This window comes from Emys orbicularis, chromosome 10 (assembly GCF_028017835.1).
Source record: "Emys orbicularis isolate rEmyOrb1 chromosome 10, rEmyOrb1.hap1, whole genome shotgun sequence".
Classification (NCBI taxonomy): domain Eukaryota; kingdom Metazoa; phylum Chordata; order Testudines; family Emydidae; genus Emys; species Emys orbicularis.
Genome location: NC_088692.1, coordinates 90,443,111 through 90,567,150, shown reverse-complemented (window position 1 = coordinate 90,567,150; position 124,040 = coordinate 90,443,111). Strand labels below are relative to the sequence as shown.

Genomic DNA, 124,040 nt, shown 5'->3' with positions numbered 1-124,040 from the left:
TCTCAGCAGGCCAGGCCCAGTCACCCTGACAACTGGGGGTCCCAGCCAGCAGCCGGTGGTACAGCAGGGGTCTGCAAGACAAAGAGATCCTCCACCTCCAGGCCCAGAGGACGGCTGTGCTGCATTCCAGCTGGTCTTCACCTGCCCACTGCCGGGCGCTGTGTGTCCTACATGGCAGGTTAGAGCCCACGCTGGGGCACCGCCCTGCCCAGATGCTTCTCCCTGGAACTGGTCATGGGGCAACACCTGTTTCCAGGCCAAGCCGGAGCAAGAGAGGTAGGCAGAAAACAGGAGGCAAGCTTCAGTCCAGCTGCGGTGGGCAGGCCTTGGGACTTCACAGCTCCCTCCTGGGCAGGTGACGTGAACAGCTGCTTGGACAAACAAGGAAGTAAATAAAAGCAGCTACATCCCCCTCTACCCCAGCCTGGTGACAGTGAGTGAGGGTAGCGGAGAGCGGGAGGGGGAGGGAGTGATCGAGGACGTGGCCTCAGGGAAGGGGCGGGGCAGGGCAAGGGTGTTTGGGTTTGTGCAATTAGACAGTTGACAACCCTATAGCTAGCTCATAATTAGCTTGCTTGATTTCATGTTTGAGGTTCATCTGACCATTTAGTTCCCTCTGCAATGGCAAATGGGCAAACAGGTCAAGGGGCAGGAATTTCTTACCTTGACAAATATCCCAGGGAAGGGCTGGGCCCCATGGCTAGGGTTAGGGGGCTGGGAGCCAGAAGCTGCTCCGGGAAGATTCTTGTCTGTGGAGTCTGAAGGGTTAAGGCGAGTCACAGTCACTCCAAGGAAATGGACTCAGATCCCACATACTGGATTCTGAGCAGATGAGGAGACTGGTTTTCCTGAAGTGTTTCACATTCACCTTTAAGAGACTCAGCCCCTTGAGAGTTTGGACTGACTGATCTCACCCAAGAGACCAGGGCATGGCCCCCTCCAGAACTTGGGGGTTCTGGCTCCTTTGCCCTGCTGGTCCTCTGCCAAGCAGCCCCCCAACAGGACTCCTCACTGCTCCCCTCCCCAGCTCACAGGATGCAGTGGTTTTTCCTTTCAGCTCTGCATGACTCTCCAAAGCCTGAACCCTGCAGCAAAATGTTCCTTAACATGAAAACTGCTCCCATTGCTCACCATAACCTCAAAAGTGTCAGAAGCAGAGAGCCCTGGCAGCTTCTCCCTCACACTCCTCCAGGGATGCAGCAGGCAGGAATACCTCAGCTGCTCCCCACCCCACAGGCAGATACACTGGTTCAGTTTCCCTGCTCCCCATAACTGTGCACACAAACAGCAGACACCCCTCCCCCCATCCCACTCAAGGATACAGCATGAGATCACCTATCTCTCACAAAAAGACAGAGTAAAGGAAACTCCAGATAAGGGCAACATTAACACGGGTGATTGGAGGCCTGGAGGGCAGGGGCCAGGGTTGCCAGTACAAGGGGAGACTAAGGCCTTGTCCACGCACAATTTTTGCACCACTGTAATTTTAAATTGGTGCAGCCCCCGTGTGTACACAAGCCCTAAAGCTGCTTAGCCGGGAAAGCAGAACAAGACAGAACAGGCTACATCGGGGATGTAAAATGAGCCAGCTAGGCCCCTCTTTACTCCTGTGATCGGAGAACAAAGAGCGGTGAGTGAAAGCCAAAAGCTACAGAGTCAAAGCTGACAGAAGGGAAACCCAGGTGCTTCGGCACCATCACGCTAGTCTGCGGACCTTGCTGCACCAAGGTATTACTGAGGCAGGGCAGCTACCACACAGCTGGGGCAGGATTACATGGCTGCTATGGTGCTATAATGGAGATATCCTATCTCCTAGAACTGGAAGGGACCTTGAAAGGTCATTGAGTCCAGCCCCCTGCCTTCACTAGCAGGACCAAGTACTGATTTTGCCCCAGATCCCTAAGTGACCCCCTCAAGGATTGAACTCACAACCCTGGGTTTAGCAGGCCAATGCTCAAACCACTGAGCTATCCCTCCCCCACCTGCTTCTGGGGTCACCAGCTGGGGACCAGGAATGGCATCTCCCTGGAACAGGATGGCACAGAGGTGTCCTGTGAGTAGGGTGACCAGACAGCAAGTGTGAAAAATCGGGATGGGGGTGGGGGGTAATAGGAGCGTATATAAGAAAAAGACCCAAAAATCGGTACTGTCCCTATAAAATCAGGACATCTGGTCATCCTACCTGTGAGGGCTCAGAACATCTCTGCAGCCCCCAGCATTGGCCAGTCTTTGGGAAATAGCAGGGAGGCAGTGACGGGGGAGGGGGGGCCTTGCAGTCATTGTCTTTGATGGGTGTGCTACATACACACCCTGGCTGCAAATCCTCTGTCTACACTGTCCCTGATAGGGGAGGGTGGGTCTCACAGGCAGATTGCAGCTAAGGGAGTGAGACTTATTGACAGACATTAAAACTTTTGCTGCTAGATTCTCCCATCCCTCCTCTTTGCCAGACAGCCCAATAACCCGCCCCACTGATCAGCCCTTGGAGAGCAGTGAAAGGAAGCCATGGCTAGGTTCTGAACCCGAGTCACTGTCCCAAAGGCCCATTACACTGCTCTACAGCCAAAATGCTTGTGAAATAAATGTAGTCAAACTTTACTAATTCTGGGTCACTGAGAACGAAAATGATGCTTAAAATTGTTGATTGGCTCTAGTTTTCAAGATATGCTATTGGGTCAGTATATACGACCCTTGACTTGGGAATGGCAGAGGATAAGTGAGTTATAAAGGGAAGGGATCTCAATTTAAACCACAAATGACTAAAATACATCTTTGACTGGATCTATGAATAAATCTATGACTGGGTTTGGACAGTACTTGCTTTTTAGGCAAAACAATGAATGATGCAATCTGAAGCTGGTATGGCGTCATACATGATATGAACTGCATCATGTTATTCCTAGAAGTCATGGATGATGCAATCATAACGAAGCTTACATCACTCTGCTGAACAAATTGCCCTATATCAGCTCTAGAAATCATACAGTGTCGTGCTCTCTTATTTGTCAGTGTTTGATTTTGCAAAGGGACACATTTCTGTTTAGCCAAAGTGAGCAGAGATGCCTCGTACTTGTGTGAACAGTGCAGATAACTTCTGCTATGTTTGTGGTGAAGTGACTTTTGCATCACAAAAGCGCAGTATAACCACTATGATTAAGAAAGCCTATCATCTTTATTTTGGCTGCAAAATTGGAGATGAGGACAAGAGGTGGGCCCCACACATATGCTGCAACACTTGTGCAACAAATCTTCGCCAGTGGTTGAACAGGAAAAGGAAATCTATGCCTTTTGCAGTGCCAATATTTGGAGAGAGCCAACAGATCATAACAGCAATTGTTACTTCTGCATGGTGCCTCCAGTTGGGAAAGGTGTGTCAAAGAAGAAAAAATGGACTGTGCATTATCCAAACATTCCATCAGCTATACGCCCAGTACCCCACGGAGAAGGACTGCCGGTTCCTGATGCACCAGAATCATTCTCACTTGAGTCAGACGAGGAAGAGGAAGAGGATGAAACTTCTGGTCCTGAACCATCAATGTCATAGGACCCACATTTTCTCCCATCCTCCTCCTCTGAACCACACCTCATAACACAAGGTGAACTGAATGACCTTGTCAGGGATTTGGAACTACCCAAGAGTAAGGCAGAGCTGTTGGGCTCCAGACTACAGCAGTGGAATCTCCTGGCAGGTGATGTTAGGGTTTCCATGTTCCGTGACCGTCAAAAGGAGCTTGTCCCATTCTTCTTCATGGAAGGTGATCTTGTAGCCTGCAACAACATCGATGGTGTGATGGCAGCCCTCAACATCGTTCACGATCCAGATGAATGGAGACTGTTCATTGATTCATCGAAGACGAGTCTTAAAGCTGTTTTACTGCATAATGGCAATGTTTTGCCATCAATTCCAGTTGGTCATGCAGTCCATATGAAGGAAACCTATGACAACATGAAAACTTTTGAGGTGCATAAACTATGACCAACATCAGTGGCAGCTTTATGGCGATTTGAAGGTTGTTGCTCTCTTGCTTGGTCTGCAGACTGGATACACAAAGTACTGCTGTTTTCTCTGCGAATGGGATAGTTGTGCAAGAGACTCCCACTACATCAAGAAAGATTGGCCACTCCGACAGTCATTGGAGCCTGGGAGGAAAAAAGTGTTCAGCATCCACCACTTGTTGAATCAAGGAAGATTTTGTTACCACCCTTACACATCAAGCTGGGTCTGATGAAGAACTTTGTCAAGGCCATTGACAAAACACAAGCAGCTTTCAAGTACCTCCGTGGAAAATTTCCAAGGTTAAGTGAAGCTAAGATAAAGGAAGGTGTCTTTGTTGGTCCTCAGATTCGTGAACTTCTTCGAGATGATGCATTTGACCATGCACTGCGTGGCAAGGAAAAGACGGCATGGAAAGCCTTCCAGTTAGTGGCAATAAATTTTCTCGGAAACAACAAGGCAGACAACTACAGGTTGTTGGTGGAAAACCTCCTCAAGGCATACAAAAGCCTTGGTTGCAACATGTCACTAAAGATACATTTTTTGCACTCTCATCTAGATTTTTTTCCACCGAACTGCGGAGCAGTGAGCGACGAGCACGGCGAGCAATTTCACCAGGACATTGCAACAATGGAGAAACGCTATCAGGGCAAATGGAGCCCATCAATGCTTGCAGACTATTGCTGGACAGTGACAAGAAATGCTCCATTTAATGAATACAAGAGACAAGCCAAGAAGCGCCAAGTAGACACTGAATAGGACTAAACTATGCACATAATAGTTTTTTGCCTTTTGTTTCATAATAAATTTTATTTATATAACCCTTTTGCTGATTTTTAAAGTGTTACATAAACAGGACAGGTGAAATATTATCATGTAAAGCAACCATAAACACATGAAAAGACCTAGGTTTACAATTTATGATTAAAACTCTACTATCTACACAATATACATAGACATAAAATGTAAAAACTTTAATATCTTAGAAACAGTAGCCAATCAGTTGTTTTAATTGTCATATTTGAATTCAGCACATCAAAATACATAATAAATAGCACATTTTATCTCTGAAGCAGACGACTTCTACAATTTTTGAGACCAGTGTTATCCCTCACTCCCCCGGCTGCTGGGGGCACCTCCCTTCCTGCCTCCATTTCAGGGGGGCTGGCGGGGACAGAACAGGAACCGCTGCTGACCAGGAGCTCTGCAGCCCACCCCAGCCCTGGAGCAGACAGAGGTGGCCCTCTCCCAGGGAGGTGCCAGATCCAGGTCCCCCCAGGAGAACAGACAAGGAGGCACTTTCAGCTTCTCCTCCCTTCCTGGGCTGGAGGGAGCTGAGTTTGGAGCAGCCGGCGGAGGAGGGCCGGGGGCCTGCAAAGAAGCAAAGAAGCGGGGGAGGTGGAAGCCCGGACCGGACCCGACCGGAACCAGTGCAGCCCCACCCTCCGCTTGACACCAACCTCGTTGAACCGGCCCAGCCGCTGCCACGTGCCTGGGCATTCCCACGTGTGCACAAGCCCCGCCAATTATCGTACAAGCCCCGCCCCGATCCGCCCCTTTCTGCGGCTTTGGCCAATCCGCGTGCGGGGGTGGGAGTCCTGTGGGCGGGGCCTGTCCCGCGGAGAGCGGGTTTAAAACTCACGCGGGCGGCCAGGGAGCCTCGAGGTGGCGTCATGCGGTCCCTGTTAGCGACCAAGCTAGGCTGCCTGCTCGGGCTGCTGCTCCTGCCACTGCTCTGCGGGCTGCTCCCCGTGCGGCTGCGGGGCGCGGGTGGGTGCGGGCCGGGGTCTCCCGGGGGGAGGGGCAGGATCCTGCCCACGTGGACCGGGGTCTCCCGGGGGGAGGGGCGGGATCCTGCCCACGCGGGCCGGGGGTCTCCTGGGGGCCGGGGTCTCCCGGGGCGGGATCCTGCCCACGTGGACCGGGGTCTCCCGGGGGGAGGGGCGGGATCCTGCCTCCCCCGCGGGCCGGGGTCTCCCAGCGGGGGGCTGCCGTGCTGACTGTTCCGTCTCCGGAGCAGGGACCCGCGGGCGGTGGCGCAGCTTCGTTGGCTGCGTGGCCGGAGGCATCTTCCTGGCCGCCTGCCTGCTGGACATCGTCCCCGACTCTCTGTCTGACATGCGGGAGGAGCTGCGGAGCCAGCGGATCACGGTAGGGTACCCCGCACCCTCTCCCCGAATAGCGCTGGGATGGGCACAGCTCCGGGGGCCAGCTGGGCTCGCTGTTCCTCCCGGTTCCCTGCTGCAGACCCCCCCCCATTGCAGCCCCCCACCCCACCCGGCCGTGGGGCCGTCTCCACCGAAGCAGGGCACTAGCGGCGGGTCGCTGCCCAGGGAGCTGCTCCTGGGTTGGGGGGCTGGACCCCTCTGCTCTGGCCAATGCTCTCTCTGTTTCCCCAGGTGGATTTTCCCTTTCCTGAGTTCGTCCTGACTCTTGGCTTCCTGCTGGTTCTCATAATCGAGCACGTAGTCCTGGACTGCAGTGAGCGGCAGGCAGGGGAGGCCACCCCCCTCCTCTCCTGTGGGGAGGCCACCCCTCAGCCAGCAGGCACTGGTGAGTGGGTGGTGGAGACGGGTGCACCCCACTTGCCTGCAGACTTCCGGGCCCACTCGTCCTTCCGCTCCTTTGTCCTCTTTCTGTCTCTGTCGGTGCACTCGCTGTTCGAGGGCCTGGCCGTGGGGCTGCAGGACACGGAGTCCAAGGTGCTGCAGATCTGCATTGCTATCCTGGCGCACAAGAGCGTGATTGCTGTCAGCCTCTCCCTCCTGCTGCTCCAGAGCCAGGTCCCCACCCGCTGGTTTGTGGCTTTGATTGGCACTTTCGCCCTCATGTCTCCCCTTGGCATCGCAGTGGGGATCGTGATGATGCAGAACCCGGGCCCCAGCAGCACCATGGCCCAGTGCCTGCTGGAAGGGATCGCTGCAGGGACCTTTGTCTATATCACCTTCCTCGAGATCCTGCCTCACGAACTCAACTCCCCAAAGTGCCGCCTGCCCAAAGTGCTCTCCATGCTGCTGGGCTTCTCAGTCATGGCTGCCTTGCGCTTCCTGGGCTGACGCCATTGGCCCTGCTTGGGCAGCTGCTGGCTGTGCTCACATGTACTGAGGCAGACCCTGGCCTGGGAAACCATCAGCTGCAGGTTCAGCCCCTGCTACCAGGGTGTCTCCTGGAGATGGACTGGGATGAGTTTTAGGGGTGGGAGGGTCTTGGGACTTGGGGGTGGGTTCAGGGCAGCCTGGTTTTTGCTCTGGAGCCCAAGTAGGGCCTGGATTAATAGTCTAGCAGTATGCTGTTCACGAGCGTAATGCCTGCACTTGGGCCGGCAGGTGAGGTGAACGTGTAAACTCCTGATCACCATCACTCAGATGTTGTGGTGATGGGGGGGGGGGGGTGTTCACAAAGCAGCCCCTCCATTTTATCCTTTTAAACGTCTATCAAACAGATTTTACAAATGGAAATTGTGTGGCGTGCATTAAAGACTCTGCTGCACCCAGGAAAGCCAGCTCCCTCTACTCCCTGCTGGGGGAGGTCTGGGTTCTGGCAGGAGATGGGCTCCATGGGGGGGGCGTCCTTTTGGGGTGTGTGCATCTCCATCACATGGGAAAGGCAGAGAGCTGATCCTGTGAGATGCCCTTGAGTGTGGTGGCTGGGCAGGGCCTGAAACCGCTGCCCCAGCCTGGAGCGGAGCAAAGGAACGCAGGGAGAAGGGGCCTGGTGCCGAGGGAGGGCAGGACAATGCTCTGCACGGCCTTGTGGGCAGCAGCCTGGGGCAGGGGAGGGGAACAGCCCTGTCTCAGGCCAGGCTTGCTTGGTGCTGCAGTGCCCTCTGGTGAGCACTGGAGAGTGTCGTGCTGGCTCCTTGTAGCCTTAGGAGGAGGCAGGCTGGGCTGTGGAGCTGAGTGGCAGGGGCTGTGCCCAGGACGGAGGACTGCTCTTCAGGCACAATGGCTCATCAGCCAGAGGAGGAGATGCTGCCCCCAGGCCATCACTAGTGGCACTGGGCAGTACCCAGGGTCCCAACCCAGGTGCTGTGGGGAATGCGGTGCACAGGTTGAGTTTGCTGAGACAAGCCTGGTCTCTGGCTGAAGAAGAATCAATCTGTGTGTTCCTGTGAGCTGTGCCTTGTCCCTGTTCTAGAGATGGAGGAACTGGGAACAGAGCCCCCTTCCCAGAGTAGCAGTGCTGACCTCTAGCCCATGCCTCTTTGCTCTCCTGATGCTAGCAGATGGGGGAGGCACCAGTAATAGCTGGCCCCAAAGGAGCTGCTGCCGTGGGCAAGAGCAGATGGGAATCCTGTAAACTGGATGGAGGAGCTCAGATCTATAAAGAATCCAGGCTCTGCTATCCGTTCCCTGTCTGCCACTGCTGACCACATCCTGCAGAGAGCTGAGGGGAAGCACTCCCCACAGCAGCACAGGCCAAGCAAGGCCTGCAGCTTGGGGGCTGGTTCTTGAGTTGCCCCAGACCCAGCCTGCTTGTTGGAGAAGGTCGGAGGCTCCCGCATGGTGCAGTTAGCCTGCATCAGCACCCCAAGGGAAAAGGGGAGGCAGGCTTGTGGGGCACTTTGCTGTGCAGTGGAGGGGGGGCAGCCACAGCTAGAGGGAAGGGGGTGGAGGGCTGAATCAGCTGTGTAATCAGCACATGCTGCCAAGAGTACAAGGGTCCGCTACTTCCTGTTTAATCTAGCCCAGGTCTTAAGACAGCCTCTAGGGCCAGCTGCCTTGAGCCTGCAGCAGGATTGGAGGGGGAATGCGGAAGTCCGGGGAGGGAGGGAGGGGTCGGGACAGCTGTTCCTGCAGGCAGTTCTGTAGTTCTCTCTGCAGCGTAGTGATGCTGACTTCTCCCCTTGTGGGAAGGGCTCTCCTGCTGCACTGAGCTCCTTGGACGTGGTTCCCTACTTGTCCTCCATGTTCAATAAGGCCATGACTGTAGGAAAGGAAGGTAGAAGAGGTCTGGCTGTTTGCTGCTGGTGAAGTAATGGCCCTGTCCCCCAACCACAGAGACTGAGGGGCTGATTAGCTTGTAGCGAATTACGTAAGTGGAGGAGACACAGTCCTGCAGAATGGCAAGGGCCAACCACTCCTGTGTTCAGATCTCTGCAGCTAGCGGCTTTCTGCTGGTAGGGAGCTGCCATGGTCCTGGAGGGGCACCAGCCCCTCGTGCAGCTGTACTGAGCAGCGGGGTGGAGAGGTGCTGATCTAACAGCATGACAGGAAGCTGAGGCTACATGGCACAGCGATTACATGCTCAGGTGATGCTAAGTTGGGAGGAGCTACACATCCCAGGGAGGTCAGAGAAATAAATGGAAGGGGTAGACAATCCAATGCAGTTCAGCCCGGGAGAATGCTGGGATGCTGGTGCCAGGCCATGGGCAAAGGCAGCACCAATGTGGGCTCTGTGTGCGGAGCAGACCCTGCCCTGAGGTGGCGGCCCCTGGACCAGTCTCTTCCATTCTGGGCACCTAGTTATGAATGCGGGACAACTAGCCTTCCTGGCCAATAGCAAGGGGCATGCCCTGCCCCAAGAGCAAACTGGGGAGGGAGCAGGCCTGGGGCATGGAAATTGCCTTGCAGGGATCCCTGTTCCCTAGCTGGGGGGTTGTTTCACTGGTGCTGGGGGGAGGGAGGGCTGAGCTGAGAAGAATGAAATGCTGCCGGCAGAAAGGAGGCCAGGCAGTGTCTCAAAGGAGGGGCAGGCGCACATCTTCCCTTGTTGGGCTTGCTCACCCATGTGTGCTCAGGAACCTGCCCCCCTCACCCTGCTGTTTGCCTCCTACTCACCTGCGTAATGCTGCAGCCTCTTGCGCTCTTCCAGGTTGTGCTGCAGCTGCTCCAGCAGTTCGAAGTAGCGGAAGAGGGAGTCGCTGGGCCACACCACCTGCCCATCCTCATTTACCGCCACCAGGCTCTGCAGGTTCTGGTGGATGTATGTCTCCCAGTCCACTGGCAAAGGCAAAGGCTGCAGCTTCAGGACTGGCAAAGGCCCCCCTCGATTCCCGTGCATCTCCTGCATGGTGGGATGAGATTCCTGCCCTGCTGTGAGGGGAGGTAAAGGGCCCTTCTGTCTCGAACGCCCCCTCCCCTTGCACATGGAACAGGGACTCCTGCTGCTGGGGGAAGGAGAGTGGCTCGCTGTGGTCTTCCCTTCTGCTGCTCTCTGCCCCTGCACCCAAGCCTTGGGTGTGGTGCTCCCAGCCTCCCCAGCACAATGAGATGCAGAACAGAAGCAGAGTTAGCTCAGCACAACTCTGCTCAGGCTCCTGCAGCTAGGCGAACGCTCCCCCTGCCCTAGGTGGGGCACTTACAGTCCTTCATGTTCTGCTTTGCTACCACCTTGTACTCCGACTGCTGTTCACTAGAGGTTGCCTCTGCTCCTGGGCCCACCTCTGAGCCTGAGGCCTGAGACCTGCTGAAGAGAGAGGAACCCAACGTATCGCTGGAGAGAAACGCTGCTGGTTCTAAACCCCACCACGGATGGCGACCCAGGTCAGCCGCAGCCCTGGGGCTGGCTCAGCTGTGGCCTGGAATAAAGGTCTTGGCAGGCAAGCTGTCCAGGTCCAGCTAGGGTGGGTGTGGGCGCAGGGGCTGTGCCCTGAGAGCCCTGTATTGTATGCAGGTGCCTGTGCCCAGGGCTGAGTTCTCTGAGTTAAGGCCAAACCCTGCAGTCCCTGCCCTTCTGAGGACAGGGGGCTGTGGTGAATGCAGGGGGGCTGTACCTACTACTCTGGGGGACAGGTGCCTCAGGACTCACCCATCATTGCCATACCTTAATGCTTATGGATGCCCACGCTCACCCCAAGGGCATCTCTGTAAACCTCAATTGGAAGCAGCAGAGGAGGAGAGAGAGCTGGGGATGTTAGTCATCCTGTGATCAAGCATGAGCTATCAGTGATGCACTGCAAAAAAAGGCAAATCCGCTCCTAGCAGGCAAGGTATTTCCAGCAGAGAGAAGTATTCATGCCAGTGCATGAGGCACTGTGTACAGTTCTGGTCACCCATGGGCAAGAAAAATGAATTCAGACTGGAACAGATGCAGAGAAGAGCTACTAGGGGAACGGAGGTCCTGCCTTATGAGAGGAGACTGGAAGAGCTGGTCTTGTTTAGCCTGACACAATGAAGGCAGAAAGGGGCTATGACTGCTGGCTATAAATACATCAGGGAGATAAGCACCAGGGAGGGTGAAGGGCTATTGAAGCTAAAGGACAATGTTGGCACAAGAACAAATGGGGATAAACTGGCTAAGAAGAAATTCAGGCTGGAAATTAGAAGGTGGTTTCTAGCCATCAGAAGGGAGAACAAAGGATGGGGAGGGGGAAGATGGGGGAATAAGGACTTGGCTTTTCACCCAGGAACTAAGGAAGGAAGTCAGAGAGAGAGAGAGCCTTAATTGGGCTTCACGGCAGTGGGGCTGGTGAAGTGCTCTGGGCTGACCAGCATGGACCTTCATTTCTCTGCTGCCCGAAGGCCTCCCTAGGCGTGTCCAGGTGACTATAAACCTGCCTGTTTTCACAGCGTGTGTCCCTGCAGCCGCTGGGCGAGGTGCTTAGTCCCTGCAGAGTGGGCGAGTCTCTGCCAGGCTGTCGCAGTTGGACTCGCTAGGCAGAGCTCCCGCTGTGAAGCTGGAGGGCTGGAGCCCCAGAGGTTGTCTCCGGAGGTGGTGAGAGCGTGTGGCCGACCCTGAAGGCAGAGTGAGACCCCCCCAGAGGGTCTGGCTCACTAAAGGGGCTCCTCCAAGAGACTGTTCCAAAGCTAGGGGCATAACCCCAACCCTGTGGATCTGTGCCAAGGGGCTTTTGCCTTCCCCTGCAGCGTGAGTGTGGGTCACTTGCCCAGATTATCTGGGTATATCTCCGACCGTAAACCCCCGGTATTCACACCCTACACACTATTGTAATAGTCTTTGTACAAAATGTGCCTTGTGAGGTATCATTTGAAAACTACTAACTTCCTGATCATTCGTATTCTTGTGATGCATGTACACGGTGTGGATTGAGTTATGGATAGGTGCTGCAGTTATGACTAAACTGGGCATGCTGGGGGAGTCTGCTCTAGACAAAGGAATGTGTAGTTGATTCTCTGGCCAGCCTGGCCTTCAAGCAAGGACAGTGAAGGTCCATTTTTACACATTAGGTAGACAAAGCTATTAAGCTAACCCCTGGAGGAAGAAAGAGCATAGAGCTTCCTTCACTACCAGACTCCGTCGCCTTCCGCAGCTTGAATGAACGTCACTTTGAGGGGTGACCTCAGAAAAGTTCATTGCAAAGATTTACTGGTCTGTAAAGAGCCTGAATGATCAGCAATGGAATCGGCTGATTGAATACAGTATCACTGTATTACAAAAGTCTCACGTGAGGTCTTTTCTGGAATGCCAAGCTGGTGAATAATATCATCGTGAGATGTCTGTATTAACCCGGTATAAGGAATCTGGATACTTAATTATATGGTGCTTTAAAGTCTGTGGCCAATCAGGGAGAAAAAGGATCCCTCCCAGACCAAGGGCAGACACCTGTCTACCCGTCTCAAAACAACGGCAGCCCCATTTACGTGCAGGGGGTGGGAAGCCCACAGGAAGCGGGGAAGTACCATGAGGCCACGTGCCTCTTGAAACAAAGACATTGAACTTTGCGAGCTATATGCACGGACAGATGCCGTCTTTGGCATGCATCACTGGACAGACAGAGGGGAACAGAACTCGTGCAAACAGAGAGAGGCCCTTCAGCCAAGCAGGAGTTGAAGTCTCTGGGAACTGAGGCTGCGTCTACACTACACAGCTTTTAGCGACATGGCTGTATCGCTACAGACGTGCTGCTAAAAGTTGGGCAGTGTAGCCACGGTTTGTCAGCTCTCCTGCCACCAAAAAACTTCCACCCCCAACGAGCAACATTTGCATTGTTGGCAGGAGCACTCCTGCCAACAACGTGCTGTTCTCACTGGGACTTGTCATGCCAAAACTTTTGTCTTTCGGGGGGAGGGGAGAGTTAACACCTCTGAAAGACAAAAGTTTTGTCGTTCAATTGCCAGTGTAGACATAGCCTAAGTGTAGGTGATAAACCTTCTTAGGCAAAGATCTTTCACCTAGAAAGACAAGGGTAACCAGCACCTGGTACTTCTGTGGAAGGTTCTGACAGGGAAAGTCAGCCATGACGGCAAAGATGAATGACTGGTCAGAGACAACAGCTTGAACAAAGCCTGCAGCTTGCTGGATTAAGCTTGAGACTTTTAGATGTGTGTTGTAACCCTTCTAACTTTATTCCTGTTAGTTGGCATCACTGACCCTAGGACCTATTGTTAATATTTACTTTTTATTATTATTTTTACTGTAAACCAACTCAATGGTGTGTGTGTAGAAGAGGGTGTATTTACCCCAGTAAATGTGCTGTGATGTTCTTTTGTGTCTTGAGGAACAAACAAGCCATATTATGTCTCTGACCTGTCCAGGAGAGGGCTGGACATTACAGAGCACATGGATGGGGGAAGATTTAGGACTGGGTGTACGTTGGCATCACTCTGCAAGTAGCACCCACGCCTGGTAGAGAGCAGGGACCGTGACTGGAGTGGAGCTGGCAGGCTGCTGGGGTCAGAGCTGCTGGACCAGGGCTATGAAGCACACAGACACTGCGGGGGCTGACTGTGAACATGCTGGGCAGGGAGTTACAGTAGCAAAGCATTTGAGATCCCCAGGGTTACAGGGCAGGTGGTGACTCAGCCTCTTGCTGCTCTGGATTGCACCCTTGACCCCGTAACCATCTCACATAATCATCTCCTGCCACTGAAGGGGCCGTGGGCACTGGTGCCCCTTGGTCCCTCCTGGGCTCTGCCGGGGCACAGGACAGCTGCATCTCCTGGGGGCTGTCATACTTTGGTCTGATGGTGGTGGCGGGGGGGATCAGTGGCCTGGGCTGCACAGGAGGGCAGACTAGAGGGTGTGGTGGTCCCTGGCTGCTAGGGGAACTCCCAGACCAGCCTGAAATGTGGTGGGTGCTGTGCTCACTCACCTGTCTCTAATCTGTATTTTAAATAAATCTGCTTTCTTCTGGGCCTCTATCTGCTTCACCTCTTCAGCCAGGTCATTCCGGATAGTCTGGAAATTAGTCACTGACAAACCCAGAGCCCCCATTAAGCCCGGGGGGTCCTGAGGGTCTTAGGAGGGACAGTGGGGGCATGGAGGCTCCCTACGGACTATTACCCTTCCTTGTACCATTGCTGCATGGAGCCCACTAGACTTTATGCCTGGTGAGCTGGGATCTAGGGCAGCATCCAGAAGGTTATTTTAAAAACAGGGTTTATTTCTGCATTGTCTGTTACCATAGGAACATCAAATTGTACCTTCTTTTTGCTGGCGGTCTCCCTGGAGTACCACAGAGCTGGGCTGGGATTCCTTCAGCCCCTAACCAAAGGGGTAGGGTGTTGAACCTTTGGCACCAGTCCTCCCAGTTTCATAGAATATCAGGGTTGGAAGAGACCTCAGGAGGTCATCTAGTCCAACCCCCTGCTCAAATCATCCCAGCCAGGGCTTTGTCAAGCCTGACATTAAAAACCTCTAAGGAAGGAGATTCCACCACCTCTGTAGGTAACCCATTCCAGTGCTTCACCAACCTCCTAGTGAAAAAGTTTTTCCTAATATCCAACCTAAACCTCCTCCACTGCAACTTGAGACCATTACTCCTTGTTCTGTCATCAGGTACCACTGAGAACAGTCTAGATCCATCCTCTTTGGAACCCCCCTTCAGGTAGTTGAAAGCAGCTATCAAATCCCCCCTCATTCTTCTCTTCTGCAGACTAAACAATCCCAGTTCCCTCAGCCTCTCCTCATAAGTCATGTGCTCCAGCCCCCTAATCATTTTTGTTGCCCTCCACTGGACTCTCCAATTTTTCCACATCCTTCTTGTAGTGTGGGGCCCAAAACTGGACACAATACTCTAGATGAGGCCTCACCAATACCGAATAGAGGGGAATGATCACATCCCTCGATCTGCTGGCAGTGCCCCTACTTATACAGCCCAAAATGCCATTAGCCTTCTTGGCAACAAGGGCACACAGTCGACTCATATCCAGCTTCTCGTCCACTGTCACCCCTAGGTCCTTTTCTGCAGAACTGCTGCCTAGCCATCGGTCCCTAGTCTGTAGGAGTGCATGGGATTCTTCCGTCCTAAGTGCAGGACTCTGCACTTGTCCTTGTTGAACCTCATCAGATTTCTTTTGGCCCAATCCTCTAATTTGTCTAGGTCCCTCTGTATCCTATCCCTACCCTCCAGCGTATCTACCACTCCTCCCAGTTTAGTGTCATCTGCAAACTTGCTGAGAGTGCACAGTCCACGCCATCCTCCAGATCATTAATGAAGATATTGAACAAAACCGGCCTCAGGACCGACCCTTGGGGCACTCCACTTGATACCGGCTGCCAACTAGACATGGAGATGTTTCAATTAAACAGGTGTGACCAAATCACAATCCCCACTCCACAATTACTCTGCTTTCCTGTGCCTGGTCCCTGTCCTGCTGGGATTCTAGGAGTTTTCTAGTTGTCCAGAGAGTCTGCAAGGACCAGGGCAAGACATGTCTTGAGTTTATAAGGCGAAAGCCCCCCACATGAGCCTGAACCAGGTGCCACCAGAAGCTGAGAAGGGCCCATACTTTGCTTTGCAGGGGAACTAGATGTAGCAATAGTGAGCCACCATGGGCAGAGGGCTTTGCATGGGGACCGCCAGACCCTACTGCATGCCAGCATGGGAGGCTGTAGTGTTCCCGCGGCCTTGGCAGTGTGCGGGGCCTAGGCACTTACCCATAATTGCCACAAAGAAGTTCCTGAACATGAAGGATCCAATCAGCAGCCAGAGGATGATGTAGAGGCTGCTGATGACCTTGTTCATCTCGGGTATCTTCCAGGTGTCCTGGAGCAGGGCGTACCAGTGATCCATGGTGAAGAGGATGAAGAGTGTCACCAGTGTGTTGGGGAGATCCCTGCAGGCAGAGAACAGCTTCAGGGCATGGTGCTTTGACCGTGAGGCCTAGTGATGCCTGCGGGATCCAAGTTGTCTCTGGGCCACCTGCTGCTTTGCTGGTGATCTCTCGGCTGAGTCCAAGTGCAGAGGCAGTGGTGATGAGTGCTGCATACTGCAGAGGAGGGGGCTGGCATCAGTTAGTTGTGGCCCTTATTCTGGGAAGGTGACAGCGTGACACTCAGGTGAGCAGTTTGCTTGGCCCCAGCATTCTGCCATACACAACAGGCAGGCGCCCCTCCAGTAGCGTAGCTGGGGGGAAGCGAGGCAGCGGCCGCTCCCCCACTGAGCACAAGTGACGCCTTGTCAATTTCTTGGCGCCTTTTTAATTTTTACTCACCCTGAGGGAACAGGGGGAGCGATCAAAAAAACAGGGCGCCACCCGCTGCGGCGCTTTTACTCACCCGGCAGCGGGACCTTCAGTGCCGCCGAAGACACCCGGAGCGAGTGACGGGCCCGTGGCCGAAGACACCCGGAGCGAGTGAAGGGCCCGCCGCCGAAGACACCCGGAGCGAGTGAAGGGCCCGCCGCCGAAGGCACCCGGAGCGAGTGAAGGGCCCGCGGCCGAAGACACCCGGAGCGAGTGAAGGGCCCGCGGCCGAAGACACCCGGAGCGAGTGAAGGGCCCGCGGCCGAAGACACCCGGAGCGAGTGAAGGGCCCGCGGCCGAAGACACCCGGAGCGAGTGAAGGGCCCGCCGCCGAAGACACCCGGAGCGAGTGAAGGGCCCGCCGCCGAAGACACCCGGAGCGAGTGAAGGGCCCGCCGCCGAAGACACCCGGAGCGAGTGAAGGGCCCGCCGCCGAAGACACCCGGAGCGAGTGAAGGGCCCGCCGCCAAAGACACCCGGAGCGAGTGAAGGGCCCGCCGCCGAAGACCCGGAGCGCCGCCGGGTGAGTAAAAGCGCCGCAGCGGGTGGTGCCTTTTTTTTGATCGCTCCCCCTGTTCCCCCCACCTGGCTACGCCACTGCCCCCCTCACATGGAGGTCTAGACTAACATGGTCCAAGTCAGACACTGGCCAGGGCTTGTGAACTGCAGCCTTGTATCAATGCTACACGGCACCATGACTGCCCTCGGCATCTCCAAGAGCATCCAGCAGTTCCAGAGTTAGACCACATACGTACACCAAAGGGAAGGCACTGAAGTCTGAGGGGGGAGGTGGGTGCCATCAAGCACAAAGCCCAGCTTTTGGCAGCTGCTAGGCCTTGCGGGTGTCCCACTGGAGCCCAGCACCCATCAGTGGCCAGCTGTAAAGTGTCAGTGTATCCCCCAGCCCGCATCCCCACTGCTCTGCTCCTTCCAGCTGGCTCTGCAGCCCCATGTCCTCCCGGAGGTTGTGAGATCACCCAGCTGAGGAGCAGGAATAGAAAGGTGAAAGAGTAGGACAGCAACCCCTATGGCCAGAGGGAAGAGGGTGTCTTGCTGCTGGGTGACAGGGCATTACACCACCATAAGCAAGGAGATGTACCTGAAATACATGCTGTACTCCAGGTCGGTGCGGTCTGACCGACTGTAGCTCTTGAAGAAGAAGATGCCAGATACGGCAAACACGTAGAAGAAAACCACCAAGAGCAGCAGGATGAAGGTCATGGCCTGGGCAAGGGAGAAGCAGAGAGGAGCCGGGGCTGAGGGGAGCTTGGGGTTGATGCTGCCCAGGGAGCTTACAGTCTAGATTAGACATAGTACAGCAAGGATGCTACTCAACAGAGGGGTGGGCTAGGCCAAGGCAAAATGGGACAGGTGCAGCCAAGGGCTCCTGGGGGTGGGGGGGTTGTTAAAAATTAACTTGTGTGTGAGCAATAGAGGCTGGGGTTCCATAAACAGGGCAGGTGGCAGTGCTGGGAGGCCAGTGCTATGTGCCCAGGGCAAGGCTGAGTGCTGGGAGACTAACCAACAGGAGGGAGTTTGGCACACATGCAGCTCCCCCCCAGCCCTGGCACCTGTCTCAGTGTGCCCCCACCTCACCGGTCTTGTACCTTCAAGGTCTTTGCTATTGCCAGGATGATCACCCGAACTTGCCGGAATTTGGAGAAGAGCTTTAAGGTGCGGAGGATGCGAAAGGCCCTGATGATTCTCATGGCAGCTATCTTGTTGGTTATGCCAATGAAGTCCAGGAACTCGGGGATCACAGACTATGAGCCAAGGGAACAGAGCAGCAAGATGACCATGCTCAGGTTATGCTGCCCTGCACAGTCAGGCCAAGCCACACCCCACCTGCCCCCTCCCCCCCCACACAGCCACTTAACAGGGCATCAACCCACCACCACCCCTCTGCATTGCAGCCTTCTCCCCCAAGATTTGAGCCAGGCTGGCAGGGAGTGTAAGAGAGACCGGCTCTGAGTCGGCACCCCCAGAATCATGGCTTTAAAAATAATAAATTCTGGGTTCTGTCTTTGCTTTCTAAGTTCTGAGCCTTTAGGGGTCACATTTTCCAGCTTTTTCTCCCTAACCAGAAACTTCCCTTTTACTTTTTTTCTTATAATGAAAGCTGAGTTTCACAATCACATGACTCCAGGAGCTGGGGCCAGAAGAGACACCACATAGCCCAAAGTGCTGATGCTGGAACTGGGTGATGGACTAGAACCCCTAGAGGGCAGATGTAAGCATCACAAAACCACTGGTAGTTTTGAGGCATTTGGGCAGCACAATACATGACCAATAACGAGCCTAAGTAGCCAAAGAGGAGCAGTCTCTGTCCTGCATTGGGACCCCTTGAGAAAGCCCCCTGAACTGAGAGTCCCACCAGACCTTTCTGGGCACAAGGCTACTCGAGGTGATGAAGCAACAGGGAGCTAGTCTTGTGGTCCATGCATTGCCCTTTGCTTCCCCTCCCCTGTTAACTCCCCCGTGTCTCTCACCACTACAGTAACACTGAAGTCGAAGACATTCCAGCTGCTTTTCCAGAAGCCTCTGAAACTGACAATCCAATTCAGCAAAATCTCCATGATAAAAATGAGGAGGATGACCCAGACGGTCACCTCTAAGGTGAGCTTCAGGCTCACCAGGCTGGCATCCATCTTGTCCATCACCTCTGGGAAGCACAAGATACAGTTGCTGAAGCCTGGCTCCAGCAAAGTGTTGACTGGGGAACAGAAATACCATGAAGGGGGGGGACGGGCAGAAACTCCTTGTGTATCACTGACTATTCGACATGTCCAGCCCCAGTTGAGGATCCTGCCATGCTCAGTCAGCTGGACCTGGAGTCAGAGGGCACCAGTTGAGAAGCACTAAGTAACTGCTCTCTGGGAACTCGCAGGCATTTGCTGGCTGTGCCCTGTGGGGCAGACTGTTCAGGGTGCACGTTGCTGCTCCATACACTCCTAAGGTGCTAGTGGCGGTGGTACCCTGCTTGGTAATGTTTAGCATAGTCAAGTCCTTCTCCTCTGGCCCTGGAAGTGGTTCCTCGCTAGTGGAGACTGGAGATGTGAGGACTCTTGGGGGAGGTGGGCACAGGAGAGGCCTCAGCAACTCCATCCCCCACATCCTGTCTCAGTCAGCCCAAGCTTGGATTGTGGCCTCCTTGCACCAGGGACTTCAATCTCTGCCAGGCACCAAAGCCTCTATAACAAGTGGCGCACTGTAGAAGGACGTCACCCTAGTGAAAAGGGCTGAGTGGGGGCTGAGTGCCTAAGCCCTGTGGGAGACAGGGACGTGGAGGGGAGACAGCACCAGCCAGGAGTGGAAAGACCTGGGTGAGGTGAGACTTTGGGCAGGGGAATGAGCCCGTGGAAGGAACTGGTGTCCAGTAATGAAGGGCTCTGAGCTCTCCACCTCTATGTCACTGGCTCTAGGCCAGGGCAGCAGTGATTGAGAACAGTCACCATCTGATGGCTAGTTGGTGGCTTAGCTGAAATTAGATGGTGCTCTGAATTCAATACGTCGTGGACAGGTGCCTACACCACAAAACCACCATAACTTGGTTCTCATTGGCAGCCTCCTTGCTCCAATTATGGACTGGCCCAGGAGCCCCCTCTTGCCTCTGGAGGCAGGCTGCAGGGGCCTGAGCCCACAAGCACTATATATGCTTGGGCACAGAGGGGCTCAGCTCCCAAGGCTGCCAGGCTGGCACTACTTGCACGCGCATCTCCCTCTCACCGCTCTTGATCATAAGAACCAGCATGTTCAGGAAGATGAGACAGATGATGAAGCTTTTGAAGATGGTACCTGGGGTTTCTTGCTGAGAAATATGCAGGAAACTGTGTGTTATTCCGTCAGACTCTACAGGGGCTGGGGCATCTACGCTTGAGAACTCAGAAGACAATGGGTAGTATCCAGAGCAGCTCTACTGCTGAAGTAACAGAGCTCCACACACAACCCCCAAAGGAGCACAGCATCCCATAAAGCCCAAATACCAGCACAAGCATCCTAACACACCCTCAACAATGTGCCTCAGCCACTGGACCGGCAGACAGGAGATCATGAGCTGTTTGCCCATGTCAGAGGAAAGGCATGTGGAGAAACAACCATCCACCTCTAGCTTGGAGCCTCAAAGTGCCCATTTCCTGGCCTTTATCTCTGTCCCTTCTCTACCCTGACCACCGTCCCCATGGCACTTACCCCACCCCTCATTAGGCAACAACAATTCAGATTTCATCCACTAAATTGGACTTTATATACAGGTGGGAAGCACTGACCACTAGAACAGAGGTGGGCAAACTATGGCCCGCGGGACTGTCCTGCCCGGCCCCCAAGCTCCTGGCCCGGGAGGCTACCCCCGGCCCCTCCCCTGCTGTTCCCCCTCCCCCGGAGCCTCAGCTCTCTCCGCCGCCAGCGCAATGCTCTGGGCAGTGGGGCTGTGAGCTCCTGGGGCAGCACAGCAGCAGAGCCCGGCCTGACCCGGTCTCTGTGCTGCGTGGTGGAGGCGGCAGTGGCAGGCGGTGCGGCTGTAGCACCACCAGCCACCGGTGCTCCAGGCAGCACGGTAAGGGGGCAGGGAGCGGGAGGGTTGGATAGAGGTCTGGGGAGTTTGGGGTGGTGGTCAGGGGGCAGGGGTGTGGATAGGGGTCGGGGCGTTCGGGGGGGAACAGGGGGTTGAATGGGGGCAGGGGGGCAGTCAGGAAGAAGGGGTGGTTGGATGGGGCAGGGGTCCCGGGGGGCAGCCAGGAAGGAGGGGGGGGTTGGATGGGGTGGCAGGGGTCCGGGGGCGGTTAGGGGACAGGGAGCGGGGGGGGTGGATGGGGCAGGGGTCCCGGGGGGGCCACTAGGGAACGGGGGGGTTGGATGGGGCAGGAGTCCTGGGGGGGAGGGGGAAGACAGGAGGTGGGGGCCAGGCCATGACTCCCTCCCCTAACCAGCCCTCCATACAATTTACAAAACCCGATGCGGCCCTCAGGCCAAAAAGTTTGTCCGCCGCTGCACTAGAACTACAGAATACAGAGATGGAAAAGATTTATCCAGCCCCCTGCTGGTCAACTCTCCGCTTTGTCCAGTCCCCAGCTACTGGGATTCCATCACTTCTCTTGCAGCTGATTCTGCCTAACACACTTAGGGTCTATTTTTTCTCTCTTCATACCAGCCCCCCAACTCGCCCGATGGCAGTGTCAGTCCTGATTTGTCAAAGGATACTGTTCAGGACCCAAGATGCCCACATGGTCAGGGGAGGCCAGCGGCTGCAGCGCACTTGGATGCGGTTGCGTAGGCGTTTCTCTGGGGTGATGATGGTGTTCCTGACTGGGGTTATGTTGAAACGAACCAGCTGGTGATGGTCTGTGAGCATCAGCTTCCTCTGCTTCTTGGGGTCTGCAGGGAACAGTGACACAAAACTCCTCCCAGGCCGTTCCTGGAGGACATGCAGGGAGGAAGAGGAGCCAGAGAGTCCAGCACAGCTAGGCCTGTCCCCAGCAGGAGAGAGTTTCAGTCAGTAAGGAGAGGGGGTGAAAATGCCTGTCCCCTGCCTGCACTGCTGCGTGATACCCCTGGGGGAGCTGCATGGGTGCAGAAAAGCACATTTTGGCTCAGATCCTCAAAGGTATTTAGGCTTCTAACGTCCATCCATTTCGAGGATCTGGCCTTTCCTGCCTCAGTTGTGGAGAATAAATACAGGTAAGAGAGCAGCTTAGACAACTCACCCAAACCCCAGTATAGAGCCACGGCCCAGCTGCAGCCCCAGCCATGTCACAGCCATTTGCAGCTAGGATGTGGAGGGAAGCCAATCAGGCTGGCACCTCCAGGAACCCACCACCTCGCCCACACCTCCTCCGGAGTCAATGCTAGGTTCATGTCAGCAACCCTGCTCCTGGGGAGAGAAACACCCGCATGTTCTGATCCCGCAGTGTGGGCACTTGTCAAACCCTAGGAGAGAGATGGGCTCACACAGAGCTCTCTCCAGTGACCTCAGCACGGAGAAACTCGGCAGGCCTGTCCAGCAGAGCGAGAAGCATAGGGCATGTTGCTGGGGGGTGGGGGTCCCTGCAAGTGGTTTGTGGGGAGAGAGAAGCACTCAAGGTGAGATGCTGAGAGGTGTCTGAGCTCCTCAGTCATTCCACCCCCTCACAGGACCCCAGCTGTTGGCATAGTGAGAGTGGTTTGTTACCAAGGAAATCCTTGATATTGTGCCGTGGGATGGCATGGCTCAGTCCCTGAAGGTGGTCAATCAAGTAGAAGATGTAGATCAGCTTGGAGCGAATGGCGTCAGCTCGGGGAAGCAGCGTAAATGGGGAGCTGACTTTGGTTTGGGAAGCATCCTCTGGGCTCTGAAAAGAGAAAGAGAAAGCAGCAGCGTGGAGCCAGTCTGAAACGGAGACCCCCCAAAGAGAGCTCTTACCTGGGGATTCATGAGTCCAGCTTGGCTTCTCCTTCTTGTTCCCTGTGCGGCTCAGAAGGTTCTTTGCTGTATCATCACAGAACTCTGCAGTGACCTCACAGTCTGGACTAAAGGAAGGGGACACGGCTGGCAGGTGCTCAGTGGAGCATGAGCGGCTTGGCAGAAGTTGATTTATTTTTTAACAGTTTTGATGGATAGGATCAATATTTATTAAATTTGTTTTTTGTTTTTTTACTTTCATCTATTTAAGGTTTCCCAGTTGTGGGAAGTCGAGGGGGTCAGACAATTGTTGTTTGATGACAGTAGTCCCCAATATTCAAAACGTTAAAACGTTATAGCGATCAAAGCACAAACTGTCAGCATCACATGTCAGAACATACAGAGTAAACATCCTTCAAGCTGACTCTGAAGTTCCCAAGCAGCATTTGTCTTACTTTGCCTATCTGTAAATTTCTGTTATCACGACTGGAAATATTTGTTCGCCGATTTGTCTGTGTGTGGTGACATCGACGTTTGCCAACATTTACTGATAACAAAAATTGAATCCTTCCAAGCCTGAGCATGTGCTCCTGAAATCAGAGGCAGTCTGGCCATCTAAAAGCTTCTGCTGTGCTCTGGCAGTCTTCAGAGAAAGCTTCACTCTGAGGGATGGGGGGAAATGTCCAGTGGGCAAAGGCTCCAAGCAGAGTTCTTTCTATTTCTCTGTCTGACTTGGGTCCTGGACTCTGTTAACGTCTTTTACGTGTGAATTCATCTGTGATCAAATGCACTGATGACACAAGGACAGAACTTCACAGTGGCCCAGGTGGATCAGAGCAGTCAGGGCTGTAACCACTAATAATTGTAAAATCCAGAATCTGGAAGAGAAAATAAAACATTCCAGACACACCCAGTGCATTAGAGTGTGTCAAGGTGCACAACCCCCCTACTGGAGCAAGGAAGGAAGGGGTTAATGATCGGACCTGGACACAGTGGCTGAAGCTGGCCTTGCCACACCTGTGGGAAACACCAAGCCTGGGGGAGTGGGAGGAAATCAAAAGGAGGAAGTAGGCCCAGAGCTGGGCGGTCCAGACAGAGATCCTAGGCCAGGGATGGCCAACCTGCTCCGGAGCCACGTGCGGCTCTTCAGAAGTTAGTATGTGGCTCCTTGTACAGGCACCAACTCCGGGCTGGAGCTACAGGCACCAACTTCCCAATGTGCTGGGGGGTGCTCACTGCTCAACCCCTGGCTCTGCCACAGGCCCTGCCCCCACTCCACCCCTTCCCGCCCCCTCCCCTGAGTCTGCCATGCCCTCACTCCTCCCCCTGGAGTCTCTTGCACAGCACGAAACAGCTGATCAGGAGGTGCAGGGAGGGAGGGGAAGGCGCTGATTGGCAGGGCTGCCAGTGGGTGGAAGGTGCTAGGACTCTACCCAGCTGGTGTGGACTAGGCCTTTCCTCATCCTGCACAAAGAGCTTTTCATGGACCCGGGTGCTCCTGTTGCAGTAGGGAAGGTGCAGGAGGGTGCAGTGGGGAGCATCCAAGAAGGATCTCAGATAAAGAAGATACAGGCAGATAAAGAAGCAATCTTCAGTTTGAAAGTGTTTGAAGAACCACTGCCCAGGTACACGCTCCAGCATCTCAGGTTACGCTTGAACCACCAATTGTGGCTCTCTGGGACTCAAGTCTGCACCAAGAAGTGCAGTAAGTGCTGCTTGTGAATCATGAGGGCTGCTTTTCCCTTCCAGTCACTCCTAAGCAGGAAGGGAGCTGTGAAGGAACTGCCATGCCGCTGCTTCACAAAACAAGTTGTCATGGTTACAGGGCCAGTTGTACCTCTGTCTCTTTTCTGATCTTGGCGCACCCCCTTAAGGCCTCCTGCCTTTACCTCTCCTCAGAGCGCCCTGTCACGGATCCTCAGGATCAGTGCTACGGCCCCAGCTTTGGAACAGTCTCTGGGAGGACCCCTTCAGTGAGCCAGACCCCCTGAGGGTCTCACTCTTCCTCCAGGGCAAGCCATGCAGCATCACCACCTCCTTAGGCTGCATCTCTGGCCCTTCATAGAATATGAGAGTTGGAAGGGACCTCAGGAGGTATCTAGTCCAACCCCCTGCTCAAAGCATGACCAATCCCCAGACAGATTTTTGCCCCAGATCCCTAAATGGCCCCCTCAAGGATTGAACTCACAACCCTGGGTTTAGCAGGCCAATGCTCAAACCATTGAGCTATCCCTTCCCCCCACTCTGCTTCCCACCATGAGCTCCAGTCAGCGAGTCCCACGAAGGCAGACCCCTGAGGGAGACTTGTACTATCTTAGGGAGCAATGCAGCCCCACCAGCATCTGCAGGGGCACTCACACCGTGCTAAGAAACAGTCGGGTTTATTATCAATTGGAACACAGCATAGGAAGGCCTTGGTTAGCACAGAGAAAAGACAGTTACAGCATGGTCCATTATGGTTAGCCCAGAGCCCCGGCCAAGCAGTGTGACCCCCTTGGCTCCAGCTCTGTCCCTCTCCACTTTTTTCAAGTTCCTCGTGCCAGTCCCACCTGGCCTCTCCTCAGTCCTTTGTTCCCCAGCTGGTCAAACACAGGTAGCAAATGTCCCAGAGATTGGATTTGCCATTGTGTTCACAGACTCTCCATTGACCTGGGTCCCAAACTCGAAAAAGCTAGGCATCAATCATGCCTGCATCTCTGGGCCTCTCTACAGAAAACAGCTCTTTTCCACCCCAAGGTGACAATACAGCATATAGAGGAAACTGAGGCACACACAGTATTTATACAAAATATTAAAGTTCCCACTTCATCACACCCTCACTCTTTCACGGGATACTGAAGGCCAGGGCCTAATCTATCAATTGTGCTTGCCTAAGAGGTCTGACTGGGTTCAGCAGCTGCCATTCTTCCCATCAAGAATCTGCAACCAGTGGTGAACGTAATGACTAGACAGCCTTCTTAAAACCCAAATGATTGTTTCCTTTGCAGTAAGAACAATGCATCAAAGGATTAAAAACAGTCTACACACATCTATCTTACCTAATGCACACCAGTTCCTGGCAGTAACCAGGCAGGCCTACCTTCCTCTGACACCCCCAGTGGGTGCTTGCATCTTAGTCTGGTTCCTCATAATCAGTGGTTCTCAACCAGAGATGTACCCCGTGGAACACCTTGACATATCAACTCATCTAGATATTTGCCTAGTTTTACAACACGCTATATAAAAAGCACTGGTAAAGTCAATACAAACTAAAATTTCATCCAGACAATGAGTTGTTTATACTGCTCTATACACTATACACTGAAATGCAAGTACAATATTTATATTCCAAATAATTTTTGTTATAATTATATGGTAAAAATGAGAAAGTCAGCAATTTTTCAGTAATAGTGTGCTGTGACACTTTTGTATTTTTATGTCTGATTTTGTACGCAAGTAGTTTTTAAGTGAAATGAAACTTGGGGTACACAAGACAAATCAGACTCCTAAAAGGGGTACAGTAGTCTGGAAAGGTTGAGAGCCACTGCTCAAAACAACTTCCCCTCTCAATATTCATCTTTAAACTACTGTTGGCCTTTTGATCTTGCTAGTTCCTGTACTTTGGCCCTCCTGGTCAAAACCAGTTTCATAACTTGGCTGGAGCAAGGAGGTGGAATCTTCTGAGCTTAATAGTTTGGACAGTCTTTCTTAACAACCCTGAAGTGTTTACCAAGGGGTGGGGCTTATCTTGACCATTTGTTTCCCTTCCTCTTTGTTTTTCCTGACAGCCCTCTATTAAACTAAACAAACATATTCATGCAGTACATATTCCACTAACCATATGATAATGCGACTATATAAATCCATGGTATGCCCACACTTTGAATACTGCGTGCAGATCTGGTCACCCCATCTCAAAAAAGATATATTGGAATTAGAAAAGGCACAGAAAAGGGCAACAACAATTATTAAGGGTATGGAACAGCTTTCATATGAGGAGAGATTAAAAAGACTGGGGCTTTTCAGCTTGAAAAAGAGACGAGTAAGTGGGGATATGATAGAGGTCTATAAAATCATGACTTGTATGGAGAAAGAGAATAAGGAAGTGTTATTTACCCCTGCACATAACACACAAATCAGGGGTCACTCAATGAAATTAATAGGCAGCAGGTTTAAAACAAACAAAAGTACTTCTTCACACAATGCACAGTCAACCTGTGGAACTCATTGCCAGGGGACCTTGTGAAGGCCAAAACTATAATGGGGTTCAAAAAATAACTAGATAAGTTCATGGAGGATAGGTTCATCAATGGCTATTAGTCAATATGGCCAGGAATGCAACCCCATGCTCCGACTCTTTCTAGCCTCTATCAGAAGTTGGAAGTGGACAACAGGGAATGGATCACTTGATCATTGCATGCTCTGTTCATTCCCTCTGAAGCATGTGGCATTGGCTACAGTTGGAAGATAGGATCCTGGGCTAGATGGACCATTGGTCTGACCCATATAGCTGTTATGTTCTTAACCAGATTGTATGCAGTGTTACTGTAGCCATCTCGGTCCCAGGATATTAGAGTGACAGGGTGGGTGAGGTAATATCTTTTATGGGACCAGCTTCTGTTGGGGAATGTCAAGGCTGTATCCCTACTTTGAACTTTAGGGTACAAATGTAGGGGCCTGCATGAAAACTGCTAAGCTTATCTACCAGCTTAGCTCTGGTCCGCTGCCACCATCTTAAGAATTCCCTCCCTGGGAAGCCTTGAGAAACCTTTCACCAATTCCCTGGTGAATACAGATCCAAACTGCTTGGATCTTAAACAAGGAGAAATTGACCCTTCCCCCCTCCTTCCTTTCACCAACTCCTGGTGAATACAGATCCAAACCCCCTTTGGATCTTAAAACAAGGAGAAATCAATCAGGTTCTTAAAAAGAAGGCTTTTAATTAAAGCAAAAGGTAAAAATCATCTCTGCAAAATCAGTATGGAAAATAACTTTACAGGGAAATCAAACTTAAAGAGCTCAGAGGAATTCCCTCTGTCTTAGGTTCAAAGTATAGCAAACAAGATAAGCACTCTGGTAAAAGGTACATTTACAAGTTGAGAAAACAAAGTAAATCTAAGACGCCTTGCCTGGCTTTTACTTACAATTTTGAAATAAGAGAGACTTGTTTAGAAAGATGGGGAGAACCTGGATTGATGTCTGGTCCCTCTCAGTCCCAAGAGCGAACAACCCCTTAAACAAAGGACACACACAAAAGCCTTTCCCCCCCCAAGATTTGAAAGTATCTTGTCCCCTCATTGGTCCTCTGGGTCAGGTGTCAGCCAGGTTACCCGAGCTTCTTAACCCTTTACAGGTAAAAGGATTTTGGAGTCTCTGACCAGGAGGGATTTTAGTACTGTACACAGAGAGCTGTTACCCTTCCTTTTATAGTTATGACAGGGAAAAAGACAGACTTTTGAGCCACACAGAGCTCTTCTTCAGGCCTAGCAATAGAAGACATTATCGCACCCACCTTGTCTCACTACCCAGAGTAACAAAGTTTTCATACAGAGCAGCTCCAGTGCCGTTATGCAGATCCTGACTGCTTGTGCTCATCTTTATTTCTAGTGTCCTAGCCAAATGCCACCTCTGTAATTACAGGCTGTCTCCAAAATTTCCTCTGAAGCTTCCATTTAGATATGGGAATCTGTCACTTCTTGCCCTAATTTGGGGTATGGTATTGCTATGTGCTCAGGGGGCTGGAACAATTTTTATCGTGGGGGTGCTGCTGACAAAAACCATGTATTTGGTGTTTGTTATCACTACTTCAAGCCGGGGGTGTGACAGCACCAGCCTATGTGCTGCTGCCGTTCACCCTAGACAGCGGCAGGTCCGTGGCAGAGATGGTTTGTGCTGATTGGGGAAAGTCTCCATTGACAAGAATTCAGAGGCTCCACTGGACACGTTTCCATGAGCAGGATTGTGCTGTGTAGACCAGGAGGACAAGTGAAAGCTGCCAGGCTTCTGGAACCCTCCTTCGGACTGAGGCAGAGTCAGACCTGCCCTGGTAGGTGAAACCAGCTCTGCTCACAGGTGGGGTGTGACCAGGTGCCGGGCTGGAGTCTGGCCTGCCGGGCTGAACGGAGCAGCCAGGCCTGGCTTGTTCCCCGCAATGAACTCCGGGGCGGGGCCGGACCGAGCCGAGCGCAGCGTTCCCCCCCGCGGGCCCCCGGCGGAGGGAGCGGCCTGCCCAGGCGCGGGGCGCTGCGGGGCCGCCCGGGGAGCCGGTGAATTGGCAGAGGCGGTTGGGGCTGTACAATCCTGGGACTGTCCCCCCCGGGCCCGCCCCCGGCCCAGCCCGCCTCCCAGCGGTTGCCATGGCTGCCAGCTCCCCGAGGGGCACGCGCCTGCTCCTGGCCCAGCCCGCCGAGTGCGGGGGGCGGGGTCGCCGCCGCAGAGCCCACCCCCTCCCTGAAGCAAACACCGCGGGGGCGCGAGGGAGGCAGCGATCCAGCCCATTTATAGGGCACGGGCCTGAGGGGTGGGGACTCTGAGGTCCCCAGGCCCCGCCCACCCTCTGTGACGCGCCACGCGGGTGCCAATGGGGAGCTGCCACACTACAGATCCGGTTCGGGGGCGGGACTTCCGGCCCTGTAGCCGCTCGAGTCGAGTCCGGCTGCCGCCGCGGAGGGAGCGAAGCAGGAACCGCCCGGCCCGACTCGCCGCTGCCCGCCATGGTTCTGCCCCGGTCGCTGCTGCTGCTCCTGGTCCTCGGCCCCTGGCCGGGCCGCGCCTCCGACGTGCTGGAGCTCGGGGACTCGGACTTCGAGAGCGGCTTGGCCGAGCGCCCGGGGCTGGTGCTGGTGGAGTTCTACGCGCCCTGGTGAGCGGGCCGGGCCCCCGGGCCTGACTCCCCTCCGCCGGGGCTCGGGGGCGAGCCGGGCCTGCCTCCCCTCGGCCGGGCCCCCGGGCCTGCCTCCCCTTCCCCCAGGGCTCGGGGGCGGGCCGGACCTGACTCCCCTCGGCCGGGCCCCCGGGCCTGACTCCCCTCGGCCGGGCCCCCGGGCCTGACTCCCCTCCCCCAGGGCTCGGGGGCGGGCCGGCCGGTGCGTTTGGCGCCCGGCCTGGTTCCGCACTGGCCGTCGCGGCCCGCCTGTGTCCCGGGAAGGGCGCCCGAGGTTTGGTGCAAGTCTCGCTCCTCCGGGCTCTAGGTTCCCTTTGGCGGGAGCCCCGCGGGGCTCGGTTCCCGGCTGGCCTCGCACGTGGGTGACTGTCAGGCTGTAACCCCGGAACGCGGGGTGGGCTCGGTGTGCTGGGAAGCGGTGACTCCGCTGCCCGGTGTGGTGCGGAGACTGTGAGACCAGCACCAAAGGCCTTACTCTGTGCTGTATCCTCAGGGCAGCAAAACTGCCTCGTGTAGACAAGCCCCTGAGGACGGAGAACTTGAGACAGCTCTGTGGGGAACCAGACCTTCCTGGCTGCGAGTTGGGTGTGGCCTAGCAGGCTCTCCTCCTTTAGCACCCCTTGCTGAACATCCTGTGGTGGCTGCCGCTTCTTGTGACTCACCTCCCACCAGGTTGTCTTTTAGCCCCACCCCTTGTGGGGTAACAAAATCCAGCAAAAATGAATGTCCAATGTGCTGCCCTTGATTCTGGGCCCAGTGGTGAGTCCATCCTTCTCTCTGGGCATCTTTATTTCTTAAGGGTTTCATGCTTTCAGGTGGCTGGTGGGAGACCCCAGGCCTTCCCTCTACCCTGGGCTCCAGCACAGGGACCCTAGGACAGGCAATCAAGGTTTACTCTGGCAGACTCTTTGCTGCTTGTTGCCTTGTTTTTTTCCAATATGCAAAATGAAAGTAACTGGTAAGTGCAGAGTTATTGTAACTTATTGCAAACGCCCTGTTTGAAGTATACTATGGTAGACTACTTCCAACTTAATATGATAAAACACTAGGTTCAGTGGTATCAAAACAATTCTGAGTTGGAAATTGGACACCTTAAGATAAGGGTCTGTGTTCTCTAGCTGACTGTTCTGCATTTCTAGGAAGTACTAACTGCTTGCTTTACTTATGAACTTGTCACAATTTTCTAATTGGACTGAACTGCCTGGTATAGAGTGAGAACTACAACTTCCATCATGCATTGGGTTGCAGGAAGATGAGGAGGATCCTGCTGTGGTGTCTGATTTTAATTGGTTAGAAAATGGGGTTTTGTTTGCAAGTCACTGGTGAACACTCCACAAGAGTGGTCCCATTTTGATCCAGCTCCAGAAATATGCAGGACTTCCTAAAGCATCCCCTCGACTCTATGGAATAGTGAATAAGTCAGCAACTCACTGAGTACATTTGTCTAGCCCAACAAATGTATTAACACCTTGTTTGTGACAAATGGAACAGCAAATCTTGGTCACTTACAAAGATTCTTTTGAATTAAGGAAAAAACCACTAGCTCATGGACAGGCTTTCATTAGTTAAATTGCTTGAGGGAGGCAGAGCAAAAGAAACCTAGGATTTCTAGGAACTTTGGAACTGGGTGTCATGGATATAGTCCCCTTCATTCTGTGCCACTAGATTTTGCAATATACATCTCAATAAATGTTGCCAGAGGATGGAAAGCTACAGTGTGTGGTGGATAATGCTCTTGGCACCAGAAGATGTTTGACTAATGTAGCCATTTTGTTAGTCTAGGTTACTGATTACCTGGAATGATTAAAATAGTGGTATATTTTTACTTTCAGTTCTGTAAGGAGTTACTCAACTTTCAGGATTATTAAAATGAATTTAACTTCCCTGCTGCTGAAAACTGCAGAACTCTGTAAACTAGACAGCAGTTCACTGGGTGACAAAGCTGCAAATACAACTTGCCATGTGTTTCAGGCCTGTATTAAGTGTCAGATTATATCATGGTTCTGTGGTTAGTGTGTTGAGAATTAAGTTATGGAATCTTCAAGTATTCGTACATTTACCTTAAGTCTTGTTCCTGTGTATCTTCTACTGCAATGGATAGAAAGTCAGGACATGGCAAGTCCATTCGCAGTAGGTAAATGTGTTGACTGGATGATTCATTAATATTAGGTTTCAGACTTAATTCCACTCATCTCAGTGGGCAGGAGTTAAATCGCAGTGCTTAGTGCTAATGGTTGTTGGGCATCTGTAGGAAGACAATAGTGTGCTGGCATGTAGTCTAGTGAATAGAGTAAAGTCTCTGGGAAGATCGACACATTTTTTTCTTCCCACTCTGGTCAAGTAGGGGAACTCCAAAATGTTGGGAAGGAATAATATCAACGTGACTTACTCCATCTCTTTCCCTCAGCCCTTGTCTGAGCTCCAAGTTGAAAATCCTTCCAGGAAGCCTCATTGTTTCTATGAAGGCTGTTTGGGTCAGTTGTGTGTGACAGTGTGGAGATCCTTTGTAAATGGAAACGTGGCATCTGTCCAATTGCAGGGAGGCTTTTCCTTGTAACCGAACTGTCACTTCCCCTTCAGGTGTGGGCACTGCAAACGACTAGCCCCAGAGTACGAGGCTGCTGCTACCAGACTGAAAGGAATTGTCCCTCTAGTAAAGGTATGGACCTCGCCTGAGTTCATGGTTCTGTGACATGTTACCTGCTCTGACTGGGCTGGAACCATCTTTGTGGTGGATCTTAAATGGTGTCTGGCACAGGCAGAAGATTTTCTAAAAGCTTGTGCTTGGGGCTGTACCCTGACTAGTGCATCCAGTGTTTCCATGGCGATTTGGGGTCTGACTTAATTTCCTCTGTTTCATAAATGTGAGGGTGTGGGTTTCTGTTCTGCTGCATTTTGAGGGAATGGTCTACAGGGCTCGGAGCCCTCCTGCCCCAGATCTTAAGCAGATTTCCTCCACTGGAGGCAGTATTGTGCAAGTAGTGTGCTGTCTGCCTCTGGAGCACTTGGCATTCATTGCTGTCAGAGAGGATTGGTCTGTTCCTGTACAAGGCACGCTAGAGAGCCCGTCCCTTTACTGCTGCAATGAAATACTTTTTTGTACACTAGTACTCAGGGCTTGGGAAAAACAAATGCCGTGTATCTTCAGGGGTTGTATGCAGTAAATGACACTCTCAAACCCTGGGTTTAGGGGATTTTGAGGCCTAATGCACTTGCATCTCCTGCCTCTCCCTCTGCAGTGTGCAGAGCACTAGAAAGAAGTCTGTAGCCCTGTATGCAGACAAACTCCTTCCTCATTCAGTGGTGATGGAGAAGCCCTACTCGGCTCACTGCAGGGGGCCAATGCAGGGAAGTGCCTTACAGCACTGCCTTGAGGCAGAGGGCTGCTATAAAGGGAAGCTCTCTCCTGAGGTGGTTAAGTAGTACAGGGAACCCTGTCACTGTTTGACTTGTGCAACTCCACTAAGCCAGTGCCTCATCGCAGTCTTTTCACACCATCCAGTCCCCGTTTACTTGTATCAGTCCCTCTGGGCATGGGGAGCATTCTTCTGTTTCAGCCGTCTCTAGGCACTGTTACACTGGCTGATTAAAGGAATTTTAGGGTTATCAGTTGCGCCTCTCACATTGCATCCGGTGCACTTTAGTCTCTCATGTAGTGTCCCATCATGTACTTCCCTAGCCTTGTTAGCCAGGTTAACTGTCTTCAGATCTCCCCAAGTCCATGTCCCGGCCATGCTGTGGGTGCACTAGATCTGGCCTATAAGTTTCCATGGGCATGGATACAGACTGCTCCATATTTTTTATAGCATTGATTGCATGTTCTGCAAATAAAGGCATACAGGGTGCCAGCTGAAGCTTGCTTTTGTTCCTATAACTTTCTGCCAGAAGCCCCCTCCCTGTGGATACTTTGCCTTTTAATGCCCTGTTGAGGCTGCATTTCTCTACTTCATAGAATTATGTGGTGGTCCCTCTATGGGGCAGCTGCCTTGTGCTGCTTCTGATTTCTGCAGCAGAGGAGTTTGTGCTGCGTGCCAACACTGCATGAATGTGACTGTGTGTTAAGGAGCAGTATTTCTCTTCTTCAGGTTGACTGTACAGCAAACTCAAACACCTGTAACAAATACGGAGTCAGTGGCTATCCCACCCTGAAGGTTTTCAGGGATGGTGAAGAGGCAGGTGCCTATGATGGGCCAAGGACAGCAGGTAAGGATCCTGGCATGGTGCTGCAGCACTTTCCCATCTGGATTGAATTTGACTTGTTGCCATGGAGATCGGAGCATCCTGGCTGCATGGCCCACAGTTACCAGGCTCTACTTACTTGTCTGCATGGTGGTGGGAGGGATGGGGGTAGAAGCCCTGGATACTTGAGTATCTAATTGGTTCCTGGTAAAGATGAGGCACTGCAAGTCTGTCTTGTCCACAACAGCTGATCAGCAGTGGGAGAGAGAATATCTGTTGCAGGTTGAATGTACCAGATTGATGAATGTATCTGCTGATCTCTGAAATTCCACTGCCGTGCAGCTGTTGCCCAGGGCTTGTTACTTAGTGCAGTGATCTCAGCCAGGGGTACGCAGAGGTCTTCCAGGAGGTACATCAACTCACCTAGATATTTGCCTAGTTTTATAACAAGTTACATAAAAAGCACTAGCAAAATCAGTAGAAACTAAAATTTTCTACAGACGATGACCTGTTTATACTGCTCTATGTACCATACACTGAAATGTAAGTGCAATATTTATATTCCAGTTGATTTTTTTTTGGTAATTATAGGGTAAAAATTAGAAAGTAAGTGTGCTGTGATATTTTTGTATTTTTAGGTCTGATTTTGTAAGCAAGTAGTTTTTAAGCAAGGTGAAACTTGGGGTACACAAGACATCAGATTCCTGACAGGGGTACAGTAGTCTGGAAAGGTTGAGAGCCACTGGCTTAGTGCTCCAAGGTCAGGTTTCAGAGCAGACATAAAGACACTCTGTTTATGTAAAGTCTTGTGATGAGCATTGTGCACTGGTCTCTTGACTCCTTATGTTACCGCACTGGTAGCAAGGGGAGGAAGGCTTTACATTTGCATGGTAAACATTGCAATTCTTGAGGAAGAATTGGGGGTGAATAATAGGTCCAGCATGGAATCAGTCTCCTAGAACTCCATAAAACCATCACTCTGACACTGCTGTATACTTCTCTTCCTTCTTCCTCAGATGGGATTGTCAGTCACCTCAAGAAACAGGCAGGACCTGCCTCAGTGGCTCTCCGCTCTGTGGCAGATTTTGAAAAATTCATCAGTGACAAAGATGCTTCTGTGGTGGGTGAGTAGTACGAGCCAGCACAGCCTTTAAACTACATTGGATACTTTGTCGTGGGGGAAGCCTGTCTTTCAAGTCCTCCAAGCACCTACAAAGCACGTTGCTACTGCTCTCAGAAACTTGTAAATAGCTGGAGATCTCTCCTTGAGCTTACACATCCACCAGTCCCCATCCCACTCCTTCTCTCCCCCTCCCTCTCCGCTTGCTGGAATCTGATTGCCTTGGGCTCTTGGAGCCAAACATGAACATCAAGGATTATATCACAAGATGCCCCCAGAGTATCCTAATTTTAAGTCATGATGTGACCGTGGCATATGAATGATACCAAAACATCCTTCCCCATCACTCATGCAGATCCACTGACACCCAGTCTAACTGTTTCTCAACCTTTGTGATACCAGGGAATGGCTTGCTGCCTTGCTAAACTGTCAGGGTCCCAGGGTCCGGTTCACAGAACGGTTGTTGAGAAACCCTGCCTTAGACAGTGGTGTCCAAAAAATATCTGGATGAGTCACCAGTATAGCCGGTGAAATAGCCTCAGAACTGCTAGTGCTGGACTATTAAGGGCAACAAGGCAAGCAGCTCGCTTAGCTGAGGATAATGCCTTGGTGTACGGTTCTGGATGATGCATCACAAGGCTTTGCTTTTTCTTTTGGAGTAAGGTTAGTACTAGAGCACTGGATAGGCACCTACAGATGTATTTAAAATGTGAAGCAATAGCCAGGTCTCCCCAAGGACCCTGTTCTGACTTCATCCCCTGGGGGCAATATACCGTACCCAGCCATACCTGACACATGCAGGGATGGCTGTCACATAAGCCTTGTAGCGCTCAACAGTCTCGCCATATTAGCCTGATTCAGGTCATCGCAATAGCAGCTCTGCTAATCCAAGGAACATTTCAAATGAGAGCTTGAAGGAGACCAGAAATCAGTGGAAAAACTGCTCTCTGACTCCTGTGGAGCAATGCTTTGGGGCAGGAGTTCTCAAACTTCGTGGCACTGCGACTCTCTTCGGACAACAAATCCCTACATGACCCCAGGAGGGAGGACCGAAGCCCGAGTCCCACCGCTCCAGGAGGGGAAGGGGTCAAAGCCCAAGCCCAAAGGCTTCAGCCCCAGGCAGGGGGCCTGTAACCTGAGCCCCACCACCCAGACTTTGGCCCTGAGCCCCAGTAAGTCTAAGCCAGCCCTGGCGACCCCATTAAAATGGGGTCGTGACCCATTTTGGGGTCCTGACCCACAGTTTGAGAACCACTTCTATAGGGCACTACCTCTGTCCAGACCCTAGCTGTCCAGCATGCAGTTCCATCTCTGGCTGCAAGTGGCAGACTTGGTGCCCAGAGGGCTGCAGTCTTCTGGGCTGGGGATTGGGCCGGATGTACTCCCAAAGAAAGCTGCTTGGCTCCTGCTGGGGCAGAAAGAAGGAAGGAAATGCTGGTGTATTTCTAAAGGAACACAGGGAAATTGAGCCTTGCTAAACAGAAGCAGTTGAGCTGGGCAGAGAAGAGCCCATTCGGAAGTGACAGATTCTCAGGCAGAGTAAATACAGAAGAGTTGAGTCAACCAGTGAAATGGCATCTGCTGAGGCAGAGATTCTGTAGGGTCCCCGTGTCTCTCTCTGTTGCAGGCTTCTTCAAAGATGCATTTGGTGATGCTTATTCAGAGTTCATGAAAGCAGCCAGCAACCTAAGAGAGAGCTACCGCTTTGCACACACCAGCGAGGAAGAGCTGATACAGAAGTATGAGGCAGACGGAGAGTAAGTGGCTCAGTGTACAGGTGGTTCTTGTTGGGGCAGCAGGGACAGCCTCCTAGTCCCCTCTCAGACAGTTGTGCTTTGGAAAGTGGGTTCCTTTCATAGCTTCCCATGTGGGCAAGACCAGATGAGGTTAATCTTTCTAAAATCAGTACTGTTGGGCCCAGCTGGCAGGCTGATCTGAAGGGATTTCCTACGTCCTGCTGTTGGGCACTTGAGACCCTTGAGCCATGAACTGCAGTGAGCGGGTCATGGTTCTTGTGGAGGGGCAGGGGAGAGAAGCTGACCTATAAACACTTGTAAAGTCTCCCTGGCCTGCTGGGCTGGTGTATGTGTGTCAAACTCCTGCCTCACATGGAAAGTACTGTACCAGGAGGACCTAAATTGGCTTTTCAAGCCTGGCTGTTTGTTCCCTTATTGCCCATCCTATTCTTCCCTTGTCACTACAGGGTGGGGGGGTTGTTTACTTGTTAACTGCCGGAAATCTTGCTGCTTGTTCTGGCTAGTAGCATAAGGCTTGGCCAGGTGGCTTTGGTACAGGTAGCTTTGTTCAGGACCTGGATGATCCCACTGTGTACTTGGAAAGGCGTCTACCGCTCTACCTGCCCACTTATCCCCATACTGCTAGTTCCTTCAACTGTTTCATGTTGTGCTCTCCACCTCTGTTCAGGGGTGTTGTCTTATTCCGTCCTCAACGCCTGGCAAACAAATTTGAGGACAGCACTTTGAGGTACACAGAGGACAAAATCACCAGTGGCAAGATCAAGAAGTTTCTCCAGGAGAACATGTGAGTGACGTCTCACTTCGATCTCAGGGCTAGGGTGGGTGACCGAGTTCAGCTAAATTCCTAGACTGTGAGCAGTCTGGCTTCAGTTCTATTGGCTGGGCATGGCTAGTAGCACTGCCTCTGGGCTACTAAATTCTAGCTGATCTTAGGGGTTCTTCTCGTCTAATGGAACACGCAGAATACTTGGCTTCTGGGTACTCAGTGCACTGCAGGTCCATCATTCATTCTCAAGAATGAGATTTCTATGTGGGCTTTTCCTCTGCGCTGACCAGGCTGCTGACCACTTGATCTAGCATTCCAGTTACCTGGTTTGCTCACTTGATTTTAGGTCAGTTTTTGTCACAAATAAAAGTAGGTCCCTAATTTGATCAAAACCCGTGTGTAACTTTGTATGTCCAGCTACAGTAGCAGAACCCCACAAATTGGCCTGATGCACGAATGAGCTATTTGAAGAAAACACTTTTCAAATAGGCCTGCTGGATATTGGCAATTGTATGGATCCTGTGATCTTGGATGAGAACAAGACTGTGCTAGGACAAGCTTCTTTCTGGGGGGGAGGAAGGGCTCAGATAGTGAGACGCAGGTTGCTAACTACTGCTTTGTTGATAGTTTTGGCATCTGTCCACATATGACAGAAGATAACAAAGACTTGATCCAAGGGAAGGACTTGCTGGTGGCTTATTATGACGTGGACTATGAGAAGAATGCCAAGGGCTCCAACTACTGGCGCAATAGGTAAGCAGAGGAAGGTAGATCCTAATCCACAGTCTTCCTCCCCTATGCAGTGCACTGTTTTGGTGAATTCCTGTGGTTTATCTGGCAGAATGCTGTCTCCAGGGTGCAAACTCAGAAATCATTTCTGGGACTCTAGTAAATTCTCCCTTCACCTGGCTCTGTCTGCAGGGTGTGTTGTCACTACAAGTAGAGCGGCATTGCAGGCCACTATCCTGTTCCTCGAAATGTTGCTTCTGATTCTGGAAAACTGACTCTCCCAGCTTATGCTTCTGTGGCAAGCAGTTGGTGTTTCCATAGGTTGCAGGCAGCCAGCTAACATGCCTGGAGCATTCGTTCAGCATTGGGTATAGACAGTGCATTTGGCACACTTATCAGGAGCTCTGATTCCTTTATCAGTCTGTCCACACCAGAGTTGCTTGACTGAGGCCCAGAACAACTAATCTTGCTGAGGAGGCTCATGCTCGATTCCATTCTTTGTACTCCACCTTACTGGAACTCGACTCACTATGCAGTGCTGCAGCCACAGGAGACCTGGTTGATCAGAGCTGACTGAGGGGTTATGGGGTATTCAGTGCAAAATGGAGACTTGTTGAAGCTATGGGTTGGGAGATCCCTAGGTTACACCCAGTTTAGTAGCATGTTGCTTTCTTTCCTGTTTCTCCAACTGCATTTTCATGTTACTTCTCTTTGCAGAACCTCCTAACCAGCAGATCCCCCACTAATTCTTGTTTCTAGCTGTTCTGTTTCAGCTTGAAAGAGGTGGCTCTCTTCCTCTCCGCAAGTGCTCTGTTGTCTTGGAGAAACTGTTTAACATCTGTAAGCGTAACAGCACATTTCCTCTGCTTTACTCAGAGTGATGATGGTGGCACAGAAGTTCCTGGATGCTGGACACAAGCTCTACTTTGCTGTTGCTAGTAGAAAAACCTTTGGCCATGAGCTTTCGGAGTTTGGCCTGGACAGCAGCACAGGGGAGGTTCCTGTCGTTGCCATCAGAACCGCCAAGGGAGAGAAATATGTCATGCAGGAGGAATTCTCGTAAGTCCTGGGCGTGGTGCCCCCTCCTAGTCCAGTCACAGGCAAAGCCCCTCTGATACTTACCACCCACCTGGGCTCACTGGGAGGACACCTGAGCTGGATGTTCCTGTGTGGCAGAGGAGTAGCTGTGGCTGTAGCCCAAGCCTGCCACTGGGCAGTTACACACTGGAAGGGTTACATTAGGAGCTGCAAGCTCTAAGGATTGAGGCTTTAATTCCAAGATACCTAAAAAGTAAAGACCAGGGTAGAAAATAACATGCGACTGAACAGCAGGAGGAGTGAATACCTAAAATAAAGGGCATGGGAGAGACACTTCAGCCTATCTCCTGGGTGGGAGAAGCGTGGGCAGCAGGAAGCCTGACTTACTGGGGTGAACATGTGCACCAGGCAGACTTTCCCAAAATCCTGGAGGTGGCCACATGGCTCTTGTGCCCGGGGTCATCTGGGGGAGTTAGAGCCCTGGGTTAGCACTGAGGATCCAAGTGGCTTTTTTCAGTGTGCTGCTGTCTGTGGGTAGAATAAAACTCCCTCGGGATTTGTAGGGTGCACTTGCTAGTCCTGTGTGCCAGATGGCTCTGAAATGTCGCCTGTATTTGATTTGTAGCCGTGATGGGAAAGCGCTGGAGAGATTCTTGCAGGATTACTTTGATGGTAACCTGAAGAAATACCTGAAATCGGAGCCCATCCCAGAGAACAATGATGGTCCTGTGAAGGTAGGTGCTACTGAGACATGTTCAGCCAAAGGGTGTACGTGGCTGTTGCCTCTCCAGCTAGAACACTGCATGTTGAGCTGACAGAAGTGTTCTGTGCATGCTTCAAGGACCACTGTGTGCAGTTTGCTGCATGAGGATCAGGCTCACTCAGGTCAGAGCCTGGAGAGTGAGCGTGTGGCTTTTAATGTGCAGAAATGCTGCTAATCTGGAGAATTCAATCTTTCCAGGTGGTGGTTGCCGAAAACTTTGATGACCTTGTTAATGCGGAGGACAAAGACGTTCTGATTGAGTTCTATGCCCCGTGGTGTGGCCACTGCAAGAACCTGGAGCCCAAGTACAAGGAACTAGGAGAAAAGGTAGGCTGGGAGCTCTTGCCTGTCAGGTTTGAATGCAGCAGTCATCCCCCCAAACTGAGCTGTCCCAGGGTCGTGCTCAGCTAGCCAAGCCATAAGGGGCCGCCTCTGACTGCTCTCTAAACTGGCACTGGTCAGTAAGCAGTTGGCTACGTCTGCCCTCTACTTACATTTGAGGTTGGCTGGCACCGGGAGCATCTCCTTTGGCTCTGGCCAGGGCACACCAGTATTCCCTTGTCAGTAACTAGCTTCCAGTGGCTGCATGTCTTTTCGGGTCACTGTCCTCTGTCCAAACATTGCTGAGAGCTGGTCCCCAGGGAATCCTTCCTAGAAAGATGCCTGCCTGAAGGATGGTTTGGCTATACTTGGCTCAGGTCTGGTCCCTTGGCTCCTGTAATCCTCAGTTCTTCTCCCTGTCCCAGAGAACTAACGCACATGGGGAGAAGCATAGGCAGCAACCAATTTAATCGAATCACTAGAAATGACAAGGTCTTGTAATGATGCTCCCACTCTGTAATATGGTAATGTCTAGTTAAATAGAAAAATCTGATGAATCTATTCCGGTATAATGTCTTTTTAAACAGAAGTTTCCTGTTGTAATCATTTTGTTTCTGATATTTACATGGCAAGGGTTTGTGAACTTTAGAGGCAGCAACTCTCCCTGCTCACCCAGGAGGCCTTGGCCTTCTCTCCTACAGGCAATGAGTGAGGGTGTACGTTGGAAGGATAGCCTCCTGAAGGAGACCCGAGTCAGAGGTGCTCTCTGGAGAGGGCCTGAATGTTGTACCTGCCCAAGTATCTCTAGTGCTAGCCTGGATATCAGACAGCGAGCGTGTGCCCTCCTTACTGCCAATACCAGCCTGAACTGGCGCTGCCTGGTCTCTCGCAGGACAAAGCCTGGACTCACTAGATTATTTGTATTACCATAGCACCCAGGGGTCTTCGTTGTGTTAGGCGCTGTACAAATGAACACTGCTGTCCCAGATCCTGCCCCAGCCTCCCCCGGCTGTTCTGATGCACCTAGCCAAGAGCCCCAATGACTCCCCCATCTCCCCTTGGCCTTGGAACACACACATTCCTGGTCCTAGTGGAACATGGGGGGGGGGGGGGGGGTCAGCATCTTCCCCCAGCGTCCACAATAGACTAGTGATGATCTGTTCACTAATGTGCTGTCCTACCAACAGCTCAGCAAAGACCCCAACGTTGTCATAGCCAAGATGGATGCTACAGCCAATGATGTGCCTTCTCCATACGAAGTCCGAGGGTAAGAGCTTCAGCTTGTATGACATTGGGTGGGGTAGCAGGGGAGAGTCCTGGCTACTGCCTCTAGCCAGTGACTGCTACAGAAGGGCTGGGGAATCTCTGTTTTTTTTGGGGGGGAGAGACTGGCTCTGATGGCAGCTGGGGGCTGATGTGCTTGTAGTCGTGGTCACTGGGAACTTGCTTGTCTTGCTCCTGAGCAGCTGTCAGCAGAAATTCAGACTTGGAGTAACTCCAATGCAAGCATCTGGCCTTGCTCCTGTGCAGGGTGTCGTGTTTCCCAGCCCCACCTGCACACAGCTTCCTGAATGTCCCTGGCCCCACCTGCACACGACAGGTGGGCCAGGGATACACAGCTTCCTGAATGTCCCTGGCCCTTCCTTCTACTCCGTAGACTCTTCTTGTGGATGAAGAACTGCACTGGGCACCTCTCTTTCAGCAAACCTGAATCCAGGTGCACTCAGTCAGCTCTGCTCCTATCTCCTGCTGGGGCATGGCTTGCTACTGTTCTGGGCTTCCTCTGGCTGATGGTGCCTTGAAGGGCTTGTCCCTTGACTTGTGGGGCGATAGACTCCATGCAACAGTGACTCTCCCCCCTTCTGTGGCTCAGGGCAAACCTGCTGCCCTGCATGGTGAGTGCTAGACTCACCCTGAGGGGTTAGGACCTGAAGACTGCTGAACACAGTAGAGCTGACATGTCTCTTCTTTCCCCAGCTTCCCCACTATCTATTTTGCTCCAGCTGGTAACAAGCAGAATCCAAAGAAATATGAGGTGAGTGTCTGCTTCCTGCCCTGGGAGCTCTGCAGGCAGGTTTCCCCCTTGCCGCTACAGCTTTGGGCAGCGCACATGCAGGTAATCTCCCTGCAGCTGAAGAGTTGTGTGGCCGCGCAGGCCCTCAGGAACGCTGCCCTGCAGCTGCACCTCTAGAACACGTTGGTGCAGCCTGCAGGAGAGCCTTAAAGGGCTCTCAGGGAAATGGTCTGGGGAACCTTGGTCTCTCGTGAGGCAGTGAACACTCCCCATTCGGGGCCAGCAGGTGCAGATATTCCCAAGACCCCAGGGAGTGTCAAAGCCAGGATCCTAGTGTTCAGCCCTGGCCTCATGCTCTTGTGTTGTTTGCAGGGGGGCCGGGAGGTGAGCGACTTCATCAGCTACTTGAAGCAGGAGGCAACCAGCCCCCCTGTGCTGCAGGAGGAGGAAAAGCCCAAGAAAAGGAAGAAGGCCCAGGAGGATCTGTAAAGCACCTAACCACCCAGCTCACCAGTGTGTCCGAGGAGGAATTGTGCGGGCATTGGGGAAGCCCTGGGGCCAGCTGCGGGAGTGAAGAAACTGTGCCCAATGCAATGTGGGCTGAAGGGACCCAACTGCTGTACCTAGCTGTGTTTAATTTCCTGCCGTCTCTTTGCTGCATTCTTATGGGGCTGCCCCAGACGTGGGTGGTGTTTGAGGGGTGGGGAAGGGGGGTGGGGCAGGGGGAGACGTGTTATTTTCTAATTTTTTTGTACATTTGGAGAAGTGAGACAATAAAATGGACCCCTTTAAAACCACACCTCTGTGCCCAGTGCTGCCAGTGGCTGCTGCTGAGTCCTGTGTAAGTGGTGCTAGCTGGGAGCCCATGGCCTATGGAGTGCTGCCCTGCTCCCAGCTGGGAGCCTCTCCTGGCTGTGTCCTGAGGGCTGTGAGAATGCATGAGGAACAAATCCCACCTGCCCTCACACTCCATCCTGTGGTCCACGAGCTGCTTCCCAGTACAAGAGGCTGGTGGGGGACTGGCCACTGCCATGCTTCTGTGGAACTTGGCCTAGGAGGGGGCCTGTGGTGCAGTGGGGGTGCAGGACTGCATGGTGCTTAGGGGCAGGCAGGAGGAGGTGCAGAGGAGACCCCCTTCACCCCTTTGTGTACAGAACACAGGCTCTGCGGCAGGGCATAGCTGCTATCGTGAATGCCCCAGACACCAGTGGTGAAGTGGCAAGAAGCCTGCCTGGGGCCCATGCCTGGTCTGCTAGAGCCCATGGCTGCAGGCTCTGGGCTCCCTGCCATGGACCAGCATGTGACCTGGTAGATTCTGCACTAACTACCTAGCCATGGGCTGTGCCTGGTGTTCCTACAGTGGCCTCCAGGGCTCGAGTCTGGGCTTTGCGTGGGAGCAGCTCAAAGGTAGGCCGGTCATTGAGTGCTTCAAGCTGTGCTGAACTCAGAGTGGGTTCACTTGGTGCTGGGCCTGGCAGCACCTCTCCCTGGCATGTAGCCAGAGCTGTGGCAATGGTGTGAGCAAACCCTGCAGTGCCACAAGAGGCTAGGACCAGATGTGAAAGCATCCCCCAGTCAGATAGAAGGCAGGGCACTTTGCTTGGTGCTCAGCTCCCTTGTTCAGAGGGCCTCGTGGGCAGGCCAGAGCTGTGATTGCAGCTGCCCCAGCCTCTAGGTGCCTCTTACTTCTCACTCAAGGGCCTCCTCAATACAGCTGGGGAGGAGTAGCCTCCCTGGGCTCCTAACCCTGCAGCTAATGAGCTAGTCTTTGCCTGTAGCCCTCTGTCCTGTCTCCTGCTGGCTGGTGAGGTGCTCCAAGCCTACATCCCTTCCAAGGTTTTGTGCAGAGGAGTTTGATTTGCTAGGAACAGCTGGCCTGCTGTAATATGGACTGCTGTATTTACCTTGGTGCAGGTAGGAGGGTGTTTAGGAACAGCTGGCCTGCTGTAATATGGACTGCTGTATTTACCTTGGTGCAGGTAGGAGGGTGTTCAGGCCCCCTTAAATTGTAGGAGGGAGATGAGTGGCTTCCTAGTCATGGAGGCAGAGAGCTGCAGTGGAGGGTTGGTAAATCTGTGAGGACTGCTGTGTTCTGGCTCAGTGCTCCGGCAGGGCTTCCCCTGCCCTCTGACTTGTGTTTTACAAAACACCATGGGTGGGTATCTACACCTTTATTCCTGGGGCACACTCTAGATACAGGAGCTTGCACAACAGAATTTACAAGGTCTCCCCACCTTCCACGCTGGCTTTACTATACCAAGGCCCATTCACTATTGTACCAAAGCTTCTCCTCCAGCCCAGCACCAGTGCAGGTCTAAACTACTGCTGGGAAAGCACCTGCTACCCTGTCTACTATGGGCTGGGTCAAGCAGTTTTGATTGAGCATTTCTCTCAGGGCCCTTGCTGTAGCCCCCTAGCAGAGCCTGAACCACATCCCTGTCTCCCACAACTGTGACTGGGAGGGGGAAATGAGTTGTTGTGGAGAACAGGCAGTAAGTTAGGGGCTGGTGATCCTTGTGGGGGCTAATGCCTGTCAGCTGTGAACAGCTGTTCCCCACCTAGCCCCTGGTCATGCTGTGCCTGTAGAGCATTCACATGAACATGCTGATTTGCTCAAGCTAGGCACATCCTTCAGCTAACCCACCCTGGGCCCTTCCTGGGCAGAGGGGCAGTTTGGCTGCTAAGTGGCTCAGTAATTATTGTATTACATCCAGCACCTAGTAACCCTCATCCCAGCCCCATGGTGCTGTACAAACCCTTCCTTGGACAAAGCAGCAGAACCTGTATGTGAGGGCTCCATCCCCTCCACCGAGGTCAGCTGGTGGCAAAGGGTTATATCACTTACAGTCCCACAGCCAAGCCCTGCCACATTAGTTTCTCCTGCTGGGTTGGGTCAGGCGAGTTACTTTCAAAGCAGGAGGAGCTCAGGCAGATGCTGGGAGAGAGCTGAAGGCCACAGCCACACATTGTACAATGAACTGTTTAACCCAGGGCCATAAACCAGGAACAAGGCAGAACTCCCAGGGCCTCCACCCCACTTGCACTGTAGCACAAAGGGACCCTAAGCAACCATTCCCATCTCACCCCTCTTTGCAGTTCCACCTAGTGATGTCAGCAGGTTCCCAAGGCAGTTTAGATAGATAGTTGAGATGCACCCTATTGTTGGTGTATAGCCAAGGAAGGTGAGGCACTTCCCTGTCCCCTTAACTCCTGCTACCCCACACTGCTCAAGCAGGTGTCAGTCATCAAACCCCAGCACAGACTGACCCCTTTCCTCCTGTAGCCCCAGGGGCATGGTGCCCTTAGCTCTAGCAATTGAAACAGTGCCTAGTGGGCAAGGCTCTGCCATGCTCTCAGCTCCTTAGGGGGGAGGGAGCCAGTGAAGGAAGGTGGCAGGTTCCACTTGATGGCAAAAGCCACCTTCTCCAGCAGACAGCGTAGGCTGAGCACTGCATGGAGTTGGCATGAGCCATGCTGGCTGACAAGCCTTAAGCCAGGGATCCTGCCCAGGCAGAGTTCTGTGGTGCAAGCTGGCCCCCTGAGCAGGACACAGGCACTCATCCTAACCTGGAGCTGCACCACTAGCCCCAGGTGCCCCTTGGGAGCTGGTACAGGTAGGACAGCAGCTCACCGGGGACAACTCACTAAGACCATCACCCACTCTCTCTACTTTGTGGCAGCCACATGCTCTGTCCTGCAACCCACCCCCCAACACACCCCAGGGCAGTCAAATGGCTGGGTTGGACACTAGGCTGGGGGGCTGCACCTACTGTACTACTACAGGAGAGTTCGCTAACCCCCCCCTTCCTCCCCTGCACTGAAGGGAAAAGAAAACAGGCAGGGCCCCCGCTCCCTGCGGTGGCAAGGCGGCAGGCTCAGCACTGGAGGCTCGAGGCAGCCCCTGTCTTCTCAAACTCTAGGATGAGGCCCTTGATGTGGGACAGCTTTTGGTGAAGATACTCGCAGCGGTCCTTCTCCTTCCTGTAGCTGGGGTAGGTCTGCAAGATAGAGCCCAGGTCAGCCCCTGCCAGGGAGCATCAGCCCCAGCCCCCCACTGCCAGCCTCACCTGCTTGAACCTCCGGTATTCCTGTAAGATTCTGTCTTCCACAGCCTGCAAACCAAGAGAGCTAACTCAGCATTCGGCCTAGGCACGCTGCCCTGCCGCCCAGCCCGGCCCACCCTCACCTTGTGCTCCTGCGTCCCGTGCGGCAGCGTTTTGATTTTGGCTCCCAGCTGGATGAATGTCCTGCTCACGTGTCCGATCCTGGTGTGGAGGCGCCGGTACTCTGCGTAATCCGCACTGAACGCCTCCATGTAGGCGCGATGCTGCTCCACTGAACAGATGGCTCTGTATTTCCTAGCACAACCGGGAAAACTACTGACTACTCCCTCCATCAAGGCCAGGTGAGCTGAGCAGCAGGGGCTCTGCATGAGGTGCACAGGCCAGAATGCTGCTTGGTAGGAGCAACTCCATCTCCTGCCCCGTACCACTTCAGCTTCCCTGTGCATGAGGAAGAGACAAGGTGGGCACTGCCCAGAAGCAGGTGGTGCTGTCACGCCACTGCCCACACGGTAGCTCTGGAGTGGGGCCTGGTCTGCTTCTGGTCCAGCTTTGAGATTCCATTTACAACTTGGACTTCACAGGCTAGGAATCTGCAGCTCAGGCTGGCTCCACGCCCCCCAGCTCAGGCTGGGGGAGCTGGGACAGGGCCCCCTCATGGTGTCTGCCGAGAAGCTAGCCTGTCACCCAGGTGAGGAGCAATGTGCCTGGCAAGGAGTGCCCGCCCCAGCCATGCTTACCGGCAGTAATCTGGGAGCTCAGCAAAGGAGGACGGGGGGCTTGCCCGGGAGCTGCTGTCTGGGGAGGAAGCAAAAGAATTTGGGCAGAAACTCTTCAAAGTAATTTCCCCTCCAGCCCCAGCCTCCGTCCCTCAATTCCTTGGGGTTACGGAGCCACCAACAACCCCAGCAGGAGCTGCCTGCAAAGTCGTGAGCTCCAGCCACCTGCGCTGCCTCAGGCGGGGCCCCTGAGCCATGCTGGTGTGCAGAAGGGACGGGACAGCGCCCTGATGCCACGCAGAGCGGTAGGTGCAGGGGCTCTGCCCAGCACTGCCGTGACCTGCCCCAGGGAAGCAAAACTCACGCCCCCCCCCCCACCACCACCACCACCAGCGCGTGGCCCTGGAAGCTGTGAGCAGACACACTGCTCATGGGCTGAGTCCCAGCCCCCCCAAGCATTAACCAGTGGGTTTGCAGGGCTCTCTGTGCAGGGACCAGCCTCAACCCCCTCCCCGTATCACTGGCGGGGGGGCAACGGCTCAGGCAGGGTCACACAGAGCCGGGAACAGAACCCGGGGCCCCATCCCCAGCTGGCGCCTGAGCCACAGAAGCCTCCTTCCTGGGGTGCCCCCTGCTGTCCATGGGGGAGACTCCTCCCTCTGACTTTAGCTGGTACTTTGGAGCCACAACTTCCCCCTCCCTGAAGCTCTGATGTGAGCCTCGCTTTGGACTCACCCCAAGTCCTTTTTCAGCCCCCCCCCCAGGCTTCCGGACTGCTCTCCCCTAGTCTCGCTGCCTGGGGGCCGTGCAGCCCTATGTGGCAGACAGCTCTGGCTAGGGGTGCTTACAGCTGACAAGGTGGGTCAGAGCCTGGCTGGCAGCAGGACGTCCCTGTGGTGGGCTGGGAGCAGCACAGCCCCTCACCTTGCAGGGCAGAAAGGTGCTGCTCCAGGCGCAGAGCTCCCTCTTCCCAGTCATCACCTCCCTCCCCATCACTCGGCTCCTCCTCTGAGCTCTGCAGCTCCGCGCTGGGCCTGGGAAGCTGGCATGGCTGCCGCTGGCTCTGGGCTCTCCGATGCTCCAGGCCAGGCTCCTGCAGGCTGCGGTGGGACCCCAGAGAGCTGGGGGGGTGCTCTTGGGCACAGGGTTTCTTCAGCCCTTGTGGGTCCGAGGCATCCAGCAGTGCCAGCCGCTTCTGAAAGAAAAACCCACCAGGCTGTGGGGGCTGTCCTGGATTCACCCCCCAGGCTGGAGCCCTCACTGCAGGAAACAGGTGAGCAAGGAGGGATCCACCCCTTTCATCATGGCCCACGGGGCTACCCCCTCCCCACATGCAGGGCTCTCACCCCCCTGCTCTGGAGGGCAGAGGTGATGCTCTAGGCTGCAGCCCACTGCTCTAGGCCAGCCAGGCACAGGTGCTGGATCTAGGATGCTGGGGGGCTGCTGCACCCCTGGCTTGCAGTGTTTCCATCCCATGGGGTTACAGTTTGGTTCAATGGCTCTCAGCTCCCCACTGTACAAACTGTTCCAGCCCCCTGCAGCCAGTCTGCCCACCAGGACTCCAGCCACCCAGCCGGAGACTAGAGCCTACTCCCCCAACCCACCCAAGGCCAGAGACTTGGTGCTATGGCTAGTGACAGTGGGACAGCAAGGGGCAAGGCCCAGCCAGAGCCAAGCACGCAGCTGGGACCAGCCCCCTCCCAGCCCAGGGAAGACTCAGCCCAAGGCAGAGCCTCAAGGAGCTGCCCAGCCAGTGGCCTGGGCACAGTCATTCCCATGACCCTACAGCTCCTTCCCTGCTGCAGCTGGAACCTCGGGGAATTGTGCTGCGCTGTTAAGCAGTACGGTGGTGGGTGGAACCTGCCATGGGGTGGCCGGGCGGCCGCAGTGGCCCTGAACGAGGGGGAGGTATCCGGCCTGCCCAGGGTTAGTGGAGGAGGATGCTGGGGCTCTGGATTTTGGGGGGAAGAATTGATCTTGCCCCATGGGGGACGGGGGGCACCATGGCTTCAAGAAGTGGCACCAGCATATCTGTAAATCAGCTCAGTTCTGGTAATCAGGACATGTGCAATCTCTGCAAATAAATCCAGGCATATTCAAATATGAAAATCGGGATATTAAGCCATGCTGGTGATCTCCAGATTTCTGGACATTTAGCCTTAGCAGGTTTTCAGCCCTCGTTCTCCTGCCCTTGCCTTGTTCTGGTGCCTGCGCTGGAGCATCCATCTGCCTAAGGCTTCGTACCACCAATACTTACCACGCCCAAGGGCCTTCTGCTGGCACCTTGGCAAGACGGGCACTCCAGAGGCACTAAGAAGGGCCTGTCCACAGCTCCGTGGGCCTGTTTCCTGGAGCAGAAGAGAGAAGATATCTGGGGCAGCTACCATGGGCCAAGGCAGTGTGTCACCCAAGAACAGGAGAGGAGATGCCCTGCCAGCACCCAGGCCATGGGGCCGGGCAGGCTGCGGTCAGGGCCTTGGCGTGGGGATGGCACGGAGCACACGAGATGGGAACAAGGTGTGAACCCACCATCTGGCTGTGAAGCTTCTGTGCCTGAAGCCAGCTGTACACACGAGTGCCCTGCAACCCTCCCCTGCTCTGAAACATCCAGCCCCTTCCCACAGCCAGCCAGGACTTCGGCATTAACCGGGGGCACCAGGGCAGCTCTCTGTCCCTTGGCCCAGGGCTGCACCTGCGCAGGAGCTGCCTGACTTGCTGCTGCTCCTCGGCCGTGTAGCCCAGCCAGTCCTCCTGCACCTGCCCAAAGAGCTCCTCCTTCAGACTGTAGCTGCTCTCCCGGGGGTTCAGCTGCCCCACCTGCGTGGACGAGAGCAGCAGAGTCAGCGAGAGCTCAGGGGACAGGAGCCGCCGCGCTGCCCCCTCTGCCCACACTCACCTCCTCCAGCATGGGCAGCAGCTGGGCCCTGTCCTTCAGGCTGATCTGCACCCTGTTCAGCCGCTCCAGGAGCTCATGTTTGCAGTGGGGCCGCAGGGCCAGAAGCTGCACTAGGCATTTCACAAGAACCCTGCGATCTGTCCCCATGGGGCTACATTTCCTGCCCCCTGGAGCAGGGCACCCAGTGGGGCACTTCCCCAGTGGGGTGCTCATGCCCAGCTTCTTTGGGATGGCGACACATTTGCCTGCAGAGGAATCAATGCACAAATGGCTGCTAATAAAGAACTAACCCCTCCAGATGTGCCCCGAAGGCCTCTCATCCCGGATCTCACAGCTAGCACCAGACTCCTCTCTGCCCGCCCATAGCTGGCCCCCTTGACGCAAGAGCCTTCTCCTCTGCAGCCCCTGGGTCCCTCCACTTCGTTGTGAGTTTGGGCTAAATTCTGCCAAGCTGAGGCCTGGCACATTTGCTGCAGCCAATGCGCAGCTCAGGGGGACCGGGCAGGGGTTGTGGAGGTGAGACGACACCCAGAGAGAGAGGCTGGGCTCACCCAGTAGCTGTTGCAGCCCCAGTTCAGCCCCCAGCTTCTTCCTGAATCCAGCCTTACCAACCCCGCCCAGCAGGCCCGGTGCAGCCAGCAGGCCTGGTGCAGGCTGATTCCCAGGGCCCCGCACCTTGGGCTGCGCGAGGTGTGGGACAGAGAGACTTGGCCATGGGAGCCCAGCTCTGCTCACTCTCCCTCCAGGCAGGAGCTGTAGTGAGCCTCACCCACCCATGCGCGGCACAGAGCCAGCTGCCAGCACTCACACGGGCCACATACTGCCCCGTGCCCAGGCGCAGAGTGGGACGGGCTGCTCGGCTCTCTCAGCGCTTCCTCCCACTTCTCAAGGTCAGCCCCACTCGTGAGCCACGCCCTGACCGTGGCAGGATCCTGCCTTACCATGGCCTGGGGCTGCTGGCTTGATCTCGATAGCAGCTCTGCTCCACGCCTCCTTCTCCACCTGGGACACACGCGCCCGCGTCAGCTGGTACGAGTCATCGGTGGCACAGACGGTGATTTTCTCCTGGATGCTGCCCACACAGTCCAGCTGGCTCTGACCCAGCCTGAGAGCACAGAAACCTGTGTCACTGGCCTGGCCCCTGCTCTCTGCTAGCCCATCCTGAGAAGCAAGCCAAGGAGAGGGGCCTAGACACACCCCCAGACCAGGGGGCACTCGCTACCACACAGCAGGGGCAGGGGTCAGAGCCAGTGATGTGCCCTTGTCTTGTCTCATCCCCAGCCCCTGCCCAACACGGCACTCCCCAGGGCAGCCTCCTACTGTGGTGGAGTGGAGATTTTCTGTCACATTTTGTATGACTAGTTTGCGTGCCTCAGTTTCCCCTACATGCTGCATTGCTAGCGAGGTGGTGGGAAAAGGTTGTTTACTTGCAGGCGGGCTTTAGCACAGGTGTGAATGGCACCAGGCTGGCACCTCATCAATAGAGTCCATGAAGACAACAGCAAATCCAGTCACCAGGACTTCGATACCTAACGACTAAGGACCATGGATGGCTCCACCTCTCTGCTGGAAGCCAAGCCGAGTTTGCCCAGCTGGAGAACAAAGGACTGGGGGATGGAGGGTTGAGGTGGAAGTGAAGTGTGGGCTGTGGGAAGCAGTCAGGGCTCGCCTGACCTGGGACAAAGACGGGTCAGAGGGACGGGGCTTTAGGCTCCATGCTGACAGGACAGACCGTGCTGTAACTGTCTGTTTTCTGTGCTACCGAAGGCCTCCCTGTGCTGTGTGCCAGCCGACCATAAACCAACTTTCTCAGCACTGAGTGAGTGCCCCTGCAGATGCTGGTGGGGCTGCATTGCTCCCTGAGATAGTACAGGTCTGCCTCAGTGGGACTGCTTCCCACCATGGCTCCGGTCAGCGAGAGTGGCTGACAGGCCAGAGATGCAGCCTAAGGAGGCGATGACACTGCGTGGCTTGCCCTGGAGGAAGAGTGAGACCCCTCGGGGGTCCGTCTCACTGAACAGCCCTCCCAGAGACTGTTCCAAAGCTGGGGTCACAGCACCAGTTCGGTGAGGGTGTCTCCTGCGCATTCTGGAATGGAAGCGCCTTCTCCGCAGATGACCCGCAGGGGCGTCAGCAGGGATGTGGGGCTGCCCCTCCCACAGGCCAGTAGGTCTCAGAGCTCTGCTGCCTGCCTTCCTACCTCCCCGCCGCCCCCCCCCCCCCCCCAAGTTAGCACAGGTCGGTGGGAAGAGTTAGGGGATTGGGCTGCTTGAGACTGCAGCAGCTCTCACCAAACAACTCACGCAGCCTGCTCCCTCCACGCTGAGGCAACTCCCAGCCACCTCCCGCCCTACTGAACAGCCCGAGGGTGTCAGTCACCCCTTCACTCGGCACTGTTCTCTGCTCAGGAGCAGCTGCTCCAATGCCCGTGTGGGGAGAGCAGCCCCCTCCTGATCACTGCTACCCCCCTCGGCTATCCTGAAGGAGATGTTCTTTGGAGGGTGGGGGCTGCACAGGCAGGGAGCTCCCGGCACACGGTGCCCCAGTGGATCTGGGGCTGCAGCTCCATACAGAACTGTCACTGGACAGCATGGCCAGGCGGGTGCATCTGCAAAGAGCCAGCCCCCTCCCTGACACCAGAGCAGACACAGCCCCTTCCCCACTGCTTGCACCCCATCTCCAGCCGCCTCACACACGCACCCCTCTGAGCTGCCTCGGACTCAGGTGCTGGCCATGCCCCAACTCAGCCAGGTCAGGTTCCCACAAGCCCTTGGCCCTGCCCCCAGCCACAAGCTGGGCAGAGGCCAGGAATCTGGTTACCTGCCTAGAGCTTCAGGGCAGGAAACAAGCCTCCAGTTCCGGGAAGTCTCCAGGACAGGGCCTCTGGGGCACAGACCGGCCCCACTCACTCACCTGGAGACGTACTGCCGGATGCAGTCGAAGCTGGCCTGCGGCTTGTCCTTGCTGTAGCGGGACAGGTAGAAGGTGAAGAGGCGAGCTCCTTCCCCAGGGCTGCCCAGGGCACAGGGGATCTTGATGTACTGTCCAGGAGAGAGGGAGCGCATGGGACCATTCCCAGGGGAGTGGGGCACTGAGAAGAGGGGAGCTGCATTGTCCCTGCCCCTCTGCATCCTCCTCCCGCCCCACATCCCCATCCCTGCCTGGGACTTGGCAGCTCTCCTCAGGTTCAGCTGCACACGCCCCAGCTCTCCCAGGGAGGGGGACTGGGGGCTCCCCAGACCCCATGTGTACAGACAAAGGGCCCCAGCAGCACTGCCATCTAATTGTCTGGTTCAGGATCCCCCCACGAGGCTACAGCCTGCTTTTAGCAGCAGCTCTCCAGGGGGCAGATCACCAGCAGAGATTTAACCCTTACAACGCTGGGCCGTTTCCAGACATGGGGGAGCCAGTGGGAGACTTGGAGTGGCTTTACTCCCAGCAGTGGGGTACACAGCCGGGGGGCTGGGGCTGGGTCTCTTAGTGGAGGGACAGAAGGGGGATCAGCAGAAGGGAGGGCTGGCATTCTGGGCAGGGGACAGTTGGCCAAGCCAGGGGCTCTCTGCCCCAGCTCAGGGGGAGGGGGGTACATGGGGCAGGCACCCCCAGACATACCCTTGGGGCGGGCGCTCTGCCCCAGCTCAGGCAGAGGGGGGACAAATGGGGGGATCCAGCGCTTTACCTATTCTCATTCCAGCTGCCTCTGCTGAGCTCACAGCCCAACACCTGCCCCCGGCCCCCCTGCGAGGGGACTGTTAATGTGTTTGCAGGCAAAGGCCAGAGGGACCCTTCTCTGAGCTTCAGGCAGCAGCTCCCCGCAGGAATCCCCTGCAGAGCTAGTTAGCAAGCATGGCGCAGCTGAGGTGCTGCAGCAGCCTGGAGCCAAAGGGGAGGGAGGCAAATCTCTGACCCCAGAGCCCCCAGAAAACAGCAGAGAAGAGACTCAGCCAAGCCCGGCACAGGGCAGGCAGCTTACAGGGCCCTGAGCTGCCAAGGCCACGGGTTGCAGGAGCACAGTCACTCCGCTCCATCCCCCTTGGGGCTGCCGAGAGCCAGTCAGGCCCGAACAGGCCGTGACACCCCCAGGCCGTGTCGTGGGCCCCTCCCTTGGCTACAGATCAAAAGGGCCCCTCTCCCCTGCAGCCTAGCTGCTTCCCAGCCTCCGCGGGGCCCTGTCTGTCGAGCAGCCCCAGCCCCACAGTCCTGGGAGGAGGCTCACAGGTGATGGAGATGGGGAAATCCCCTGGGTCCCATCTACAGCTTCAGCTGCCGGGGCTAGGGGCCAATCCCGCCTGCAGTGCCACGGCCGTGTCCAGTCCCAAGCAATGGAGCTCCCACCTGCCCAGGATGAGCGCTCCGCCCGGGTCCTGCCGGCTCACACCGCACCTCCCCCAGAGCAGGGCTATGCTGTGCTCCCCCTGCCCCGTCATCTCTCCTTCAACATGGCTCAGCTCCCAGCCCCCTCGCCTCCGGCTCGACGGCTGCCCCTACCCCAGCCGTAGGCAAGGAAGGAGAGTGAGGAGGAACAAGTGCTGCCCTCGCCCAAGCCAAGTCCAAGGGGTCGCGAGGGAGGGGCTGCTCCAAGGTCGCTGCCAATGGTGCTGGGCTGCGGGTGTGGGGACAGGCCCAGAACATGGCTGGGGTTGGCAGACCCAGGCTGGAAACAGGAGTGGAGACAGGGCTGTGGAAAGCCAGTGGGGCTGGGCTGGCGTCCGTCTCACACGCACTCAGTGTGTTCGAGGAGCCCAGTGGCCCCATCCTCAACCCCCCCCCCAAACAGGGAGCCCCGCCCCACTCACCCCCTGGCTCCCTTGGAAGGCGATGACAGGCTGGGCTGAGCCCTGCAAACAGAACAAGAGGGACAGTTAGCGGCTGCACCGTCCAGACCCCTGTGACTCAGGCGCCCCCACACAGCCGGGTCACACAGTGGTGCCACCCTGAGCCCAGCGCCTTGCTCCTGGGGAGCACGGAGCCCCCCCCTGCACATAGGGCTGTCCTGGCTGAACTGCAGCAGAGCTTCTGGGCCAGGACCGGTCTGGGAGGGGGTGGCTGGGAAGAGGGTGCTGACCCAGTCCCGGGGGGGGCGCAGGGGGCACTGACCCGGGCCCGGCCTGGGGTGAGGGGGGATACTGACCCGGTCCTGGGCCAGGGGGAGCGCCTGGGGGTGAGGTGGGGGGCGCTGACCCAGGCCCAGCCTGGAAGGGGAGGGCTGGGGGGGGGGGGAAATGTACTGACCCGGTCCCAGGCCGGTTGGTGAAGTGAAGGGACACAGGGGGCACGGACCCTGGCCCAGCCTAGGGGGGGGGCCGGGAGGCGCTGACCCAGTCCTGGGGGGAAGGTGGGGGAGGGGCGCTGACCCAGTCCAGGGGGAGAGGTGGGGGGTAACGGGGGGCATTGACCCGGTCCCAGGGGGAGAGGTGGGGGGTAACAGGGGGGCAGTGGGGGATCACAGGGGGCGCTGACCCGGTCCCGGGGGGAAATGGGAGGATACAGGGGGCGCTGACCCGGTCCTGGGGGGGAAGGTGGGGGGACACGGGGGCTGCTGACCCGGTCCCGGGGGGGAAATGGGGGGACACGGGGGGCGCTGACCCGGTCCCGCGCGGACGCACCTGCAGCCGCTGACAGGCCCGCAGCGCCCGCAGCGCCGGGTCGGTGAGTTTCAGGTGCAGGAGACTGAGGCGGGGCCCGCGGGAGCCGCCCCGGTACCGGAGCCGCCCGGACAGCTCCGCCCGCGGCCACTGCATGGCTGGGAGTGGGGCCGGGTCGGGTCGGGCTGCAGGAGCCCCCGGCGCTCGGCTCACAGACGAGCGGGGCGGGGCCAGGGCGGGGCCATGGCTGGGCGGGGGCGGAGGCGGAGGCGGGGCGGGGCTGAGGGCGGGGCCATGGCCGGGCGGGGCCGGGGCCGGGGCCGGGAGGGGCGGGGCGGGGCTGGTTTGGACCGGGAGGGGCCGGGCTGGGCGGGGTCAGGATGGGCGGGGCCATGGCTGGGCGGGGGGGGCCTAGCGGAGAGGGGCGGGGCCAGGGCTGGGCGGGGGCGGGGCCAGGGCTGGGGCAGTCGCCCGCCGGGGCTATTTTTGCGGCAGCCCGAGCCAATCTCCTAATCGTATTAGCAGCGTCCCGCACTGTGCAATCCCGGCCCGCTACACCCCCCCCCCCCCGGGCCGCCTCCTGCCGCGGCCCCTGTACATTGACGGCCCAGAGGGGCCGGGCCAGGATCGGGCCCCGGACACACAGCAGGAGCCCGCCCGGCGGGTGGGTAGCCGGGCTCTGGGCCAGTGTCCGCGCCCCGCACCTGGGCACCCTGCGGCCGAGCCCGGCTCCCCCCGTGCAGAGGCTCAGCGAGGGGCAGCTCCCGGGAGCCCTGGCCAGGCAGATCCGGGCTTAGCGCAGCCAGGCCCTGGGATGCGGGGGGCTTATGCTAATCAGCCTGGCAAAGGCAGTGATGGCATTAGAGCCGAGGCAGGGCAGTCGCTGCCCAGACACCCCAGCTGCAGCCTCTCCTGGTCGCTGGCTGGGAAGAGCCCCTGTGAGAGCTGGGCTGTGAGTCTGCCGGGGCTGGCCTGGGACTTGCGGGGGGCGCCTGTGGGAGACCACCCCTCTCCCAGGGCCAGACCCAGGAGCCTCTGGAGATGTCGCAGGTGGGGAAGGAGGAAGCAGAGGAGAGCCAGCGTGCCAACCAGCCAGCATCAGCTGAGCCAGCAGCGAGCTACGCAGCCCAGGAGCTGGAGGGGAGCCCTTGTCTGGGGAGGGTGGTCAAGTTCCTCCTGCCCCATACTACAGTTGAAGCCCCCCTGCCCCAGGAGGAGGAGCAACAATTCTACCAGGGGCTGGAGCGCCTGCTGGGGCCAAAGCAAGGCCGCTTCGGGGAGCTGTTCGCTGCCGCTGGCTGGGCAGATGTCACAGGTGAGTCAGCAGGACTGGGGGAGGGAAGGTAGGAAGGGGTGACTGGAAAACAAGACCCCAGAGCCACTTTTGCGGAAGCTCCCATCTGCCCCCCACCCTCTCTGCTGCACAACCCCTGAATTACTCTTGAGAGCAAGGCCGAGAGCTGACGGGCTCCCGGAGCACCCACACTGGCATTGTCACTACCACATTTCGCTTGGCTGCCCCCTGGCTGGCACTGGATTGCAATGCAGCATGGGGGCACGGCCCTGCTGGATGGTGGGTCTCTGGCTGGCCAGCTGTGCCTGGCACAGTGCCATGTGGCTAGCCAGCCTGGGGCAGCATGGCATGGATGAGCCTTCTGCTGGGTGCACAGACCCCAAGTGTTGAGCATGGGGCATTTCTGGCCCCTTCAGAGCTGCTGAGTGGCACGCTGGGCAGAGGGGGTGTGGCCCTGAACTCCAGCAGCTGAACTTCAATGGCACTGGCCGGTTTCTAGGCCACAGAATTGCTGCCAAGAGAAACGTGCATGTAAAACAGTGCAGGCTGGTGGGCAGGGCAAGGGGCTGGGACTCAGGAGAACTGGATTCTAGTCCTGGCTGAGCCGCTGGGTGACCTTGGGCAAGTTGCTTCCTCACAGCCTGGCTCTGCCTGGTGTAAACAGACTGTGGACTCTGGGGCAGGGTCCATCGCTCCTATGCCTGGGCAGCGCCCGGCCCTGCGGGGCACTGATCTCAATGCTACCGTAATACACCTAATAAAGCATAGCTGCCCTTAGGGAAGTGCAGTCACCTCCTTGAGGTTCCCCCTCGCTGACCAATGCTGCAGAGCCAAGAGCGGAAGCACTAAAACAAGGGGTCTAATATGAAGGAGGGATAGCTCAGTGGTTTGAGCATTGGCCTGCTAAACCCAGGGTTGTGAGTTCAATCCTTGAGGGGGCCACTTAAGGATCTGGGGCAAAATCAGTACTTGGTCCTGCTAGTGAAGGCAGGAGGCTGGATTTGATGACCTTTCAGGGTCCCTTCCAGTTCCATGAGATAGGTATATCTCCTCAAATTCATATTCAAGGAGCCCCCTGAGGGGAGGGGGAATGAGAGCGAGGAGTGCCCCAGCTGGAGAGGGAAGAACGGGTCCCTCTCTGCCCAGGGGAGTCCCACAGGTACTGTGGCAGGGGCTCCTGCTCCCCTGGACTGATTCCCCTCTCCCTGTTTGCTTCCCCAAGAGGACAGATTCCTGAGGAAGTTGTTGGTGAGAGAAGGCCAAGGAGAGGCCAGCAGACCCCAGCCAGGCCAGGAGGTGACTGTGAAGCTGCTGGGAGTCCTGGAGGATGGAAGCCTGGTGGAGAAGGACCCGAAGCTGACTTTCATCCTGGAGCAGGGGGACGTCATACAGGTCTGGTCTCCTCCTGCACCCTAAGGACAGAGTCACCATCGAGGCTGGATGGTTTGGTGCCCCTGGAGGTTGGCATTTGCCAGTTTTTAAATGCCCGACTCCAGCCATAGGCATCAGTGGCCATGTTCTTCTGATCCCATCTTGCTGTTGCAAAGAAATAGACTGTGTAAAACCCACACACCACATTTGTGCTCCCCCTACCAGCTGTGCAAGGCAGTAACAAAACCCCTTCCTGGCTGTGCTGGCCCCTTACAGAGCTGGGGCATAAACAGGGAGGCAAATAAACTCCTGGTGGTAATTCCCAGCTCCTGGGTTCAGCCCATGGGAAGGGCTGACTGGCTGGAAAGCTGCCCAGGGGGCCAGTCCAGCCAATGAGAATCACAGATCCACAGGGTACCAAGGGACCATCTGCAAGAGTCATCCAGTCTAATCCCCTGCCAAGTGCAGGATTTGTTGTCTAAAAATCCTTCCTGGGCCCTTCCAGTCCCTGAGCTCAGCGCGCCCACAGGCGTGTAACCCAGGCATTTATGGTGCATGCCTAAGTGTCAACTGAAGTAGCAGCCAACTGCAGGCTCTAGAATCCTATTAAAACGCACACACGTCTGCGATGGTAGTAACTGAACCCGGGAAGGAGGGAGCGAGAGGGCTGTGGAGTTGCACAGGATCCAGCCTCACACAGTGGCTTGCAGGCCTCACCAAGGCCCTGTTCTTGTGATCACTTGCTAAAAGCTGACGGAAGGGATGAAAATGGAGCCAGACCCTGCCCCACCTAGATGCAAGATGTACTGGGATGCCCAGAGGGGATGCGCACTTTGGGGTGGCTCTTGCTTCCTACCAGCAGCCCTATGGTAAATGCGAGAGAGCCACAAGGCAAAGTCCCAACAGCTGCTCCTCGGGGTGCCCCTGCCCTGTGGGCTCCCTGGATTGGGAGTCCCCCTCAGGCACAGGGACTGACTGCCTTTTGGGGTTTGCTGCAGATCCAAGCACGTTACTGGTGTATAACACATGCCATAACAATGGGAGGGCTGACTCATCTGCCCCCCAGGCCGGGTTAATGCCATGGGTCCCCGGTCACAGTTTGGGGTACAATTCAAACTAGTCCGAGGTTCTCTCCTCACTTGTCCTGTAACCCTGAGGGCCTTAAAACACTCTGCTGCTGTAGCTGCCTGTCTGGACTCTCCCAGCCAGCAGACAAGCCCGCACCGGGTGTCTGTGCCTTGAGCAGCCCTGGCTCAGCAACTCTGACTCCAGCAGCTGGTTTGTTACACCCCAGCCACACTCAGGTCTCCACCAGCCTTGGTGACTGTTCACCAAGTGACCCCAGTCCTGAATTTCCCCAAAACTGTCTGCCCTGAAGCGTCCAACCCTCTCCTGGAACGTTCAGAGGAGTAGTAAGCTCCATTGCTCCTTTAAAGAGACAAAAACACAACTCCAGTTAAGGCAACAAGCTGCTAACGATTACTTCACTTCAAACCCAGCACAGGGCTGGTTTAGATTAAAAGTAAAGTACATTTATTAACAAAAGAGAGATGTTTTATGTGAGTTCAAGTACAAGGGATAAAGCCAAAGTGATTACAAGCAGATTCAAGTAAAATACATTTTCTGGTGGCCTAGACTTAACTCAACCAGCTACAGCCTTGGGTCAAGGTAGATTTCTTACTAATCTTTTTCTTTCCAGCCATGGCCAACTGTCCCTCAGTCACCTTCCACAGAAGTACAAGGGGCTGGTTTCCCTTGGCTTCCTAGGTGAAAGACCCTTGCCTAGGCAGCTTTTTCACCTATATTCAGTTCCTAGAGACTCCAACCCCCTTGGCTGAAGGACCCGTCTTTCTCAGCTTGCAGCGTGCTGGCCCCTTGTGTCTGGCCAGTGATGGATGCCAAGATGGCTTCTTTTCTCTCCCCAAACTCACTGTTTTGTCCCCAGACTCAGATGACCCCAAGCTGGTCTTCCCTGCTGTGTACTTCCCATCCCCTTGAGCCGTATAGAACTGGGGCTTCCATTGTTTTTGGTCACACCTTGTTTGACGTCATTGGGAGACAGCCTGTTTTCCCTTTGTTTGGTCACAGACTATAAAGCAGAATATCTGTGAGCATCCACAGTTCCTCATACAGTGTTAATAGAGATACCTTACAAAGATGGTAATCACCAGTGTGTCATCAGCTTTCATACTCGATACACGTGTATAACACCGTAATATTGTACACAATCCACTGATTCAACTACTTACGCCCTGGCTCTAGAGTCCCGTAAACCACTGACGCATTCTCAGATCAGAGGTCATGCTGGTTCCTTCCCTGCCCGCTGGTGATAGTTGCCTTCTTACCTCCTCCCCTTGGTAGCCAGATGGCTCTATTGACCTTAGATTATAAATGCACCTTCATTCTCCCTGCCTGACGCCAAGGCTGGTCAGCCAAGCAAATACACTGCAGTGTCTAGGGCAGACTGGGCCTGTGCATGGCTGAGAACACAAGTCTAGCACATACGTAACTGTTCGTACACCCCCAAGACAGACATCACACAAGAATATTAATGAGCAATGAGCTATTCATTTCCTAGTGATAGCTCACATGCCACCTTTGGGGATATACATGACAAGCAAGTGAGGTGTAGTGACAAGTGTTGCTGCCAGACCCCCCAGGGGTCTCTGGCTTACACCCTGCTTGCACACCTATTCTGCGGCACTGCTGCTCCCGCCCCCCACGCTGCTTGTGGCTCAGCCAACACCTCGAAGCCTGTGAGGACAGCTACAGAAAATGATTCTTGCCAAGAAGCCCCTCTGGGTCCAGCTAGAATCTACATCCCTTGGGGCAAGGTGGGGGCAGGGGAAGTAGATGAGACTTCCCATCCCATCCTGACCCCAGGGTTCCTCAGAGGAGAGAGACTCCCAGTTTCACATCTCTGCCCAGAGGCGAGTCCCCAGTCAGGGGGAAGAGAACCCCACATCCATCCCAAGCCCTGCTATTGGTGCAGGGCCCAGCAGCTCAGCTGCAATTCAGAACCTGATCTGACCCTTCCACCCTTCTCTACCACACCCCCTCGCTGTTCCACCCACGTATCCGCAGCAGGAAGGGAACAGATGCCACAAGAATGGGGCCCTGTGGGGCAGATTCCTCCCCTGACTCTGGCATGCAACAGCAACGGAGAGGAGTAGAGACCCTAGAACGCCCAGCACCAGGAGCCAGTCACTTCCCTCCAATGCCAGGAGGCAGATGGTGGAACTCAGCATAGGCACTGCTGAGCTCTAACTTCTCTGCAGCATGCCATGTCAAACACGCTGGGCCAAGGGGAGTCTCCATGCAGTGCAATGGGTGCATGTCTTGGGGCAGGAATAAACCACTCTACTCTGTCCCCCTCTCTACAGGCTCTGGAGCTCGGTGTCCAGTCCATGCAGCTAGGAGAGGTGTCCTTCCTGCTCACCAGCTTCCTGTATGCTTACGGTCACCTGGGCAGGTAGGCTGTGGTTGATCCTCTCCCTGCTCTGGGCTTAGAGCTGCAAGGTGCTGCCCACCCCTCACTGTTCCTTTGGCAAAAGGAACGAAGAGTAATCCAGGCGCTGGTTGCCTGGAGGGGTCCTGTCGTCCTGGCCCAGCTGTCCCTAGTAAAATCACAGCTATCCGCACTGTTTGTGATTCCGGGGTTCCAGAAGCCAAGGGGCTCTGCACCCTGACTCCCAGAAGGCAGGAGCCCAGGGAAGGGAGTACTGGGTGTGACGATGAGGTTCTGGCGGAACCCAACTGAGTGCCAACTCAGGACAAATCGCTCAAACAGGGCAGTTACAGCCCAAGGCTGGGGTTTTTCCACCTCTAAGGCAAACCAAACCAGCCAGACTAAGAGGACTTCGGTCTCCCCCACTGGCTAACCGCAAGTCTCACAAGCAATTTCCTTAGACACTCCAGTTTCCCAGTATCACCACCAGTGCCTCTCGTTATGGGGACAAATGGTTATGAAAACCAATACCCCAGTAAAAGAAAAAAAAGGTTCTCTCGATCCCAAAGGACCAAGCCCCAGACCCAGGTCAATATACAAATCAGATCTTACCCACAAATCACGCTGTTGCCAATCCTTTAGAATCTAAAATCTAAAGGTTTATTGATAAAAGAAAAGATAGAGATGAGAGTTAGAATTGGTTAAATGGAATCAATTACATACAGTAATGGCAAAGTTCTTGGTTCAGGCTTGCAGCAGTGATAGAATAAACTGCAGGTTCAAATTAAGTCTCTGGAATACATCCCCCGCTGGGATGGGTCATTCAGTCCTTTGTTCAAAGCTTCAGTTTGTAGCAAAGTCCCTCCAGAGGCAACAAGCAGGATTGAAGACAAAATGGAGATGAGGCATCAGCCTTATATAGTCTTTTCCAGGTGTAAGAACACCTCTTTGTTCTTACTGTGGAAAATTACAGCAAAATGGAGCCTGGAGTCACATGGGCCAGTCCCTGCATACTTTGCTGAGTCTGAAGGCATATTGGCCTTCTCTCAATGGGTCCATTGTATAGCTGATGGTCCTTAATGGGCCATCAAGCAGGCTAGGCAGAGCTAATCCCAGCTTGTCTGGAATGTCACCCAGAAGCATAGCATAAGTTTGCCATACAGACAGTATAGAGCCAATATTCATAACTTCAACTACAAAACTGATACACACATATAGACAGCATAATCATAACCAGTAAACCATAACCTTGTCTTAGACACCCCATTTGACCCCCTTTATACAAGATTTGGGTGCCACTACAGGACCTTGGTTGCAACAATGATCTATATGGTCCCAGTTTATGTCAATAACGTCACACTGGGGAAAGGCAAAAAATCTCACTTCCTCCCTCCAGGGACCCTGATATCCCATCGGATGCCTCATTACTGTATGAGGTGACCCTGCTGCAGATCCGGGACAGCCCCGATCTGGGGCTCCTGCCACCCTCTGCGCGAATCGGCCTCAGCAAGCAGAAGAGGGAGCGAGGGAACTTCCACTTTGAGCGGGAGGAGTACCAGCGGGCCATGCGATCCTACCAGCTGGCCCTGGGCATCCTGGACTCACCTGGTGCAGGTAAAATAAGAGGCCACCTGGGCTTGGGGCACATGAGTTGAGTGGAGGGGAAACTGGGGGCTTCACCCTAAGAGGGTCTGGGATTAGCAGGGAGAGAGTCCGAGATAAGAGGCTGGCACACGACTGGGGTTGCACGTTCTCCTGTGTGAGCTGCAGAACACACTTGTCCCAGCTGGCTTTGACCGCCTTGTTGTTGGGCTCGTTCCCAGTCCCTCCAAGCCCCGAGGAGGAAGAGGAGCTGCAAGAGCATCAAGTGAAATGTCTGAATAACTGTGCGGCTGCCCAGCTGAAGCTGCAGCTGTTTGAGGAGGTGTTGGCATCATGCAATGCAGTGCTGCACATCGACCCCGACAACGTGAAGGCTCTCTACAGGAAAGGCAAGGTACAGCCCAGCACCCACATCAAGGGAACCCAGCAGACTGGGCACAGACCCGGGGAGGAGGGAAACGGCTGGTAGGAGATGGAGGGGAGGGAGACTAGAAGCATTGGATCTGCAGGTTCCAGGATGAGATCTCACCAGTCAGGCCCTCTTTCTCCAACTGCTCTGAGTCTGGGTTGGAGACCGTTACACCAGCGGTTCTCAAACCTTTGTATTGGTGACCCCTTTCACCAAGCAAGCCTCTGAATGCAACCCACCTTATACGTTAAAAACACTTCTTTATATTTAACACTGTTATAAATGCAGGCGGCGAAGCGGGCCTTGGCGGTGGAGGCTGACAGCTCACGGCCGCCGGAGGGGTCACAAACCCCAGTTTGAGCACCCCTGCCTTACCCCAAAGGGACTGTATGAGAAAGCAAAGTCAGAGCTAGAGAGAAGGGGGCAGGGGGAGAATGGGCAGCAGGAGAGAAGGAAGAGGAGCCAAGAGGAAAGTACTGGGAGTTAGTAACCAAATGGCTCTTCCTCTGGGTGTATCTGAGGCTCTCTCCATGTGAGCCCTTCCCCCTTATCACTGCGTCCCATCCCCCATAGCTCTATGCCTCCTGATCGGTTTCCCTTCTTTTCTTTACCGTCGCCTCGGTCTCACAGCTGCTGTCAGAACGAGGAGAGGACCAGGAAGCCATGAATATCCTAAAGAGAGCCCTCCAGCTAGAGCCCACCACAAAGGTAAAGAGCAGAGCAACGGCCCCCCTCCAGGGGCTAATTCCTGAATTATCCACTCTCCCTGGAGCGGATGGGCAGCGAGGACCCTCCCTCCTGGCTCCAAGGGGAGAGCTCACCTTGCACTGCCGGCAAGCAGCACATTTACAGGGGTAGCCAGTATCCTGCTTATTTCACGCAGGGATCCCAAAGTGCTTTAGCCAGGTGTTACGGGCCCAGGGGGCAGTGACCTACCCAAGGTCATACAGGTCAGTGGCAGAACAGGAAAGAGAGGCCAGGAGCCCTGACTAACCAGGAGTGAACTCAACCAGATTCCCACTAAAGCTGCTGCCATATAAAAGGGTTGAGAGGCAGGAGGAATGACAGTTGCAGGACAAAAAGCCCCCTCCCCGTGCTCCAGAAGGAAGCAGGTGGAGCCCTCCAGGGTTAACGACCTGCTGTCCTCTCTTGGTCTCTTCCAGGCAATCCACGCTGAGCTCTCAAAGCTAGCGAAGCGTCAGAAAGGGCAGCCGGAACGCCCTGCCCCCACAGGCGTGGACGGCCTGGTGCAGCCAGCAGCGCGCCAGAGCGCATGGGTATGTAGGCGTGGCCCAACCAGGGTGCTGGTGCTGCTCCTGCTCTGGCACAAGAACTCTGCCTCCCCATTACTGCCCCTGGTCGCAGTTACGCCTGTGTCTGCAGCCAAAGCCTGATCACCTCGGGCCCTGCCTTGCCCAGCCTGCCTGCCTAGCTGTGACGCCTGTCATCCTGGCCCAAGGCCCTGAGTTTTACCAGAGTGATTCATTCCCAGCTGGAAGGCTCAGGTAGAGGCTATGTCACCTCTTCTTGGGTGGAGACACTTCCCCTGTTGCCCATGAACAGGAGAGCATGGTCTACACATGGGGGGCGCCTGCTGGTTTGTGTATGTGAACAGAAAGCTGGCGGGTGGATGCTAGCACTGCGGAAAGGAGCCGTGGGGCCTCTTATAATTCCCTATGCTCTCCCCAGGGCAGACGCTGATGGTGCAGAACCCAGGTCTTCATTGTTGGGGGACTGGGAGGGAGGTGGTGTCTGATCCAGCGGCAAGAGGCCAGGGCCTGGGTAGAGGAACCCAGGACCTCGCTGCTCCACCAGGTTCCAGCTCAGGGCCCATCAAATGGTAGTTAAAAAATGTGCGGCATACACCTGCTCCCTGGGCCACTTCCTATCCTGGCTTCCTCTGCTGGTGCCCTCTTACGTTCTCCCTGGAGTCCTCTCAGGTCCCCTCCGGAGGGTGTTCCTCTCTCCATCATAGCTCATCGATGCCATCCATCCTCTGCGGTGGCTTGGCAGCAGGGCCTGGGCCAAACCACCCGGGGCCCAGCAGCTTCTCGGCAGGAGCCTGCAACACACAACTGCCCCCCAGACTGAGCTGAGCTGCCCCCTTTGAGCTCAGCCTCCACCGAGAGCATGTCCGGCAGGGGCAGCTGGGCAGAACTGTCTGGGCCCAGGGCTGGTCCTTAGCCCTTATCAATGTGGGGCTTGCACACCCCATCGCACCCATTCACAAGGTCCCTGCCTAGCTAGGGCCCATGCAGACACTCCCAGCCCCATCTGGCATTGTGCAGGGATGGGCTGGAAGGCTGCAGAGACTCACACCTTCTTGTCAACTGCCTGTGATGGGCCACTCTCTTACCACTTCAGAGGTTATTTTTCCTCCCTTGGTATCCTGCTGTTCATTGATTTATCTCACTAGACTGACCTCACACTTGGTAAAGCAACCCCCATCCTTTCATGTATTTATACCTGCGCCTGTATTTTTCACTCCGTGCATCTGATGAAGTGGGCTCTAGCCCACGAAAGCTTATGCCCAAATAAATGTTAGTCTCTAAGGTGCCACAAGGACTCCTCCTTGTTTTAACCCAGCAATGAAACCCAGAAACTAAGACAGGAACAAGCAGCCTGGCTGGCAGTCGGGTTGTGGGGAGGGAGATGAATCAGAGCCTTCCTTGGCCCGCCCCTATCATCTCAAAGCTCTTGACACACACTCTCTCCCTACGAGGCAGGTCAGCATCACTGTCCCTGAATCACAAGTAGTGAGACCACAGCCCACTCAGATGACCTGTGGAGTCAGAAATGGAAAGAGAACCTCCATCTCCTAGGTACAGGGGCTGCGCTCTCCTCCAAAGACAACAGGCTTGGTGAGCCCTGCCCATGGCCAGCCTGCACATGGCATGGCCCCAGGCTGCCTTGTGGGGTTCTTGCCATGCAGGGGGCTGTTGTGAAGCTCATTCTCTCCATCTCTCTCTCTCCTCTTGCAGATGGACCCCAATGGCCCACAGCCATTTAAGGACACTAGCTGAGTTGCCTCCTGTTTTTTCCAGGTCACCCCCTGGAAGCTGCTTTTTGGTGCTGTGGCCGTGGCTCTGGGCAGCACGGTGACCTCCATCTTCCTGACAACACGGAGCTGAGACTAGCCAAGGACACAAGGGATGCAGGGGGTTTACAGCCCCTCCCACAGCAAAGGGGGGGGCAGGGAGGTGTCATCCCATCAACTCCTCCTGTGCGAGCCCTGGGGTGTCCAGCACAGGACACAGGCCACGTTCCCAGTGAAGCCAGGATCACCAGCTGACAGGACTTTAGCAGTGACCTGTGTGTCTGTAAATAAAGGTGGCTGTTGTTTAGCCAGCGCCCTGCAGCCAGGCCTGATCTCAGCGCGGGGATTGGGGCATGCAGAGGGCTGCACCCCGGGCCTCATCCCACACCCCCAAGCGCCTGGACCTCAACCCAGCACCCCCACAACCCCCAACCCAGCACCCCCAGAGCACCTGGACCTCCCCCACAACCACCAACACAGCACCCCCAGAGCACCTGGACCTCCCCCACAACCCCCAACCCAGCACCCCCAGAGTGCCTGGACCTCCCCCCCAACCCAGCACCCCCAGAGCACCTGGACCTCAACCCAGCACCCCCCCAACCCAGCACCCCCAGAGTGCCTGGACCTCCCCCCCAACCCAGCACCCCCAGAGCACCTGGAGCTCACCCTCACCCCCCCGAGCGCCTGGCCTTCAACCCCGCCCCTTTCTGTAGCCAATCATAAATCCGACTCCCAAGTCCGCCCCTCACTGCGTTGAGCCAATGAGGAGCCTCCAGTGGGCGGGGTCGATGTGGTGGTTGGGCAGCTTGAGGTCTCGCTGACGCGGAGCGGCCCTGGGTGGGGCCCGGGACGTGGCCGCCGAGCGGACGCAGCCGAGCGGAGCCATGACCCGTAGGTGCCGGGCGGCCCCGGCCCGGCCCGGCCCTGCCGGGGCTGTGGGGGCGGGGCAGCCCGGGGGGCGGGGCTTATGGGGAGGGGCGGGAGTCTGGGGATCAGGGGAGCCCAGAGGGTTATGTGGGGAGCAGGGGGGTGTGGGGCTGGGCTGCCCGGGGGAGTGGGGGGAAGGTTTCCAGGGATCAGGGGAGCCCAGAGGGTTATGTGGGGAGCAGGGGGGTGTGGGACTGGGCTGCCCACGGCTGTCTGTGGGGAGTGGGGGGAGTCTGGGGGGGAGGTTTCTGGGGATCAGGGGAGCCCAGGGGGTTATGTGGGGAGCAGGGGTGTGGGGGGCTGGGCTGCCCAGGGCTGTCTGTGGGGAGTGGGGGGAGTCTGGGGGGGAGGTTTCTGGGGATCAGGGGAGCCCAGGGGGTTATGTGGGGAGCAGGGGTGTGGGGGGCTGGGCTGCCCAGGGCTGTCTGTGGGGAGTGGCAGGAGAGATTTCCGGGGATCAGGGGAGCCCAGAGGGTTATGTGGGGAGCAGGGAGGGTGGGAGTAGGCAGCCCCACTTGTGAGAGCAGGGCTGGCTCTAGGCACCAGCAAAGCAAGCAGCTGCTTAGGGCAGCAAAAAACCTAGAGCCGGCCCTGTGTGAGAGCCGGAGGCTGTGGCCTGGGGGGGGTCCAAGGAGTCAGCCTCTCAGTGCTGGCTGAAAGGTTGCTTAAAGAGCCTGGGTTTTGCATCCCGGCCCGTTGGAAGCAGCTCCAGCTCCAGCTCCCTCTGCTAGTGGGCTGGCAGCGCCAGTGCCACAGCGCGGTAGGGCTTCTAGGTGGAGCACTTCACGCACCTGCCCAAGTTACTGTTCTCAGCACACCTGCTCCAGCGGCTGCTGCCTCGGCTGTTGAGTGAACCGGGCTCTTCAAGGCACACACCCAGCTGCCCCGCCCTGAACAGCCCTTCCCTGGGGCTCCATGGGGACTGCCCGCTTAGAGTGCAGTGCTGCTGCCCCTTGGATACTGACAAGTTTGTTCTTCAAGACAGGTGGTCAAGTGACCCTTCTCTGAACTGACAGCTGTGCCAGTAACCCAGCCTGAGCGCTGGCACCGGGGGACCTCCCAGTAACCTCTCATCTCAGGCTTGTGCTCCTTGCTTCCAGAAGTACCTCAGACGGGAGGGCAGCTGGTGTCTGATGGGGCTGGGTCTTGGGGCCTTCTCTCATCCAGGGTGCAGCGAGTCAGTCTTCTGCTGGTGTCGTTGCAGGCGGTAACCAGCGTGAACTGGCCCGTCAGAAGCACATGAAGAAGCAGACTGACTCGGGCAAGGGGAAGCGGCGCGATGACGGCCTGTCGGCAGCTGCCCGGAAGCAGAGGTAACTTTCCATGATGAGAGGAAGAGGCAAGAGGCTGGCTTTGTTCTCTCCAGGTTCCTGATTGGGGCTGCAGCCCCATGCTCCCTGCAGCAACTCCACCTGCCAGAGCTGGTTCTGGAGGGCTCCTAGGAAGCAGGGTCTTGGCTCCCTTCTAAGAGAGGTTCATGCTCAAAGGGCCCTGGGCCCCTGCATGCTGTGTCAGTCCATGGTCTAGCCATGGAAGTACCATCCTCTGCTGGGAACCAGGGCTAGCCTGGGGGGGTCACAGTCCAGCATTCTCACCTGCAGTGTGTAGAGAGCTGGGCCCTGGGCAGACCGTCCTGCCATTCAGCTTTCTCTGAAATAACAATGAATGAGTGTCCTGCCTCCCCCTTTTCTCATTTCTCCTCTCTCCTGCACTGTCTTCTCTTCTCTGGGATGCTGTCTCTTTCATCAGTCCGATTGCTCTGGCATGCTCAGTAACCTGCTCTCCCTGTCCTCCAGCAGCATGTACCCACCACCTGGGTGCCCCAGCAGAGGCCTCGTCCCATGTTTCTTCTTACTGCTTTGAGAAGACCCTGTTGTATCTCCACCTCCCTCAAGTAGTTGTGTCCTGTTCTCCCCCCCACCCCAAATCCATCCATCCACCCACCCACGGTTTCCAAATTCAATTCTCCTGAATCTGAAGTTTGGGGGCCCTGGATCTGCCACTCCTGCTCTGGCCAGTAGCTCCCTCATGTGCTGAAATCCTGCCTCCAGAAACTAGTACTTTTGCTACCAGAAAACCTGAGGTGCTTTCCCTGCTCCTAGCAGCCACAGCTGCTCTCTCCTGGCCCACCAGCTAACAGGCTCCTTTTCTCCCAATAGAGACTCTGAGATAATGCAGCAGAAGCAGAAAAAGGCCAGTGAGAAGAAGGAGCAACCGAAATAACGTGTGGGGAACTTGGTCTGGCCCAGGAGAAGTGAGGCAGCATCCCTGCCCTTCACCTTTGCGCTTGCCCTGCCCGCCTCTCCAGCCCACCACAGCCTTCTGGCCCTCTTGCTGGTAGAATGCAAAGCGTGTAGCCCCGCCGGGATTGTCCGCGCCTGATGTATGTTCTCCCCACTCTCTACAATGTGCAGACAGTGTTGGCCCAGAGGGGCTGGCCTGGGGCTGCATAGCCAAGCAGCTGCAGGAGCCCCTCACCCTTCTTATTCACATCCAAGTGGACCCACTTCCACGTATTAAAGTAGCTTTTGGATTCCTCAGGGGTGCTGGATTATTTGTAGGTGTTTGTGACCCCGCAGAGCCTCCCCCTGGAAGTGCCATTCCCTCCCTGCTCCTGAGGGGCTGCGTAGGGAGCTGCTTGCCTCATACAGGGGAGCTGGAAGGGCCCGAGCCCTCCCAAGCTGAAAGCATGGCCCTGGATCTAGCTCGCACCAAGGCAGGGCTTAGAGGAATCTATCACAGGAAGGGCAGGGGAAGCCACAGGCTACATCCTTAAAGGCCAATGTACTGACAGTGCCAGAGGCTGACCCAACTCTCTCCTCCCCCTCCCCCAGAGCTGTCAACAGGCAGTGATGCTGCTTCTTTGGCACCCAGTGGTCAAAGCTGGGTCCCAGCCCAGAGAAATGGGGGAGGCAGTGGTGGAGCCAGGGGAGAGGGTGCAGAGCAGGCTTGATATATATATATATTTTGGGGGGTAGGGGGGGTATGTGCCTGAGAGGCAGCAGGCTCAGACCACCTCTCCCCTTGCTGGCTGCTTCCCTGGGCATGGACCCTAGGCCAGGCTGACCCCAGCCCTCTGGGGTGGAGCAAGCTGGCTGGTGCCAGGCGCTCATGGAGGAGGTGGCACCACATCCCAGGTCAGGCATGAGCAGGGAAGCAGCAGTTGAGGTCCTACTGCCCCAAGCACTCAAAGGCAGGGGGGCCAGGTGTAGGCCCAGGAAGGAGAAAGAAGGAGGCCTATGGTCGGGTGAGCTGAGAGCCCCCCATCACTTACAGGGGGAGGGGACAATCTCCACCCAGCCAGAGGGAGATTACAAAAATAATTTATTGTTAAAGACAGCCTAGGCCCCAGGAGAGGCCAGAACAAGCCTGATGCCCATTTCTCTCCTCCCCTGTGCTGTAAGGCAAAGTAGCTGCTAAGATACCCCCCTTGGCGTAAGGGCCCATCTACCACACAGGGTCCACCCTCCCCCCCCCACCCCCAGCACGCAGGGGCTGCCCCCGCCCACTGGTGGCCGGTACCTGGGCCCCCCGCTCAGCTGCTCACCTGGCTGCCCCTGCAGGTGCTGTCCCAGGCTGGGCTCGGCAGGGCCGGGCCGGGCTCCAGCACTGCCTCTGTCTCCAGCCGGGGGACCTGTCGCTGCCCATGTCCAGCCGGGCCAAGGAGCCACAAAGCAGGGGCGGTGCACCGCCCGGAGTGGGACTGGGAAAGCACCTGCCGGCCAGGGCGGGGCCACCTTCAGGATCCCCACCCCACCCCCTAGTCCCGTCCCCGTCCCCGCCCCCTGCTCTCCACACCCTGCCCCCTGCTCCTAGTCCCGCCCCCAGCCCCGGCCGCAGGTACCGCGGCTGCCCCGGAGACCGCCCCAGAGCCATGCGTGGCCGCCCCAGGAGCTCCGTGCCTATGCTGAGCTCCAGCCAGGCCAAGGGCTAGTGGGGTTCCCACCCACCCGGCCAAGCCTCCAGGCTACAGTTACCAACTTTCTAATGGCACAAAACTGAAACACCCTTGCCCCGCCCTCCCTCCAGCCCCCCGTTCTCGCTTGCCCCCACCCTCACTCACTTTCACTGGGCTGGTGCAGGAGGCAGTGCGGGGTCCAGAAATGAGAGGTTCAGGGTGCAGGGGAGGCTCTGGGCTGGGGCCGAGGGCTCCAGCTGGGGTGCAGGCTCTGGGGTGGGGCCCAGGATGAGGAGTTTGGGGTGCAAGAGGGGGCTAGGGTGTGGGCAGAGTGCAGGCTCTGGGAGGGAGTGTGGGTGCAGGGCGGGGTTCTGACCTGGGGCAGGGGGTTCAGGGTGTGCAGGGCGGCACTTACCTCAGGCAACTCCCAGTCAGCGGCATAGTGGGGTAAGGCAGGCTCCCTGCCCGCCGTGGCTCCATGCTGCTCCCGGAAGCGGCCGGCATATCCAGCCCCTAGGCGGAGGCGCACCAGCCAATGGGAGCTGCAGAGCCAGCACTTGGAGCCTCCCTGGCTGCCTCTGCGCCTAGGGGGCGCAGGGACGTGCTGGCCGCTTCTGGGAGGTGCGCGGAGCTCACCTTCTGCTAAGGAGAATGTAAGAACACTGCTCACGACGGCTTCCTGGTGACTGGGATGGCACAGAACCTCTTCCCCGTATTAGCTACTACGGGCCTAGGGCCGTCAATCTGACTGACACTGGTTATTTGAGCTCTTAAGTGTATTTCATAATGGACCAAAGTGTGATTGGGCAACTAACCATACAAGTTATCACCCTCCCCCAACACTGAGCCCTTCCCCAGCACCCTGCCTCCTCCCCCTCCAGGGCCAGCCCCAGCCCTGGCACCCCGCTCCTCCTCCAGTACTGTGCCTTTTCTCCGGGGCCCTTTATCAGGCTGTGCTAGAGCATGAATAGCCCCCCCCCACACACACACACACACTGGTGCCCTTGCCTGGGGGTCAGAGAGGGTCTGGGAGCCCCCTGCGCTTGCTCTCCCTCGGCCGTTCTCTTCCTGCCCCAGAACCTGGAGCTTGACTAAGAGTTCTGGCTTCGCAGAGCCCTGCAGAGCCACCAGCTGGGACCAGGCCGCCCCCTGCTCCCAACAAGGCTGCCTGCCCAGCACCGCCCTCCACTACCATGGAGCTGGACAGCAGGTACGTGGGGCTGTTTCCCTGCCCCCCAGCAAACACCCTGCACCATGAGCCAGGAACGGTTCACCAGCCCCTGTGGCCAGCTCTGAGCATGAGACACAAGGCAGTGCCTACAGCCTCAATTCCCAACTGGCTGCTATGGGAGGGGAGCTGACGCAGTGCCCAGGATCCAGGAAGGGCCGAGCGGCATTAAGTTAGGGCTCCCCGTTGGGGTGGAGCAGGGTGTGTGGGCACCACCTCTGCGTCTCCTGCCCGCTACAGAACATGGGGGAGGCAGAACAAAATCAAGCAGTTCACGAGGGCTTTGTGAGGCCTGGGGCGCTGCCCGGGGCTGCGGCTGGAGGCCTGGCAACGGGGCTGGAGGCCTGGCAACGGGGCTGCTGCCAGGGGCAGCCTGTGACCCACATGTGGTGTCTTCCCTGCATTGTTCTGGGGTAGGGTCCTCAGGGAGCTGCTGTGACAGCCAAGTGAGAGCAGCCTACCAGAGCAGCTCCCTACAGCACACGTGGGCCCAGGGCACTGCAAGCACCCCTCGGGAGGGAGGGAGGCAGATCAGCTCCCAATGCACCCTGGGCAGGACCCTGCTGGAGCCCCACAGTGCTGTGCACCCCACAGGCCCACCGAGGGCCAGCTCGGGTGAGGCCTGAACCAGGAGTGCACCAAGACAGAGCTTCACCAGCACAGCCCCCCTACAGGGCCCTGCCAGGCCCCAGCTCCCACTGCCCGTGCCTTGTGGTCAGCCTAGCCAGCCCATTTCTCAACCCCCAAGGCCCTCTGCAGAGGTGCTGACCCTGCCTCCCCAGCGGCTGCAGCGTCCCACAGGCAAACAGCAGCGGGGTGGGGATGGGCACTGGGGTAGGTCCCTGGTTCCAGGCAGGCACTGGGGGGCCAGAGGGGGGCTGGCCTCTGAGCCAGGGCCTGCAGGCGCACACATAGTTCCACACAGGCTCAGCTCAGGGCTTTATGTAGAAACAGACACCAGGCGTGATTTACAGTCCCGCTCGCCTTGCACTGCATGACTGGAGGGCAGGCTGGTGTGGCTCCAGGAAGCAGGACAGTCACAGGAGGGGGGCAGCCAGGCCACAGCACCTGCAGGCGGGCTGGGGCAGAGCCTTACAGGTGCCCTCTCAAGGCCAACAGAGCAGGAGCTGCAGCTGAGGTGTGAGGGGCATGGCGATAGCCCAGCCACTGCCCCGTGCTCTGGGCCTCACACGCCGCACATGAAAGACATTCTGCCAGAGGAGCCCCCAGCTGGACCAGAGCGGGGCAGGTCGGACTAGCAGATGCTGCTCGAGACAAGCCAGTTCTGTGCGAGGTCCCTGAAGGCCAGCTCTCCGGCCAAGGCTTCCTTGACGATGGTTGGGGGACTCCATGCTGGGGCAATGTCCCCGGACCCCTGGCGCTGGGGGAGTTCCTGCCTGGGGGCGGCCCTGGGCCTGATCTGGGATCCTGTTTGAATTTCTCAGCAGTTTCCTACTCCCCAACAGCCGTGGTTGGGACGAAGCCGGGGTGGGTCATCCTCAAGGCAGAGGCAGAGCAGGGCTGGTGGGTGCCGTGCTTGCAGGCTCTTCGGTACATGGAGCCAGTCCAGAGTCACGGCTGGCAGGCAGGGAGGGCAGCCCTGCCCCCCTGATCCTGAATTGGCTGCTTGGGCCCTGCCCCCGGCCCCTCCATCTCCATAGCCCTGCAGCCAGCTGCCCGGCCCAGCAGACAGCACCTTGTCCAGTCCCAGCAGCAGGGGCTACGTGGAGACGCTGATCCGCTGGAGTGGGCGCCGGCGTCGCAGTATGCGCAGGGGCGGGCTGCCCCTCCGGCGCTGGCGCAAGCCGGAGCGGCACAGGGGGCCCAGGAGAAGCCAGAAGTACAGCAGGATGCAGGCCCAGCACGAGGCCACCTTCACCCAGAATGTCGACCAGCTGCCATGTGTGAAGGTCGTTTCCAGGACCGCATTCTCGTAGCTGGTGGGCGGGAGAGAAGAGACACTGAGGCAGGGGGGAGCCCAAAGCGGATTAAACCTGGCAAAGAGAATATTTGGCCCCCCACACTCTGGGGGCCCATGGGCACCAGAACCGGGGGGGCCAGGAGAGCCATGCCTGCCCATGTTTTAGTAGTTGGGGGGCGTTGACCCCCAAACTGCAAGCCTTGGAGCAGAGGCGACAGGAGGATGCATGTGGCTGCTGCCGCAGGCACAAAGCCCAGACAGCAGCAGGGGCAGCCTGGCGGCGGGAGCAGGGGGGATGTGGCCGGGGCAGCCTGGCTGCTCCTGAGAGCCCTCCCAAGCACTGCTGAGATCACAGCCTGGAGCCAGAGCAGGACGAGCCTGGGGAAAGGAGAGGCTGCTCCACCCCCTGGGGGTAGATGCCCTGGGACCCGGGGCCCGGCGGCTGGACGTGCCAGGCGGGCTGGGGCCATGCAGCAGGGCAAGGGCCGTACCTGAACCAGTTGGTGAGGGTCATCATGACGTAGAGCGAGGCGAGGAAGAAGACGAAGTGGAAGGTCGAGTAGCTGTAAACAACGTGCTCATGCTCATTGTAGATGATCCTCTGCCCCCCTGCAGGCCCCGCCTCCTGCTGACATACCCGCCCTGCGTCCAATGAGTGTGCCCGGTTACTTACAGCCCCGCCCCCAGTGACCCTTCCTGCTCACATACCCACTCTGCGTCCAATGAGTGTGCCGGTTACTTACAGCCCCGCCCGCAGTGACCCTTCCCGCTCACATACCCGCTCTGAGTCCAATGAGAGCAGCCAGTGTGATGTTAGGAGTGTGCTATAATATCTCATTGAAAGGTGACAGGGCCAGAAAGAGTTAATTAACTCCTAGACTGACCTGACCCAGGGCCAAACTTTAGAGACTGGTTAGGAAGATCTGTAAATGAATAGAGCTTTGAAATGCAGCCGGCATTGTTAGAGATAGAAGGGGAGGTGTTTGCTCAGGTCTTGTGATATAAGCAAACAAGTCTTGTCTATTGCTATAGCTTTGATTCAAAGATCAAAAAAGGAATATTAACATTTAGGAAGACACTTGAGTGAAATAGTATTATTGTCTCTATGTCTCTTTGAAGGTTGTGGTAACCTGTATCTGAACTGTTTAATGGATAAATTACCCTGTGCTAATTGCCAGGATGTTTGGGAGAAGGAGAGTTAAGCCTATTGTTTTCTCAGGCCAAAAGGCTGCAAGAAATGTATAAAAACCCTGGGACACGATCCTGCTTCATCTCAGATCTGCTTTGGGTTTCAAGAGGGGGAAACCTTAAGCCACAAGGATTGAGATCCCCAGTCACTGACTGGAGCCACCCTGAATATGGACATTGGACTATAACCTATGGACTGTTTCTAAAAGGACTTTTGGCAACTACAAACTCATCTCTGCTATGTATCTGAACCTCAAGAATTGAATTCAAGTCTGTCTGTCTATTGATCTTTTAACCAGCACTCTCTCTCTTTTCTTTTTTAATAAATTTTAGCTTAGTTAATAAGGATTGGCTATAGCGTGTATTTTGGGTAAGATCCAAGTTATAATTGGACCTGGGTGTGTGGCTGATCCTTTGGGATCGGAAGAACCTTTTCTTTTATATGATGAGATAAGATTTTCAATAATCATCATCATATCTGACGTGTGTGTCTGGGTGGAGGCCTGAGGCTGGGCACTTTAAGGGAACTGAGTGGTTTGGACGTCTGAGTAACCAGTGAGGTACTATAGAAGCTGTTATGGGCTGGTTGGTAAATCTAAGTATTGGAATATCCACCAGCGTTTGGGGTTTTTCTGCAGTTCACCCTGATTGAGTGACCTCAGCTGGCTCCCACAGGCAGCACCGTCACAGCCGGTTACCTACAGCCCTACCACTTGCTCCCAGGGAGCTACCAGGCTGATGGGGTGGAGTGCAGGACCCTCGGATACTCACACCCTTAACTCCAGACCCAGGAATTCTGTCAGGGATGGAGGTTCCTTTTCTGCTCGGCTCCATCTCACTATTTACTAAGGGGCTGGTTCAGGTTCTGGGGGGGGCGTGGTCCACAGGTCTGCCCCCCCCACACACACAAGGTAATGAGCTTTCCTGCTGTTCCCATCGTGAGGAAAGCGCTGCTGCACACACTGTGAGTGGGGCCAGCCCCACGACACATCCACGTGTGTGATCCATGTGCTCTGCTGATAGGGACACTTGCCATGCAACAGAACCTGCCCCTACAGGCCACACTTCCATACCTGAGACTCACCCTTTGGAGGACAGCACACTCCTAGATTACACCCTAGGGCCTGCATCCCGAGGGCCCACCTCCCAAAAGCCATGCTTCCTCAGGACCCACGCCCCTACTCCAGGCCATGCTGCTTAAGGGCACCTTCCCCAGGCCCGTCCCACCTCCCCTAGCCCAGGCACTCACCTTCCAGCTCTTCCCCTGTCTTGTCAGAACAACAGAAGCAACAGGAGGGTTTCTGTAAAGAAAAACAGAAGGTTTGTGGCAGCTGGAACGGAAACAGTTATCAGAGCCCTGGGACTCGGCTGGAGCCACATTGCTACAGGGCTGGAATCAGAACCAGACCAGGGTGGAACTTCATCTGGACTGGGCTGGGCTGTCTGGGACAGAACTGCTTCCTAGGCAGAGCTGGGGGGTTCAGCTCCAAAAGGACATTTCATTTCTAATAGTGGGTCATGCAAAGAAAACGGAAGCTCCTTGGCCTGGCCTAGGCACTGTCTGTGTCCCCCGCCTGCTGTCGGCTAGCTGGGGTCAGACTGCACGCCATGGGATCAGGGAGTCTCACTGTGGGTATGTCTACACACGGCCAGCTCCCGTAACTTCCAGCTTGGGTAGACCTAGCGTGTTAGCATGCTAAAAATAGCAGTGTAGCCGCCATGGCACAAGCAGCTGCCAGGAAGGTGCCTAGGGTTTCAGACGGGATTGTCCTGGGGTGGACAGCCCATCCTGCAGACAGGCAGAAGATGAGGGACAAGGACAAGACAGGGCGCGAAGCTGAAATGGGTGTGAGGATGAGAGAGGGACGATATGGGGTATGGGGACAAGGACCCCCACAGGCGCAGGTAGAATTCCTACTCACTTGGAACTCAAAGCTATAGACTTTGACCATCCACAGGGGCCCAAACATCTCGGCAAGGTAGGAGGCCTCGTTACTGCAGCAGCAACAGAGAGGTAGAATCTGTAACTCAGCAGTAATTCATTCTCTAGGACAGTCTACTCAGCCCTCAGGGATGCGCCACCCCCACCTACCGCCAGGGGGCGCTGTGCTGCTGCCAGGGATGCACAATCCCACTTACCGCCAGGGGGCGCTGTGCTGCTGCCAGGGATGCACAATCCCACTTACCGCCAGGGGGCGCTGTGCTGCTGCCAGGGATGCGCCCCCCCCTCCAAACACTATTATTCCCGTTGTTATCCTCATCATTAATACTAAGCAGGAATCCCCTCCGTCTGCTGGGGTATTTCGTGCTGCTTTTTGCAGCACTCAGCAACTCCCCAACTTGTTGTCCAGAGAGGAGGAAATAAGGGACGTCCCTTGTACTAAGGGGCTGTGGGCCACCCTACGCTTACCAGCATGCAGCATCATTGCACGTACCCACTGGCTCCGAACAAACAGGCGGCAGGCCAGGAGAGCAGGGCTATCAGCTATTCACTAGCTGTTTGCACGGCAGGTTAATGGGGTGAGCGGGGGAGCCCCGTTCTGTCTCCTATCCTGAGAGGCAGCAGCACTCCCTGGGCATGGTGCCAGCACCACTACGACGTCACCCACACTCCGTGGAGCCCCTGGCCGTTGCTTGGCCACTGCCCCTCCAGGACTGACTCACGTCGCCGGGGTTAGCCTGGAAGGTCTGGCAAAGCCAGAGCCCGAGTGGCACTAACGGGTTTCGTTTGCCCAAGAGACGGTTACGAGGTGACTTGCTCCCGGTCTGGAAGGACCCTCACACGAAGAGGTTTCGGAGAGCAGAGGGCTGCTTAACATAATGCCCAAGGCAGAACAAGATCCAGGGGCTGGAAGCTGAAGCCAGGCTAGAGAAAAGGCGCCAGGGAGGAACAAGGTCCCTGGGAATGTGGTGGATTCTCCTCACTTGGAGGCTTTCAGTCCTGACTGGGCGACTCTCTGTAGCCCAGCTGGCAGTGAGGGGCGGGGCGCAGGGATGGCTGGGGAGGGCCTCTGGCCTGTGCTGACTGGATGGTGGTGGGGGGGGGGGGGGGGGCTTATGGCTTTACAATCTATGACACTTCAGAAGCTCTGAAGTGGAAACGGAGCCCCAGGGTCTGTGGGAACCACCCCCCACAGCCTGCCTCCGGCAGCCCCTACAGCTGCAGCTGACCGGAGCAGCTGATGAGCATACGCACCACGCCAAGAGAACACAGGCATACATGATGGTGGCTCCCAGGATGGCAACTGTGGTGTCTTCTGTCTGCAGCCCATCCTTGCTGACGCTCGGGAAGCATACGGTGAGGTTCTGCCCCTTGTACAGCACTGCAGGGTGGGGAGAGACAGCAAGACAGGCAGTGAGGGGGCTGCAGGCCGGATCCCTGCCTGGGCTCCCGGCTGCCTTTCCGAGGCAGGTGCATAGGGCTGCACTAGGGTGACCAGGTGTCCAGTTCTCAACCGGAACATCAGGTCGAAAAGGGGTCCTGGCTGACCGGGCCGTTGACTGACAGGTTGGTGGCGCAGCAGGGCTGGCAGACTCCCTGCTAGCCTCCACTCCACGCAGCTCCCGGGAAGCAGCCGGCATGTCCTCCCTCTGACTCCTACGCGTAGGGCAGGGGTGGGAACCTAGGGCCCGCAGGCCGGATCCGGCCCCGTGGTTAATTTCATCCGGTCCACATTGCACCCCCCTCTGCGTCCCTCCGGGCAGGTGAGTGGCCCACGATTGATTTTTTTTCTGTGGGTCAATGGCCCGTGACAGAAAAAAGGTCCCCCCGCCCCACCCCAGAGCCCACACCCCCAGCTGGAGTCCTTGCTCCCCACGCCCCAACCCTGATCCCCCTCCCACCCTCCAAACCCCTTAGTCACAGCCCAGAGCACCCTCCTGCACCCCAAACCCTCATCCCCAGCCCAGAGACTGCACCCCTAGCCAAAGCCCTCACACACCCCCAACCCCGAGCTCCCTCCTGCACTCTGAACTCCTCATTTCTGGCCCCACCCTGGAGCCCGCACCCCCAGCCGGAGCCATCACCCCCTCCCCCACCCAAGCCCCCTGCCCCAACCCCATGAAAGTGAGTGAGGGTGGGGGGAGAGCGAGCAATGGGGGCGGGAGAGGATGGAGTGAGCAGGGGCGGGGCCTCAGAGGAGGGGCAGGGCAAGGGTGTTGTGTTTTGTGTGAGTAGAAAGTTGGCAGTTCTAGCCTGCACTGACCTCTCTCCGGTGGGCGGCTGGACAGGGCCGAGAAGGTGAGGTACATGACGTAGCAGCTGATGATAGACGCTTGCAGGAGGCCGGAGCGGGGCTGTTCTGCAGGAGAAGGGAGAGTCAGCTGCTTTCCCACAGGTCAGAGGTCAGCTACAGCCCCAAACTGGCCAGAGCAGCCCTCCCCACTCCCAGCTCTGCCCCTTACACCAGTCCTCCAGCAGCCCCAGAACCCACTGCCCAGCCCCCCATGCAGGGCTCAGGCAGGCTGGGAGAGGTTGGGTATGCGGGACTCACAGCATCTCTTGCATGCACACACGCTACGCTCGCACCTGTGCACATGCACATGGCTTCACTCGCACACACTGTCGCACGTATACACAGCATTGGTCACACATGCACAACTTCACACACCGTCCCTCGCACACATGCACCTGGTGTCATTCGCAAACACACACACACACACACACACACACACACACGGTCGCTCCTGCACACACACTGCTACACTTCCTTCCCCACAGAGTTTGCACGCACACACATGTGGCTTCACACTATCACTTGCACAGTGTCGCTCACACATGGTATTGTTCACACATGTACACATGAATGTGGCTTCACACCTGCATATGTTGAGACGGTGCCAAATTATGATGAATTGCTGTGATTGATATGAATGAATGTGGCAAGCAGGAGTTTGGTACGGCTTGGCAGGTCTGAACTTGCGAGAGGATTCTGGGAGCAGAATTCTCTTAGCATGGAGTGGAAAATTACTGGAGGTGCTGAAACTGCACTGGAATGGTTAATAACGGCTCGATGGGCGTGTGTGTGTTTAACCCCGAATTTTGGAATACCAGCAGAACACTAGCTCACAAAGTAAAGAACACGTAAAATCATGCGATCGGTGGGCTTAGCGCAAACTGACCTGGGTCAAAAATGACCCTTTTTAGATAACATCATGCTAAGAGCTTAAGTGAATGACTTATGAGAGGGTAAACGATGGTTGAGCTCTGGTCTGTGTGTCCGCTTTGCAATCCCTTCCAAAATATTAATTAGATTATACCAGTAATAAACGCCTATGAGGCAGATTTCTGGGACATGTGACTCCTTGGAGAACAAAAGGTATAAATGCTAAGCAAAGTAAATGAGTCAGACTAATTTCCCCAATTAACATCTGAAGAGGATCAAAACTGTGAGACAGAAGTCGGTGGTGTAACTGAGACCCCGCTTTGAGGGACCTTTGCAAGATCCTAGAACCAGAGGGCTCAGAGTGACCAAGACTCTGCTTCCGGGGACAGACCAAGTACCTGAGAGGGGAAAGAAGAGAAGTCTTCATCTAGAAGGGGTAGATATGCCTGCTTTGTTTGCCAATCAGGATACTGTGTAGAGCTAACACAGTTACTGAGGGTTTATGCTTAGGAAGCTAAGGCTTGTAGGAAAGGATGTAACCATGTAAACTTAACTGTCTGTGTGATTCTCTCTCAAATAGATGACTGTGCAGTAACCATACCGTAGCCGGGTCTTCACTGGTACCAGTAAACATCTGCCCAGCTGTGGGCATTAAAAGATCCATTTCAACAGCACACACTGACACTTGCACATGCACACAAGGCGTTGTTTGCACACACACACACACACACACGGCTGCACTCACAGAGTGTCACTTGCGCACACACGGTGTTGCTCTGACACCATATGTGTGTGTGTGCGCCTCACGCAACAATCCAGAGCTATGGCTGACAGGGGGCAGGTGGGAAAGTCCAGGCCCTGCTTACAACCACCCGCCCAGAAAGGGGCTACAAAGATGAGCGGCAGCCCCCAGGGCAGGCAGCGTCTCAGTGGGGAGGAACCCCACCCAAGGCACTCACGGAGCCGCACGCAGGGCGTGATGGAGAGGAAGGACAGGAGCCCGCACAGGCTGACGTTGAGGGTGAGCAGGGCCTTGTTGAGCAAGCAGCCGGCCGGGTGGGTGTAGTACTTGTACAGGAAGGAGACGGCAGTGGAGGCGATGGTGTAGAATGCGAGCGTGGCCAGCAGCACGGCCAGGTACCAGCGCTTGTCCTGGGACGCGCCCAGCAGCCTGCAGGGGGAGGGAACAGGCTGAGCGAGGGGCTAGTGCAAATCTTTAGCAGCGTGGGGAGGGCACAGGCATACAGCATCTCCCTGCGGGGCACAAACTCCCAGAGGCAACGGGAGAAACCACAGCTGCAGGAGCTAGAAAAAGGTACCGGGAAGAGCCCCCATGGCCCAGCCCCAGGACACCCCACCGTGCGCCAGGGGAGCGGACTCACCAGTTCTTGTTCCAGGTATGGGCAAAGGCAGTTATCAGCACCAGCTGGACGAGGATGAAGGCAAAACCGCCACAGATGCCCACGTAGTGCCAGGCTACCAGTAGGTGAAGCAGTGAGAGAGGGAGCAAGGTCAGACACACGCCTGGCCCCAGCAGAGCCCATCCCTGCCCATCGTACAGAGCCACCAGGACCCAGCCATGCCACATACCCAGCCCCTCCCCACGTGCAGATAACACCCCCTCCCTGCCAGGAGGAGGGGCCTGGGCAGCTGAGTCAGGAGGTGAACCTCATGGGGGGACTAGCTCACTAGGGCGAGTTGGAGCCGAGGGACACACAGGACACCTGCCCAGCGTCCAGAGCCGGCAACAGGGACTGGCCAGGCACTGGCTCTGGGCTGGCTGCTCGGCCTTTCCCATCTCTAAGTCCTGAACAAAGGGGAGTGAGCTCAAGCCGCTGACCTGGAGGAAGTGGGGCTATGTGCCAGGCCCCAGTTCCCTGCGCTGATGCCTTGAGGTCTCTAGCCCCAAGCCAGGCCCGGGAGCAGGGACCAGCAGTGACCCTAGGGGCTCTCTCCTCTGGGGGGTATTGACTCCAGTCCAGCCCCAGGGCAGGCATTGGCTGGCTCAGGGGGGCGGGGAATGGGACCTTTCCCCTCTAGGGGGCACCGGCTCCCATCCGGCCCCAGGGCAGGGGACTGGCTGGCTCAGGGGGGCAGGGGCCTTTCCCCTCTAGGGGCGCCGATTCCCATCCAGCCCCAGGGCGTAGTAACCGAAGGCGGCTGTTCTCCTGGCTGTGCTGGTGGGGCAGGCCCCACGGCACCGGCTCCAGGATGGTGCTGGGTACGTGTCCATTGGTTGGTACCTTGCAGGAATCGGTCATCAGGGATGAAGAAGGCTGCTGCACAAAGCCCGACCAGAATCAGCAGCTTCAGGAACCAGAACCTGCAATCAAGGTCAGAAGTCAGGGAGCCCCCAACCCAGCCCCACGTCCTTCCCGCTGGGGCCAGCTGCAGCTCAGTGCGCAGAGGCAGGCCCATGGCACGGGCGTCTCTTACCCGTTGTGCAGCAGGGCGCGGAAGTTGCTGCTGGATCTCACGTTGATCAGGAAGACGGCCTGCGCCAGGTAGAAGCAGGCGGTGCCGAAGCAGACCCTGTAGACTGCCGAGTAGCCCACCAGGATGTCACAGTCCATGCCCCGGGGGAGGTGCTCGCAGAGCAGGGCGTAGAAAGGCACCTGCAGAGGGGGAAATCACAGGGACGGATCAGCCGCCTGCCCGAGACAGCCTGGGGCAATGCAGGGCCACACCTGCCCCTCGGGGCTCACTTTGCCGGGCCCAGAGCCAGGGCGATACCCGGGGAGCTGGACAGAGCAGACCTACGCCAGGACGGGGGCCAGCAGCCAGGCTCCCCAGGCGCCACTCACGTTCTCCTTGACGGCTTCGGAGACGGTGCGGGAGAGCATGAGGCAGCACACCGCGGAGGCCAGGACGTGGAAGAGGGTGTAGAGGATGCGGCTTCCTGTGGACACCTTAATGCTGGGGCAGCAGGAGCAGCAGAAGCCACAGGGGGCTGGGCCGCAACAGCAGCAGATCTGGGGGGTGAAAGACAGCGGAGTCACACCCGTGGGCCTGCGTCCCGGCTGCCCAGGGCGAGGTGTAGGCCACAGGGGCTCTGGGGGTCGCCGCGGTGCTGGGGGGGCAGCAGAGCCACGGTGTGCGCCAAGAGGCCGCTGAGCTGCGCCGCGGGCCTGGGGATTATTGGGCAGCCCTGTGCGGACACGGACTCACAGGCCCCAACTGCCTTCAAGTGGGGAGCTGGGCCAAGCTGGTAGCAGGCCCCTGCCCCACAGGATGGCGGCCCCAGTGGGAGTGGGCTCCACAGCCCGACCGTCTCCGAGGGAGGCCACAGGGCTGCGCCAGGCATCCCAAGTGGCCTGGGAAGGGGTGCTGGGGCAAGGCTCACCTGGTAGACGAGCGAGTTCACGAGGCAGCTGCAGAGGTGGCTGCGCCTCAGCATTTGGGTGAGGGACATGGCTGGCTGCGCCCGGCCCCAGCTGCTCCTCCGGGGATGGCACGGAGGCAGGCTCAGGGACGTCTCCTGTTGGCACCAGCCCCAGTGGGAAGGGGCTGTCCTGGCCCAGAAGAGGCCCAAGGGGCTGCACTGAGGCTGCTGCGTCTTTCCTGGACGGGTCCCTGTTGAATGGCCAGTGCGAAGCGGGAGCCGAGCTGAGCTGCTCCTCAATGGGATTAGCGGGGGATTGGGAGGCTCTGGCCAGCCCTGGCCATCTGTTCCTGCCGGCGGGCTGGGGGCAGTGCTGCAGGGCAGGGCCAAGCCTGCACAGGCTCCTTGCCCCCAGCTGATGCCAGACAGAGAGACAGAGCTGCCCTGGGCCCATCCACCCCCTGCCCTGGACAGCTCCCCACCATGCCTCTCCAGCAGAACACAGCCCCTTTCCCCCCACCCCCAGCTGCCATTGACTGCCCCAGGCCTTCCAGGGGGAGGCTGCCCCGCTCTGGGAGGGATTAGGGCTGCTAATTGGCTCAGGATTTCCAGACTCACCTCCTGGGGGGTGGGCAGAGCCCAGGAGATGGGGAAGGCCCTGCCCCCTGCCTCCCCATGGAGAAGGCCAGGCCAGGTAGCCGAGAACTACCTCCCTCAGTAGCTCAAGCCCTGGCCACAAGGGGCATGGACAGCAAACCCAGATTCCCTCAGGACTCACTGCAAGCTGCAGCTCCCCAGAGCCCCTGCTGTGCCCCATGCCCTCACCTGGACAGACAGGGCATGCAGAATGGGCTGGAACCCCCTGGGGCTGGCCACATGGACCCCACCAGGAGGCCCAGGCAGTGTGGCCTGGGGAGGGGAAGGGAGAGGTTACATCACCCAGCCCCTGCAATGCAGTTGGGCCAGGCAGAGGGCATGGGCACCCATGGGTTCCTCCCTGGAGATTTGATGCGTTTGCTAGTCATCAGGCCTTATGCCCTGCCCTGATCCAGACTGTGCCCAACCCCAGGGGGCCACCCCCTTGGCTTCCTGGACCCCAGAGGGTAGCAGCACTGGGATGCAGTGAGCGCCTAGCCACACTTTGGAGAGCTCTCCCAGCTGGCCAGAGCAGCAAACCAGGCTCCTGAGGTGTGGTTCTGCTGAAGCGCCACTGATGGGCTTGTGGCGAGCAGGATCCGCCTTCCAGGCGGCTGGGGCCGGTCTGGGATGCAGCGGGATTTGGACGAGTGATGTGCATGCCTGTGACTCAGCTGTCATCACTGACACCTGGGGGGATGTCTGCATGATTGGAACATTCAAATCACTGGTTCTGACCTGCTCAGGAAGGCAAGAGTGGGTAACGGGGGGGGGGGGCACTCTGCCTCAAAAACACCATTTGCTGTTCAGATTTACTGATCACTCCGACCACGGCATCTCAAATGCACATGGATCAATGTGCTCACTAATAAAGCCCAGCTGGGGAGACTGGTGGGCATCTGTTACAGACCATTGGATCAAACCAGAGACCAGGCTGCTCCTTAAGCACCTGTCTGTAATGTGGGGAAATAAATGCTCTCTTATGGCGGGGAGACACGCCAGAGGTCTCAGGCAGCCACTAGTAAAACATCACTGGAGTTTTTAGAAATGATGGAGGATGACTTTCTAACACACACGGTATTGCAGCCAATGCAGAGCAACCCTAGTTTGGACCTCTTGGATACAGATTAATTGATCACTGGACTGGAAGTTGGTGGTTGCCTAGGGACCCGTGATCATAATTTGAGTACATTCAATATATAACACCAGTTGGGGCTGTACTCCGTTTGGCCATATTGAATGTACTCAAATATATATACACACTTGGTGCTTTAAAGGGACTAATTTCCTCAAGCCGAGGAACATTATAAGTGAAATTAATTGAGAGGGAAAATTTAGACTGAAAAATGTGAATGAACATAGAGAGCTCTTTAAAAGAGAGTTTATTACATGGCCGAAAAGACAATAGAGAAAGAGGACAACGTTGGTTAAAAACCCATCCTGGTTCAGAGGGGAAGTGAAGGCAACAATTAGAAACAAAGCAAAATGTAACAAATGGAAAAATGGGAAGTAAATAGCAATCAATATAAACTAAAATAAATTAAGTGTAGAAAATTCGTAAAAGGAAGATGAAGACATCATGGGGAAAAAATCCATGTCTGGCAGGCTAAAGACAACTAGGTTTTTTTAACTATATCAGAAGAAGTAAAATCCAAATAATGGCATAGGCCCATTACTAGACCGAGATGGTAAAATTTGTTAATGATACTGCAAAGGCAGAAGTGTTCAATACATATTTCTGTTCTGTATTTGGAAAGAAGCAGAATGACATAGTCATCCTCACATGATATGAGTAAGTATTTTCTAGTCCATTTGTAAGTAAATGAGGATGTCAAATAACTTAAAATATTTATACCCGGTAGAAGTTATCAGGCCAAGAGAACTTACACCCAAGAGTCCTAAAAGAGGTGGCTGAGGAGATCTCTGGCCTGCTGATGTTAATGATTAATAAATCTTGGAATACTGGGGAAATTCCAGAAGATTGGAAGAGTGCTAATGTCATGTGGTGACAATATTCAAAAGGGGCAAGTGGGATAACCTGGATAACTAACGGCCAGTTAGCTTGACATCAATCCTAGGGAAAATAATGGAAATGCGGATATGGGTTTCAAAGTATAGAAATATAATTAATGTCAGTCGACATGGTTTTATGGAAAACTGGTCATGTCCAACAAACCTGATTTCTTTCTTTGATGAGATTACATTTCGTTGATAAAGGTAACTATGGTGATGTAATGTACTTAGACTTTAGTAAGGCATTTCATACTGCATGGTATTCTGATTAAATAACTCGCTCTATACAATAGTAATCAATCACGTGTTAAGTGGATTAAGAACTGGCTAACTGCCGGATCTCAAAACGGACTCGTCGGTCAACAGGGAGTTTTTATGGAGACTCCACAGGAGTCAGTTCTAGGCCTAATGCTGCTCCACATTTTGATCAGTGACCTGGACGTAAATATAAAATCCCTGCTGATCACGTCTGCGGATGAACAAGAATCGGTGGAGTGGTAACTAACAGTGAGGATAGAGCTGTCCTACAGAGCCATCCGGATCGCTTGGTTACCTGGGCCCATTCAAACTAAGTACATCTTAATCCAGCCAAATACAAGAGAACGTGTCCAGGAAGGATTTCCAGCTGTGCCTGCAGAACGGGGAGCTGTCTCCTGGGAAGATGGAGACAGCTCTCCAAGGAGGATTGTGGGGTGACGGAGGATGGTCCAGCAGTTCAGGTGCTAGCCTCAGACTAGGGAGAACCGGGTTCAGTTCCCGGCTCTGCCACAGATTCCCAGTGTGACCCTGGGACAGTCACTTGGCATCTGTGCAGGGGGCTGACAGCCCGGCCCAGCTCCTCAGCCAAACTCAAACCAGCCGTGTCCATGCTGGGCCGGAGTGAAACGGTGAAGTAAGCCACAGCCTTGCCCTCCATGCTGCCGGGGCTCTTACCATTGCTCTGTGCTGCAGTGCCCAGGGCCTCATGGTGTCAGGCACTGTACAGACAAGAGACAACCGGTGCACACAGCGCTACAACCGGAGCACAAGACAAGAGACAGCCCTGCCCCACAGAGCTACAACCGGAGCACAAGACAAGAGACAGCCCTGCCCCACAGAGCTACAACCGGTGCACACAGAGGGACAGACAAAGGCACAAAGTGACACAAGCAGCAGCTGAAACAGGGCCCTCAAGGGGCACCACCACGAAGTAGCTCTGCTCTGGTGGAGTCGGGGGCTGCTACCACGGAGCCATGGGCGTCGAATGGTTCTGCCCAGCAGCTAGCTGGCTGGAAGCAGGAACTGAACAGAAGAGACTGCAGGCTGGTGCTCTCCAGTGCCCGAAGGACGGGCCCAGCTAGAGGAGAGAGGGCAGGAGGGCCCACGCTCTCAGGAGGGACTGTGGTGAGTCACTTACTGTTTTGCAGAGCTCGGCCATTCCCCGTCTCACGGTACAGGGTGTGCGTATGTGAGAAGTTCCTGTGCAAAGCCTGCGTTCCTGACTGACCTGCCAGGGGTCCCCCAAGGGTGAACCTAGGGGCCAGGCACCCGCAGTGGGAAGGCTGGGGAAGTCTCCGCACTGGTCGTGGTCACTGCAGAGGCTCACATCCCAGGGAAGGGTTTCAGACAGGGAGTCTGCACGTGAGCAGAGCCAGAGACGGGGCCTGAACGCTGCCCAGACCTAGCCGGCTTGGGAGCGCGTGGGAGCCAATTGCAGCAGGCTGCTGACCATGCATGAGAGGGACTGACAGGAAGATCAGTCTCTAGGGCGGGCGGCGGAGTTGGGGAGCACTAAACTCCCGTACCTCTTGCTGCATGCAGCGCTCCCCCTTTGCGCCGAACGTGGCCCCCTTCCCAGCAGATCGCACTGGGCGTGTCCACGCGGCAGCTGGCCTGGATGGCTCTGAGCAGAAAGGCGGGGTGGGTGGTGGAGCAGGACAGGTGGGGAGTGGGTGTCGGGCAGGACGCCCGGGGGAAGGGACGTGTGCCCGCACTCAGCGGCGATGGTCATCCCCAGCAGCACATCCTGGCTGCCTGTGACACCCGCATCCTCCTACGCACACTGTGCATCCAGGGAGTCCTGGAGCTGGCTGCCCACCCCAAAGCCCCGAGGCACAGGGCACGCCTGGGGGACACACACTGGTCCCATCTGGGAAAGGAGGCGATTGGTTCTCAGCCCTGTTTACTAGCCACAGGCATGAGGCTCAGGCTCCTAAGGGCCAACAGGAAAGGAGATCAGGTAGGTCCCTGATGTGCTGGGGCTCTGGGTCTGAAACAGCCCTGGGGTGCCGGCAGCCAGCATCACCACACGAGGCATCAGCTGGCACCAGGGCAGGCAGAGAACCCAGCGCCTCAGGGCGGAGAGAGCGAATTGTGTGCTCCCGTGGCAGCAAATGGGGAGGAGAGGGGGTGCAAACTGGGGCGGGGGCAGGGAAGCAGGCACACACCATGGGGGAGTAGGGGGAGGGGAGGGGGCGCACACCATGGGGAGGGCTGGGGCGTGAGTGATCGACAGGGAAGAATACAGCATGGCTCACAGTCAGTGCCAATGGCCAACTCCATACAGAGGTGGAAGCAAGAATTGGGAAGGGAAATGGAGCTTTTTTGAGTTTGGCAAATATTTTGTAAAAAGAAGGAGAACCCAAGAACCAAGATAAAATTACACACAGTCACTGTGAGCCCCGCACGGTCACTGTGAGCCCCGCAGAGACCCACACCGTCCTTGTGAGACCCGCACTGGTACATGCATCTGAAACTTGGCGAATGCTAGAAGGCCCCTCAGGAACCGTATCCCGTTCCACCCGAGAAGCTTGCAGAGAATACTCAGCACCTGCGGTGAGATAAAGCAACTAATGCTGCTGCGTTGCAAAGTACTGGGCTGCAGACTGGAGAAAGGAGGCTGAAGTGGTTTAGGCATGTTGTACCATATTCCTAGACAAGCCCTTGATGGATCCCACTTGGTGGAAGATGGGCCAGACGAGAACAGCTGAGACATAAACCATTGAGAAAGATGCTGCTATCACGGAAGCAGACGGCAATGGAGCAAGACACGCAGCATTAGAGAGGTGGAAACGCTTGTGTCCCAATGCTCGAGAGCATCTGGTGTAACCTGAAGTGTATGGGGGGGGGCGCGTCCCCCCATCATGGGCAGCCTCGTCCGGGCTAGTGTCCAGCAGGCAGCACGACCTTCCCCACCTGGTTCCTGAGAGAGCATCCCCACAGCAAACACTGTTCCCACGTGCCTGACCCACGTGACTGTCCCTCGCTTGCCGCCCCAGAGCGGCCTGCACTTTCACCTCAGACTGCCCAGCCACGCCTCCGAGCACAGCCATGCCATCTTGGGAGCAGAGCAGGGTTGGAATGGGACAAACCCAGGTGTTGCAGAGAGCACACAGGTGATCTGCCCTGGGAGCCAGCACTGAGCCGTGCCCCAGCATGGGGTGGGAGGGTGCTGAGTTTTGAATAAGCCAGGATGTTTTGCCCCTGCCCGGTGGTACCTATCACATGGCATCCAGGCCAGCACCCCATTTGGGTGAGTCCTAACTGGTTAGGCAGTGTTGCTGCATGGCTGTTAAAACAGTTGCCACATCACACCCCAGAAGTGGCTGCAGTTCATTGAGGGCAGTGATCCCTGGGGTGGTTCAGAGACAAGCCCTGTAAATACCAGCAGGGTGTTCCTTGTGGCTCCTGGAAGGGGGCCACACTCCGGCTTACCTGGGCCTTACAGCAGCTGGCCACCATCCCCTCTGCAGGCCTGAAGCCACCAGCTCCCCAGTGGAGATGCCAGATGTGCTGCTCCAGCCTCCTGGTCATCAGTCCTGGGGTGTCGGGGCCTGACTAGCCTGCGAACAGCACATCCCTGTAGAACAGGTGGAGACTGGCAAATGCCCCCAGCAACTCCCTGCTTCTGGAAAACTATCCACAGTGGAAGCCAATTAGGCAGCAACCTGTTATTGGCTGAGGCTTGGTAGACCCGCCCCCAACCATGATCTCTGGATGACTCTTGTCTTTCCATCAAGAGTGATTAAGTTGGGAACCAAATCAGTCTCTTTAACCCTCTTACCCAGCAGAAATAGAGAGATTAGCAATCCCTGGAAAGGAGTCTGCTCCCGCCAGCACAGACAGCCCCAGCTGCTGGGCACACGCCAGGCAGGGAGCGCAGGAGGCACTTTGTCACCTACAGAAAGTACAAAGAGAGCAAAGGAACACGTGAGATGCCCAATGCAGGCAGCAAGAGCAGAGCCGCTTTTGGCCTCCCCCTGCGCTGTGCCTGGCTGAGCCTTGTGGAACAGGGACTCCGACACTGCCCATCTGAGAGCTGCCGATGAAGGTCCCACATCAGCACTGGAGAAACAGTCACTAAGTCAGCTCCTTGGGTCAAGGACCAACAGCCCTGAGTCCAGGGTCAGCAGCCGCCATTTCAACCAGTTACAACAATCGTCTTAGCATTGCCAGCTCTCCCCTCCCTGTGCCCCTCCAGCCTGGGGAACGGACAGCACCAGGCACACGAAGCCACAGTGATCAGTGCAAAGTAAAGTACCTGGAGGGAAAACTTACACCTGACCGGGTTCTAAATTACCGGTATCAATGCAAGAAAGGGACCTGGGGTCTGAGCACCGCCTCAACTCCGCCCCTTCCCCAAATCCCCAGCCCTGCCTCCTCCCCCCAGGCTCTCAAGCCTAGGAGGGAGGGAGGGGGAGAAGCGGCGCCCGTGCCGCGGCCGCTCGGGATCTCCCCCTCCCTCCCAGGCTTGAGAGCCTGGGAGGGAGGGCGAGTAGCGGCGTGCGAATCAGCTGTTTCGCGCGCCGTGGTGGGCGAGCGGCAGCAGCAGCGGAGGTGAGCTAGGGCAGCCGGGGCACATTTTTAGGGGCGGCATTCTGGCGCCGGCCATGCCGCCCCTAAAAATGTGCCGCCCCAAGCACCAGCTTGTTTTGCTGGTGCCTAGAGCCGGCCCTGTCTGCACCCACTGGCAGCCAAGCGCCCCGCCCCAGCTCACCTCACCTTCACCTCCACCCCTGAGTACGCCGCATTCCCGCTTCTCCTCCCTGCGCTTGCGGCCGTGAAACAGCTGTTTCACGGCCTAACAAGCTGTGGGAGGGAGCGGGGAGGAGTGGGAATTCGGCACGCTCAGGGGAGGAGGTGGGGAAGAGGCGGGGCTGGGGCAAGGATTTGGGGAAGGGGTCCAATGGGGTAGGGAGGGGCTGGAGTTGGGCCCAGGGCTTTGGGGAAGGGGTTGGAATGGGGGTGGGGCAGGGGTGGAGTAGGGGCGGGGCGGCGCCAGAAGTTGACGCCATTGGTGTCATGTGCGAGAGATCACGTCCCACCAGCTTGAGTCTGAAGAGGGAAGTAAAGATAGCGGACATGAATAATTTTCATCTCTTTGCTGTTTGAACGCTTATAAGGGCTGGAGCTAAGAAACAAAAAGCCGAGATTCCCAGCCCTAAAAGACATTCAGTGCTGACAGATTGCTGCATCTCTGTTACCTCTAGAAACTATAGACCGAACTCATTTGGGTAAATATGTTGCCTGCTTTAACCTGTAAATAAACCTTTATTTCTTTTTCATAGTTAATAAATCCTTAATTAGTTTGTTATAGGATAGGCTACCAGCGTTGCCTTTGGTTTGAGATCTAAGGTACAAATTGACCCGGGATAAATGACTGGTCTCTTCGGAGTGGGAACCACCTGAATATTTTGTGGTTTTTGGTGTCAATGACCATTTATAACAGGCGGGCTCCCCTGGGTGGCAAGACAGGCCGGCGTGCCCACGGGGACTGTCTCGGACTCCGGTAAGACGGTTACAGTGATGCAGGAGTTCACACACCACCAGGTCTGCCCTGAGGTTGGCATTGCGCCCCCCCCCCCCCCGACAGCTCGAACTGACACGCCCGAGAGCTGCGGGCCCCCCCATCCATGGGGCTCAGAGCTCCAGTGTCCCCCTGCCCCGCGGCGGCCGAGAGCTGCGCGGTCCCCCCCCATCCATGGGGCTCAGAGCTCCACTGTCCCCCTGCCCCGCGGCGGCCGAGAGCTGCGGGACCCCCCCCCCCATCCATGGGGCTCAGAGCTCCAGTGTCCCCCTGCCCCGCGGCGGCGGGGAGCTGCGGGCCCCCCCATCCATGGGGCTCGGAGCTCCAGTGTCCCCCTGCCCCGCGGCGGCGGGGAGCTGCGGGCCCCCCATTGCCCACAGCTCGCTGCCCCCAGGGCTGAGCTCCCGCTCCCGGGGGTCTTTGGCCGCCGCCGCCCCGGCACAAGCCACGGGCCCGGCACGGGCGGGGAGGGGGCGGGACAGGCCGGCTGGTGCCGCGTGTGCCCGGGGAGGGGCGGCGGGGGGTCTCATGACCTGTGACCCCCCCCCCCATAGCTACGGGGGCCGGGGCGGACCCGCTCCCGCAATTCCCGAGTCCCGCAGCCCGGCGCGGGGCTGAGCAGGAGCGGGGGGGGGCAGGGGGCTCCCAGGGTCTGTGCCCAGCTCGGGACCCCCTTGGCACCGCCTCGGGACCGCGGCGCTATTCCCCGCCAGCCCGAGGGGGGCGCCCGGCCGCTCTGTCCCGCCCAGCGCGTCTCGCTGGTTCCGCCGCCGCCACGGGCCCAAGTCTCGTGACCGGAAGCGGAAGTCCGGGGCCGGCGGCGCGATGGCGGCGGAGGGGGACGTGGAGCTGGAGCTGGAGACGGAGCCGAACGGGGCCGGGGGCGGCGCGGACGGGGCCGGGGGGCGGCCGGCGGAGAAGCCCCGGAAACACGACAGCGGCGCCGCGGACCTGGAGCGGGTCACGGACTATGCGGAGGAGAAGGAGATTCAGAGCTCGAACCTGGAGACGGTGCGGGCGGGGGCGGGGCGAGCGGGTGAGGGGGGCGGGGGCCCAGGTGGTGGGCTCGCTCAGAATAGATTCAGAAGTTGAACCCGGCGCTGGCGGAGGTTGGGGCCATGGGCCCCCGGGCAGTCTGGGGCTCTTCCCCCCCAACCAGCAGTGGCCTGAGAGTCCAGCACTAGAGGCCGCAGCGTGTGGCTCCTGGGACTCTGGGGGGGTGTTGGGAAGATGATCAGCTTGGTCTGATAGTGTATGGTGACGTGACTGTGCTGCCTTCCTGGGCTGTGGGGAGACCCCTCCCTCTGTATGCTGGAGGTAACCTTCCCTGCTTCTTCTGCCTAGGCCATGTCGGTGATTGGAGACCGAAGATCCAGAGAGCAGAAAGCAAAACAAGAGAGGTAAGTGCTCCCTGCACCTCTTGTCCCTTTCTAGCATAGAGCTTTGAGATGCAATCTCCATGCTCTAGTCTGGGGCCAGTGCAGCCACAGATTAAACATCAGCCTTATTTGTTGTTGTAGGTTAGAATAGCTTCTTTGGAGTTGAAGCTCAGACAGTTCTGGCCCATGCCAAGCCAGGGCTTTCAGTTCCTGAGCTATTTAGTCCAGTAATAGGTGACATGGCTTTGCACATGCAGAATCTTCTTCTGGAGGCCTAGGGCAGCATTTTTCGAAGTGCGGGTCGTGACCCGGTACTGGGTCGTGGCATGTAAGGCACTGGGTCGCTCTGGTTAGCACCGCTGATTGGGGCATTAAAAGTCCAGTCAGTGGTGCTGCCCAGCTACCTGTTCTGACACCGCACTGCACCCCGGAAGCAGCCAACAGCAGGTCCGGCTTCCAGGCAGGGGGGCCCTGGGGCTCCGCGTGCTGCCCCCGCCTCGAGCACCGGCTCCGCACGGCCAATGGGAGCTGGGGAGTGGGTGGTGCCTGCGGGCAAGAGCCGCGTGGAGCCGCTTGTGCACCTCCACCTAGGAGCTGGACCTGCTGCTCGCCGCTTCAGGCGCAGTGCAGTCTGCGATGCCAGGACAGGCGGGAAGCCTGTCTCTGCACCCTGGCTGCGCCACTGACCGGGAGCCGTCGGAGGTAAGTCCGTGCCCCAGCTCAGAGCCCTGACCCCATCCTGCATCCCAAACCCCTCATCCCTGGCCCCAACCCAGCTGAGAGCCCCCTCCCACACCCTGAAGCCCTCATTCCTGGCCCCACCCCATAGCCCTCACCCCTGCACCCCAACCCTCTGGCCCAGCCCTGAGCCCCTCCCACACCCCAAATCCCTCATCCCCAGCTCCGCTGGGTCGTGGGCATCAACAATTTTCTTCAACTGGATCCCCAGAAAAAAAGTTTGAAAACCACTGGCCTAGGGGACCAGGGTAGTTTTTCTGGTTAAACTTCCTGCCTGTCCAAGTCCAGTCTCAGGACTGGTGGCTTTATGCTTTGGCAAGGAGTTGCTGCAAGCTTTCTGATTGTACAGGTCTGTCGCATCTTACGTGCATTTAACATGCGCAATTTCAACTTTACGCGCTCAGCAAAAACAAAAAAAGAGAAAAACAACAGTTTTAATACTATACCTGTAGTGTGGGCGATTTCGCCCGCCATTGAACTCAATGGGGTTTTGGCTATATGTGGTTTTCGCTTTACGCGCTAACCGTGGAACGGAACCCCCACATAAGATGAGACAGACCTGTACTTTACAGTTGTGACTGAGTTGGTCTGGAAAAGGGGTCTGGAGCCTGTTGTTGGTGCTTTATGTTCTGATTCCTTTTGTTACAGGGAAAAAGAACTGGCAAAAGTTACAATCAAGAAAGAAGATTTGGAACTGATTGTGAGTATGGAGGGCAGGGTGGATTTGATTTAAATCACTAGTCAGGAAGACTCGATTTAATCATGGATTTCTACATACAAGTGCATTCTTGTTGGTTGTTATAACCTTAATACATATTCTTCACAGCTCAGAGATAGATGAGACCCAAACTGGGTCTCTTTTATGGCCTGCTGCCATTATAGGTTTTCCCTTCTAGTTGAGAGAATGGTATGGTAGATCTCAAATCAATGAAGGCTATACTCAGAAAGACCTCAAGACTTCTGGAATATGCTGCTCAAACAGTTTCACTTTTGTTTCTACTGCCTGTCCCTCCCTTCTTACATTTATCTCCAGACTTCTTCTCCTTGTCCAGATCTATTCCGCCCCCAACAATCCTCTATTCATTGAACTTTTTAAAACTTTGCACTTTTAGAGAGAGATAAGGGATTGACTCTGTGTACACGAATTTGCAGAGGGACAATAGGGTTGAGGTCTGTTATTTCTCACCTCTATTTATTATTTATTTAAAAGCATTGTTGCTCTTAACAAGCATGTTATCTCTGGAGATACAAATCCACAGTTTGAGAACTGCAAAACTAAGCATCTCTGATGGTATCTTCTAGATTGAGCATAATCTATACAGAAGCCCCTGGAACTCCATAAAATGGGGTCTCTAATCCATGAACTATTGGAACTCATTTACAAAACTTTTCTTAAAGATTACATGAATATATTGTCTCATACTATAGAATTAGAATTTATAATCCCTATTCTATGCTGAGATATCTTTGAGCTATAATGGATCTTAATTAAAACTATCCTTAAAATGCTTTTTGAGGAAAAAACATATTTATCAAAAAAATCTTTTTTTTTTTTTTAATCATTGATTTTTATCCACCCTGCTTTGCTGTATTGCACTGTAGTAAGCCAGGAACAGTAGCTGGACTCTGCAGCAGCTGCGTAACTCGTACTCGGTTGAGGCCTCAGTAATGCAGGAATACCGAGCCTTAATTGAGTCCAGCCCTTTTCTTGTGTGATGTCTGCTGTTGTGCAGCATCTCTTATCTATGCTCCCTTCCCTGCAGATGAATGAGATGGAGATCTCTCGGGCAGCTGCAGAGCGCAGTCTGCGAGAGCATATGGGGAACGTGGTGGAGGCTCTGATCACCCTCACCAACTAACCACATTCCAACTGGACCACTTTGTGCTTTGAGAAGGGAACGAGGGAGGAAGACTCTTGTTGGAACTTCATGTCTTTGTGTGGTCACCCCTGCCGTGTGCACTGCCTTCCCAATAACTCTTTGACAGAGTGATACTGGTCAGATGCTACATGTATTAACTTATTGAAATAAAGACATCCGTAACCTTCTGGGGACACAGTTTATAAAGCAGCTATGAATGGGCCCTGAGAAGCCTGTTGTAGAAAGCTTTGACCACGGTGCTCTTTGTGTAGATGGCAGGCTACTCACACAACGGAGTCACAAGGGGCTGTGCTAGTAATGGATATGGTGTCAGAAGTGAGAGACATTGGATTTGGCCTGTAAAGCTCACGAGGGTGGGGAGCACAGTGCTGAGGGAGCATTTTCTGCATGAAGCGTTCACTTAAACCTTCTTCAGAGAACAATGGCTGAGCTCTCAAAAGGGAGAGATGGGGTAACGTTCCCACCCCTGCTGAATGGTTCTTTGATATTAACTTTATTCCCTTCTGCCAGTATATTGCTCCATCACCCCCAAGTCTGTTTCTCTCCCTGCTGTTCACAGGCTTGAGGTCTAGCTGCTATGGCCTTTCTAGTTCTTAATCAGAGCTCCACTGGCTTCAGTCTTCCCTCCGTTAAGCCCAGCAGTCTCACTTTATATTATCTTGCTGTTTTGTCAGCTCCTAAAATCACATGGTCTGAGGGCAAAGACCTTCTAAAGCTTCTATATTTACACAGTGCTAGCAGCCCTGCGGTGCTTTGCATGTAACATGTCTGGGGTTAACTGAAGGGCCGGTTCTGGCTGAATCAACCTGCCTGTGGTTTCAAGGCCTCATAGGGCCAGAACACGGGCTGCTTTATAGGGCCACAGCTCCCTACTGAAACCCAGGGGCAAGCCTGGTTGTTACAAAGCGTGAGGTAAGCAGTCCTGGCAGCAGGGGCTTGTCTCTCACAGGCAGTGTAGAGTTGAAGGGCTGGAGAGAACACTAGCTTCAACTTGTGCCCTGTTCGGGGCTGCGTGTTCCCCCAAGCACTGAATAGCTGCTGGAGGGGCAGGGCATCCCTTCAGTCTCCGTCTGTGGCCAAGAATGGATCGTGGGGAATGTGTGTTTATTGCCTGCACTGACAGCTTGGTGTGGGCTGGGGCACCGGCACAGAATACCCCCCAAGGGTAAGCAGAAACAGTGCTGGGATACACAGCTGTAGGAGGCAGGGCCCAAGGGAACTGCTGCTAAGTCACCTCCTCCCTCAAAGCCAGAATTCCATCCACCTCACAACACAACTGTGTCCTACACCTGCACCTCCTGTGAGCTGAGGCCTGAGTTGAGTTATGCAAACCCATAGCACAGAGAGAAGGGAGAGTGCCCTGTTTCAGCCACCAGCATGCCCCTCCCACCCCCAAAGAGTGATAGCAATGCTAGTCTTGTGAGAAAACAGCTTTTAATCAAAACTCACATCTTGTACCTTGGGGGCCTGGAAGAGCCCCAGACCCTACGGTACAGGTAGGGGAGCCTAGAGCCAAGCAGAGGGCTAGGCGAAAGAGGCTTCAAAGCCCCTCTGAGATAGGGCAGAGGAGACTGTTACAGCTGTTCCAGAGAACAAAAGGGAACTGCCTTCCCAACTGGATATGGGGTGTTGTGCAGAGGTGGGGAGATGCTTTGGAACAGACTGTAGGAGCCTGCTGCTAATTCCAAGGGAACTGGGGGTTTGCTGCCCTCTGGCAGTGGGAATCTGGGAAGCTGTCTAGTCCCGTGGGGCTGGTGGGGGCAAAAGACATTCGGCGCTGGGTCTGGCTGGCCTAGCAAGGATGGACTTTTCCTATAATTCCAATTGAGCCCGGTGGAAAGTCTGTGCAGCCCCGCCCCGGTCACCAGGCAGGGTGGTGAGAGCTCAGTGCTGGAGCACAGAATGCAACACTCAGCTCAACAAATGGAGAGTAGAAGGAATTGGCCAAAACAGGCGCACTTTATGCCCCAACGCACTCGCAAGATTTCTGGCAGGGTTAGGACCCATGGCAGACAAGTGCCTTTCCGCCCTGCTGTCGGCAGCATGACACTGTCCTGGGTACTCCCTTAGGTAGTTTTCCGCTTCTTAGCCGATGGTCTCTCAAAGACGTCCCGCACGCCGGCTGCCTTCTGCTTGAAGAACTTGGTGTTCTGTGCACTTTCCTGACCCCAGGCAGAGTCGAAGGAGGTTGTGTCCTGATCCACCAGATGTGTGTACTTGGTCCGCCCAGAGCGCCCAAAGTTTTTGACCTAGGGAGAAAAAAATTCTGTGAGTTGCAACCCCCCCTGCAAGCAGGACCTACAGCACCCTCAGAGTACAAGGCACCAGTGCTCCACTGTGGACCAGGCCTCCATGTCACCCCACAGTACAGGTACCCTCTAAGGCCCTGCTAGTTGAGAACCCACCCCACCCCCATGAGCCCATCTCCAGCACACATACCTGCATGACTTTGGGCAGGATGGTCTTGTTGAAGTGATCCTCCAGCGTGGGGGCACTGAAGTCTCTCTTGTACACTTCCTCATCTTCATCCTAGGGAGGGATGGACATGCAGCAGAGTCATTTAGAGTAAACCCCCAGGGAAACCAGGTAGGGACACTCTGCACAAACAGCATAGTTCAAAGAGTCCTGGTAACAGCACTCAAGATTCCCTGCTCATGTCAGAATCACAGACATTGGAGACAAGGCTTGTGTCCCATCTAGTCCATCTCCAGGGTCTAGAACATGATTAGTCTTAACAGTCCATATTTCACGGCTTTATTCAGACCAGTGGCAAATACACCAAGGAAAGAACCTCCCACCTCATTTGTTTCTTGTAGCTTTTAGGCACTTTCCAAACATACTACAACCCTCCTGCCCTAGGGAGCTGACACTAGGTTAGAGGGAAGGGTGACAGCATAAGGGGAGAGTCCTGGGCTACACAAGACAACAAAATGTAAGGGGGTGTGCAAGGGGCTCACCATTCAGATTCTAAGGTCCTTATTTCCCTCTGAATTTGTCTAGCTTCAACCTCCAGCCATTGGACCATGTTATATCTTTTGCTGCTAGCCTGAGGCGCCCATTGATAAACATTTGTTCCCCAGGTAGGTACCTATAGACTATGATCAAGTCACCCCTTAACTGTCTCTTTGTTAAACCAGATAGACTCAAGAAGCTCAATCTATCACTATAAGGCAGGTTTTCTAATCCTGTAATCACTCTCACGGCTCTTCTCTGACCCCTCTTCAATTTACCCACAGCTCCCTTGAGGCAGGGGCTTTGTGGATGAGCTCAGGAAGGGCAGTGTGTGCAGCCAGCAGAAGCAGGGGATTGTTTATGACAAGGGCAGATGAGGCAGAAGTGACAAAACAACAGGCCACTTGATTCTGCCTCTGACAGCTGTGACAAGCTTGCCTAGGATCCAGTAAAAGAAGGGCACCAGTGGAGGGATTTGGAGTGGACAGCATGCGTAGAACAGACAAGGCAAAGGATTCTGGCACCAATACTTCGTGAGGCAGCAGGAGGCAGCGTGGGAAGACTGTCACTGCAGCAAGGTGGGAAGTGATGAGGGCCTCAAGGAGAGCTTGAGTTATAAGGTAGAAACTAAAAAGGACAGACTCTAGAGATGTTGTGGAGGAAACAGCAACAAGATGCGTGGGACATGGAGGAGACACAAATCAGCCCAGGTTATGGGCCTGAATGCCAGAGAAGAGGGTTGGGTTGACGACGACAGGGAAAGGGGGAGTGGAGAAGGTTTGGGCCATATGAGATCAAATAGCGATGAGACATCCAGGTAGATCTGTCAGTCATTACCAGAGATGTATTAGTGGATGCATGAGAACAACCCCAAGGAGGTCAAGTGACAATTTCACTGTCAGGAAGCTTCCTGACGTTCAGCCTACATTTCCCTTTGTTTAATGTAACCTCACCTTCAGTCAAGCCCGAATCACACCACATCCTCTTAGGGATTCACACCCCTCAAACACAGCAGACTCATCTTGCTCTCCTGACACCACACCCCCTTCAGTGGCTGTGTTGCCACTATACAGCTGTAGCCCTTGTAATCTTTTCTTTAAACCAATCCTTCCCCTGAGGCATCCAGAACAGAATGCACTGTTCCAGGTGTGGGAGCCACAGAGCAGGGCTTCACTCACCATGAAGAAGGCCCCCCGGTGGTAGTACTTCTGCAGGAATTTGTATTTGCCCTTCACTGCCTTGTTGGTGATGACCTTGCCATTGGCACGGAGCTCAGCACGACGCTCCTCCTCCGTCAGGTTCCGCATGCGCTCAATCTCAGCCTTCTCCTTCTCCAGTCTGTGCAGGAGGCACAAAGCCCATTAGAGACAGCCCTACTCTCACCATGCCCTCTGCTCTGCCCAGAGGACAGAAAGCTTGTCCCACTCACATCCCTGGCCAGAGACTGCAGCTCTAGGAAGCAATTCAACCCACTAAATTCCAGGGGCACGCACCAAATGCCCTGTCCCTCCAGGAGCTAAGATGGGGTGCCCTCTGCTCTGCCTTAGGCTGCAGTGGCTAGACAGAGCAGGAAATGGGGAGGGGAAGATGCCCCCTGGTGGCCGCTGTCTTCTGGGTCAGGGACTAGAGACATTCAACCCCAAGCCCAGGCTGCGGCAGCACTTACGCCTCTCGCTCCTCGCGGTCCCGTTTGATGCGCTTCAGTTCACGCACTTTCCAGGACTCGTACTCCTCCTCATCATTCTCGTCGTCAGTATCGAGCGCTTCCAGCGCAGCCAGCGATCGCTTGTTCTCCTCCAGCTCCTTCTTAGTCTCCTCCTCCACAATCTGCAGAGGGGACCAAGCTGCGAACTGAGCCTGCTGCAGCAGACCAACCCTCTCCCCCAGATATGCTGCCCCACTGGACAGTCCCCCATTACCTTGAGTGTGTACTTCCGCCTCTCCTCCGCCAGCCGCTTTGCCTCCTGCTCCAACTCCTTCTGTTTCACTGCCTCTGCCTCTCGTTCCTGGACTGTAACTCGATCCTTCCTGGAACAGAGGGGCCATCACAGGCTTCTTTCCCCCTCTCACCGCACCTTACCCATCCCTCTCAAAGTCCCACCCCAGCACTGGCTATTTCACTCTTTCTGGAGTCAGTGTCTGCCCCCGGGATCCTCACCTGTCTGGTGCTGCTTTAGGCCCAGCTGCCTTAGCAGCATCCTGAGTGGCCTCTCACACCCCCAGATCTGTTGTGGGGAGAGAACCATTTCCTGTGGTACTCTGCACCTCACTGGCAATCACCCTATCACCACTGAGTGGCACCTACCCAAAAGTAACAGCTAGTACCATGAAGAGACTCTGAGCCCATCCAGCTTGTGTACACTGCAGGGTCAGACGCAACTGACAGAGCTAAAAACAACAGCTGCCTGAAATCTATCACTCCCAGACACTCAATTCCACAGACAAATGCTGCATCTCTGTGCCAAGCCAGCACCTGACCTGCAGATAGAACCTGAGGTGCTATTAGCATGTGCACCAATTGCTTTCTGAGCTACATGATAACGAACACGAGGACGCTTCTCTGGACACCAGCTGATCCTTCGCATTTTCCATCTAGGCTGGCACTCTGCCCTCCTTCAGGTGGGAGCAATCCCCACCCCCACAACAGCAAGGTACGCCACCTACTTGCGGATGAAGACAGGTTTGAGCCGTGGCTCCGTTTCATCCTCACTGTCTGTGTACTCCTCATACTCAGACTCGGATTCAGACTCCTCGCCAGACCTGCCTTCGTCCTCCACTTCCATCACCTCCATCTCCTCATTCTTCCTCTCCTGAGCTCGCTGGCGCATCATCCCACGACGACGCTCAATCTCCTAATCGAAGCACACACCAAACCCAAAGGGAGTCAACGGAACTGCTGACCTTCCATTCACCCCCAGGTCTCTTGCAAAGGGGCGGGGAAGGATGTTTGCCCCAGGCAGGGCCCAAGAGGGGCAGAGGCCCCAAGTCCATTCTAACTCCTTCATGCAGTGGGTGAAATGGATGGAATTTACTGGCATTAACAGCACTGATTCCTTGTTGCACAGAGGCCACACACTGATCCACCGCTCTGCATACCTCACCATGCAAACCAAAGGGGGCTTCAGCCAATGTTCCCTCCCCACAGCAGTGAGACACCTGTCCATAAGAGCTGCCATACTGGACCAGACCAGTATCCTGTCACTGACAGTGGCCCGTCCCAGAGCTCCAGGGAGAGTGTGCAGAACAGGGCAGCTTTGGAGAGATACACCCCATCTTCCCCAACAAGTTTCTAGCAGTCAGATTTTGGGTCACCCTGAGCAAGGGGTTGCAGCCCTGACCATCTTGGCTAATAGCCATTGATAGACCTGTCCTCCAGGAACTTATCTAGGTTTTTTTTTTTAACCCAGTTTTACTTTTGACCTTCACAACATCCCATGGCAACAAGTTCCACAGATTGCCTGTGCATTGTGTGAAAAAGTATTTCCTGTTGTATTAAATGTTCTGCTTATTAATTTAATAAGGCATTTGTGTTATGTGAAAGGGTAAATAATGCTTCTCTAATCACTTCCTCCACACCAGTCATGACTTTATAGATTTCTATCATCTCCCTCCTTAGTCATCTCTTTTCTAAGCTGAACAGCCCTAATCTCTTTAGTCTCCCCTTGTTCTATATCCTTGATCATCTTTGTTGCCCATCTAAGAACCTTTTCCAGTTGAACTATATCCTGAGATGGGCAACCAGAACTGTCCACAGTATGCATGGTGTGAGTGTACCACGGATTTATATAGTGGCATTATGATATTTTCTGTCTTATCATCCATCCTTTTCCTAATAGTCCCTAGCATTCTGTGTTACTGACCACAGCTGTGTACTGAGATGAAGTTTTCAGAGAACTGGCCAGGATGACTCAAAGTTCTTGAGTGGTAACAGCTAATTTAAAGCTCATCATTATACATGTGTAGTTAGAATTATTTTTTCCAGTGAGCATTACACTGTGCACTTATCAACTGTTGAATTTCTTCTGCCAGTTTGTTGCCCACTCACCCAGTTTTTTGAGGTTCCTTTGTAACTCTTTGCAGTCAACTTTGGACTTATTTATTTTGAATAATTCTGTATCATCTGAAAACTTTTTCACTTCACTGTTCATTCCTCTTTCAGATTATTAATGAATATATCGAACTGCACACAACCCAGTATTGGGGACCCCATTATTTACCTCTCTCCACTGTGAAAACTGACCATTTATTCCTACCCTTTGTTTCCTATCTTTTAATCAGTTACTGATCCATGAGAGGACCTTCCCTCTCATCCCATGTAACCCAAATGGCAAGTCGAAACCATCTGCAGACCGACTCTTCACCGCTTTCAGATTCGTCCAGGTATTAGCCAGTCCCATCTGCCCATGGATCTGGTACTGCCTTGAGCTGCAGGAAGCTGGACCCCACCCTGTGGGAACTCAGCTGAGAGAGCCTGGGGAACTGGTGCTTGCAGCATGTTTCCATGGCTCTGCACATACCTCATCGTCAATCTCTTCTTCCTCCTCCTCGCTGGTATCCTCCCGTTCCATGCGCCAGGCATCTCCCTCCACCTCCGAGTCACTTTCTCCAACTACTTCTGGCTCGACAATTTTGCGGTGCCTTGCGAGTCTATGCACAGACACCAGAGTTAATCTTTCACAGCAATTCAACTGCCATAAAGCAGTGACCATAGGCCACAGCTCATCGAAATGCTCTGGGGCTCTTCAAGCTGAAGTCCCCACACACACATCCAAGCCAGCCAGGAATTCTCAACCCATTCCAGCCCCACAATGACCCTGTCCTAACCCCACTGTTATAGCCCCAAGAATCACAGCAAAGAGGTATCTCAGCATGCCAAGCTGAACACGTGTGTTAATCTCAAATACTCAAGTAACTAAAAAATGTGGCTAGACCCACCAGTGTCCTAAATATAATCAAACTGTAGCAATCATAGCTCTTATGTATAGGCTGCTACAGTACAAACCATGGATTAGTCTCCTTGACAGTCTGAGCACCTGGGCTGCAGGCAGAGCTATAGCAGCAAAGTTTGGAAAAAGTCACATTTCTTCTCGGAAGGTTGGTTTACTTGGTGCCATTTAAGATCCAGTAGCTGGATTGCTCAGGAACAGACACTTCTGTTCATCCCACTGTAGAAAATGCAGCTTCCACTGGGATCCTGCTTCTTCTTTAGCAATTATAAAGATTGAGGCAACACTAGAACTGACCCAGCTTCTCCTCATAGATATGAATTACTGACTTGAGGTGAATTAAATAAACATTACTCACTGCACCTAACCGAGATAGACAGATAACATGGCATCCCCCTATCTCCATACAAGAATGTTCTCCTGTTTTATAGATTTTGCTTTCCTCCCCATGTTAAGACCTTAAGGAGCTAGCTGTACTATTTATGGTCACTTTCAGAACTTGTGGACTAACTGCACTAGCCTAAATAATTCTTTAGATATGTGACAATGCGTAGGGCTGCTTTTCCTTCCTATATCCCTCTAGTTAAGATGTGGGGAATATATAAAAGGGACACTCCAAAAAGTTACACACCTGAAAAATGCATTCCTACAACTGACTCTAGCAAAGTCTAGTTATCATAACAAAAAGTTGAGAGAAAACCTTAAATTTCCATATATTTCTTCATATTTTCAGTTTGTTTACACAATGTCTTGGACAGCACTCCGGCAGAGTCAGCTCCAAAGGCTAGGTCTTTCACAAAGAGAAACTGCCGAAAACATAACAAAGGTGACCGTAAAACCACAGCTGTCAGGGTATCTCAGGGGCAGGTGGGCCTGACACTACTTGCTGTGTCTCTCTTTGACTAAGGCAGGGCTGTCATGGGCAGGAGCTCACCTCTCCTCCACATCCTCATTAATGCGGTTCTGCAAGCGCCGCAGACGGGGGTCACTAGCTGAATCTTCCTCCTGCTCCTCTAGCTCCAACTCCTGCTCCTTCGCCTTCTTAATGAACTGGAACTCCTCATCCTCCTCGTCCGAGGACTCCATGGGCGCATAGTCTGGCCGCTTCCCCGACACATAGCGCTTCACCTTCACCTTCTCCATGGAGATCTCACCTGCAAGGAGAGAAGGGGATGGATTACTACAGACCTGAACTTCTCACCACCCCAGTACCCCAGGACAAACCGGGCACAGCTCCCAAGAAACCAGAGCAACCAGCCCTGGGGAAAACCCGCCCGGCCCGGCCCAGCCCAGGCCACCCCCGGGATTGGGCCCATCCCTACACGACACGCGCCCCGTCCCGAGGCCCTGTCCCCCCGCGAGACTCGCCCCCCTCCCGAGGCCCGGGCCCTGTGCCCCCGTGAGACTCGCCCCCCCTCCCGAGGCCCGGGCCCTGTCCCCCCGTGAGACTCGCCCCCCCTCCCGAGGCCCGGGCCCTGTGCCCCCGTGAGACTCGCCCCCCCTCCCGAGGCCCGGGCCCTGTGCCCCCGTGAGACTCGCCCCACCCCAGGCCCGGGCCGGCCGCGCCAGGCAGAGGGAGCGGAGTCTCCGCACCCCGCCCGCTCTCACCCTTCTCGTTGCGGACGGGCACGGCCCCCGCCGTGGACTGGATCGGCGGCTGCTTCATCAGGGCGCTGGGGACCGACATGGCGGCAGCTTCTGGCCGGAACACGGGACTCGCCGACACCGAGAACAGACTCTCCCGACCGTGAGCCCCGGAACCACCCTCTAACTGGGTCGCCGCCAAGACCCGGAACCGGAAACTAGTTTAGCTCTCACAATCGCACTGACCGGAACTGCGTCAGAACGGGTCCGGGAGGAGGGATAGAGTTTCGGGAAGCAGATGATAGGCTGTCCAGCCCGAGCCGCGGGGAATTGTGGGAAGGTGGCGTTGGATACAGTGCCTGTCGGGCTACCGCTGCTGCTGCCTCCGCTCTCCCCACCCCGGGGCGTCCCGTGGAGCTCGGCAACGCCCCCTCCCCGCCCGCCGCCGGACACGGACCGGGGCCGCCCCGCTCCTCAGCCGGGAGCCCGGTCCCTGCGGCCTGAGGGCCCGGTCCCGGTCCCGCGTGCGGCCGGTGCAGCCCCCGCCGGGGGTCGGAGCGCGGGGCTGGGGCTGGGGCAGCGGGAGCGGGGCGGGCCCGGCTCGGGGAGCGGTCAGTCCGCGCTGGGAGCTGGGACAGCCGCGGCTGGCGGCCTGGCCCGGGGCAGCGCTGAGGCTCGTGGGGGCCCTGGGAGCCCCGTGCTGAGAGGGGCGCACACGGGGGGTTCCCTGCCCCACGGAGCCGGGGCGGGCTTGGGAGGGAGCAGCGGCGTTTGCTCCCGGAGGGGGCCTGGCCCGGTCCTCTCGAGTTGGGAGGCTGCCCAGGTAGGGGACGTGGGGCAGAAGGCAGCCCAGGGAATTGGGGGCTGGAGGGGCGAAGGGGGCAGGGTGGATGAGATCTGGGGCAGGCCTAGGCTGAGTAAGAAGTTGTAATGGGACGGGGAGGGATAGCTTAGTGGTTTGAGCATTGGCCTGCTAAACCCAGGGTTGTGAGTTCAATCCTTGAGGGGGCCACTTAAGGATTTGAGGATTGGCCCTGCTTTGAGCAGGGGGTTGGACTAGATACCTCCTGAGGTCCCTTCCAACCCTGGCATTCTATTCTATGATCAACTCTATTCTAGACTGGGTGTAGGGGCGTCGGAGTGAGGGAGGCTGTAGTGCTCAGGCAGAGAGAACTTGAACAAGGGAGGAAAGGGCAGCGTGCTGTGGAGGACAGCAATGGGATTCAGGCATGTGGGGGGGTGACGATGGCGAATAAAGGAGAGCAAAGAGTTTGGTGGGAGAAAAGAGCAGGAGTTCAGTTTTGATCTCCAGGAGCATGAGTCACATCCCTGCGGTGAGTGCCAGGTCTTGGTCCCTACTTGGGCAGTGGAAGAACCTGGTTGCCCTGTGCTGGCCTGCACCAGCCACAGGAAGTGGGAGGCAGGAGAGTGGTGCATCTCATCTCTGTTTGGGATGTTGTGAGCTCCACTGGACAGGGACCATTTGTGCACCTGAGAACTGAGGGCGACTCACCAAATCTGTCCTCATGCCAGGATGGGGGCTAGCCATGCCCTCAAAGCAGGGGAGGAAGTGATTGCCCCTCAGATGCCCAGTGTCCAATACCAGAGCTGAGCCAGCAGCGCCAGGCTGGGGTGGCCATGAACTTTGGGGCTGTTCCATAAGACTCATCAGCCTGGATGTTAAATTGCTGAGCACTCAGAGCCTTGAAGTCTCCAATACCTCCATGGTGAGGAGCTCCCATAGGATGCCACAGTGCAGTAAGGTGAGCCATATACTGTATTACAGCCTGCTGGGCAGCGAGACCTGCCTTTCAGGGGGTGCGAACAGCGTGGACATGCCATCTTCCTTGCCCATTCATGCTGCACGTGGTACCCTGCTGCCACACAGCCAGGTGTCAATAATATGTACCAAGCTGCTTCCAGAGACAGAGCCATGATGGGATGGGCCTTGTGTCAATCAGTAGGACCCTCGGCCCCGACACTCCCATTCTGGCTACTAATTAAAGGTGAACCCAATGGAATGGCCAATCACTCCAGCCATTTCCCTGCCCGAGAAGCCTGATGCCCCTTCCCAGGCCTCTACACTTCTGATGTGCAGCCACGCTATTCATCCTTCATGGCCCCCCAGCTGCCCTTCAGAGGGGCATAGCAGCTGTAGCTCAATGCCTGAATAAGAACTTCCAGGGCAGGTGCCCCAAAGGTTTAATAAAAGGGCAGCCTCTTTCCTGGGCTGGGGGAGTGGGCACAGGAAACCTTTCTCAGGTGCCTGGGACTGATGGAGCCGGTCGTGGCTGGTGCTTCCCCGAAGTGCCAGGCAGCAGGAGTGATTGTGGTTTGTGTGTGCCATCGCTGTTCTGCTCCGGGGCAGTGGCCATGATGCACTGTCACAGCAGCTACCCGGGATTTCACTGAGCGAAGCTGAAGTGTTAACCATGGAGGTGTGGTGCAACGTCACGGGAGCACTTGTTTGTTAACCACTGAGTGCGACCACACCTTATCCCCGGAGCACCTGCTCGGCTTGGCCAGCACTCTGGAGAAAACGGCTGCCAGGATTCATACGGGACAGCCGTCAAGGTGGGGCAATTCCAGGAGCCCTTGTAAGGCCGCAGCAGGGCCACCTGGGTCCTATCTGGTCCCACCCAGCCCTGGGTTGCCCTAGAAATCGATTTCAGGCTGCATCACAGGCACTGACCCCATTTCTGCAACTCTCTGCTGTCTTCTTGGAAGAAAGGATGAGGTTTCTGCTTCCAGGAAACCCAACCACCGGGGTGGCAGTGCCTGAGCTGCAAGCAGGTGAGCCTTCCTGCGGAAGCCACAGCTGAGGGGCCTCAGGAGCTGGAAAGGTTGTGAGCTATGTGCTGCTCCTGCCTGTTGCTCTTTTTCCCCAATGAAAAGACCCACTTATGGGTCCAGTCCGCACCTGGCAGGACATTCATATGGCTCTGAAAATCAGACCGTCATCCAGTGGCTGGAAACTGAAGCCAGATTCAGATTAAAAATTAGGCCCATGTTTAACTGTGAGAATGACTAACCATTGGACCAAACTGCCAAGGGCAGTGGTGGAGTGTCCCTCTCCACAAGTTACGGGCTCAGTGCAGGGGTAGCTGAGTGACCGTCTCTGCTAGACAGGAGGTCAGACAATGAGCACAATGGTCCCTTCTGGCCTTGTACTCTGTGACCCTCAGGTGCTGCCCTAAGGTCTAGACCCAACATGTCTGGGGCAGGTGGAGCAGCTGCAGATGGTGCCAGCACCAGAGACCCTGACTCGGACGGAGTTATGCTGCCCTCAGTCTGCCTGCTTGGCACATGTCCTGGGAGCCGGAAACCTGGCCCAGGCTCCAGGGCTTTAGGTATCTAGTGAGACTTGTTTCACAGGCAGCTGCTGGCTGCACATGGGTTTGTCCTGTCATTGCTGCCCTGTTCTAGACTGCAGGGAGGGGAGATCTCTGGTAGCTTCTCCTTAGCCATCAAAGAGCCCTCCCCTCCACCACCCTGCAGTGAGGGCAGAACAGAGCCCTGGCACCCCCAGGGGTACGCTGCTTCAAGGGAAGCCCTAACGCTACTGACGCAGTGCAGATGTGGGCCGGGCAGGGCACAGTTTGTGCTGCCTGCCCTGGCAGAGTATCACAGTGCACCCCCCCCCCAAATTAATGTGATGTCACCACTGCTCAGATAGAGCTTCAGCACATAACTCAGCTGCTGAAAAACTTAGCTAGAACAGCAAAAAGCTTGACAATGACACGCAAAGCACATGATGTCCCACATAGCTGGAGTTCCAGTTGTAGTAAGATGAGGCCCTGAAACAACCTTTTGTGTCTGAGGCCCAGTCTGAGGCCTGAAGCCTGAACCAAAGTACTTCCAGGCATTGCTAAGCAAAAGCTGGGCTGTGAGCCAGAGGCAGGCCCCACTCACAGAAGTTGGCTAGAAGCAGGTGCATCCACATATAAGTGCTAATAAGAGGAACTTATGCCAAGATGACATCAGGACACTCCACAGACATAGCAAGGAACAGGCAGGTGCATCTTAAAGACAGGGTCAAAAGGACAGCATGATGGATAGATCTGTTTGAAACAACATGATCAAAGGGGAGACAGCACCCTAATGAGCCAAGGGGCTGTACCTCAATACGTCAGTAGGGATGAGTAATCTGTCCTGTAACTGTATAAAAGTAGGTCCCGGAGTGCACATCTTTGTCCAGCCTAGGGGGCAGTGGAGTGTCCCCCCACTGATTGAGCTGTGTCCATTGCCAGGGGGCACAAATTCGTAGTATGTCCTGTAGAGTCTATAGGAAACTATTACTGTGCTTCGTTTGACAATAAACCTGGCTCGGGTTCCTTCGTACCTTACTAGAGTCTGTGGTTTTTGGGGGTTCTCTTGGGGTTTGCTGTGTCAGCTATCTGCGCAGAGCCGGGGCAGCGCACAGAGGGAACACGCACGCAGACGACTGTTATCATCGAACAAGAGCAGAGCACCACACGGGTAGCTACTGACAATACCAGTCAGCATCTCAGCAAGCCAGGAAATGCTCTTTCTCATTGGCTGTCATTCCAGATGACCTTGGAAGTTAACAATTATGCAACATAAGAAGTGGGCATCAGCACTGAACCAGCCTGCTTTGATCCAGGTCGGTTTGGAAATTGCAAGCCCCAACTGTCTGCAGAAGTCAAATCACCAGGGTCTCCTTCCCCGGAGCAACAAGTGCTGCAGATGAATCTGTCCTAGAATCAGTACAGTTGGCTGTTGGCCATAAATGGGCCTAGGTTTCATGGGCTGGATTCTGTCAGGGTGAACAATAGGAGCACCTGTGAAGAACCCTCGATTGTGGGGGCTGTTCTTAGCCAAGGTTTTGGATTCCACGTCTCCTGGCCCTTCCCTCTAAGTGGCAGGTAGCTCACAGGTAGCCTGAGCCTGCGGAGAAATGCACCCTCTCCTGCCTTCTCTCTGGGCTTGTGCCGTCCGTCCCTCCACTCCTGCTCCAAGAGTAGCTAGGAAGGGCTAAGCCCAAGCTTTGTTGATGGGCTGTGGCAAGGTGGGAGGATGCAGTTACAAGACACAGCTTCCAGCCGGCCTGGCTCCAGAGCACGGTGCCCTGTGCAGGTTGAGGTACCAGCAATATTTCCGTGGCTCCAGGGCCATCCGTGCTGAGCCAGGTGAGTGGCACAGGGCTGGCAGCCTTGGGCAGGACGAGAACTCATGGCACATACAGCCCCCAGAAAAGGCATGTGAGAGGCCAGGACAATCTTGTCCCATCCCTTCCTGTCCCTGGGCTTCTCTACGGTCTCTGGTGTAAGCCTCTGACCTTTTGGCCGTAGGCTCTATTCCTGTCCCACGTGTGATGCTCTCATGTGGATGGGGTTCCTGTGGTGATGGGCACATTACCAGTGGAGAGGCCAGATTCCTGACAGGGAGTTTTAACTTTTATCAGAAAGTAGCAGTTCACCTTTCCCAGATGGGCCCTGTGTGGTGATGACCCAGGCACCAGCTTTGTTACAATGAATCCTGGAAATCAGGAGCGGTTCTCAGTGAGGGGAGTCCTGTAATTAGCCCTCCACTCCCGCAAACCTTACTTCAGTTAACAATTGGCTCAACAAACAAAACTCCCTAAACTTACCCCTGTGAACCCAATTTCCAGTCACAAAGCTGATTCACTTAGTTATTCTCAGCAGTATCAAATTATCAAAGTGACTGTTTCCTGTGCAATTGCTAGTTTGTTTTAATTACTCCTCTGACACCTAAGTGATTTCCTCTTCTTTGTAAGGAGATGCGTGATCAGAATCTATTCGGTTACACGGAAGTCCCCGTCCTGGGGTTTGGCGTAAAGAGGAGGCTTTCACATCTGACCTGTATATCACAGGCCAGAGACCTGCCCCCAAGTAATCCCTAGATCAAAGCTTTTTAGAAAAACATCCAGTCTTGATTTATAAAAAGCAACAGAGGGTCCTGTGGCACCTTTAAGACTAACAGATGTATTGGAGCATAAGCTTTTCGTGGGTTAATGCCCACATGCGTCTGACAAAGTGGGCATTCACCCACAAAAGCTTATGCTCCAATACATCTGTTAGTCTTAAAGGTGCCACAGGACCCTCTGTTGCTTTTTACAGATCCAGACTAACACGGCTACCCCTCTGAGTCTTGATTTAAAAATTGTCAGTGATGGAGAGTCCACCACAACCCTTGGTAAGTTGTTCCAATGGTTAGTTACCCTCACTGCTAAGAGTGTACGCCTTATTTCCAGTAGGAATCTGTCTAGCTTTAATTTCCAGCCTCTGGATCATGTTAGATTGTTCTCTGCTAGACTAAAAAGCTCATTATCAAATATTTGTTGGTACTTATAGATGTAGTCAAGTCACCCCTTAACCTTCTCTTTGTTAAACTAAAGAGATTGAGCTCCTTGGGTCTGTCATTGTAAGGCAGGTTTTCTAATCCTCTAATCATTCTTGTGGCTCTTCTCTGAACACTCGCCAATAATTTCTTGAATTGTGAATGCCAGAACTGCACAGTATTCCAGCAACTGTCACACCCATGCCATTCTGAGACCTATCACTTAGCCATCTTTTAATCCATTTAATGTGTGCCAGGTTAATTCTTGTATTCTAGTTTTTTTAATCAAAATGTTGTGATACTTCTGTAAGGCATTTGATTTAGTATGTTACATCAACACTATCACTTTATCAACCAAATTTATAATCTCATCAAAAAAGATATTGAGTTAGTTTGACAGGATCTATTATCCATACATTCATGTTGATTAGCATTGATTATATTACTCTCCTTTAATTCTTTATTAATCGAGTCTGTATCAGCCGCTCCATTATCTTGCCCAGGATCAATGTCAGACTGATATTCCATTTATGCTTTTAAATATTGGCACATTAGCTTTCTTCCAGTCTTCTGGAACTTTCCTCTGGTGTTCCAAAACTTCTTGAAAGTAAACATTAATGGTCCAGCAAGCTTCTCAGCTAGCTCTTTTAAAACTCTTGGACGCAAGTTATCCAGACCTTCTGATTTTAAAAATGTTTAATTTTAGTAGGTGCTAACATGATCCTGAGATTCTAGTGGAATGGAAAGTGTGTTATCATATATGACTATATCATCTGTTTCTTCCCAAATACAGAACAAATATATATTGAATGCTTCTGCCTTTTCTGCATTATTATTGATAATTCTACCATTTCCATCTAATAGTGGACCAATACCATTATTAGGATTCTTTTTGTTCCTAATATACTTTAAAAATTCCTTCTTACTGTCCTTAACAATGCTGGCCATAGATTTCATCTTGAGTCTTTTTGCTTCCTTTATCAATTTTCTCAAATTCCTAGCTTCTGATTTATATTTGCTACTATCAACTTCCCCTTTCTTCCATTTGTTATATATTTAATTTTTTTTATAGCTGCCTTCACTTTCCCTCAAAAGGAGGTCCGTTTTTAACCAGCACAGCCTTCTTCCTCAATTGTGCATTTTGGGCATCTAGTTAAGTGTTCTTAAACAATTCCCAATTATTAATTTTTTTCTGATTAAATTCCTCCTTCCAGATGATTTGGCTCATAATTTTTTTCAGCTTTGTTAAATTGGCCCTTTTAAAGCAACATGTATATGCATCACTGGTCTGGATTTTATTCTGCTTCCACATTATAAATGTGATGATCAAGTCATGATGATCTGTTAGTCTCTAAGGTGCCACAAGTACTCCTGTTCTTTTTGCAGATACAGACTAACACGGCTGCTACTCTGAAACTTGTTGTTTTTGTAGATACAGACTAACACGGCTACCCCCTAATACTTGAAGTCATGATCACGTGTACCTAAATTACCATTCATGTTTAGTTCTACGATCGGTTCCTCTTTATGTGTCAGGACAAGGTCTTATATAGAATCCACCTCTCTGGGTGAAACATTTTTTGAATTAGGAAATTGTCATCTCTAATATTCAGGAATTCCAAGGATGTTTTAGTACTGGCAGCATGCGATCTCCAGCGTATTTCACTCAAAATTGAAGTACCCCATGATCACTCAGCTTCCCCCTCTACACATTATAGATAGGTGCGTAAGGAGCCAGTCATCCTGTTCCCTAGTGTGATTGGGTGGTCTGTAGCAGACACCAAGTAATACCCCATCTTGTGCTTTATCTGTTAGGACATTGATCCGTAAGCATTCAAGATCATTTTCTTTCAAGTTATCAGTGACTCAGAAACAGGTTTGGCTTCTGCCCGTGCTCTTTATACATAGACTCAGTACACAGTCATATTGAAAATGCTAATTTACTTGGGCTGTAAATAAACCCTCCTTTTACCTTACACGTGGAGAACAAGAGCCATCCACCCTGATCATAAGAACGGCCATATTGGGTCAGACCAAAGGTCCATCGAGCCCAGTATCCTGTCTACCCAGAGTGGCCAATGCCAGGTGCCCCAGAGGGAGTGAACGTAACAGGTAATGATCAAGTGATCTCTCTCCTGCCATCCATCTCCACCCTCTGACAAACAGAGACTAGGGACACCCTTCCTTATCCAATTGATCAAATTGGCCCTGTCAACACTGGTTCTCTACTTGTGAGGTCGCTCCCTTCTCTTCATGTGTCAGTATATTTATGCCAGCATCTGTAATTTTCACTCCATGCATCTGAAGAAGTGTTGTTGTTGTTGTTTTACCCCCATAAGCTTATGCCCAAACAAATCTGTTAGGCTTTAAGGTGCCACCGGACTCCTCGTTGTTTTTGTGGATACAGACTAACACGGCTACCCCCTGATACTTTCTAGTCAATTTCTCATTCCGGTTCTCATTCCAGCACTAGCAAGCTCAAGGCTGCAGCACTGGGGTTGCAAACTGCAGGGAAGGTTCATGTTTGAAACACACTGTTCCCATCAGTACTTGCTAATGTTCTGGGGACATGTCTACTGGTGGCTGGTTTGGAAGAAACTGTTCTTTAGCGCCAGACATGGCTGTTGGGCCCGAATTGTTCTGGTAGCGCCCCTGGCCAAAGGAGCGAATAATACCCATGGCCAGCATTAGGGACCTTGGTGTTTATGCCCCATGATTTCTTTGGTTACTGTTCTCCAGTCCCTTCCACTTCATGTTCTTCATCAAACCGGGCCTGTGTTTGTCACAAAGGTGTGTGTCATTTCACCACCTGGTCCACAAAGGGCGGCTGCGGAGGTGGGTCAGGTAATGTTATGGACCAGCTCCTGCTGGTGAGGGACAAGCTTTCAAGCTACACCGCGCTCTTCCTTGGGTCTGGGAAAGGTACTCAGCACCACAGCTAAATAGAAGGAGGAACAGATTGTTCAGCATAAGCAGTTAATACATATTCTCAGGGATCGTTCAAGGTGAAGCTAATTTCTAGTTCAGGGCAGAGGTGTCTACTACAGGCCCTGGGTCCAATATCCCCAGGGACCTGCGGGGGAGGTTATTACACTTCCCAGCCAAATCCTTCCAGGGGAACCCTCACAGCAAGCTGGGCCCCAGCTTCCTCGGAGGAGCAATGCACCCCCTAGGCGTGGAGTGGGAGGGGGTGCTGGGGGGGAGAAGGGGATCGGGCGTGACCCCCATGCTGAGGAGGGGGGAGAAGGGGACTGGGTCAGGGGGTGACCCCATATCAGGGCAGAAGAAGGGGGGTGACCCCCTATGTCAGGGGGAGAGAAGGGGACCGGGTGGGGGTGACCCCCATGTCAGGGGGGAAGAAGGGGATGGGGGTGACCCCCCATGTTGGGGTGGGGAGAAGGGGACCGGGTGGGGGTGACCCCCCATGTGGGGGGGGAAAGAAGGGGATGGGGTGACCCCCATGTCAGAGGGGGAGAAGGGGACTGGGTGGGGGTGACCCCCATGTCGGGGGCGGGAGAAGGGGACCGGGGGGGTGACCCCCCATGTCGGGGGAGGAAGAAGGGGACCGGGTGGGGGGCGACCCCCATGTGGGGGAGAAGAAGGGGACCAGATGGGGGTGACCCCCATGTCGTGGGGGGGAGAAGGGGACCGGGGAGGTGACCCCCATGCTGGGGGGGGCAGGGCCGGGGGTCCCTGTCCGCGCACCGGAACTGCAGGGGCTGGGCCCGGCCTTGGGTCCCCCGGGTGCCCCCGGGCCGGCGCGGGGCCGAGGGCGCCGCCTCCCGAGGAGGGGCCGGGCGCCGGGCCGGAGGGAGCCCGCTGCAGCAGTGACGGCATCCGGCGGCGCCCGCTGGGCCGGGCCGGGCTGACAGCTGCGGCGAGCCACCAGGCGGCGGCCGGGCCTGGCCCCCCTGCTCCTGTTGGGCCGGGCTCGGCTCCGGGGCGGGGGCTCCGGGCTTCCCCGCGAGGTGACGCTGCTCCGCCGCCGCCCATAAAGGGCCGCGGCCGCCAGCCGAGCGGAGCCGAGCGCCGCGTAGGGTAAGGCTGGGCCGGGCGCGGAGCGGGGCGCGGAGGGGAGGGGCCGTGTCGTGTCGTGTCGTGCGCCCCCCCTGCCCGTCCGGGGGGACCGGGGCGCCCCGTCTGCTGGGCGAGCCCGTGGGCAGCTCCCCCGGGAGCCCCGCGAGCCGAGCCAGGCCGAAGCTGGGGAGAGCCGAGCCGTAGCGCTCGGGCTCGGGGAGAGCCGAGGCCTGGCTTGGGGCTTGACAGCTCCGGCCTGCGCCCGAGCCTGGCTGGTTCCCCTGCTGGGCGAGGGCTCAGGTGCTGCGGGGAGCCCGGCCGAGAACTGGGGCTGTGGGACCCCACTTCACAGCCTGCTCCGCCCTGCGGGCGAGGCCCCCGGAGCCGGCTGGGGGGCGGGCGAGGCTGCCTGGGAGCAGCCCCTGCTCGTGAGACGGGCGGGTGAGTCAGTGTCTGTGCTGGGGGAGCTGTTTGCGGGCCTGAGCCCGGCGCTTCCCGCTGTGGGCTGAGTCCGTGGGCCAAGGCGGCTGGTCTGGTTGGAAGGTGGGAATTTAGCTAGCGCAGAAGGGGCCGTAGGTGGGTGGGAGGCGAGGCAGGCAGTGCGTGTGCTCTGGGGCTTGGTTTCGGGTGGCGATGGCACTGCTGCTCGGCGGGGCTCAGGCCAGCTGTGAATCGTTTCTGTCCCAGGTGACATTTGTGGGGTGGCCCCATTGCGTAGTGGGACATTCCTGCTTTGGTGACCCCACAGCCTTGCCCCACTGACAGGGCAGAGCCCTCTCCACCTGGCTCTAGGCTAGGAGCTGTGTTCTGTATGCTCTGAGCAGGTGGGAGCAGACCCAGGGTGTGCGCTCAGGTTCTTCCCAAAGCCGCCCCCCGTCAGTGTCTTGGCTTCTGAACGGTGTCGCTGGTCCCCTGGACATGCTGGGCTTGAGGGTGGAGCTGAGGGGAGCTTTTCTTGGGGACCCCAAAGCACCTCCAAACCTAGTGCCCCAAACTTGCCAGAGCTGAGGGAGGGCCCCAGCTGGACTGCTGGGCAGTTGGGGCAGGCTGGGTGGTCTTAGGGGCTGAAAGCACCTGGCACACTGCACTGCCAGTCGCTCTAAAATGACTGTTAGAAGTGGCAGTTCTTACTCCCACTTAGGCCAGGTGGCTCCTCAGTGCTCCTGTGGGGATGGGCAGTTCTGTGGTCCAGACCCCCGCATTCTTCAGAAACATGGGTCTTTGGGGGGGCTGGGGAGGAAACCAACGGCTGTAAGGCGCTCCTGACGGGGGAGAGCAGCCTTACCATCTCCTGCTTGGGTAAAGCCCCTGCTGCCATCAGTGGGCACTGGAGCAGCCCTGGATGCAGGTGGGCAGTGCTGTACCCGCAGAAGGTGGGCAGCTGGGTAATCGAGGGACTGGCCGCCCCAGCGGCTGCTCTCAGGAGGAAGTGGTTTGTTTTGGGCCATGTAGTCTGGCTGGCCACGTCTCTGCACTGGGCTGTGTCATTACCTAGTGTTGGTGAATCCCACAGGCTATCATTAAGTGCCAGAGTTTAGCAGGCAGGACTCAAGCTAGGCGGAGACACACCCAGTTATATGTGGGTGCCCTGTGGAATGTCAGGTCTGTGGCGTAGCCCCGGCTGTGGTGCTGCCGGTGCAGAACAGCTAGGTGGGAGCCACCCTGGAATCGCTGGCTGAGCTACTTCTGAGTCCATGATAACCTTTTGTGCCCCCCACCCCACCCCACCCCACCCCAGCCTTTCCTCTGTGCTTGTGCACAGCTGGTCTCTGGAAGCCCAGGGGTTGCTGCCCTCTGCCCCATGCCCCGGGGCATCCCCCATGTGGTTTATAGGGCTGCAAGTTGCTAGGGGCAGGCACCACAGGCTGTGCAGTGACTCTCAACAAGGCTCTGGGCCCTAGCGTAAGGAATTTAATCCCTCCTGCTCCATGGAAACAAGCTAGGGGCTCGGGAGAGCCTGTCTAGGTGGGAGATGGGGCTAGGGCGAGCCCCGCTCTGGCCATCCGTATGGCAAGGGCAGCTGGGGCCAGGCCCTGGCGTTCCATGGCACACTACAGCTCCACCCATCAGCCCTGCCCCCACAAGGGGGGGCCTTCCCCTTTCAGAGAGGTAGGAGCAGGGGTATGGGGCCCCCTCCTTTCCCAGCAGGAGCTCCCGCCGTCCCCACACCTGGGGAGAAGCAGGGTGACAGCAGCCAGGATGTGTCTGAGTCAGTGGGTGGGCCGGGCTCACTGCCCTCGGCTGGGGGATGGTGGCAGGGCCCCCAGAGCAGTGGGGTGTGGTGTTAACCCTCCATTGAGGAACATGGGGACCCCCCTCCCTGAGCCATCACAACTTCGCTGTTTGCTCCTCTTCCCAGGCCCAGGGCTTAGGCTCTTTGCTGGAATCACTCCCATCCCCTAAAAAAAACAACAAGGAGTCTGGTGGCACCTTAAAGACGAACAGATTTATTTGGGCATAAGCTGTCGTGGGTAAAAACCTCACATAGCTATGCATCCGAAGAAGTGAGGGTTTTTACCCACGAAAGCTTCTGCCCAAATAAATCTGTTCGTCTTTAAGGTGCCACCAGACTCCTTGTTGTTTTTGTAGATACAGACTAACACGGCTACCCCCTGATACTTGATCCCATCCCCTGGCTCCAGGAGCTGGGCGGGCAGGGGCCTGTAGTGCCTGGGTCTTAGAGAGCCCCAAGCAGGCACTTCATGCCACTCGGTGCAGCCCCTCGTCCCTTGCTAGGTGGCCGAGGCATGGGCCCCTCTCGCCCTCCTAAGGCCACTCCTGTCCCCTGCAATAATCTTCCGCTGAATTGTAACTGCGGGTCACAGCCTTCCTAGCTTAGGTCAGGGCTCTTTGCATTTCTCCACCCCCCAGGTTCTATGGGCTACCCCATCCCCCTCTATTTCAAGGACTTCCTGCAGCCCCTCGCCTCATGCTAGGGACTGTGCCCCCATTCTCCCCCCAGGCCTCCTTCGCACACCGTTATTGCGTCTCCTTAGGGTGCCAACGTGTAAACTGTTTTGGGAGGCTGGGCGGTGCTGAGCTGAGGAGGGGGTAATTTCTGCCATCAATGGGTTCTTTGATCTGTAGGCAATTAATTACAGGCTGCTGCTGCTGCCTCTGCTAGCCAGGTGCTCCATGGGATCCCCATTTCCCCCTTCCGGGTTTTCACCTGGATCCATGGGGTTTGCCCCCGGTGCCTAGCCTTGACGCTCTGTGCCCGTGTTGCGTGGCAGTCAGACTGAGTGTGCCCAGCCCCTCCCAAGCCAGGGGCCGCATGGCCATGCCTGCACGGTGGGGTTGGGCCCATGTCACCTGGGCCTGGTGGCCCAGCTGGCTCGCTGGAGCTGGGGTCTCCAAGTGGCTCTCCCAGGTCCCCTGGCTCTGGGTTTCTCAGCACCCTTGTGAGTGAGGGAGCTGATTAAAGGCCTGTGTGGGTGGGCGAGGGGTGCTGGAGCTGCTTGTTTCTTTTGCTGGATATGGAGAGGTTCTCCTCCCTCTTCCCCCCCCCCCCCCCCCCGCCGGTGGTTTGGCTGCTTGCCCCTTGCCCAGGTGGGGTCTGCCTCCAGCTGGGCGCTTGGGGTGGGTTTCCTGTTTGCTTCTGCCTGGGCAGAGGGAGCCATTTGCTGTCCTCTCCCCTCCTTCGGCAAACACGGCCTGCCCTGCTCCCTGCTGGCTGTGTCTGCCTGTTTGTAAGCCTCGAGCATAAACACACATTGGCCAATAGCAGGGTAAACAGTGTGAGATGAGCAAGGCCTCCTGGAACTCTGCAGCTGGGAGCTGGTCAGAGCTCCCGGACTGGGCGGGGGGCAGGGCCCCTCTGTGAGGGATTCGCGGCTCGCCCCCCCTCCGGTCCAGGACTGCGCTCTGTGCGTGTGCGCTGGGGCCTGGGCAGGCTCTCCTAGCAGGGCTGTTTCCTGGGGGCTCTGTGGGGCTGATCGCTGTGGAGAGGCTCAGCCCTGACTTGTGCTGCTCTTCCTCCAGGGGACCTCTGATCCATTGTGGTGCTGTCCAGCCCCTCGGCTCACCGCGCTCAGCCTGCTGCTCCGATGCCGTCCCCATGATCCCCAGGCCGGCTGGAGGGCCAGCCGGGCAGAGCGAGCGGCGGAGCGCCCGGCTGCGCTGAGCGAGGAGCGCCTGCTGGGCACTGGTGTTCCTGGGCCCGCGGCGAGAGGCTCCAACCTTCTGATGGATCTGGGGCCCCGTTTGCTGCTCTTGCTGTGGACTCCAGTGGTGGCGGTGGCGTTGCTGGCCCAGGAGGGGCTAGGCCAGCGCGTCTACACCAACACCTGGGCCGTGCTTGTCCCAACGGGGCCACAGGAGGCTGACAGGCTGGCCAGGAAGCATGGATTCCTCAACCTTGGGCCGGTGAGTGAGCTTCTCCCTGCTTGGAGCCACCCCCACCCCCACCAGTCCTGTGTGCCTGGTGCTCAGCCTGCCCCTAGCAGGCCCTCTGTCTCCTTGCATCAGAGCCTGCCCGGGGGCCATGTGGGTCAGTTCTCCCTGGGGGGCAGGGGCAGTCTGTTTGCACAATGCCAGGCAGGTACCTGGGGCCCTGTCAGCGCAATTCTTCTTGCAGGGCCTCTGTTGGCACTCCTGGGTTGGTGTGGGCTGGGGGCAGGGCTTCCCCCCCCCCCCCCCACCGGCTGGCAGGGTGGCCCTCAGCCCAGCATGGAGCTGACTTTCCCACGGACTGGGGAGTCAGGGGATGCACTCCGATCCCACCCCCAGCAGACTGAGTGGGCGAGGCAGGGCTGTGGGGTGGCTGCGTCGGAAGGAGCAGTGTTTGGGTGAGTCTCCAGGACCCCTGCCAGCTGCTCCCCTTCAAGTGAGCTGGGCACAAAGGTCCAGCGTTCCCGTGCGGGATGGCAGGTGCTGCGACCTGCTGCGGGAGATCTGGTCAGGCGGGTTGTTGATAATGACTCCTGTGTCCTTCCCCAGGAATGACCTCTGCAAACGCATGTGTCAGCCCAGCCCTGTTTCCCTTCCATCAGCGTGTGGGCATGGGGGCTGTGTGGGACTTGTCAGTTCCCCATTGGTTCTGCCATCCCTTCTCTTATCTCTGTGCTGGGAGCCTGGCAGCCCCTGCGATCTCTGCAGCACTGGCTGAGGCCCAGGGCTCTTGTCCATGCTCAGCGCCCGCTCCCCGTGGCGGGGGCATGGCTGCCGTTCACACCAACAATAGCGAAGGCACCACTCTGGAGAGGTGCCTGGAGGTGAGGCCCTGGCCTTGGCAGGGCCGATGCTTCGCGGAGCGTGCAACAGGCGGGGCGGGGACTTGGCTGGCCCTTTGTTTTCTTGTCCTGGTGGCAGCTCTTTCTTCCGGGCCAGTCCCTGAGCCCCTGGCTCATGAGCAGCGGTGGGAGTGCTGCCCCAGGGCACTGGCGTCATCGCTTTCTCTGGCTCAAGTGTTGTGGGAAAATGTGACATGTCCTCAGGAGCACTGGATGCAGCCCGCAGCGGTGTGACCAGCAGAGCATGAAGTGCCACCAGGCGTGCGCCTCTGGGTGACCCAGCTAGGGCCTAGCAGTGGGTGGCTGGGACCCGCTACCTCAGGCTGGGTGGAGACAGCAGTTGCCCGGGCCCCCTGAGCCAGCCTGTGCTGCACTTCCCTGCTCCCCGCCTGCTTTGTCCCTGACCGAAGGGGGCAAGGCTGTGGAATGTCTCCCTGCCCCCCCGGGAGCCCTGGTGAAGCACTGCCTGCCGGGGGGCCACAGGGCTAGGGCTGCCTGCTGCCCTGCCGGGGAGGGTGCTGCTAGTTTGCCAGGCTTCCTCTGGCTGAGGAGTGAGTGCTCAGGAGCACTTGTGTACTGGAGGGAGCAGGGGCTTGGGATGTCGGTGATCTGGGGGGCTGGCTCTGCCCTTGCACCCTGCCCTGGCAGCACTGGCTGCTGTTGGGCTCTGCCCTAGTGACGTGGGGTCGGGCTCTGCTGGGCCTTGGGGCCTCAGGCTGTGGGGAGTTCGGGGGAAGGGGAACCCAACCCTCCTGCATTCTTGGCTGTTCTCCTACAGCCCCCCCAGGAGTGGAGGGGGGGGGCGCCCGGGTTGGTGTCAGGTGGGGGGCTGGGCTGCCCGGGTCCAGTCGGGGCTCTGCCCTGCCCTACCCTGCGCCCGCAGCGTGTGGAGTGAAGCCTCTGGTGAAAATCACCACTGCTGCCACGGTGCCTGTTCCAGGGCTTCACGGGGCACATGCAAGGAGAGCGACTGGCCCAGCCCCACCTGCCCTGGGGGTGAGTTGGGGGCAGAGCTGGGGGTGGGGAGTGCATGTGGGGGTCTGAGTAGCGGGCTTCTATGCCCCCCAAGGAGGCCTTCCTCAGCCGGCAGGGTGCAGGGCTCTCGCTCTGCCAGGAAGGAAGTGGAGGGGGGGTTGAAATCCCTCAGGAAGTTTCACAATTGGTAGTGGCAGGGCTGGGACCTTGCTCTGAGCCATCCGGCAGCAGCCGGCTGGGGGGCAGGGAAAGCAGCTGCCTCCGGAATAGCCCGGGTGCCTCTTTCTGCTGGCTCGTAAAGGGACCCACACGCAGGGCTCAAGGACTGTGTGCACTTGCCGTGGGTGGGGGCAGGGGCTAGCACTTCCCAGAGCAGTCAGGGCCTGGCGTTTGCTCTGACGGTGCGGGCTGGGAAGGGGAGGGGGGGCACGGAGGGGCCTGGCGTTTGCTCTGACGATGCGGGCTGGGGGGGGGGGGCACAGAGGGGCCTGGCGTTTGCTCTGACAGTGCGGGCTGGGAGGGGGGGGGGGGCACAGAGGGGCCTGGCGTTTGCTCTGACGGTGTGGGCTGGGAGGGGGGGGGCACAGAGGGACCTGGCGTTTGCTCTGACGATGCGGGCTGGGAAGGGGGGGGGGGCACGGAGGGGCCTGACCCGTGTACAGATCTTAGAATTGGAGTGAAAGCTTCAAACCCCGCACTGAGGCCAGGGTTCCTCCTCTGCACCCGGAGCTGCTCTTCCGGCAGGTCTCCTCGCTGGCCGTGGGTCTGGTTTTGCTGCCCGAGGGAGGGCCATGCTTGCTGGGGAGCGCTGGTGCCCTGGGGCTCAGTCCGCCGCTGCGCAGGCGAGTGGGGGAGAGCTGGACTGGAGCTTGCATTGCTGCAGAGCCCGCTGGGCTGGCTTCTGGAGGGCCAGGGCCTGGGGGAGAAGCTGCCTGGTCTGTGGCCCCACAGTGCTGGCTACTGCTGGGCCTGTCGCTAGGAGGTCCCTGCAGGGCAGTGCCCCAGCTTGCTCTGTGGGGTGCTCTGCTACTCAGACTGCGTCTCCCGGCGTGCCCCACGCATCTCCATCCCACTGGGGCAGGTCCCAGAGTGCATTGGGAGTGCACAGACCCCTCTGCCAAATGCACGCTATGAACTCAGGGTCCCCTGGCCAGGGCAGTAGGTCAAACCCCTGCTTGGGTAGCATGCCGCCTCCCGCCGTGCAGCAGCAGCTGGTGACAGGGAGCCGTTGAGGCTGGTGCCGAGATCCTGGAGGGAAGAGCAGAGCTGCGTGGGTTTGAGGAGGGGG

The 124,040-nt window shown here is 55.9% G+C and overlaps 10 protein-coding genes across 12 annotated transcripts in view; 6 read left to right on the top strand and 4 right to left on the bottom strand.

Annotated features, from left to right (window-relative positions):
- Window positions 1-5,667: 5,667 nt before the first annotated feature.
- LOC135885153 (zinc transporter ZIP1-like) lies at window positions 5,668-7,050 on the top strand. The gene is made up of 3 exons (XM_065412794.1): window positions 5,668-5,764; window positions 6,015-6,145; window positions 6,394-7,050. The coding sequence occupies exons 1-3, from the start codon at window positions 5,668-5,670 to the stop codon at window positions 7,048-7,050; spliced, it is 885 nt and encodes a 294-aa protein (XP_065268866.1).
- A 1,838-nt stretch (window positions 7,051-8,888) lies between these two features.
- CATSPER2 (cation channel sperm associated 2) lies at window positions 8,889-22,768 on the bottom strand. Its single transcript, XM_065412735.1, has 12 exons — window positions 22,757-22,768; window positions 22,526-22,685; window positions 21,559-21,732; window positions 20,089-20,157; window positions 18,852-19,024; window positions 17,970-18,125; window positions 17,462-17,586; window positions 15,776-15,954; window positions 13,989-14,088; window positions 10,299-10,399; window positions 9,775-9,936; window positions 8,889-8,920 (listed from the first exon to the last, which is right to left on the bottom strand). Exons 1-12 carry the CDS (start codon window positions 22,766-22,768, stop codon window positions 8,889-8,891), a joined length of 1,443 nt encoding a protein of 480 aa, XP_065268807.1.
- A 6,659-nt stretch (window positions 22,769-29,427) lies between these two features.
- Window positions 29,428-42,810, top strand: PDIA3 (protein disulfide isomerase family A member 3). Its single transcript, XM_065412227.1, has 13 exons — window positions 29,428-29,576; window positions 32,178-32,256; window positions 33,683-33,800; window positions 34,793-34,900; window positions 36,524-36,653; window positions 37,321-37,437; window positions 38,047-38,172; window positions 39,025-39,207; window positions 39,812-39,920; window positions 40,148-40,276; window positions 41,458-41,537; window positions 42,248-42,305; window positions 42,657-42,810. The coding sequence occupies exons 1-13, from the start codon at window positions 29,428-29,430 to the stop codon at window positions 42,771-42,773; spliced, it is 1,503 nt and encodes a 500-aa protein (XP_065268299.1). The 3' UTR covers window positions 42,774-42,810.
- A 3,349-nt stretch (window positions 42,811-46,159) lies between these two features.
- On the bottom strand, window positions 46,160-55,701 carry ELL3 (elongation factor for RNA polymerase II 3). Its single transcript, XM_065412734.1, has 12 exons — window positions 55,567-55,701; window positions 54,757-54,798; window positions 52,874-53,001; window positions 50,902-51,065; window positions 49,961-50,205; window positions 49,757-49,881; window positions 49,322-49,412; window positions 47,989-48,259; window positions 47,086-47,143; window positions 46,471-46,642; window positions 46,352-46,396; window positions 46,160-46,282 (listed from the first exon to the last, which is right to left on the bottom strand). The coding sequence occupies exons 1-12, from the start codon at window positions 55,699-55,701 to the stop codon at window positions 46,160-46,162; spliced, it is 1,599 nt and encodes a 532-aa protein (XP_065268806.1).
- Window positions 55,702-56,586: 885 nt separating this feature from the next.
- LOC135885168 (peptidyl-prolyl cis-trans isomerase FKBP8-like) lies at window positions 56,587-66,800 on the top strand. The gene is made up of 8 exons (XM_065412815.1): window positions 56,587-56,860; window positions 58,062-58,231; window positions 61,594-61,682; window positions 63,055-63,272; window positions 63,482-63,654; window positions 64,300-64,377; window positions 64,833-64,946; window positions 66,714-66,800. Exons 1-8 carry the CDS (start codon window positions 56,587-56,589, stop codon window positions 66,798-66,800), a joined length of 1,203 nt encoding a protein of 400 aa, XP_065268887.1.
- Window positions 66,801-67,534: 734 nt separating this feature from the next.
- Window positions 67,535-70,173, top strand: SERF2 (small EDRK-rich factor 2). Of its 3 annotated transcripts, none has more exons than XM_065412181.1 (3): window positions 67,535-67,597; window positions 68,838-68,946; window positions 69,793-70,173. In XM_065412181.1, exons 1-3 carry the CDS (start codon window positions 67,591-67,593, stop codon window positions 69,854-69,856), a joined length of 180 nt encoding a protein of 59 aa, XP_065268253.1. In that variant the 5' UTR covers window positions 67,535-67,590; the 3' UTR covers window positions 69,857-70,173. The 3 variants fall into 3 exon arrangements, with proteins under 3 accessions (XP_065268253.1, XP_065268254.1, XP_065268255.1); XM_065412182.1 differs by having other exon boundaries at window positions 68,619-68,946; XM_065412183.1 differs by having other exon boundaries at window positions 68,615-68,946.
- Window positions 70,174-74,479: 4,306 nt separating this feature from the next.
- SERINC4 (serine incorporator 4) lies at window positions 74,480-84,385 on the bottom strand. Its single transcript, XM_065412831.1, has 12 exons — window positions 84,317-84,385; window positions 83,778-83,945; window positions 83,410-83,588; window positions 83,217-83,296; window positions 82,356-82,449; window positions 81,933-82,144; window positions 80,074-80,169; window positions 79,065-79,191; window positions 77,791-77,863; window positions 77,118-77,169; window positions 75,172-75,322; window positions 74,480-74,696 (listed from the first exon to the last, which is right to left on the bottom strand). Exons 1-12 carry the CDS (start codon window positions 84,383-84,385, stop codon window positions 74,480-74,482), a joined length of 1,518 nt encoding a protein of 505 aa, XP_065268903.1.
- A 9,169-nt stretch (window positions 84,386-93,554) lies between these two features.
- HYPK (huntingtin interacting protein K) lies at window positions 93,555-96,892 on the top strand. The gene is made up of 4 exons (XM_065412390.1): window positions 93,555-93,740; window positions 94,074-94,129; window positions 95,495-95,546; window positions 96,610-96,892. The coding sequence occupies exons 1-4, from the start codon at window positions 93,555-93,557 to the stop codon at window positions 96,703-96,705; spliced, it is 390 nt and encodes a 129-aa protein (XP_065268462.1). The 3' UTR covers window positions 96,706-96,892.
- Window positions 96,893-98,143: 1,251 nt separating this feature from the next.
- Window positions 98,144-106,454, bottom strand: MFAP1 (microfibril associated protein 1). Its single transcript, XM_065412830.1, has 9 exons — window positions 106,233-106,454; window positions 105,559-105,778; window positions 104,196-104,325; window positions 102,343-102,530; window positions 101,598-101,706; window positions 101,345-101,505; window positions 100,857-101,016; window positions 99,166-99,255; window positions 98,144-98,975 (listed from the first exon to the last, which is right to left on the bottom strand). The coding sequence occupies exons 1-9, from the start codon at window positions 106,309-106,311 to the stop codon at window positions 98,793-98,795; spliced, it is 1,320 nt and encodes a 439-aa protein (XP_065268902.1). The 5' UTR covers window positions 106,312-106,454; the 3' UTR covers window positions 98,144-98,792.
- Window positions 106,455-120,288: 13,834 nt separating this feature from the next.
- Window positions 120,289-124,040, top strand: part of FURIN (furin, paired basic amino acid cleaving enzyme) — an 18,198-nt gene continuing 14,446 nt past the window's right edge. Inside the window, 3 exon segments of the mRNA XM_065411690.1 lie at window positions 120,289-120,384; window positions 120,386-120,412; window positions 120,528-120,911. Coding sequence (XP_065267762.1) covers window positions 120,289-120,384; window positions 120,386-120,412; window positions 120,528-120,911 — 507 coding nt within the window.

Excerpts from the sequence above, each read along its gene's own strand:
- LOC135885153 (XM_065412794.1), top strand. The coding sequence starts at position 5,668 with ATGCGGTCCCTGTTAGCGACCAAGCTAGGCTGCCTGCTCGGGCTGCTG. Across the intron at positions 5,765-6,014 it reads CGTGCGGCTGCGGGGCGCGG|GGACCCGCGGGCGGTGGCGC; the intron begins GTGGGTGCGGGC and ends TCTCCGGAGCAG. Across the intron at positions 6,146-6,393 it reads TGCGGAGCCAGCGGATCACG|GTGGATTTTCCCTTTCCTGA; the intron begins GTAGGGTACCCC and ends CTGTTTCCCCAG.
- CATSPER2 (XM_065412735.1), bottom strand. Across the intron at positions 21,733-22,525 it reads CAATATCAAGGATTTCCTTG|ACCCCAAGAAGCAGAGGAAG; the intron begins GTAACAAACCAC and ends TGTTCCCTGCAG. Across the intron at positions 18,126-18,851 it reads ACTTCAGTGTTACTGTAGTG|TCTGTGATCCCCGAGTTCCT; the intron begins GTGAGAGACACG and ends CTTGGCTCATAG.
- PDIA3 (XM_065412227.1), top strand. The coding sequence starts at position 29,428 with ATGGTTCTGCCCCGGTCGCTGCTGCTGCTCCTGGTCCTCGGCCCCTGG. Across the intron at positions 34,901-36,523 it reads CAAAGATGCTTCTGTGGTGG|GCTTCTTCAAAGATGCATTT; the intron begins GTGAGTAGTACG and ends TCTCTGTTGCAG. Across the intron at positions 38,173-39,024 it reads TCCAACTACTGGCGCAATAG|AGTGATGATGGTGGCACAGA; the intron begins GTAAGCAGAGGA and ends TGCTTTACTCAG.
- ELL3 (XM_065412734.1), bottom strand. The coding sequence starts at position 55,701 with ATGCAGTGGCCGCGGGCGGAGCTGTCCGGGCGGCTCCGGTACCGGGGC. Across the intron at positions 54,799-55,566 it reads GGGCCTGTCAGCGGCTGCAG|GGCTCAGCCCAGCCTGTCAT; the intron begins GTGCGTCCGCGC and ends TTCTGTTTGCAG. Across the intron at positions 47,144-47,988 it reads GCACCTTTCTGCCCTGCAAG|ACAGCAGCTCCCGGGCAAGC; the intron begins GTGAGGGGCTGT and ends CTTCCTCCCCAG.
- LOC135885168 (XM_065412815.1), top strand. The coding sequence starts at position 56,587 with ATGTCGCAGGTGGGGAAGGAGGAAGCAGAGGAGAGCCAGCGTGCCAAC. Across the intron at positions 58,232-61,593 it reads AGCAGGGGGACGTCATACAG|GCTCTGGAGCTCGGTGTCCA; the intron begins GTCTGGTCTCCT and ends CCCTCTCTACAG. Across the intron at positions 64,378-64,832 it reads AGCTAGAGCCCACCACAAAG|GCAATCCACGCTGAGCTCTC; the intron begins GTAAAGAGCAGA and ends GGTCTCTTCCAG.
- SERF2 (XM_065412181.1), top strand. Across the intron at positions 68,947-69,792 it reads GCAGCTGCCCGGAAGCAGAG|AGACTCTGAGATAATGCAGC; the intron begins GTAACTTTCCAT and ends TTCTCCCAATAG.
- SERINC4 (XM_065412831.1), bottom strand. The coding sequence starts at position 84,385 with ATGTCCCTCACCCAAATGCTGAGGCGCAGCCACCTCTGCAGCTGCCTC. Across the intron at positions 82,450-83,216 it reads TGATGACCGATTCCTGCAAG|CCTGGCACTACGTGGGCATC; the intron begins GTACCAACCAAT and ends ACCTACTGGTAG. Across the intron at positions 82,145-82,355 it reads CATACCTGGAACAAGAACTG|GCTGCTGGGCGCGTCCCAGG; the intron begins GTGAGTCCGCTC and ends CTCCCCCTGCAG.
- HYPK (XM_065412390.1), top strand. The coding sequence starts at position 93,555 with ATGGCGGCGGAGGGGGACGTGGAGCTGGAGCTGGAGACGGAGCCGAAC. Across the intron at positions 93,741-94,073 it reads AGAGCTCGAACCTGGAGACG|GCCATGTCGGTGATTGGAGA; the intron begins GTGCGGGCGGGG and ends TCTTCTGCCTAG. Across the intron at positions 94,130-95,494 it reads CAGAAAGCAAAACAAGAGAG|GGAAAAAGAACTGGCAAAAG; the intron begins GTAAGTGCTCCC and ends CTTTTGTTACAG.
- MFAP1 (XM_065412830.1), bottom strand. The coding sequence starts at position 106,311 with ATGTCGGTCCCCAGCGCCCTGATGAAGCAGCCGCCGATCCAGTCCACG. Across the intron at positions 101,017-101,344 it reads GACCGCGAGGAGCGAGAGGC|ACTGGAGAAGGAGAAGGCTG; the intron begins GTAAGTGCTGCC and ends CCTCCTGCACAG. Across the intron at positions 99,256-100,856 it reads ACCGGGGGGCCTTCTTCATG|GATGAAGATGAGGAAGTGTA; the intron begins GTGAGTGAAGCC and ends ATCCCTCCCTAG.